Source organism: Quercus robur, chromosome 7 (genome assembly GCF_932294415.1).
Source record: "Quercus robur chromosome 7, dhQueRobu3.1, whole genome shotgun sequence".
Lineage (NCBI taxonomy): Eukaryota > Viridiplantae > Streptophyta > Magnoliopsida > Fagales > Fagaceae > Quercus > Quercus robur.
The window spans coordinates 31,994,004-32,138,182 of record NC_065540.1 but is presented as its reverse complement, the minus strand read 5'-3'; the positions used below and the strand labels follow the sequence as shown (position 1 = coordinate 32,138,182).

The 144,179-nt window shown below is 36.3% G+C and overlaps 6 protein-coding genes and 1 long non-coding RNA gene across 9 annotated transcripts; 5 read left to right on the top strand and 2 right to left on the bottom strand.

Annotated features, from left to right (window-relative positions):
• Positions 1-35,048: 35,048 nt before the first annotated feature.
• LOC126693124 (serine/threonine-protein phosphatase 7 long form homolog) lies at positions 35,049-42,229 on the top strand. Of its 3 annotated transcripts, XM_050389001.1 has the most exons (8): positions 35,050-35,919; positions 36,007-36,121; positions 39,169-39,280; positions 39,429-40,186; positions 40,465-40,555; positions 40,669-41,067; positions 41,153-41,959; positions 42,062-42,229. In XM_050389001.1, exons 3-8 carry the CDS (start codon positions 39,170-39,172, stop codon positions 42,149-42,151), a joined length of 2,256 nt encoding a protein of 751 aa, XP_050244958.1. In that variant the 5' UTR covers positions 35,050-35,919; positions 36,007-36,121; position 39,169; the 3' UTR covers positions 42,152-42,229. The 3 variants fall into 3 exon arrangements, with proteins under 3 accessions (XP_050244957.1, XP_050244958.1, XP_050244959.1); XM_050389000.1 differs by having other exon boundaries at positions 35,049-36,121; XM_050389002.1 differs by lacking the exons at positions 35,050-35,919; positions 36,007-36,121 and adding an exon at positions 38,372-38,417.
• Positions 42,230-45,293: 3,064 nt separating this feature from the next.
• LOC126693123 (RNA demethylase ALKBH10B-like) lies at positions 45,294-50,581 on the top strand. The gene is made up of 9 exons (XM_050388999.1): positions 45,294-45,424; positions 46,305-46,384; positions 46,514-46,631; positions 48,246-48,365; positions 48,478-48,590; positions 48,674-48,828; positions 49,228-49,378; positions 49,562-49,675; positions 49,759-50,581. The coding sequence occupies exons 2-7, from the start codon at positions 46,367-46,369 to the stop codon at positions 49,235-49,237; spliced, it is 534 nt and encodes a 177-aa protein (XP_050244956.1). The 5' UTR covers positions 45,294-45,424; positions 46,305-46,366; the 3' UTR covers positions 49,238-49,378; positions 49,562-49,675; positions 49,759-50,581.
• Positions 50,582-52,121: 1,540 nt separating this feature from the next.
• LOC126691272 (uncharacterized) lies at positions 52,122-54,650 on the bottom strand. The gene is made up of 4 exons (XM_050386329.1): positions 54,419-54,650; positions 53,237-54,358; positions 52,716-53,155; positions 52,122-52,631 (listed from the first exon to the last, which is right to left on the bottom strand). Exons 1-4 carry the CDS (start codon positions 54,648-54,650, stop codon positions 52,122-52,124), a joined length of 2,304 nt encoding a protein of 767 aa, XP_050242286.1.
• A 7,727-nt stretch (positions 54,651-62,377) lies between these two features.
• LOC126693122 (FT-interacting protein 7) lies at positions 62,378-65,715 on the top strand. Its single transcript, XM_050388998.1, has one exon. It carries the CDS (start codon positions 62,498-62,500, stop codon positions 65,540-65,542), a length of 3,045 nt encoding a protein of 1,014 aa, XP_050244955.1. The 5' UTR covers positions 62,378-62,497; the 3' UTR covers positions 65,543-65,715.
• Positions 65,716-67,457: 1,742 nt separating this feature from the next.
• LOC126693121 (uncharacterized) lies at positions 67,458-70,691 on the top strand. The gene is made up of 3 exons (XR_007645210.1): positions 67,458-67,750; positions 70,128-70,216; positions 70,482-70,691. It is a non-coding gene; the product is annotated as an uncharacterized LOC126693121 (long non-coding RNA).
• A 16,897-nt stretch (positions 70,692-87,588) lies between these two features.
• Positions 87,589-112,254, top strand: LOC126691271 (glutamate--cysteine ligase, chloroplastic-like). The gene is made up of 17 exons (XM_050386328.1): positions 87,589-87,772; positions 87,862-87,986; positions 99,179-99,561; positions 103,078-103,228; positions 103,426-103,533; positions 107,470-107,562; positions 108,190-108,273; positions 108,436-108,504; positions 108,587-108,657; positions 108,754-108,822; positions 109,153-109,246; positions 109,812-109,901; positions 110,276-110,356; positions 110,788-110,880; positions 111,747-111,827; positions 111,911-111,980; positions 112,065-112,254. The coding sequence occupies exons 1-17, from the start codon at positions 87,589-87,591 to the stop codon at positions 112,151-112,153; spliced, it is 1,935 nt and encodes a 644-aa protein (XP_050242285.1). The 3' UTR covers positions 112,154-112,254.
• Positions 112,255-118,835: 6,581 nt separating this feature from the next.
• On the bottom strand, positions 118,836-123,200 carry LOC126693120 (beta-glucuronosyltransferase GlcAT14A). The gene is made up of 5 exons (XM_050388997.1): positions 123,051-123,200; positions 122,446-123,017; positions 122,262-122,337; positions 122,024-122,139; positions 118,836-119,675 (listed from the first exon to the last, which is right to left on the bottom strand). Exons 2-5 carry the CDS (start codon positions 122,939-122,941, stop codon positions 119,158-119,160), a joined length of 1,206 nt encoding a protein of 401 aa, XP_050244954.1. The 5' UTR covers positions 122,942-123,017; positions 123,051-123,200; the 3' UTR covers positions 118,836-119,157.
• Between the last annotated feature and the right edge of the window lie 20,979 nt (positions 123,201-144,179).

Sequence of the window (144,179 nt, the reverse complement as noted above, 5' to 3'; positions counted from 1 at the left end):
TTAATGATTACAGCATTATAGTTAAATGTTTTATTCTTGACAATTTTATAGAATATATTATCTTACTGTTAAAACTATTTGTAAATGTTTTGTAAAGACTATTGTAGGGGCAGTATTTGGGGCCCAGGCCCAGCAAATAAGTGGTTCTGGCCCAAAAGTCCCCAGATAATGAATTTGTAAAGAGCAGGTTACAGAACTAGGGCTAGACAAAGTGAACGTCAGTTAGAAGTATGCCATGCAGCATATTGAACGTGAGAACATTCCATTTTTAGTTCACAGGGTATCGATCCGAGGAGACGTATAAGTGCACCTCTTGCTCTTGGTTACAGACTACAGAATTCTTTCACCTCTCTCTCTCTCTCTTTCTTTTTTCTCAATTCTCCGATCCCCCCCCCCTCATGGGGATTTCCTTCTCTTATATAACACCCTCAAATTGATGAGGGCCCTACACTTGTTAACCATCTGGACTTTCACTTGAGTGCCTGTCCCATCGGACATCCACCTTATCTTTCTGTGAGTCGCACTGGCCAAGATAACACTATTCACCTGTCTTCTCTACATTAATGTGGCTGGAAAAGTAGCTCCCTTACATTTAATGCGGCAGCTGTGGTTGCCTCCTGAACGTCTAACATTTTCCTCTTGCTTGGGATGGTTCCTCACTGTGTGCAGGGTGTACGTTGGACTTCCATTTGGTGTGTCTGAGGAGGCACTCCTCCTCGGACGCCCCTTAAGTAAGTCCGGCCCAACAGGATTGGGCTGGAAACCTTCTGGCCCCGTTTTCCCTTCTTGTCATGGCTAGACTCCGCGCAGGGCCCAAAGCCCACTGTTGACTTGTAAATTTCACCCCTACAATAGTCCCTCAAAATTCCGGCTCCTTCTTTCTTGTCAGAGGAGGAAAGGCGGGATTTTGACATTCATAGGACTATTTACTGTGGATTCTTGCTTCGCCCGTGCGGCGGTATGCTTCTCACGTGACTCATTAATAGCGGAGGTGTTAAATGACCCAGGAGGCGCTAATTATTGCTTTTAGCGGTTTTATATCTTTTTAATCTAACGGTTGGATGTTGGATCAACGGTTGGGATCATTTTCGTTTCCTTAGGTGGGAGTATGTCCGTTCAGCTTCTCCCGGATACATAAGATTTTCGAAGGCGTTTCCTTCTCATTTTTGGACAAGCATCCAAGCACTCAGAGCACTCCCACACTTTCCTTTTCAAAGCGTTCAAGCCTTCGCAGTCGTCCCTTTGAAGATTTCCTGCAAGTTCCTCACCCGTAAGTGCGCACTCCTTTTTCCATTACCTTTTCCGGCGTTATTCCTTAAGTAAATCGTCTTCACGTCACTTAGGATTAGGGGGATGGGTAAGCTTGACAAATTGGTAGATTCCCCGGCTGGTATGGAAGGCTTCAGGGCCAAATACCGCATTCCGCCGGAGATAGGTCTAGAGTATTGTTCTCTGGAGGATGTCTTAATCAAGAGAAGAACGGGGCAGGTTGTCATTCCAATGATAGCCTTTGTGGAAGGAGGAATGACCATCCCTATGGGGAGGATAACTAGGGATTATTTGCGTGGTCATAGGTTGGCCCCTCACCAATGCATCACGAATATGTTCCGGATCCTAGGGTGCATAGAGATCCTGAACAATCAGATGAACCTCGGCCTTACATGGCATGACGTGGTTCATCTATATGAACTGCACAGCCTCGGCGACTCATATTACTTGAAGTCCAGGTCTGATGAGGTGAGGTTGATATCCTGCCTTCCCAAGTCCAACAAAGGCTTGAAGGACGACCTTTTGATCGTCTCCGGACAGTGGCACGACGGTCTTCACTGCCCAGTCAAGGCAGGAAAACCAGGTGGGGCACCATAGAGTTAGATCCCTTGGAATGGATTTTAGTTTTGATCTTTCCCCTTTTTTTTTTTATTGTTTCGATTCTGACTTTGTTTGTTTGCCTCCTCGGATTAACATAACCCTCTCTTTGGACCTTGCAGACAAGGCGCGTATGACTCCTCGGCTAAGTTTGGTCAACGTCCAGGCACTTAATTTCCTCCTAAGGTCTGAGATTTACGTGAGTGTAGACAGGCAACTACGGGCTGCTCCTCTGATTTTAGACTACGTGCCCTTTACTCGTGCTCTAGTGGAGCCCGGCCAAGCAATCAGGCCTGGTAGTCCGCGATTGGCACGGATCGACGTCTCTGTACCAGGTTTCCTTGCTTTGAGAGATTTACCTCCCGTTCAGCTGCCTGCTCAGCGTGCCTTTCCGGAAGTAGTTGTCCCAGTGGAAGAAGCCGGTTCCTCGCACTTGTCTTTGGAGGATCAGATAGACCAGTTCCACTTCGCCGAGGAGGGAGAGGTGTCGGCCAGGATAGTAGAGCTCTTGGATTCTGATTCAAATTTAGACCGCGCCTCGGTAGCCCCTGACCTTGGTTTAGTAACCGCACAAGTTGGTACCAGCCAAGAGCTCGAAGAAGAAGGAATGGACCTAAAACAAAGGTCTGGTCTCAAGGGCCTCCTCTCCAATAGGAACAAAGGGCAGTCCTCCAAGGATGTCCCGAAGGAGCAGCAGTCCTCCAAGGCTCCTCCTCTTCCTCCTCCCACGTCGGATGCGGCATTGCAGCCTATGCCCAATTTAAGGCGAAAAAGGCCTATGGGGGAGTTAGAGGAGGGTGAGGTTGGCCAAGAAAAAGGCAAACCTCAGAAGAAGGGCAAAGAGACCAAGGAGCCCAAAAAGAAGAGGATCAAGTCCATTGATAGCCGAGACGAGGCGGCTATTCGGAGGGAACAACGAATATGGTCGCCGCGGCTCGAACTGGATGGCGCTCCAATTTCTTGGGATGCAACCTTGTGGGAATCCCAACGACGGGAGGCGTCATTCTTGGCTGAGGCCCTGCAGCAGCCTCTCATTTTGCCTCGCGACATGAAGGGGCTCCGAGATACTCAATAACCATAACTCTTCATGTCGCTGAAGAGGGACATGGCAATGGTAAGCGAAAACTTTTACTATCTCGTTCTCTTGTTACGCATCCATTTACTCACCATTCTCTTTGATTAAGCCTTTACTTTTCTGGCGCAGGTCACACAACAAATCTTCGTTGCTGAGGAGTGGGCCAAAAAGGCACGTGAGGACCTTCATAATGAGGCTCAATCCCGCCGCATTGTCGAAAGGATTGCCGGCGACCTCAAGAAGGAAAACGATAGCCTGAGCCATGAAGTGAAGGAGGCAAAGAAGGGCTGGGCGAGTGCGAAGGCCGGCCTTAAAAATGCTACTAAGCAGGCTGATGATCTGCGCCTACAGCTCTGCCAGTCCGAGGAAAATCTTGTGACAGAGAAGCAGGCGGTTTCAGATCTCAAGGCCAAGCTTGCAAAGGTCAAGGGGGAGGCCCGTCTGGCCAGGGAGGTGGCCGAGAAAGCAGTGGCAGCCTCTTATGATTGTGGGGTCAAGGATACTGAGGTCAGGTTGGCCGAGGAGGTGGCTACTATATGCAGGGAATACATTACCCTGTCTTGGGGTGTGGCCTTGGACCGGGTGGCAGTCCTAGCGGATTCTGACCTTAGGAAAACCGAGAATATCTTTTTTCCTGAGGACGTTCGTGAAATCCCTGACGAGGTCGCGCCTAAAGAGCCTTTCCCAACGAAGGCTTTAGCCTCGGACTCCGCTATGCTTGAAGCTGAGGATGCACAGCGAGCCGTGAAGGACAAGTTGCCCGAGGACAGTCTCTCAATTAGGAAGGTTGTTGCACAGGCCAAGGAGACTGTTTCGGGGCCACAGCTAGTAGACGACCAGCCCAGGCCTGCTCAGGGATCAGATTTAGGAAAGTAGTGTAGGATCTTACTTGTTAGACCCTTTATATTTTGTTATGTTTAATGGTTGTAAAAGGATCGTTTTGGGGATTTTAATGAAAGGTGTCATTTCCCTTTATTCTTGTTGTTTTACTTTCTCTTCTGTTTTCATCATAAATGGATGTTTATTCTGCCATTAACTGTTGACCACCAAGCATGAATGAATGAATGTGTAAATAGTGATAGTCAATAATTCAGACAAAATTGCAGCGAGGTTAATTTCCCCCAAGTCTGTGGTCCGAGGAGCCAGGCAGGACTTGGGTTCTGTTTAACACGTAGTGAACATTGTTGCGAGGTTAATTTCCTCCAAGTCTGTGGTCCGAGGAGCCAGGCAGGACTTGGGTTTTATTTAACACTTATTGAAAATTGCTGCGAGGTTAATTTCCCCCAAGTCTGTGGTCCGAGGAGCCAGGCAGGACTTAGGTACTGTTTAACACTTATTGAAAATTGCTACGAGGTTAATTTCCCCCAAGTCTATGGTCCGAGGAGCCAGGCAAGACTTGGGTTCTGTTTAACACTTACTGAAAATTGCTGTGAGGTTAATTTCCTCCAAGTCTGTGGTCTGAGGAGCCAGGCAGGACTTGGGTTCTGTTTAACACTTATTGAAAATTGCTGCAAGGTTAATTTCCTCCAAGTCTGTGGTCCGAGGAGCCAGGCAGGATTTGGGTTCTGTTTAACACTTAGTGAAAATTGCTGCGAGGTTAATTTCTCCCAAGTCTGTGGTCCGAGGAGCCAGGCAGGACTTTGGTTCTGTTTAACACTTATTGAAAATTGCTGCGAGGTTAATTTCCCCCAAGTCTGTGGTCCGAGGAGCCAGGCAGGACTTGGGTTCTGTTTAACACTTATTGAAAATTGCTGCGAGGTTAATTTCCCCCAAATCTGTGGTCCGAGGAGCTAGGCAGGACTTGGGTTCTGTTTAACACTTAGTGAAAATCGCTGCGAGGTTAATTTCCCCCAAGTCTGTGGTCTGAGGAGCCAGGTAGGACTTGGGTTCTGTTTAACACTTAGTGAAAATCGTTGCGAGGTTAATTTCCCCCAAGTCTGTGGTCCGAGGAGCCAGGCAGGACTTGGGTTCTGTTTAACACTTATTGAAAATTGCTGTACAGTAATACGGCGTCAAGAGTGGTGTCTTTCATTAATAACAGTACCTTTTCAGGTTATTTACATTCCATGGGCGTGGTACCACATGTTCATCCAAATCTTCCAAAAAGTATGCCCCTATGCCGGCTACGGAAGTGATACGGTATGGGCCCTCCCAGTTTGGTCCAAACTTTCCCCATGTAGGGTTCCTCGCGGTGCCCAGGACTTTCCTCAGCACTAGATCCCCAGGCACCAATGGCCTTGACTTCACCTTGGCGTCGTAGCCTTGTTTGAGCTTCTACTGATAGTATGCTAGGTGGACCGTTGCACTTTCCCTTTTTTCCTCGAGGAGATATAAGCTTTTTTCCAGAAGGCTGTTATTAGCAATGGGGTTGAAGGCAGTAGTCCTCTGTGTTGGGAAGTTTATCTCTAGTGGGATGACAGCCTCGGCTCCGTAGGTCAATGAAAAGGGGGTTTCTCCCGTGGACCTGCGAGGCGTGGTGTGGTATGTCCACAAGACGTGGGCTAACTCTTCAACCCACCTCCCTTTTGCATCGTCCAACCTCTTTTTCAGTCCGTTCACTATGGTTTTATTGATGGCTTCTGCCTGTCCATTACCCTGTGGGTAGGCCGGTGTGGAGTATCGATTGATAATTCCCAGCTCATTACAGTATTCTTTGAAGGCTTTTCTGTCAAACTGGAGGCCGTTATCCGAGATCAGGGTGTGCGGAGTCCCGAACCTAGTGATAATATTTTTCCAAACAAACTTCTTGACATCGATGTCCCTGATGTTCGACAGTGCCTCAGCTTCGACCCATTTTGTGAAGTAATCGGTGTCGACGAGAAGAAATTTCTTGTTTCTAGCCGCTTTTGGGGAACGGTCCTAGTATGTCTAGGCCCCATTGTGCGAATGGCCAAGGGCTGGACAGGGGGTTAAGTTCTCCGCCCGGCTGATGTATGTTCGGGGCGAACCTTTGGCACTGGTCGCACTTCTTCACATATTCCAGAGCCTCTTTATGTATGCTCGGCTACCAGTAACCCAGTGTCATGGCCCTGTGGGACAAGGATCTACCCCCCGTATGGCTTCCACAAATCCCTTCATGTAACTCCTCCAGGATGAGTTCTGTAGCCTTTGGGTGCACACACAGCAAGTATGGCCCTGAGAATGAGCATCGGTAAAGTTTGGAGTCCTCAGACAGCCAGAATCGATAAGCTTTCCTCCTGATTTTATCAGCCTCAACCTTATCGTCTGGCAAGGTGTCGCGCTTTAAGAACAGCACCAGAGGGTCCATCCAGCTAGGCCCTGCCCCGACGTTGTGTACCCGAATTCCGTTGGCCTTCTCTATTGTTGGGTGGCAGAGATCTTCAACTAAAATAACCCGCGGAAGGGGCTGAGCCGAGGAGGTGGCCAGCGTTGCGAGAGAATTAGCATGGGTGTTCCCACTCCTGGGTATATGCGTTAAACGGAAGTCATAGAAATGGGTCTGCAGGTGTTTAGCCCGGGCAAGGTACTTTTGCATTCTTTCATCCTTCGCCTCCAATTTCCCATTTACTTGTCCCACGATGAGTCTCGAATCCGAGGATATACTTACGCATTTTCCACCCAATTTCCAGATCATCGACATCCCCTCCAACAGTGCCTCGTACTCGGCTTCGTTATTTGTGACGGAGAATCCGAGCCTCAACGACTTTTCTATGGTTATCCCTTCGGGAGAGACTAGAACGAGCCCCACCCCTGAGCCCCTTTGGTTTGCCGCACCGTCGATGTGTGCTTTCCACCAATTGTGCTCGTGCTGAAAGACTTTGCTGATCAGTTTCCCATCAGCACTTGGTGACCCCGAAATTTCCATTCCTTCTAGGGTGGGCTCCGCAAATTCAGCTACTAGATCGGCGAGGACCGGACCTTTTATGGCGGTGCGAGGCATGTATCTAATGTTGAAGGTGTCGAGGATCGTTCCCTATTTAGCTATTCTACCTGTGTAGTCGGTGCTGCGGAGGACAGATTTTAGCAGAAGTTGAGTTAGCACAACTACTGTATGTGCCTGACAATAGTGGGGAGCTTCCGCGTGGCTTGTACGACGGCCAATATAGCTTTTTCAAGGGGGAGATACCAGGTCTCTGCCTCCTGTAGCGATTTGCTCACGTAATACACGGGTCGCTGCGTGCCGTTGTCTTCTCGAATTAGCACCAAGCTCACCGCATGAGGGGCTACTGCTATGTATGCGAACAACACCTCGTTGGCATCGAGACTGGACATGATCAGTGGTCGGGCGAGGTATTCCTTGAGCTGTTGGAAAGCTAAAGCACACTCCTCAGTCCACTCGAAGCCCTTCCACTTGTGCAATAGGAGGAAGAAAGGTCTGCATCTGTCTGCTGAGCGGGAGATGAAACGGTTTAGAGCAGCTATCATGCCGGTAAGCTTCTGGACCTCTTTGGGATTTCGAGGGGGCTGCAGGCTATGAATGGCTCTTATTTGGTCAGAGTTAACTTCTATTCCTTTGTGGGTCATCATATAGCCTAAGAACTTTCCTGATCCCACCCCAAATGAACATTTAGATGCGTTCAGTCGTAGCTTGTACTTTCTCAGAATTTGAAAGACTTCACCAAGGTCTCTAATGTGGTCGACCACCAATTTGCTCTTTACTACCATGTCATCTATATACACTTCAATGGTCTTACCCATCTGCCGTTCAAACATCCTAGTCATCATCCTCTGATAGGTCGACCCGGCGTTCTTCAAGCCGAAGGGCATCACCTTATAATGATAGTTTCCAACAAGGGTGACAAAAGCGGTTTTTTCTTGGTCTTCGGCAGCTAGAGATATTTGATGGTAGCCCTGGAAAGCGTCCAAAAAACTCATTCGGGGGTGTCCGACAGTCGCATCTACCAATCGGTCTATCCGTGGCATTGGGAAAGGATCCTTCGAGCAGGCCTTGTTTAAGTCCGTGAAGTCTACGCAGACCCGCCATTTCCCGCTTTTCTTCTTTACCACGACTATGTTGGCTAACCATTCGGGGTAGAATACTTCCTTGATAGCCCCAGCTTTCTTCAATTTTGCGACCTCTTCTCTCACAGCGTCTGCATGTTCTTTTGACGGCCGCCGAGGAGGTTGCTTCTTTGGTGTTATAGCCGGGTTAACATTAAGGTGATGGCATATGAGATCTGAGTCAACCTCGGGGGCCTCATAGGGATCCCAGGCGAATACGTCCTTATTCCGTCGAAGAAAATCAATTAGCGTTGTCTTCTCCTGTGGTGGTAATTCCGAGCCGATCTGATAAAACCTCTCAGGGTTTGATCCGACAAGTACTTTCTCCAGCTCCTCACAGCTCACCTCCATTGTCGGTCCTCCCCTACCCGCAGTTGGGACCGGGGTCATTGATTGCTATAAGCCGTCCTCGGCTGAAGTGGAAGGCTCACTATATGGTCGTCGTGAGATTGCCGATACCATGCATTGTCTAGCCATTCCTTGGTTCCCTATTATTTCTTTGACTTGACCTCCTGACGGATACTTCACTTTTTGGTACAAGGTTGATGGCACAGCCCTTAGTGCATGAAGCCACGGCTGAGCCACAATAGCTGTGTAGGGGGAGTATGCATCTACGACAATGAAGTTCACCTCTACCACGTCGGAGTTTGTTTGTACAGACAGCCTAATCATGCCTTTCGGGATGACGATTTTTCCTTCAAAGCTGACCAGAGGGGAATCGTATGGCAACAGGTCTTCTGGCTTTAAGTTCAGCCCCTTATACAAATCAGGGTACATTACCTCCACGGCGCTGCCTTGATCGACTAACACCCTTTCCACGTCATAACCTCCTATTCTGAGCGTAACGACTAGGGCATCGTCGTGGGGTTGAAGGGTCCCTTACTTGTCTTCCTCCGTGAACCCGATTAATGGTGTGGCACTCATTCTGGCTCTCTTGGATTCCCTTTAGCCTAGCTCAGTTGGGAACCTGCCCACTGACATTACTCTTAAAGGACTGGAACCGGTACTCCCAGATGCGGCAAGAATGACATTTATTGTGCCAATGGGTGGCCTCAATGTGCCTTGCCTGGTCTCGACATTCGACTGTTCCTGCCATCCTTCAGGGCGGTGCAATAGATGCCTCAACTTTCCTTCTCGGACAAGCCGATCCAAATGGTTTTTCAGGTTCCTGCAATCGTCGGTGGTGTGACCTGGCTCCTGGTGGTACGTGCAGTACAGATTCTGATTGCATTTTAAGGGGTCGCCCGCCATCCTGTTCGGCCACTGAAAAAAGGGCTCGCACTTTACCTTCTCTAGGATCTTGTGCAGTGGTTCTCGGAACGCAGCATGGACTGCCTGAGCCCCAGTAGGTCCGGACTGTTCCACGTATTCTCTCCTCAGCCTGTTACTGCTGTTAAAGCGGTCCGACCTGAAGTCCCTCCTCTCCTGAGGGACAACCTTCGCTTTTCCTTTCCCCATCTGCTGGTCCTCCTCGACCCTTTTGTACTTGTCAATTTTGTCCATGAGTTGGCGCACGCTGGTGACTAGCTTCCCAGTGAGGGACTTTCTTAAGCCATGTTCTGTCGGCAAGCCCCTTTTGAACGAATTGATGGTGACGTCATCGTAATTTTCTTCTATCTTGTTATACATTTCCCAGTACTTGTCCGAGTATGCCTTTAGCATCTCTTCTTCCCGCATGGACATGGATAGGAGGGAGTCGAGGGGCCGAGGGACTCTAGTGCTGATGATGAAACGGGAACCAAAAGCCCGCGTCAGCTGTTTAAAGGAATCTATGGAATTCAGCTGGAGGGCATCAAACCATCTCATCGCCATAGGTCCCAAGCATGATGGAAACATCTTACACATTAACGCCTCATCCCTGGAGTGGACGGCCATCCTCTGATTGAATTGGCTTACATGCTCTACTGGGTCGGTTCGACCATTGTATATGGCAAATGTTGGTTGATGGAACCGTCGAGGAAGCACTGCCCTCTTTATTCTACGCGTGAACGGCGACTAGGAGATGCGATCCAGGGCCTTGCTCATGGCATCGTTGGCCAGGCCTTGGTACGATGGGCTTTTGTGGCTGCGTTTGCGAGGCTGCTCTTCCTTGTAGGAAAAGGTCTCGCTCGGAGGGGTTCTTGATCTTCGCCGGTATTCGTTATCCTCATCATTGCTAGTGCCCGAGCCGGGTGAAGGGCGTTTCTGCTGCGCTCGGCGCAGCTTCTTCTTTAGATCATCAATCTCTTGTTGTAGAGCCTTTCGATCATTTTGCTTATGGGACGCATGATCCTTCCCTTTTGACCGGCTTCTACTCGTGTGAGAGGTGTTCACACTGCCTTCTCGTTGATTATCTTGGTCCTTCCCTCATTCGAGATTTAAAAAATTGTCCTGCTGTTGAGAATCTGCACGTCCGGTTTGGCGCGAACCTGATCCTTCCATTTCTTACTGTTTCACTTGTCAAGACACAAGTTCTCCCCACAGACGGCGCCAATTGTAGGGGCAGTATTTGGGGCCCAGGCCCAGTAAATAAGTGGTTCTGGCCCAAAAGTCCTCAGACAATGAATTTGTAAAGAGCGGGTTACAGAACTAGGGCTAGACGAAGTGAACGTCAATTAGAAGTATGCCATGCAGCATATTGAACGTGAGAACATTCCATTTTTAGTTCACAGGGTATCGATCCGAGGAGACGTATAAGTGCACCTCTTGCTCTTGGTTACAGACTACAGAATTCTTTCACCTCTCTCTCTCTCTTTCTTTTTTCTCAATTCTCCGATCCCCCCCCTCATGGGGATTTCCTTCTCTTATATAACACCCTCAAATTGATGAGGGCCCTACACTTGTTAATCATCTGGACTTTCACTTGAGTGCCTATCCCATCGGACATCCACCTTATTTTTCTGTGAGTCGCACTGGCCAAGATAACACTATTCACTTGTCTTCTCTACATTAATGTGGTTGGAAAAGTAGCTCCCTTGCATTTAATGCGGCAGCTGTGGTTGCCTCCTGAACGTCTAACATTTTCCTCTTGCTTGGGATGGTTCCTCACTGTGTGCAAGGTGTACGTTGGACTCCCATTTGGTGTGTCCGAGGAGGCACTCCTCCTCGGACGCCCCTTAAGTAAGTTCGGCCCAACAGGATTGGGCTGGAAACCTTCTGGCCCCGTTTTCCCTTCTTGTCATGGCTAGACTCCGTGCAGGGCCCAAAGCCCACTGTTGACTTGTAAATTTCACCCCTACAACTATATTTTGTCAATGTTACTAATGTTTTGTTTTGAAAGACAACCTCATGTTATGTAGTCTCTTATTGAGCTTCTAGCTCACCCCCTTTTCTCCACCCTTTCAGATTAGAGCAATGGAATATCTTTTGGTGGTAGATCATTGGAGCAATAGATTGAAGACTTCTTTTGGAGCTATGTTAATTGATGGATTGTTTTAGTATATTTTCTTAGGATAGTAAATTTGTTATTTGTGGAACTCTTTGAGATTGGATTTGGAGACTTTATTGTTAAAGTTTTTGCTTTATGGATTTCATAGGAAAGATTTTGATGGGTTGAAGTTTATTTGTGGATATTTAATTACACTCTATTCCATTATATTAGTGTTGATTATTTATAAGATAGGTTATGCATCTAAATCCTTGGTATGGGTTTGGGGTGTTACAAGGGGGAATGGAAGAGAGTAGAGTAGAGTTGGCTAAAAATAGGCTAATTTTGAGCCAACTCTATTCTACTTTACTCCCCCTTCCTCCCCTCAACCCAAATGGACCATAAGCGATTTTTTCTCTTTTGAGAAACCAAACCAAATATTTTTGGTCCAATTCAATTTAAATTATAATGACTTATTTTGATTTAAGCGTTTATTTCAATTGCAATTGCATAACCTAGAGTTTGGGAGGTCAATTCTCATAAAATTTTCTGAAAAAATTGTTTGTAAATTGGTCCACAATGAGGAGTTGAGAATTGATGTCAAACCTTTGATTTATGCATAAATTGGGTAAGACTATTTTTCTATTGTAGTAGTAGGATAATAATGCATAAATCCTCTCAACAAATTAGTCAGGATCAGCCATCGGCCATATGTATTATTTTTGTCCATTCTAATGATTAAGAAAATTGGTGTATTGATCGGAATTTCTCTCTCTTTTGACAATAAAGGGTAAGGGAGGTTTGAGAAAAACTGAGTACAAGTAGTAAGATTACGCTAAATAAGTTGAGCTGAGCTGAGCTGGACTGAGAAAGAGATGGAGATGAACTTTTAAAGATTAGGAGTTGGAATGTATGAAATGAAAGATGCTTTTAAATGGGCTGAGCAAATGAAATTAATTTTAAATGCTATGTCTAATTTTTATGTAGTAGGCTGGCTGCCAACAACTTGTCACATTGCTAACTAGTAGTTATATAGAAAAATAACCACCCATCTAATGAGGATCACAGAATTATTAATATTGTGTCTCCAATAATTTACTTTGTATGGGAGTGTAAAGAGGATAACTGAAATGGCTTAACTTTAATGTTTCTTGGAGATGCTCAAGTTGGGTTGTTGTATTGATAGACTTGGGTCCTGCTGCATTCATGAAAAGTGACATGAAGACTTTCTTGTAGATGATATTATAAGCATTTACTAGATGATTTTGTAAAGATTGATTCTTTAATACATGTTAGATTGCTACTACTGAAATTAAACGTACTTAGAATTTGTTGGGAAAGTATCAAATTCAATGAACTTAAAGGCTTACATTATGTAAAGCCTTGATAATTTTGTTGGCAGTGGCATATATGCTATTAACTGGTCTCTTTTGTGTAGAGACAGTTTTCTTAACCATGACAATGAGGCCTCAACAAGCTACGCTTCTTCATTGTGATTGTATGTGATATATATCAGTTGAAGAATAAGAATCAAACTTTGTTTGATGTGTAAAATTTCATTGTTACTCTTTAATCTGGTTTGGAGACTTAAGATATGTGACAATTTTTTTACATTTATTACATCATTAGAGAGCAGCTCCAAATGTATTGGTGAACTTCTATGGTACAGTCTTTGAGCTTTGATATATTATGACATCTGTTTTTTTTTTTTTTGGATGAAAAGGCGATGGGTCTGCTCAACCAAATGAGGATTTGAAGGGCAAGGAGTCAGCAGAGACAGAGATGGAGGTAGACATAGAGGTGATGGTTTCAGATGACGCATCGCGATCTGAGAATGGGGAAGATTGAGCAACTCATCACTTGACATATTGGTGATTGTGGTAGGTACATTCCCTGGCTGTTGTCAGTTATTATTATTTTTAGAAGAAGGTTCAATTTTTTTTTCCTTAAGTCTCGATCAAAAAAAAAAAAAAAAAAAACTTTCCATTGATTTTAGTCAAAAATCAGTTTTTAGCTATGGTGGTTGCATAATAAATTTTTGCAGTGGTAATATAAATATATAATCATATTTACTCCTGCTGCGATTTGAAATAGGAATCCTGCCAAAAATATGAAAAGAAAAAAGTTAAAATAGTAACGACACTTTAATTTTTAAGACTTGTGATGATTTGGTAACTATTCTTAGCAAGTTACCTCTAGTTGAGATTGTTGAAGTAGATAAGCTAGATGGCTTCCTTGAAGTTCTGCTAATTTTTCTGTAGCTACTGCATGGGATCAAAATAGGTGGCATAGGCCTGTGGTGAATTGGTGGAAGATAATTTGGTTTTCCAAAACAGTTCCAAGATGGGCTTTCATAGCATGGCTGGCAATGAAGGATAGGCTATCCACTAAAGAAAGATTGGCTAATTGTGGTATTACAGATGATATTTTGTGTCCTTTGTTGGTCTGCTGTGGAGAATAGGGAGCACTTACTCTTAAAATGCTCCTTTTCTCATAGAATTTGCAGTTAGCTAATGTCTTGGTGATGTGAAGATAGAATTGGGGATATGAGTGGGATAATATTACAGTAGGCTAGCATTTAGTGCTGCCATCTACCAAATTTGGGTTCAGAGGATTGTTATCATTTTTCAAGGCTTGGTTAAATATGAAGATCAAATTGTGGGGCTCATTAGGAAGCAAATTAAATTTTGAATTCAATGTGGTAAACCTTATATCTAGAATAAATCAATAATTCTGCTACAGATGGGGACTAGCAAATTCAGTTCTTAAGCAAGTTCACCCTGCTTCTTCCTAAAATTCTATAATTTGCTATTGGTTGCTTCTAGTTATCAAGTGTTTTTCCTCATGTTTTGAGGTTGTTATCTGTTGTTAGTCTCTTCTTGGGACTTGTGGTTGTATCTCAAGTCTTTTGGCTTGTGTGAATTCTGTCATTGTTGTTGGTTTTCAGCTTGTGTTTTATCAAAAAAAGAATTATACATACTCCCTTGCACAAAATTAGAATCACAATTTTCATTACATTATCAAATTTTATTGTTGCTGGGCTGCCTACTATAGCAGCTTTTTTTGGTGAATAGTTATAATAGTTTTACCACAACGCCAATCAGTTTTCCCTTATCCCCACATGTGAACATTTACAAGCTAGGAGAGAACATTGCTCTGTATTAGAGATTGTTAGAGAGACAGAATCTTGTTACTCTACAAAGTATGTTCCTAAAACCACAAGAGCAATATCAAATCACATAAATGGGGGCTTTACTTTTCTATAAATGTTGAATATTGTTATAACTATTGTACAAAAATGGTTGTCATCAGGGATGCTCTACAGTAATACAGGGACACAATTCTTAACCATCGTCAATCCTGCTACCTATATGCTATTCAAATTTTTCTTTGTATTACTTTAAGATGCTTCTTTTCATTAAATTTTTCTTTGTATTCTTCTCCACATGGAGGTCATGCCATTATGAACAAATGCATATTAACAAGGTTTGTTGAGCACTTGAGCTTGATCAGATTTTGATGTTCGTGGATCTTGTGGTTGAAATATCGTATTGGTTATTTATTAACCTTTTTGTGAGAGGGCATGCCAATAATCTTCTTGATAATGTCTTGAATTTCTCAAACTTTAACATCTCTGGACAAATGGCTTTGTTAATGAGAGATATGATGCAAAATGCAGCCGCCCGGAGTGCCTGACAATTTGAGGGTCTTTCCCCAAAAGTTACTGACTATTCAAAATGATGCAGGAAAGTATACCAAGGATTGATGAAACCTACAAGCAATATCCAACAAAATGTCAATCCTTCATATTATAAACTTCTCCTATATTTTCCAACAGTTTGAACTATTATGATTGAGTAAAACAATAAGCTTGTATTTGATGATATTTCACAATTTAATACCATGTTTTAAGGGGGGAAAAAGAAAGAAAATAATTAACAACTGATAAAAGTCAAAATTGAACATTCATAGTATCATAGATTCAATCTACTCATCCTCAAGTCAATATAATTGTCCTTACAATAGCAAATAAGGCTCTAAGCTTTTATAAGGTAAATTAGTGCACTCATGCATGCTTACCAAATAAGAATTGTCAAAATTTTACCCCACTATTACAAATTATCCTCTCTCAAAAGAACAATACAAATCAGATTTAAATTTTGCAAACAACTAACTGAAAATTTAAGATAATTTGACAAATTAACCCAACAAAGGGCATGGATCCAGATAAAGAAAAAAAAAAAAAAAAGGTTAGGAACGGTATCAAAACAACCCATAAATCCCATAGCTAATTGCCAAAAAGATCCCCTCCACCTATAGCTGAAGTTAACACATACCATTGAATAAATCAACTGCTAAAAGGATTATTAGTCAGAATTTCATATAACATAACCAGTTAATTGTAAATCAACTGCTAAAATTCTAAATTATCTCTGTTTTTCACTAAAAAAACTTATTGTTGAAGTTTTCCTTCTTGGATCTCAAAAGAATAAAAAACATAACCCACTTAACTAAATTTTTATAAATAAAATTAAATTCATCAATTATCCACCGCAGAGATAGATATTCTATAACTTGGTAAAAGACTAGATATGCATTGCTATTTCTATAGTTTAGATACATGGTCATTAATATGGTATTCAAAGAAAATACATAGCTAATCAAATTGCAAATAGGAAAGCAGCATTAACTTCATCTCTTCCCTGCCCTTAATTTACCTATTTTTTAATCCTAGTCTCAAGAAACTTGGGTGTGGTATAAAAAAAAAACCTATAAATCTTACAGCTTATGGAGCAAATCCAGATCAAAACAACTCATAAATTCCACAATGTTAAAACAACTTCAATCCCTAAACTCAAAAACAACAACTGAAAAATACCACACACACACACACACACACACAAAAACCAAATTTAGTAGGGGAGAGAGAGCCCAAATATTTGTCGTAACTCTTCATTTCAAAGGGAAATAGTTCAAAGGGAAATAGTGAGGATCTAGATCCTTAATTTAAGGAGAGAGAGAGCCCAAAAACTCGGAACTTGGAATAATTGAGGAATTCTTTAAAAAAATAATAATTAATTAACTGAGGAACCAAACAACAATAATCGAGCTCATATATTCCCAAAAAATTGAACATTCATAAATTACACCTCACCTAATGAGGGAGCTAGAAAATTTTTAGTAAAGCCCACACAAAAAAGTGGCAGCCAAAGAGGCTGTATGGTATACTTGTTTAAACACATGTTTTCAGTTTTTAAATAATATTACACGCATTTTCATATACTTTTTCACCCACATGTATTTCCAAAAAAATTGAAAATTGTTGTTTAAATATACGTACCAAACGGGCCCTTCTTTAGAACAACCTTTGTACTCACCAAAATGCCATGTGTCCTTCCTCCAATAACAAAGCCTAGAAAATCAGATAAGAAACTAAGAAAACTCGTGATTTTAACAAAAGAGATGGGTGGAGCTGATTGAGATCAGTATTGCACCTGATGCAAATGGCTATCAATGGTTAAAATTAAAAGTTCAAAAGAGAAACTCTCAATTTCAATAATTAAATAAAGAGTAAGTCTGGTATCACAATTAATTCCACAACTTTATCATATGACTACTTGTGAGTGGTGAAATCATAGACCCACATAGACTCGCTATTTTATTTTCACCACTTACAACTTGTGGCAAATTGTGATAAAAGTAGTGGAAATTATTGTGACACTAGACTTCCTCTTAAATAAGTAAAGTGAGAAAAAATTTTAAAAAAAATGGTAAGAAAATTTTGTGTGTAGGAATGGGATAATTGCACTGGTATGGTACCCTAGCAATTGCACCCGAACCAAATCTGGGTGGAGTAGCTTTTGATAGTCTTTGGGTTTGGAATAGTTTTTAACAGCTTCAGGAAATAGCAAAGGCACCAAGGTCTTTTTGTGAATAAGAAAAGAAAAAAGTTCGGGGTCAAAGACATGGTCAAAATACAATACCTACTAGCATTGTTATCAACAAGTGGAAAAGGGATATTAATAGTAAATCTAAATAAAAAATCAATAAAAATTTGTCACGTAGCAATACACCTTCTTTTTTTTTTTTTTTTTTTGGTAGGGTTCTCAATTTGGCATCAAACGTGTTGGCATTGGAGATCTTTTGAATCGGTTTAGGACTAAAGGGTGTTCTATGTGACTGGCATATGTAACAATCTTCATCTACTCGGGAAATAGAAATCAATGCCAATGATCTCTTGAACACTCTGAAGCTCCTTCAAACAAAATATACAGTGACTTATATTAAAAATAGATTCGATTAGAACTGTGTAGCCAACTTGCCAAAATCGACCTGATTCACCTAAACTCATTAGATTGAGTCGGTTTTTAGGGGTTGGTGGATTGGGTTGGGCTATGAATTTTTTAAAATTTTAAAATAATTTTTAAATTTTTTTTTTTTTTTACAGTGGGTTGGGTTGGGTTAGGGTCATAAGATTTATCCACTTAACCCAACCCGATCCACCTATATTTAATTAAAAATATATATTATACAATTTTGCCACTCTTCCTAAATAAAAACCCTAACCCTAAGTTCTCCTCATTTCAATCTCCTTCCTATCTTTCTCTCTCTCTCTCTCTCTCTCTCTCTCTCTCTCTCTCTCACCACTCCCACCCCTATTTTAAGCCCAAAATAAAATTTAAACCCTAAGTTCTTCTCACATAGTTTGTGTTATTTAGATGTTATGCTCAAGATTATTTGATTATAAATTTGCTTTTATTTGTAATGGTGTTGTTCTAATGCTCAATTTAATAATAATAATAATAATAGCAATTAAAAAAAAATTGTCCAACCCATGGGTCCAATGGGCCACAAAAAAATATATATATATATATATATATGTATAGATGGGTTCAAGTTACACCTGGTGTAATTTCACAAGAATTACACCTTTTTTAGACCTTTAATTTGTATTAGATCTAAGGGTTAAAAAAACACTCATAGTCATGTATTCATTGTTTCCTAGAAATTAGTAACTAAGTCATTAACTCTTCTTATTAAAAATAGAAAAATAAAAAATAGCATTAACTTTGCTCTCCATCATCATCTTCTCTCCCTCTCTCACATGGTCTTGTGTTCTATGTAATTTCACCCTCAACAATGGAAATTAAGGACGGGTTCAGGAAACAGGTGAAATTTTTATTATTATTTTATGTCTGGGAGTGTTTGAACGGAGAAGATACGTGTTTTGTTTGGAATGTTTGTAGATGGAGGTGACAAAGAAGATACTTGTTGATGGAGAAGTGAATAGGGCACGGTGTATGCCACAGAACCCGGTAGTTGTGGGTGCAAAGACAAGTGGGTGTGATGTGTATGTATTTGATTGTAGCAAGCAATTTGAGAAGCAACAAGGGTGTGACTGTGAGCCTGATTTGATACTTTGTATGTTGGAGAAGCAATTGGTGGTTAATGTTGGTATGTTATTCATGCTGCATTGATACTTTGTTTATGGGACTTGTGAATGTATCTCACAGGCTCATGAAATGTTGGTGGAAGATGTATCTTAGCATTCAAAGAATGAAAATTTGTTTGGGTCTGTGGGGGACGATTGTCATTTGATGATTTGGGACTTGCGCACAAACCAACCCCAACAATCTGTCAAAGCTCACGAAAGAGAGGTAACAAAAATAAAAATAAAAATAATAAAAATTTCACTTGTTTCCTGAACTCACCATTAATTTCCATTGTTGAGGGTGAAAGTACATAGAACACAAGACCATGTGAGAGAGGGAGAGAAGATGAAGATGATGATGGAGAGCAGAGTTAATGCTGTTTTTTATTTTTCTATTTTTAATAAGAAGAGTTAATGACTTAGTTACTAATTTCTAGGGAACAATAAATACATGACTATGAGTATTTTTTTCACCCTTAGATCTAATACAAATCAAAGGTCCAAAAAAGGTGTAACTCTTGTGAAGTTACACCAGGTGTAACTTGAATCTATCTCATATATATATATATATTTTCTTTCTGTTTTTTTCTTTGATTTAGATATATTTTTATTATCATTTCAATTTTCACGGTTCTTCCTCCATTGTTCCAAATTTACATCCAGTGATCACACCGGTCACTTCCAAGGTCATCTTCGAGGCATCATCAAGGCCTTTTTAAATGATTTCTCAGGCTTGTTCTTAACACAAGGATCGTCAAGCTCTTTTTTTTTTTGATGGGAAAGGATCGTCAAGCTCACCTTGTGTTTTAGGGAGATGCTGCATATATTGGTTATTATATAATGGCCCAAAAGACCCACTTGTGGTATAAAGTCCATTTACACCTAACACTAGACGTGTAGTTTTTATATCCTTAGGATTCTCTGTATTCAGCGACCATCTCTTGTATTTCTTTAAACATATGTTTATTAACCTGAAATTAGATAGCCAACTTCAACTTCTAAATCAAAGGTTCTAATTTCTACACACGTGGTTCATCCATCTCTTGCTTTGAAGAATAAGAAGATTAAATATACAATTAATTTCTCATTTTCTATTTGATGGGAATGACGAGGTTACATCCCACAGACGAAGAAAGCACCCATGACGAAGGCATCCTGAATAACGAAGAAACTAGTCATCACTGACGAAGGTAGGGGAGTCATTCAATGCAGTCAATCAATGACCTGGGCAGTTACCAAATCAACCAGGCAGACCGTTGGGAGTCTCTTAAAAGCCCCATTATTGGACAAGAGGCGTTACCAGGGAAAGCATTAACAACCACAATGGCTAGCACCCAAAGCCACATATATAAAGCCCTCACATTGTCAACAGAAGGTACGGATATACATTCACACTTTGAGAGAGCACTCTGGTTTTTTATCTTGTTCTCCCATTTTTCATTTCATAAGCTGCTTTCATTATTCTGACTTTGGCATCGGAGGCGTTGTGGCAGGCACCGCACCGGTGACCCTTATAGAGGATACATTCGCATTGACAAGGAGTTCCATCTGCCCACTTTGACTAACGAACTTGCGCTTCATCATTATTTACCCAAAAAAAAAAAAAAATTCTAGATTAAAATTTTTTTTTAGAGAGTTTCAACTTATGACGTCCACTCCTGATGATAGCTATTTATTATCAGATTAAGACACCAATATCGGTTTTTGGTAATATCGATTTTTGGTATAGGTAGAATTGAATCTTAAATCTCTTATTTAACCATCAGAGACTTCTAGTTGAGTTAACTGAAACCTACAATCTAGCTTAATTAAATGGTGCCTTTTGTTAATTTAATTTCCACGATTTTTATTCAAATTTAAAGTTCCTTCATAAAATACAGAGACAACTTTGATCAAAAACATTACCATACACTATAAATGAAGACTACATACTTTATTAATTACTAGTCGTTAACCCGTGCCATGCACGGGAACTTACCTATTTGTAAGGTAAATTAAAATAATTTTATAAAATATTAAATTGATTAAGAAACTATACTATTGCATGATTTGCTCTTGTATAATTTCTGATAGTGTTCGAAATCAGTAAGGTAGAATGGCCTGGCTTCGGTGGGCTGTTCAAGCGGTTGATGGCCTGCAAGGAAGAGAATGCGATCAAAAGAGGAGACCGGAGAAGACCGGTCGAACCCCCTCCGATGGAGAAGTTAGATTTGTAGAAGAATAAGTTCCAAGTGTTTTGGAAATGTGTCTGAGAGAAAAGACTTACCTCTGTCGGGTCCAGACCGGTCCCTTATATAGGGAGCCTGGGGCGGTTATTTGTTCAATAACCTCCCCAGGTTTTGTGGAATCCAACAACTCCGGAGTTAACTCCCTCAACGGATATAAAATGGTAACTGCTAAATGGAAGTTAACTTATTCGAAGGGTTTGTCGAGATAGTTGAGGGTTGCTGAAAGTCTAAGTGTTGAGGTTTCGTCCGTCTGGTGTAGGGTGGTTTAGTCGTCCAAGGATATTTGACGATTTTTCATGGACGAACCTTATGGACGATCCTGTCGTCCATGGGAGACTTAAACTTATGGAGTGGTGCTATTATTTAATGGACGTTTCTCCTAATTCTGGGTTGACTCTTGGATCATCCTACGCTGTAGGTTCTGGACGAATCCTTTGGACGAGCTGGAGATGGATTATTTTCCGCTTCTCTATCAGTTGCCCCTTTGTTCAAAGGGTCGTCCAGGACATCGTTGTGATTTTGGAAAAATTTCACTTTTTCGTACGCCACGTGTCGCGAAACTGTTGGTTGGCCAGTTCTGTCGATCTCGTTTCCCAAAAGAATCGCCACGTGTCTGTCTCTGAGTGGCGAACGTCGTTTCGTTGACCCTGTTGCTGGGGCCTATAAATAGTACATTCTCTTTCATGCCCCTCACTTTTTTCCTCATTCTCTCTTCTGCCAATTCGTCCAAGATTCTCGTCTAGCTCTCGTCCTAGTTTCATCAGGTATTTCCTCTTTTCTTTTTTTTTTAGGCTCATTTTAAGTTTTCTACATTCCAAACATGTCTTCATCGTCTAGTTTAGAGAGAGAGATAGACGACTACCTGGACGGCTCTGAGAGTGAGGGTAGTATAGGTAGTTCGTCCTGTAGTGATTCCTCAGACAAGCATTACTCGTCTGGGGTTCCTGGCATTCCTTTAGAGGAATTTCAGGAGCAACGATGTAGGGCAGCTTCTGGATCTAAGGCTAGTTCGTCCAGACAGCCATCTAGTCCTCCTCAAGACGAGGAAGAGGACGAAGAAGATGTTATCTATAGTTGTGCCCCAGAGGTAGCATCCACCTTAGACGGTGCTAAGTTAAAAACTCTTGTAGATAGATACCAAATCCCTAAAGAGCTTAACCCTCGTCTACCCAAGGTTGGAGAGTGGTGTTGTACCCCTTCCTCTGGCTTAGGGGTATATGCTTCTTATCTTTTAGCTGGTCTTAGGTTTCCCCTAAACTCTTTCTGCAGAGAACTCTTCCAAAGGTTGGGTATTGGGCCTAACCAGCTCAATCCCAATGGTTGGAGGACGATTGTAGCCATGCAAGTATTATGGCGTGAGGCATTGGAAGGGGACCGTCCAATTACAGTGGACGAGTTCCTTTACTGTTATAAGCCCTCAGAGATCAAAAAATCTGCTGGCTTTTACCAGTTCTCGTCCAGGGGTTCGTATTACAGTTTAATAAAGGGTCGTAGTTCGTCTGACCGGTTTTGGAAAAAAGAATATTTTATTATTTCTGGAAATTGGGCTGGGGACCCAGCTGATGTGGGTAATCCCCTCTTCCCACCTTTTACCAGCCCTCTAGGTCGTTTCGTCCTGAGGGTATGTTTTTCTTTCTATTTTATTCTGTTTCTCTCTTCTTTTTTTTTTATGTTATCTGTCACTCGTCTAACCCTTTCTACTGGTGATACAGCTGTTGTTCGTCCACACTTGGATAAGTTCTCCTTGGATCGTATAGAAGCGGTTCGCAACTTTCCAGGAAGGACTTTCCACGACCTAGTTACCCTCAGTCGTCTAGCAACTTGGGGACTTGGTCCAGTTCCTACTGCTGAGAACTTAAGTCACGAGGAGGTCACTCGTCGAAGTAAGTGTCGTCCATTACATTCTATTATTTCAGCTCTCTTTTCTTTTGATTTTCTTTTTTAATTTTTCTGATTAATTTTTCTCGTCATAGGGATAAGCACAATGAGGGAAAACAAGGAAAAAACAGTGGCTAGCGGGGACGAGGATGTTGCTGCCCCAACTCCCAAAGTGGCTTCCGTCCAGGCTGGGAAGAGGAAGTCCAAGCCAATTTCAAGCAATGTGGACCTGGACGACCTTCCCAGTCGTCGTGGCCACAAGAAGCAAAAGCCAAGTAAGACTTCCCTTCCTAAGGTTCCAAAGTTCGTACCACCAACAGTGAACTTGGACGAGCCTGTGGACGTGGAGCCCGTCCAAATAGTTCATCCTGTCCAGTCTGATCCTCCCCCTGCTCCCAAAACTTCTTACAAGCCTAGCCTGTCTGAGCCCTCTGATCGTCCCTCTAATTTGGTTCTGGACGAGGGTTATGCATGGAGGACGTTCAAAGGGATCGTCACTGATCATGAAGTTAACGAATGTTACAACATGTCAGTGAAGGAGTTTGAGCGTTCTGGCATCCATGACCTTTTCAAGGTAAGTTTCTTCCTCGTCCTTGTGTGTAAACATTTAACTTTGAATGAAATGTCTAACTCCTTTTCGTCCAAATGCAGGCCATGTCAAAGTTTTATACAGCGACTTGCCAGGCCAAGGAGCTTGCTACTGAGGCCAAGACTGCCAAGGATAAGGCTAAGGAGCTAAGCCATGAGGTCTTATCCAAGAAGGGGGAGGTCATTAGGTTGACCGAGGATTTTAATCGTCTGCTGGGAAGCGAGACGAAGCTGAAGAACGATGTTGAGGAGCTCAAAGCTGACAACTTAGAGAAGGATACCCGCATCGTCCATCTAGAAGGACAAGTCGCAGAGCTTACCTCGTCTTTGGAGAAGGCACGTGAAGAAGCAATTGCTGCTTTTAAGAAGTCTGACGAGTATAAGAATCGTCTAGACAGTCATTATGCAGCTGGGTATGAAGACTTCCGTGCTGATGCCAAAGAAGCGTATCCTGATTTGGACTTCAACTCGTTCAAGCTTCCTCTTGCTACAGAGAGTTCTGTGTTGCAGACGAGTTCCGAGGACGTCAACATCATGGACGATGCTAACACTGAAGTCACCCAGGACGAACCCAAGTGAAGTCTATTTCCTTAGAGAATTTATTTTTATTTGCTTTTTCATGGAAGTGCCCGTTGTTTTGGGCTTTTTACTTCTTTTTTTTTTATTTTAAAGCTCATGCAAGTACAATCATCTCATCCAGGATTGTGGACGAGCTTTATATACATATTCAAAACTAAAGGGGTTTTTGGACGTTGGTCGTCCACCCTTTGAATGAAAGAAATGAATAATTCTATTTTTACCTCCGTTGTGTTTGAATATATATGTTTTCAGCTTTATGTATGAACTTTTTATTTTCATATCAGCAATGTGGTTCGTCCATCTAGGAATTCAATTCACCTCGTCTTGGTCATGGGGGTGAATTTTATTACATCACCAAGATAAAGTATGTTGTTTCCTTTGGCTAGATTTTCCATCATTCCGAAATTATGGACGATCATTTTGTCGTCCTGGATGATTAGACTTTTAGCGTTTCTCGTCCAAGGTAATGGATTGTTAAGCTAATTTTGAAGTCTTGGCTCGTCTGCGTTTCGGACGAATATTTTTGGGAATTCATCTCGTCTTGGGGTCTAGACGAGTATGCCCTTTTCATCTCGTCCCATGTTCTGGACGGATGAATCATGCTTTATTTTTTGCTTGGGTTTCATCTCGTCCTGTGTTCTGGACGGATGGACCTTTGTATTTTAGCTTGGGTTTCATCTTCGTCCTATGTTCTGGACGGATGAACCTTAGTTTCATTTTCAGGTTAGGTTTCACCTCGTCCCATGTTCTGGACGGATGTACCTTTTCATCTTTCCTTCGGAGAAAGGTTTATGGACGATATATCCTTGCGTCCAAGGATTTCATTCGTCCATGCTTGCTTTCTTTTTGCGAATCAATCTGAATGAACATATAAGGATTCCAATAATATATTTGAAAACAATATATATATATTTGAAAACCCAAACTTATGTAAACATTCGTCCACAGGCATGGCACATGCTTATTAGCTAGTGCCTTATTGAATTTAAAAATACAAACCAATTCGTCCATGAATAGCACAAAAGTGAAAACACTAATGTACTTTCTAGGGGACTATTAAAATACTTAAAAACACTTAACAGTAGTAACACTTCTTCTCGTCCATACATATCGTCCAAGGACACCGGTGAAGAGTCAGCACTTATTGATGGTACTTCCTGAGGTGCTCAACATTCCAAGGGTGTTCCAGCCTCCGCCCATCCAAAGCTTCCAAATAGTAGGATCCTTGCCTTTTGCAGTTGATAACCCTATAAGGTCCTTCCCAATTTGGGCCAAGTTTCCCGTAGGCCAGGTTTCTTGTTGCCAAGGTAACCCTCTTCAAGACGAGATCTCCAATGTTGAAACGCCTAGGCTTTACCATAGCATCATATTGTCTTGCCATGAGATTTTTGTACCTTGCTGTCCTTTGTTCTGCATCCATCCTGACCTCGTCCATAAGGTCAAGGTTAAGACGGAGCTGTTCGTCATTTTCTTCAGTTTGGTACTTCCTGACCCTGTGGCTCGTCATGTGTACTTCTGCTGGTATAACTGCCTCGCTTCCGTAGGCTAGCTTAAAAGGAGTTTCTCCTGTTGGAGTTCTCGCTGTCGTTCTATAAGCCCATAAAACACCTGGTAATTCATCCGGCCATATCCCCTTTGCCCCTTCGAGCCGAGTCTTGATGATCTTCAGCAAGGATCGGTTCGCTACTTCTGCCTGGCCATTGGCCTGTGGGTGGGAGGGTGAGGAGTAATGGTTCTTCATTCCAAGTTGTTCACAAAATTCCCTGAAGGGTGTGTTGTCAAACTGTCGTCCATTGTCAGACACTAGTACTCTAGGTACTCCAAATCTGCATACAATGTTCTTCCAGACGAAGTTCTTGACATTCTGCTGTGTAATTTTGGCTAAGGGTTCGGCTTCCACCCATTTTGTGAAGTAATCTATTCCCACCACCAGAAACTTCATTTGCCGAGTTCCAGTCGGAAAGGGCCCCAAAATATCTAGTCCCCATTGTGCGAAAGGCCAAGGAGCCATCATTGGCATGAGATATTCTGCTGGCTGTCTGGGAATGTTGCTAAAGCGTTGGCATTGATCACAGACTTTGACATATGCTTTAGCGTCAGCTTGGATGGTTGGCCAATAGAATCCACTTCGGATGACTTTATGGACGAGTGATCTGGCTCCCGAATGGTTCCCGCATGCTCCTTCGTGAACCTCCCTCAACATGTAATTTGCCTCGTCTGGAGCCAAACATCTTAAGAGAGGCTGGGAAAAACCTCTCTTATATAACACCTCGTCCATAAGCACATACCTGGCTGACTTGACCCTAAGCTTTCTAGCTTCGCCCTTCTCTTCTGGAAGCCTTCCGTCCTTTAAGTATGACACTATCGGGGTCATCCAATTTCCTTCTCCCTCTATCTGCATCAGTTCTGGAAGGTCTATGCTTGGCATGTAGTGTACATCATTCATCTCGTCCAAGGCCTCATTCGCAGATGCTTCCTTCGCCAGAGTATCTGCCTCCACATTCTCTTCCGTTGGGATTTGAACAAAATCTGCTTTTTTGAATTTCTTCACAAGGCGTACTACCTTCCTTAGATATTTCTTCATTCTGTCTTCCTTGGCTTCACATGTCCCATTGACTTGGCCTATGACCAGTTGAGAATCTCCCAAGACAAGTATTGAGTCTGCTTCTAGGACTTGGCCAGTTCCAACCCCTTTAAGAGGGCTTCATACTCCGCTTCATTGTTAGTAGTCTGGTATTGCAGACGGGCCTTGTATTTCAATTTGTCCCCCTCTGGCGACTGCAAAACAACTCCTATTCCTCCAGCATATAATGTAGACGATCCATCAACATGGACGACCCATTTGTTGTTGTACTCGCCTTCCCCCAGGTCTTCATAACATGGAGTGAACTCCGCAATGAAATCTGCCAAGGCTTGAGCCTTTATTGCACTTCTCGGTTGATACCGAATGTCGAATTCACTAAGTTCAACTGCCCACTGAACGAGTCGTCCTGCGGCTTCCAGCTTGTTTATTGCCTTCTTAAGCGGATGATCCGTCATGACATTAATGATATGAACTTGGAAGTAATGTCTTAACTTCCTAGAAGCCGTTATTAGTGCGAAAGCCAATTTCTCCATTAACGGATATCTTCCCTCTGCTCCTCTGAGTGCCCGGCTAGTGTAGTACACCGGCTTTTGTATTTTCCCTTCTTCTCTGATTAAAGCTGAACTTACGGCATGTGGGGACACCGCTAAGTATAGGTACAGTTCTTCTCCTTGCACAGATGGACTTAATAATGGGGCCGTTGTAAGATAATCTTTCAGGTCTTGGAAGGCCCTTTGGCATTCGTCCGTCCACTCAAATGCCTTCCTGAGGACTTTAAAGAAAGGTAAACACTTATCTGTGGCTTTCGAAACAAACCTGTTCAAAGCGGCAACTCGTCCTGTGAGGGATTGGACTTCCTTGATACTCTTCGGTGGCTCTATGTTCAATATAGCCTGGATCTTATCCGGATTTGCTTCAATTCCCCTTTGCGAGACCATGAACCCTAGAAACTTTCCCGACGACACTCCGAATGCACACTTGCTTGGGTTCAACTTCATCTTATATCGCCGAAGTGTTTCAAAGGTTTCCTGTAGGTCATCTAGATGGCTTCCTTCGTCTATGCTCTTCACAAGCATGTCGTCGACATAAACCTCCACATTCCATCCTATCTGTGGACGAAACATGTGATTCACTAACCTCTGATAAGTTGCCCCTGCGTTCTTCAAGCCGAAGGGCATTACTTTGTAGCAAAACAAGCCTTGGCTGGTAACGAAGGAAGTTTTCTCCTGATCAGCTTCATCCATCTTGATTTGATTATATCCTGAGAAGGCATCCATGAAACTCAGCAACTGATGGCCGGCAGTAGAGTCCACCAATTGATCAATGCGTGGTAGAGGATAACTATCCTTGGGACATGCTTTGTTCAAGTCCGTGAAGTCTACGCACATTCTCCACTTTCCATTAGCTTTCTTCACCATCACCACATTGGCTAACCAATCCGGGTAATAGACTTCCTTGATGAACTTTGCTGTGGTCAGTTTTTGAACCTCTTCCTTGATTGCTTTGTCCCTCTCGGGAGCGAATACCCTCTTCTTCTGACGGATGGGCTTAAAAAAGGGGTATACATTCAACCGATGAGTAATCACACTTGGGTCGATTCCTGGCATGTCGTCATGACTCCATGCAAAAACGTCGATACTTTTTCTCAGGAACTGGATGAGGTCTTCTTTTGCCTTCTCCTTCATACATGTTCCAATTCTGGTAAATTTCTCTGGATCATCTTCTTGCAAGAGAACATCTTCCAACACTTCCGTGGGCTCTGCAATAACTCTTCTTTCCTCGATGCTCATTGTCTGCACCTGTTCGTCCAAAGCCATCATGGCTAAATAGCATTCTCTAGCTGCCAACTGATCTCCTTGTGCTTGTCCTATCCCGTACTCCGTAGGGAATTTGACTGATAGATGGTAGGTCGAAGTTACCGCCTTCCAACTATTAAGAGTGGGTCTTCCAATAATGGCGTTGTATGAAGATGCACAATCTACCACAAGGAAATTGACTTCCTTGGTTATCTGTTGCGGGTATGACCCTACCACAACTGGTAATGTAATGGTACCCACAGGCTGCACCTTCATTCCTCCAAATCCTATCAGTGGCGAGCATACTGGACGAAGTTGATCTCGTCCAAGCCTCATCTGTTGGAAGGCGGGGTAGTACAATATGTCTGCTGAACTTCCGTTGTCAACTAACACTCTCCTGGTTGTATAATCTGCAATGAGCAGTGTAATGACGATCGCATCATCATGCGGGTGATGGATCCTCTCAGCATCTTCGTCGGTGAAGGAAATGGTTGGCTCGTCCATTGATCTCGTCCTTGGTGATCGTCCAGAGAGCTGGACGCTTTGTACCGCTTTGAGATACGTCTTCTTTGACTTGGAAGATTGCCCCGTCGAGTTCCCTCCAACAATAATCCTTATTTCTCCTAGTGGGGGCCGGGATGATTCCTCCATTTTGCCTTTCAGCTTCTCATCTGTACGATCCCTTCCAACAAAGTGCTTCAACTTTCCTTGTCTGATAAGGTTCTCTATTTTCTGTTTTAGGTCATAACACTCATCCGTGTCATGCCCGTGGTCCCTGTGAAAGCGACAATATTTGTTCTTATTGCGCTTGTTGGGATCCCCTTTCATCTTCTCTGGCCATTTTAAAGCAGGATCGTCTTTCATTTGCATGAGCACCTGATTAAGTGGAGCATTCAGGGGCGTATAGTTCTGGCTTCTTCCCGAGGGACCTGTCTTCCTGCTATCTCGTTCCTTCCTATCTTCCGTCCGTCCCTTCTTTGGACGAGGGGCTTGTTCTGAGTGTCGAGCTGGGTGCGCTTCCATCCTTTCAGCTCTTTTCCTCTTCTTGGCTATGATTGCATCTTCTGCATTCATAAAGTTCTGAGCCGAATGGACGAGCTTGGCTATGGTTTGAGGCTCCTTCTCATATAGCTTGTGGATAAATAAATCCGAATTAATCCCGTTATGGAAGGCTGCCAGTAGAAGCTTGTCGTCCACCTCGTCCACACTAAGGGCTTCTCTGTTGAAGCGAGTGATGAATGACCGCAGGCTTTCGTTCTCCCCTTGTTCTATGGTCAGTAAGCTGGACGAAGAGCGCTTGTGCCTCTGTCCCCCGATGAAATTGTTAACAAACAACTTGCTTAACTCTTCGAAAGAACTTACGGAACTTGGGGGGATTTTACTGAACCAAACTCGTGCCGGGCCTTTAAGGGTAGTAAGGAAGGCTCGACACATGATTTCATCAGGGACCCCTTGAAGGTGCATTGTTGTCTTGAATGTTGCAATGTGATCGAAGGGGTCACGCGTCCCGTCATACGAGTCCAGGGAAGGTAGTTTGAACTTTGATGGTAGAGGGTGGCCATTGATGGAAGCTGTAAAAGGAGAGTCAGTCCTGTGAACCAAATCCTCTATAGGATTCGTTCTCCTCATGTTCTCCTTCATCTCCTCCATGACTTTCTTCATTTGGTCCATCTCCTCTTTCAAGTGTGGCACTGTCCGTGAAGTGGTGCCTCTAAACTGACTTCCAATCTCAGTATTCTGTGTGTCACCATGGCCTTGCGTCTGCCCTGCATGTTCCTCATGTGTCTGTCTCCTGTGAGTGATCTCCATCCTTAACTCCTGGTTTTGGCGAGTCAATTCCGCCATTGCAGCCGCCATGGATTGCATATTCTGAACGGATGACGTCTGCATGACTGGTGCAGATTGGCGATCACGCTGAGGATCACTTGAAGCGCCTCTGCTTCCCTGACGGCCAGGGCTAGTAGCCCTCGACCTGGTCCTGACCATCCTAACCCTTTTGTCGAGAAAAGAAAGTCGCAAAACAACCTTCGCTCCCCACAGACGGCGCCAACTGATAGTGTTCGAAATCAGTAAGGTAGAATGGCCTGGCTTCGGTGGGCTGTTCAAGCGGTTGATGGCCTGCAAGGAAGAGAATGCGATCAAAAGAGGAGACCGGAGAAGACCGGTCGAACCCCCTCCGATGGAGAAGTTAGATTTGTAGAAGAATAAGTTCCAAGTGTTTTGGAAATGTGTCTGAGAGAAAAGACTTACCTCTGTCGGGTCCAGACCGGTCCCTTATATAGGGAGCCTGGGGCGGTTATTTGTTCAATAACCTCCCCAGGTTTTGTGGAATCCAACAACTCCGGAGTTAACTCCCTCAACGGATATAAAATGGTAACTGCTAAATGGAAGTTAACTTATTCGAAGGGTTTGTCGAGATAGTTGAGGGTTGCTGAAAGTCTAAGTGTTGAGGTTTCGTCCGTCTGGTGTAGGGTGGTTTAGTCGTCCAAGGATATTTGACGATTTCTCATGGACGAACCTTATGGACGATCCTGTCGTCCATGGGAGACTTAAACTTATGGAGTGGTGCTATTATTTAATGGACGTTTCTCCTAATTCTGGGCTGACTCTTGGATCATCCTACGCTGTAGGTTCTGGACGAATCCTTTGGACGAGCTGGAGATGGATTATTTTCCGCTTCTCTATCAGTTTCAATTTGTGTTACAAATTGATAAAGAAGCCATTGCTTGAATGTTCAATGACTTACAAAAAATTTGTCAGACAATTTCAGATATTACAAAAAAATAACTCAAAAATTCATATATTAAAATTTCTGAAAAACCAAAAAATATTAAAGAAAAATTATCAATGTTTGAGTTTGAGTTTAAGTTAGACTTGTTAGAGAAATAGAATTTCACTCCTTGTTAAATTTGGATTAAAAAAAATGATGAGTTTGAGTTTAAGTTGGACTTGTTTAGAGAGATAGAGTTTCACTTTTTGTTAAGTTTGGACTAAACAAAAATAATTTTATTTTAAAAAAATGATGAGTTTGAGTTTAAGTTGAACTTGTTAGAGAGATAGAGTTTGAGTTTAAGCTGGACTTGTCAGAGAGATAGAGTTTTACTCTTTGTTAAGTTTGGATGAAACAAAAATGATAGAGAAGCGGAAAATAATCCATCTCCAGCTCGTCCAAAGGATTCGTCCAGAACCTACAGCGTAGGATGATCCAAGAGTCAACCCAGAATTAGGAGAAACGTCCATTAAATAATAGCACCACTCCATAAGTTTAAGTCTCCCATGGACGACAGGATCGTCCATAAGGTTCGTCCATGAGAAATCGTCAAATATCCTTGGACGACTAAACCACCCTACACCAGACGGACGAAACCTCAACACTTAGACTTTCAGCAACCCTCAACTATCTCGACAAACCCTTCGAATAAGTTAACTTCCATTTAGCAGTTACCATTTTATATCCGTTGAGGGAGTTAACTCCGGAGTTGTTGGATTCCACAAAACCTGGGGAGGTTATTGAACAAATAACCGCCCCAGGCTCCCTATATAAGGGACCGGTCTGGACCCGACAGAGAAGTCTTTTCTCTCAGACACATTTCCAAAACACTTGGAACTTATTCTTCTACAAATCTAACTTCTCCATCGGAGGGGGTTCGACCGGTCTTCTCCGGTCTCCTCTTTTGATCGCATTCTCTTCCTTGCAGGCCATCAACCGCTTGAACAGCCCACCGAAGCCAGGCCATTCTACCTTACTGATTTCGAACACTATCAAAAAATAATTTTGTTAAAAAAAATGATGAATTTGAGTTTAAATTGGACTTGTCAGAAAGATAGAGTTTCACTCGTTATTAAATTTAGATTAAATAAAAATAATACATTTTGTTGAAGTGAAAAACGGTAGAAGTCGGTTATATATACTAGCCTCTGAGCACGCGCTCACGCGCGTGCTCAGAGGCTCTTCTATTTTTTGGGTGAGCGCGTGCTCAGAGGCTCTTCTATTTTTTGGGTAAGGGTTAATTTAGGGCATTTATTATAATTTGGAATTATTACATTTTTCAATCACAAAAAAAAAACCTAGGGGTGTGATGAGTGTCATGTGTGGAGAAATAATTTTCCAATCACACTCCTAGATTTTTTTGTGATGAAAAATTATTGTGATTGGAAAATTATTTCTCCACACATGACACTCATCACACCCCTAGGTTTTTTTTTTGTGATTGAAAAATGTAATAATTCCAAATTATAATAAATGCCCTAAATTAACCCTTACCCAAAAAATAGAAGAGCCTCACGCGCGTGCTCAGAGGCTAGTTTGGTAATGAAAAATATAATCATTTTTACTGTTTTCTCTTTTTTGAAAATTCAAAGTATTTACATCTTGTACTTTGTTTTTTTTTTTTTTAATATATATATACATCTATCCATGAACTATTTTAAAAATCCTACTTTTTAGCATCTCACGTTTTCCTTTTTTTTTTTTTTTTTTAATCTCTTCCATATTTTGGAAAAAAAAGACTCCTACAATAAAACTACTACTATAATTTCTCCTTCCATATCCTTATATTTAGGCACTAACATAATTGATTTTGAAAGAAAATAAAATGCTAAATTTTAGGGAAAAAAATTTTAAATCTAATATTCCATTCTTGTAAAGTCTCTCACGTCCTCTCTCTCTATCTATGTACTATTTTAAAAATTTCCACTTTCTATCTCACGTTAAACATCTGAAGTTTTCCTTTTTTTTTTTTTTTTTTAATACCTTTTTGGTGTTGTTGATGTTTGTTTTTTTTTTTTTTTTTTTTTTTTTTTTTTTTTTTTTTTTCAAATTTTATATATGATAGTTATCATTTTTTGTCATGTACTATTGCTCAAAATCGCACTTTAAATTTAGACCAAAGCATTAAACTAAGTATATACTCCTCTCTTAATTTAATCTTTAATTTACTTTTTGAAATAAATAATACGTTTTTTTTTTAATGAAAAATGAAATCGTTTTTATTGTTTTCTCATTTTCGAAAATTCAAAGTATTTACATCTTGTACTTTGTCTTTTTTTTTTTTAATATATATATACACACATCTATCCATTTACTATTTTAAAAATCCTACTTTTTAGCATCTCACGTTTTCCTTTTTTATTTTTTTAATCTCTTCCATATTTTGGAAAAAAAAAGACTCCTACAATAAAACTACTACTATAATTTCTCCTTCCATATCCTTATATTTAGGCACTAACATAATTGATTTTGAAAGAAAATAAAATGCTAAATTTTAGGGAAAAAAATTTTAAATCTAATATTCCATTCTTGTAAAGTCTCTCACGTTCTCTCTCTCTCTCTCTATCTATGTACTATTTAAAAAATTTCCACTTTCTATCCCACGTTAAACATCTCAAGTTTTCATTCTTTTTTTTTTAATTTTTTTTATTTTTTTTTTACGTTTTTGGTGTTGTTGATGTTGTTTTTTTTTTTTTTTTTCAAATTTTATGTATGACAGTTATCATTTTTTGTCTTTTCCTAAAATGTAGTTTTTTTAATCCTAAAATTTAGTCATTTACTACACATCCATAACATAAGTAAATAAAACTTAAATTGGAAATTTTATGTGAAGAGATACATGTTAATTGTATACAAAATAAATCTCACATTTTCCTCTTTTTTTTTTTTTTTTTTTTTTCAATGTTGTCCATATTTTGGAAAAGAAAGACTCCTACAATAAAACTACTACTATAATTTCTCCATCCATATCCTTATATTTAGGCACTAACATATCTGATTTTGTCTAAAAATAAAATGCTAAATTTTAGGGAAAAAAAATTAAAAGTCTAATATTTCATTCTTGTAAAGTCTCTCACGTTCTTGGTGTTGTTGATGTGGGTTTTTTTTTTTTTTTTTTTTTCAAATTTTATGTATGACAGTTATCATTTTTTGTCTATTAGTAAAATGTAGTATTTTTAATCCTAAAATTCAGTCATTTACTACACATCCATAACATAAGTAAATAAAAGCTTAATTTGAAAATTTTATGGCAAGAGATACACGTTAATTGTATACAAAAGAAATATAGTTTCTATTACAAAAGAAATTTTTTTACAACAGTTTCTTAGATAACAACCACTTTATGTGAGGTTTAATACATATAATAATTCTTGTAAAGTCTCTCACCCGAACTTATCTAATATTCCATTCCAATGACTCCTCAATGTAATCCAAAAAGTTTGTGCGTATGTGAACCTGAGAGAGATAAAAGAATTAGGGTTAAACCAAGTATTTAAAAAAAAAAAAAACTTTAATTAACAAACCAACGTTTGAATGTATATGTTGTTAAAGATAATAGCTTAAGTTTGTTAGAGTTTGTGTTTGAAATTTTTGAATTCAAATAGAAATAGAAAATTCTTCTCCAAAAAAAAAAAAAAAAAAAAAAAAAAAAAAGAAAAAAAAAGAAATAGAATAAAGCAAACATTTGAATAAAGTGAGAGTGAAAGATGGTGGAAGATGATTGGGTGGATGGCGGAAAAAGAAACTAAAGGAGAAGGATAATATTGTGGTGGATGTGAGAACGTGGGTTTTTTTTTTTTTTTTTTTTTTGAGAACAAACGTGGTTTTAATAGGTGTAGCAATCCAACTTTTACAATTACCTTCAGTTATATATATATATTTTTGAAACGTAAGATATATTGGAGAGTTGGAACTAAAAATTTAGGATTTTTTTAGAAAATAACAATAAAATTCAAACAATATCATTAGTTAGGAAACGTTTGAAACTAATTTGGAATATAACAACTCGAGTTCAGTATTCACGATTTGTGTGCTATAAAATCGAGTATGGTGTACTCGATTTCCCTATTTTGCACTGTCCCCAGGTGGGTCTGATATGCCAGAAATCGAGTTCGTAGGAGTCGTTTTGTAAGAGTAGAAAACGAGATTAATAAACTCGGTTTATATTCTTGTAAACCGAGTTTATTAAAGTTAATTTTTATAGGTACAAATCGAGTTTAATTAACTCGTTTTGTATGACTGGAAAACGAGTTCAATGAACTCGGTTTCCATTCTTGTAAACCGAGTTCATTGAACTCGGTTTGTTTTCAAAAAAAAAACCCACGTGTCAACCATCGCAGACAGCCAAACACAAAAAAAAAAACTAAGTTCAAACATTTCCCTCTCACTCCTGACTACACTCGTCTCTGCCCTCTCACTCTCAGTCTCTCTCTCTCTCTCACGAGACGTCTCTCTCTCACTCTCACACTCTCTCCGAGCCTGTCGCTCCTTCACCGGCACCGTCGCTGTCTCACTCTCAGTCTAGACCCTCTCACTCTCACTCTCAGTCTCTCTCTCTCTCACGAGACGTCTCTCTCTCACTCTCACACTCTCTCCGAGCCTGTCGCTCCTTCGCCGGCATCGTCGCCGTCGCTGGCTCTCTCGCTTCCGTCGCCGTCGCTGGCTCTCTCGCTTCCGTCGCCGTCGCTGGCTCTCTCGCTTCCGTCGCCGTCGCTGCCTTTCGCTTCCATCGCCGTCGCTGCCTTTCGCTTCCGTCGGTCTGTCTCCGCCTCGCATCTTTCTCCCTCAGTGGTTGGCGAAGTACCTCACAAAAAAGTAAGGACTCTCTCTTTTTTTCTGGGTTTATTTGGTGCCGTGCGCTCACTGCAAGGCCATTCTCAATGTCCCTCATGGCTTGGCCAGGTTCACTTGCCCTCAGTGCAACGTTGACCTCGCTGTCGATTTGTCCAAGCTCAAGCAGTTCTATCAGCCTCGCCAGACTCCGCCTCTGCCTCCGCCTCCCGAGGAAATCAACGAGGTTTTGCTTCTTTTCTCACTGTGAATTTCATTCAATTGATTAGGTTTTGTGACTGTCTTGTTTGCTACTAGTGCCAGTGCTAGTGTTACTATTGGTGGAATTGCTTAAATGATTGAATTGATTACATATATGGTTAATGTTATACGAGTTATTTACGAGGATGAGTTGTATTTGGCGCGAGATGATGTACATTGTTTGATTGATGCAGATTAACATGTATTGCTTTTATGTTTATATTGGTTCTACTTATAATACTACAACAACAACAACAAAGCCAAGTATAGAGGTTTTTCTTAAAGGATTGAATTGGTTACATATATGGTTATAATGTTAGAGTTATTGACGAGGATGAGTTGTGTTTGCTGTGGGAGGATGTACATTGTTTGATCGATACGGATAAGAATTTAGGATTCATTTATTTTTAATTGAAACGTTACTGATATTGTTTGAAAGATAAGAGAAGTCATCATAAGGGAGGTTCTTACTCTCTCTCTCCGCATGCATTGTACTTGATATTTGGGGGTGCAGAGTTTGCTGCCATATCTCTGCTGTGAGGCAAATAATGCCCTTCTGAATATTACTATATATATTATAAACCATGATTATTTTTTTTAATATAATAGACTATAGTAATTTTACAACACCAAATTTCATTGGGTTCATTATATATATCACCCACAATTTACAATATTAAAAATGTAACAATTTAGGCTAGCTATAATCGGTGGACTTTGGACCTTTAAACCCTTTCTGTCTAGTAGGAATCGGTAACTGAAAGATTGATGATACATTGATTAAACAGGCTTTGACCATAATAAAAACGTGTGTCTAGTTAATGATCAAAGGGGAGAAAGTTAAAGTTATTTGTACAAAGCCATAATGCATTGTCATGGGGTGTCCTCGCATTGTCATATGTGATGTATGCAATGTTTGTGAAATTGCCAGTCAAATTAACGATTATAATCATGATCTGATGAGGAAGGAGAAGAATAATGAAACTTTCATTACCTAATCATTACTTTGATTTCTTACTGCATTATTTTCCCATTTGGGTTAGTGTCCTTTTTATCTTTTTTATGTCTGCATCAGCATTATGGAAGAATTGTCACGAAAATTGATTGGTATTTTCAACTGCATTTCTGCTCTACTTTTAGCTTTAGCTTTAGTATTTTATTTTTTTTATTTTAAGAATTGAACTATTATAATAAGTGGGAAGGGGGGTTTAGATCAAAATTACAAAACTCTTGAACTTTTAACTTTGTTTGGCATAACTTTGTATTCACCTAAAAGAAGAGAAAAATTCAAAGATTAGCATTCACATAAAAATCCTATCATTAATAGGCTCTTGTGAACTTAGGTCTTTATGTGTGGGCTTTGATTTAATTTATTTAGGGTCCTATAAGAGTGAGCTCTATGAGTGTCTTATTGTACTCAAACAAGTTAGAGTTAATTAATAAAACTATTGAGTATTTTGAGTATTGAAGCACATTGGCCATAGGTCAGCCCACATTTAAGAACTGTATCTTAGAGTTTTGAAGCTTCCAATATAAGCATTCAACATGGAGAAGCCAGTTGGATCGGTTGACAGTAAAGAGAGCTGACTGATTCATGGCCCTAATCGGATTAATTGCACTTCCAAACCTAGGAGTTAGCTGCTTCTGAATGATAGAGTTGGCTCCATGAGATGCATATCAATTCCTCACTAATGCACAATTTCATTGTAATTTTGCTAGACTGCCCATTAAGCTTGAGATGCTTACAGCTCATAACCTTCTGCTCATAAGCACTATTAAATGCTTATTTTCATTTTCTGACTATCTTTCTACTTGCATAAGACTGACTTGAAATTGGAACTTTCCTGTTAATGCTTGTCTTGTAATCTAATGGAAAAAAGTGTGACTCGTAACTACTTTGAAGATTTAGTTTGAGCTTTAAAGAATTGGCTATAAAATGCGGATAGAGGATCCTAAACGATAGAAAGATAATTTTAACCTCGAGAACTTAAGGAATAAAAACATCTCTTTAATCTTGGTTTTCTGTTAGGCATTGAACGAGAGGGCAGAGATTTTCTTTATACATATGTATATGTAAAGAATCTATTGATAGATTTCTCATCATTTGGAAATTAAAAAATTACGTTATTAACTGCTCATACAAGTGTAAATGGACTTTGCCATTAATGCTTCTCTTTCCAATTAATCGTTTTAGTTCTCAAATCAGCATATTTCCAAGTAATCGTTTTATACCTTGCAGGAATAGGCTTGAAAAGGCTTCACAACATAAGCTTTTAGAGAAGGTAGTTGCATAGTGATATTGCAGGGAATGATTCTACTATGTTGCTGCATTTCAAATCTTGGCTGCCATGTTTGCTTTGTTACCTTTGTTCATTTGCTTTACTATACATTGCTGTTATTGAAGATTTTTTATTTATTTATTTATTTATTTTTTGTCCTGGTATTTAAAATTTGCATTATATTGTCTTATTTTTAACATCTGGTTCTTCACTTCTTCTGCATAGTTTTCACATGAATCTACACAGGCAATGCTGCAATGTTGAAATGATTTTATGATTTCTTACATTATGTTTGGTAGGATGAAGTGTAGAAATGAGATTTTTCGTACCTACTTGTGTTGGGGTGGTAGGGTAAAGGCTTTGTTCACCATTGTACCCTAGTTTGGATGTTTTGTTGTGAGTTCAGACAATCAATTTTAGAAAGTCTTTTAAGAACCCACCCCACAAACTCCTCCCCCCTTTTTAATTTTTTCAGATCTTTTATGTAGCACGTAACTTTGTAGGGTCCATTTGGTAGGAGGGAAAATAGTAAGGCGAACTATGTGGGTAGCCCAAATTAATCAACGCGGATATGATTTTCCTTCATTCTTTTTGTCACCTTTTGTAAAACTTCATTGTAGCCCAAATTAATTTGATGAGTAAAGAGGACCATCTGCTTGTTGTCAAAATAAACTGAATCATTTTCTTGTTCATCACTTTCCTTGCCAATTTAACATGTGATTATATTACTCTTGACTCCCTAAACTTCATGCAGTATGGCTGCTATTCCTGCTCAGCTCCCTGATGAGTTTGGTCCTGGGCCCATTGACGATTCGATGTTAAGGTTTATAAAAACACATCGAGCGTGCGCTGTTTGGGAAGGCAAGGTAAAAATTAAAACCGACCACCTGCTGAATATTCTCTTCTTATCCTTCATAACTGCTTTATTTTTGTTTTTTGGGATCAATAACTACAATCATATATACAAAGGTTATGACATATTGCATCTCATCACCATAGTTCTATCATGTGCAGGATCCAGGGCCACTGAAATGCCGCGGTCGTAATGACGAGTTCCGAAAACGACGCCGGATAGTGGTGGATGATCGTATCGTCGACATTGTGAAGAGAGTTGGATTAGAGGGGCTGTATAGGACCCCAGGTAGAGAGATTGATCATAACCTGATCACGGCCTTCGTTGAGCGATGGCGGCCTGAAACCCACACCTTCCACCTGCCCCATGGTGAGACAACGATCACATTACAAGATGTGGAGGTTCTTTTCGGGATTCCAATCGATGGTGAGGCAATTGTTGGAACAACTGACTTGAAATGGAAGGATGAATGTCGGAGTCTGCTTGGAATTGCTACTAATAGCACCACGCTTAAAGGACAAAGGATCCAAATTAAGAAGCTACTAGAAAAAATTGACGAAGGGTTGCCCGATGATGCAACAGAGGTGGTTGTGCATCAATATGCACGGTGTTATATCCTAGCACTCCTGGCAGACACAATTTTCGCCGACAAGTCTGGTGATAGGGTGCATACGATGTGGTTGCAGATGCTGAGGAACCTTCGAAATCCACCTCAGTACAGTTGGGGGAGCGCTTGCCTTGCATGGCTGTACAGACAGTTATGCAGGGCAACCGACAGAGGTGCTAGTCAGATTGGTGGGGCCTTGTTGCTAGTTCAGTATTGGGCATGGGTCAGATTTCCTTTTTTGTGCCCAAGGATGGACCTCCCACCAGATGGTGCATATGGCCCACCATTTGCACCTTCTCCATTGTCTATTAAGTAAGTCTCTTCCTTGACCGATTCTCTCTATTGGAAATAGATCCATAATTTTAAACACATTGTTAGACATAGAAAATTAAATTTTAACCTTGATATTCTTTAAATTTTGACTGATTAATAGCTGAGTAATAGCTCCACAAATCATATGTTTAGATAACCATTTATTAGTATAAACTTAGTGGTATGTACTGTTAAATTTACGATTGCCCATCATTTATTGTTGTTGATTATTTCATATTCTCAATTCCAAGTATTGACTCCCTCTTTCGCAATTGTAGGACTGTGTGGGTTGTGAACACCTTGAATAGCCCCGCCGAAATCTGTTTGGTCCGGTACCGTCAGCTTTTAGATTGTATGCATCCAAAGCAGGTACCAAAATTGTGTTTATTCTATTGTTTATGACTATTGTATTTATAAATGTAAAAAAGCTCATAGATATGGAACATTGCATAATGTGCTGCCCTTTGATTTGATTATTTCAGGTGGTGTGGCAACCATATGAAGCTGAATTAGCCCACCTGCCTGCGTTTTGTGTCGCCGGAAGGGATGTATGGACAGCGAGGGTACCGCTTGTATGTTTCTGGCTAGTAGAGAAACATACACCGGACCGTGTTGTTCGTCAGTTCGGGATGGTACAAGAACCCCCTCTATATGTTGATACTGACGAAGCCCTTCATGCCATAGACCTGAGGGGGAAGATGGAGGTGAATTGGAGGGACAGACATTATGGCCATATCCGAGTATGGGATAGTCGAGCACGATCTCTATGTCTTGGAGCACAACTAGAGGGTGATATGTCGCCTGCTCATCCATACTTCGATTGGTACGATAGGGTGACTTGGAGGTTCGTCGACCACACTTCGGCTTCACTTATTATTATGGTAATTGCTTCGACCTTTCTTTTCAATTTTTGTTGCGTATCAAGAACTTCAGTATGATGTACTAATGGTATTTATTTACTTTCAGGTTGCCAGTCACAAGAAGTTGTTGAAACTTTATACAGTAGGCAGTCATGAGTACAAGCATATTTCAGCTGTACTTAAGACAGTGGAACGCCTTCACCGTATAACTGCTCGACTTCCGTTGGAAGATATCGATGGGGCAAATCCAGAAGCGCCAGAAGATACTGGACGACCAAGCACAAGCTCAACTCATGCCAGCCATAGCCATGGTCAGCGTGCTGCATCCCATCAGGTCGTCAGTAGGGCAGATCTCCCTCCACCCCCACGTGCATCTCCTGCCCCAGAGTTCCCTCCACCTCCACATGCATCTCCTTCCCCAGAGATCCCTCCACGTATTGCTCATGCAGTTTCTGACCTAGAGATCTCTCTACCCACTGCTCATGCATCTTTTCACCCCGAGATCCCTTCACACACCTCACATACATTTTTTGATCCTGCTCATCTTTCATTTACTCCACCATCCTTTGATCTTGGCCCTGATTTCAGTCAAACCCCTCCTGTCATGCACACGCAATCCCCCTCGTACAGCATTGGTCATACAGACCATGTACCACCCCATAGTCACTCCATGTCATTCATGCCCACTCCTAGACTGCATATAGATCCCATGACTACGGGCACTCACATTTCATTTGCTACACCATCCTCCCCCGCAGTTATTGGGAGTCAAGCAAAACAGCCAGCTGTGCATGTTGAGAATGAGCAGGTTGTTGGGTTACAGTCACCCCCACAAGTTCGACCTAAACGTACAATAAAAGCACCTCCTTGTGGGACAGGTGGTCACAAAGCAGGACACAACGTTGGCCCCACGGTATGACAAATCATTTAATGTAATGAATATCGAGTAACTACTGTTATGGTTGGTATTGGAATTCATGTAATCCATTGTTTGGTTGTAACTTCATCTTTGCAGCATCGTGAGGAGCCTCACGAAGGAGATGCAGTACCCCCTCCCCCACATACCAGGCTCTATACGAGACAGCATAAGCGTAAAATGCATTAGGATTAGCATCCCATAGAGATTGTTGATCTTTCATTTTGTGGAAGTGTGTCAAAAATTGGTGGATTAACTTTTGATGAGGTAAGGAAAACTTAAATGAAACCCTTGGTCTTGTGATTGAATATATTTTCCTTTATATTGCCTTTAGATAAAGGAATTCATATTTTACGGAAAATCTAAAATGATGGGGTTTATCGTTCCATTATTTAAACTCCCACCAAGTGGTAATTGTTTGCATGGGTTTTTAGTTGAAACTGTTTGAACTGCAAGTGGAGAGGAGTTGATCCTTTTTATTTATATTTACAAAAAAACACGATTTATGAAATGAGTTTATTGTGGTTTTCGTTGGTCAATGGAACGTTTGTGCTTTTTCCATAGATTTTTTAGTTATAGGAATAACGGAATCACAACTTATACCATTCCTTTTGAATTAGGAACTCAACTTTGAAGTCTGGTCTTTCTGCCTCTAAATGTGCTAACAAAATTGTCATCATTATTGGTTAATACACAATGACAAATGCTACCTAATTCTGTGTTTTTGGGTGCTTCAATATGCCTTCTGCTGATTTAAAACTATCAAGATTCCTATGTGTACAAAATGAGTGAATTGATTGGAATTTGCTAAATACTTTGATAGTCCTCTTTCATGGAAATTAATACTCTTGAGTCTTAACTACACTTTACTTTGGACAGCCTAATTGAAATATCTCTTGGGAAATTTGTTGATGAGAATAAAGTTAAACTGCTGAAAGACAAAGGTTTACCACTGGAAGGCTGTGTTGTTGTTGCTGGGCACACAGACAAAGGGGTCACAGCTCTTCAACAAAATTGTGCTTTTTGTATGTTATTACTTTTTTTTTTTTTGATAAGTATGTTATTACTTCATATCCCTAATTGTTGTATATTGGCTACTTGAACATGTAACTTTTGGCCATGATGTTATTATTTAAACATTTATAAAGGTGGCTATGCTCTGATGGCTGTTTGCTTAACACACTCCACTTTCTATTTAGGTATGAACTATGATGCTATCATTGTGTGGAGTAAAAGAAGCTAAGAGTGGAGTTCTTGTAGTCTTGCCCTAAAGACATATGTTAGTTTGAGAATTTTTCTTAACTTTTTTGCTATTGTTACTAAGGTCCATATTCAGTTACATGTACAAATTCCAATTGTCTAGTGGAAATGCCCTTATTTAGAATGATAGATGCTGTTATCTCTATGATTGTGATATATAACTGCAAGAATGTTTTTAAATTGGTTTGACTTCATTATAAGGTTTTGAGAGGAAATTGTAGATTTGGACTGTATTCAATGTTACGTATGAACTCATCAATTATAAGATCTCAAAGGCTTTATGTAAAAGTAACAAGGTAGCTAGGATATAAACATTGTTGTATGAGCTCAATGAAGTGCAACACACACACACACACACATAAACTTCATGCATTTGGACATTGCTTCAAGTGAGGTAGTGCTGGTTGGCTGTATGCTCTAATGCTTTATATACAGAACATGGGAAAGGTGTTGATATGGCTTGGGACTATTCTAGTATATTAGTCCAAGCATTGTACCACTTGGACATAATGTTTAAAGTTTATTGGTTCTCTATCCTGCTAATTTTCAATGAAAATTCTTCTGTTGGTTGGTAGGCTCCATTGATTGCATCATGTGTTTCCCCAAAACATTTAGTAAAATTTATATCTGCACTGGAGTCTTTCATGACATGATCTGTTAGGTTTCTTTGGGGTTCAAGTGATTGCCTAATGGTATTGGGACTATTTGTGGTGCCCTGTGTCAGGGTTCAAACCTCCCCTCCCCACTATTTGCCTAGCAAAAAATAAAATAATTGAATGATCTGTTATGTTTCTTTGATATTGCACATATTTGAAGCGATTGCATTATGGATCTTGGATTGAAGAAATTTTATGTTATCTTTTTCTCCTCGAGTACAGTGATTTGTTACTTTGTTCAGAGCTTGAGGAGATTAATCTAGATTGTTTTTGACACTTGTTCCATTTTATCCATCTGGCGTGTGATAATTGCTGACCTTATAATTGTTATATCTAGCTACTTGGAGAAGGGATATAAAACCTCGGGATATAGGGGAGGCCATCAACAGTGCAGTGCCAGGAAAACTTAAGGTCATATCCATTTCAGCAGCATTTTTGTAGGTTATTGACTAGGAAAATGACTTCTTTTGAAGCATTTTTGGTCATCCCTTTGATGTTAATGTTATTGAATAGGAAAATAACTTCTTTTAAGCTTCTTTGGCCATGTGTGCAGCCATGTTACATGGGAATTTTGGATAAGTATTAATTTTCTTTAGGGTAAATATCAAGCAATTTATTTCGTAAGTCAATTAGGGGTAATTGTTCTCCTACCTGAAAGTTGCTTCCTTAGATTATGGCTACTTTTGAGATATGTAGTTACTACTTTTGATTGTTTGTCAATAGTACTGTTTTACCTGAAAGCTTATAGAACATCATATTGGATCATTGCACATATCTTTTGATGCGAACTCATTGCAAAATAAATTTTCTTAAGTGGCTTTTATATAGTTTTCAATACCAAGTGGCAATTTACAAGGAAGGACAAGGGTCTGTTGCCTTTTTTTGGTAATGTAATAGTCTGTGGCTTAATTAAAAGAAAAAAAAAATGTTAATTTGTTATTATAAAATTTAGGTATGATTATCAAAATAGATCATTATGGTGTATATTGCAAAGCTGTTTATACTGATTTTTAAACAATCAATGCACATTAATAACAAAGTATCTGAAAATGAAAATTTAAATATATATATAAACAAAGTATCACATAAATATTTAGACATGCATGGCATGCCTGTATAATGACAACACCAGTCTTGTGTTGCTCTGTTGTTAGAAAGCCTAAAACTCTGGACAGTTTGATTGCCTATGGGTTTTGTTTTGCACCTTCTTCCCTCTATTTGCCTGGTTTTCTGGAAATATATTGGATTTTTTTTTTTTATTTACTATTAGCAAACAGTGACTCATTAACTAACAAATTTCGTTGCTCTCCTAATGAAGGTTCGACAACTCCAAATAGAATCAAGCTTAAAGTTACAGAATTATGAAATATGAAATATGCCTTATATTTGAGAAGTTCTATGTGGCAACTTTGATGTTTATTGTTTCTGGTTACCAAAGCAGATGCTGGTAGCTTGAAGAGTTTGGGAAGTTCAGAAGGGACAACGTGTGGCAATTCTCCAACTGAAGCCAAGGTGGTAGATGATGGATGCACCTCAAATTGCAAAGGTAATTGGATTTCTTTATGGAATGTGCCAGGTTTGGGTTTTGGGGAGAGGGGGGGTGGGGGGATTAAAAACCCCTTGGGACTAGGTGAGCCATTGGGGTTGTATCCATCAGCTCTTGATTGGCCAAAGAGAAAAAGGAAGTGGTGGCTGTACTGAGCAGGATATAATTTGAAGGCTAATTCTGGTAGCTCTTTAGGTATCAACGGTTTGGTGGTTGGAACATCTAGGTTCCATTTTTTGGCTGAAAGGGGAGAAACTCTCCCTTTCTCTTGCCTGAATTTAGGACAGAATACAGATGCTTCTTATCTAGAAATTTTTTCTTTAATTTATTTATGCTACTAATAATAGGATTCTCTGTCTAGATTTTATCATTTTGTGTACTTAAATATCCTCACAAAAATTCTTAAACTCTCTAAAATACCCCTATCTTTTAGTTAAATAATTTTAAATTTAAAAACAAAAACTGTTTAAAAGAGTAATTTACTATTTTTAAAAAAGTTCCTAAGTTTTAGGCTTTTTCCCTTTCTCTTCTCCAATCTGAATTACCTTTCTTTTATATTTATTTTTATAAATTTTACATTCAAAACTTCAAACTTTTATCAACTCTCATGTAGAGAAATATCTTAGAAATTAGGACACTATATCTATCTCACTTTTAAACATTATTCCATGTAAAAAAAACTCACATAGAGAAAGATCCTAAGAATTAGGACACTATCTCTATCCCACTTTTAAACATTATGACACTAAACCAAAATTAATATTGAAAAAGAGCCTCATCGCACGCGTGAAGCGTGTGTGATGAGGCTAGTTCTAAATATTTTTGCTATTGTATTTTGAGTTGGACTCCTATAATTTTCTTACAGAGAATCATTCTGCAGAACAAAATCAAAATGAGAAGCAGAATCTTGCTCCGGTTCCAAAAACTTTTTCTGTCTTTGAGATGCTTGACCATAAGGAGGTAGTATTCTACTAAATACTTTTGTGGATATCTATGACTTAGTTTTATTGCTTAATATGTTGAATCTTGATACTGAATTTTCATTTATAATTGTTTTCTATTTTTGAGATGTGCTTATCTTCATGTCAGGTTAATGTGGTCGAGGGATTGAAACATTTTGAATCGTTACTTGATGACTCGGAAGTTCCCAAACTTGTTTCTTTGGTTAATAATTTGAGGGCCGCAGGAAAAACAGGACAAAATCAAGGCAAGTTTGCTAAGTGCATTTTTTTTTTTTCTGTACACTTGAAGAAGAAAGAAATTTTCATGTGGTTTCTTTCTCTAAAACTGTACCTGTGATTTTCAGATGATTCATTTGTTGCCATTAAAAATTTGGAACAAGTTTCACCATGTAGGCTTCAAAATTTTAAATAGACATAATCCATTTCCATGTATGTTTTAAAATCTAGGGAGATCCATTTCTGGACACATTGCTTGCAAAATGGATTCTGTAACATTTATGGATGACATCTGAGGTACAGAAAATTAAAATGACTTTCTGTGATAGCAGTGCAAGTGATCTCTGTATGAAATTGTGCAATTCCGTATGCCATGCTTTTTTCCTTGCATTCTTACTGGTTTGTTCAAATATAATCTATGCCTGTTGTTTTTCTGGTTTCCCTAAAATATTACAAAAAGTTCATCAATTCCGAATTAAATGTAGACTACATGCGTATTATTTTTTATAAGAGACTGCATTTGAATGGAATGGAAAGTAACCTTGATTGGGAATTGAATGTAAATGACTTCTGTTATAAAAACATTGCCATTATGCCCTTTATTTTATTAAAAAAAGGGTTATAGACAATCATTAAAAAAAAAAGAGGGGGGGGGGGGGGGTGGGGTATTATGAGGACTTCATTAAAACTTCATAAAAGCACATTCCATTCTCTGATTCTTCCCAATTTGGGAGGGATTAAAAAATGGGTTCAAGAGGGCTATTAAAGTCCTAAACGAGGGAATAAAAAAAATAATCTTTCATTTTTCCCCCATTCCATTTTCCCCTATTCCCCTCTCCCAAACAAGCTGTTAGTGTCAGCATTATATGATTTAACAAGTCTTGAATTTGTTCATTGCACACAATTACTCAACTGCACTGTGTACTCTACAATCAAGGGTTAATGTGCTTATCTGTGTTTGTCTATAACTCTCTCTCTGTCCATATATATATATGTGTGTGTGTGTGTTTGTGTGTGTATGTATGTATGTATGTATATATGAAATTATGAACAATTATATGATAATTCCAACATAATTTACAATTTTATCTTGAACAGTATTACAAAGTCATCATGTGATTGATGAAAATCTTTGACAGATTTAAACTCCATTAAATTACAAAACTTGAAGAACTAAATAAATCTATTAAACTAAAAAATTATAAAATTAATAAATGATGGGGGGGGATTGTGTTGATGTTTTGCGGGGACCATGAGATTGGTGGTATTTTGCATTGTAAGAAAGTTGTCCGAATCCAGAACAGTGATTTACCTTTTGAGAAACTTTCTGAGTCAAAGGTTGATAGTGCTACTATTACAACTATTACCAGCACTGTTATTGTTATTTTTATTGCTATCTTTCTGTTGTTTGTGTACTTAACCTCTACTTCTTTCTAGAAAAAAAAGAATGGGAAGGAAAAAAGCCTATTCTAATTTTGTATACATTATTGGACAAAATTGTTTTTTATGTGATTTGTATTTCGTTATTTCTTGTTAGAAATTCGCTGCTAGCTTTTGTAGAAGCATTTTTAAATTTATAAAGATTTTCCTTTTATGTATATAAGTAATAACAATGGGTAGGATCTTTGTTTGTTGAGAAGCAGGTCAGACTTATGTGGCCTTAAAGAGGCCTATGAAGGGACACGGAAGAGAGATGATTCAGTTAGGCCTTCCAATTGCAGATGCACCTCCAGAAGAGGATAATGCAGTAGGAACCTCCAAAGGCATGTTCCATATTAAGAATATTTGTGTTGGATAGTAAAATTTTAAGAGCTCTGTTGGTTATCTTTTTACTTAGATATCATTTCTTGGATCTCTATAAATTTAACTTTGCAGATCGGGGAACAGAATCCATCCCTTCCTTGCTGCAAGATGTTATTGAACGCTTAGTAGGCATGCAGATTATGACTGTGAAGCCAGACTCTTGCATCATTGATTTTTATAATGAGGTTGATCATTAAGGTGTTTTCTTTTTTTAATTATAAGTGTGTAATGTGCCAACCAAGCCTAATTTTATGGTGATTACTTCTAGGGTGATCACTCACAGCCTCACATTTTCCCACATTGGTTTGGAAGGCCTGTTTGCGTCCTGTTCTTGACAGACTGTGACATGACCTTTGGAAAAAGTATTTCGATAGGACAACCTGGGGAGTTTAGAGGCTCTCTCAAGCTTTCTCTTACACCTGGGTAATCAATTTTAACCCTGAACTCTTTTCTTCTTGTTGCTTTATTTTTACTGGTTAAGAGGTTGCTACTTTAAGGGTATGTTTGGATGGATGGATAGAAGATGAAAGGTGAAGGGAAGGCTTGAGTTTTGAGGGAAGGGGCACCATTCAATAGCCTTCTTTTCAATTCCTTCAAATTTGGGGAATTTGAATGGAGGGGACATCAAGTTTAATAAAATTACTGATTAAAATTTCAACATCTAAATGACACTTATTTGTCATAGCACTCTATTGTTAATTTACAAGATGTCATTTCATCTAATTGACACTTATTTCCTCCTTATCATTTCATCTCATTTACACGATATCTTATCATTTCATCTCATTTTATCTATAATTTTTGTTTGTATTGTAAAATCAGGAGATTATAAGGAAGGATATTATATTGGAGTGGAAGTAGCTGAAGGTGACCCAGAAGCAGAAAAACCATTTTATGGTCCAGGCTGAGATTCATTGCGGACAGGCTGAGATCTGGAGGCAGATTACTGCTGCTGGAGACACTTGTACTGAAGGTATTTTCTTGCGCATGTACACATTTGCTATGTATCCTTCAGTTACTGCCCTGCCCAGCCCAACCCCCCCCCCCCTCTCTCACCCACCGTATCTTTATAGTTTATGTTTCTCTTGCTTTGTTCTTGCTAACTTGCTGCTTGCCCTTATCAGTTATCTGTTAATATATATATTTTTTCTTCCAGTGACAGATTGTATAAGTCAAGTTTTAGGACTTCATATTCTGGGTTGGTTGGGCCGGCTTGCTTTCCCTCCTCCTCGATGTTTATTAGTTCTTCCACCTCGGCCTCTCTCTTGTGGTAAATACAGATTACATTCCATTTGTTTGGTTTTTTTTCCCTCTTTCATCTTTGGTTGTGACTCTGATTCATATTTTTGGCAGGTGTTTTCCCTAATTTTGATTCCATATTTGTTCCTCGAGATAAAGATGTGTCTAATTGTGAAGGCTCTGCTGACCTGCATCATAGTCCTTCAATTGTTGAATTTGATGAGACGTCATCACAAATATCTTGTCGTGACGCTCAGTCTTCGAGTGAATTGTCAATCCCCAAGAGTCCTCCTGCTTTGCTAAAAGGTAGCGTAACAACTTTAAACGTGGATGTGCTTGAGCAGACAGTGTTGCATGTTCAAAATCAGCTTCTTACCCATCTTGAATCAATGAATCCGCTTCAACACGAGTCCATGACACAGGTGGTGGAATCTACTTTTATCGTTTTGGATCGTCTATTAGTTAATTATACACCTTTTCAAGAGCTTGTGAAGGAGTTCATTGCCTGTGCATCATCAGACAATGGACAATTAGCTATGAGTGTTCTATGGGGGGCTAGCAGTGTTGAGAGTTATTGACCAGGAGAAGCGTCAAGCTCATTGCGCTGATGTTGGTTCTCACTTGCTCAAGCGTTTGAGAGCTCTTCAGCAAACACATGAAAGTAATTACTCTTGAATTTAACATTTGTAAAAAAATCATCACACTTTTGTCTGTATACGGGTATCTATTGTAATTTAATAGATAATATTGGCCTTGCCCTTTTAGAGCACTTCCTCTAAGTCTCCAAATTACATTGAAATGTGAATCCTGTGAACCAATTGTTAGGTTTCTATGCACTAGTGGAATTTCTTTCCTTAGTATTAAAAACCCATGTACGTAATATAGTATTCCCATTAATCAATGAATGCAAACCTTAAGAAGGTCACTGTTAATTTAATATTTGTCTTCATGCATCATGCTAATGAAAATTGTATGAGGATTTTAGTCTTCAGGCAGGAGCTTGCATTTAAACTTAAACAGAGTTTTATCAAGTTTTACTTGATGTCATGGCCATCAGTCGGTACTTCCCTGTATCTGTTAGAATCAGTTTTTCGCAGTAGCCAATGTGTTATCTATATGGGTTTCCTCTCCAATTCAATATCGTTAAACTTGTTTTTTATGTGTTATCTGTACACTTATTTCCTCTCCAACTTTGTATTTCCTACAATAAACTTGTTGTGAGTTTGTGAATGTTTCATCAATAACAGAACAAATTTAAAATAAAGATATGGAATAGAACACTCATAGCTAATTGTCCATTGTTCAATTTAAAATAAAAGTCATCTATTTCACCTTTTCTGTTCCATTGATGCTTCTATCAATCACAAATTGTTAGAATTTATTTTTTCCTTATAAAATAACCAATGTTTAAAATGGGGAAAAAAATCAGACAAATGGGAGGTTGTAATTGATATATTTGATAGACAATAATCTGTTCACTAGATAAATGCATAGTCGGGTTTGCATGGATGTTGAGGTGGGAAATTTCCTACGAGTGTCTTTAGAAATAAGTGTTTCCTTGGGGTGTTTATTGTTTCTCTCTTTTTGGTTGTTTTTTGATGAATGAGCATGATTGCACTGATGGTACTGACCAAGCTTCAATTGGAAGTTGTAGCATCAATGCTCAAAGCACGAATAATTAAAGGGCTGATAATTCATTGACAATATATATTACTGCTTGAAGGGGAAGGGAAGGATGTGCATGTGTCTATAGCATTCAGGAAAAATCATAGTTAAGAATTGTGAACATTGGGTTCAATAAAGGCTTTTTATGTTTTTTTTTTTTTGGGAACAAAAGAACCCTTACAAGTAATATTCTCCCCTAAAAAATAAAATAAATTTTTATTTTTATTTTTTTACCTAAATAATGAGGCTATTGCATTTATGTGGAGCTCTCTTGCCATTTCTCTTTTTGGTCTTCTATAATTAACTATAATAGGAGGAAAAAAACAACCTTAAAAACAACCTTAACCGTCCAAGTCACACATCACTCTGACAAAATTTGTTCCTGGCCTGGATATATATGTACTGTTTAAAGTTCATTTCAGTAAGTTAATTCAATCATCACAATTAAACTAGTGAGTAGTAAGCAATATAAACTACAAAATTGTGGGGATTTAAAATTGAAAGACAAAATTAAACAGTCATAATATCACAATCTAGAAACAGGTACATTGGATATAAAATACTTCGATTACAAGTTCATTCAGTGACAAACAAAATAATAATTGTGTGGATACAACCCAGTAGTAAGTTCAAATACATAATAAAGAGAACCCCAATTGACATCTACAATGCCATTCCAAACTCGAGTATTTGCATGCCTAGCAAAAATTCAAATATTGTTGTTAGATACCAAAACCCAAAACATACGTACTAATCTATGCAACTTGGCTAATTGATACAATCATGGCATTTTATATAAAAGCATCACTTACCTAGTTTGGATTATTACTGCTTGTCGAAGCCCCACGGGAAAGCGAACATCTTCTACGGTTATGCCCATGTTGATGACACAGTCCACAGCTCTGCTTTTGCTGAATCTCCCTCAAGTCAGAATCTGGCCTCCGGCTTCCCGGTTCTCGCCGGACCCCATCCATCTCATTTCGTATCCTAGACGCCACAGGTCGACCTTTGCCCCGCAACAGTTTTGGGTCAGGCACCCACTTTGGACCATCCACATCCCTCCACAATGAATCTGACTTTGGCACCACAAATGCATGTGAGTAGGTGTGAATGGCGTTCACCAAACTATAACATGGGTCAATATATGCAGTCACATCTTGCCCCAAGTACTGAAGAGCTTTAATTGCATGTGAACAAGGGATCTTTCTAATTTGCCACTTTCCACAACCACATGTTCTGGCCTTTACATTTACTTCATAACTATGGTGTCCCCCTCCAGAGCTATAGATGTTGTATGAAGTAATTACTTGATATATACCATTCTGATTATTAAACGGATTTATTTGGTGTGAAATTGATTTTTTTAGGTTGTGTCCATAGATTTTTAAGGCATATTTAGTCCATACCTTGTCCTTTGAGAGCTCATGAGTAATTTCTTTGTGTCGATCATGGAAATACGCAACAAGTTTGCAATGAGTGAATTCAACCATTGCAGCAATGGGTAGGCCACGGGCACTTTTGAGTACTCCATTGAAGCACTCCGAGACATTGGTTGTCATAGCCCCATAACGGTATCCACCATCATGTAGTTGGGTCCACTTGTCTAGATCCTCATTCATTAGATATGTGTATGGCATGATGGATGAGTCGGGTTCACTTTCCTGCCGCTCGGTTCTCCGTTTCTTCCTAAGGGCCTCGATCTCAGCTTCCTTGATAGGTTGCATGTACAGCTCAAATTTTGATTCCTTAGTAGCATACCCCGCTTTCAAGGCTAATGACTTTAAAGTGGCGTCCTGAAAATGCGTGTTGAAGTTGCTAGCAACATGTCGAAGGCAATATCTGTGAACTACTCGTTGTCATCCATCATCATGTCTAGGTCAGTTTGCAATTGCACTTTGAATACCCTTAGGTCGGTCAGAAATTATACAGATGTCCTTATCTGCTATCACATCCCCCAGTGCATTCCTGAGGCGTTCTAAAAACCACCCCCAACTAGACCCTGACTCTTTGTCCACAACGGCAAAGGCAAGAGGCAAAACCTTGTTGTTGGCATCGGTGGCCATTGCAATCAACAACACCCCTCGATATTTACCATACAAATGGGTCCCATCAATACTGATCACTGGCTTACAATGTCTGAATCCTGCAATGCATGGAGCGAAAGCCCAAAATATATAGCGCAATATTGTATCATCGAACTCGTCCCTGGGTATGGTGTGAAACCAGAAACGGGTGCCAGGTTCTTGATCCCAGTATGCAAACAATAACTTTTTCAACCTTTCGTAAGACTCTTCCCAATCCCCAAATATCTTTGCAATACCTCGTTGTTTCGCATCCCATATCTTATAGTAATAAAAAATATGCCCATAATACTTCCCTTTAATGAAATATCTGAGGTGATAAATTGTTGTCGTGTGTTTCTCTTTCAACAATGGAACAAATTCTTCTGCTAGAAAATTACAATCCATCATTCTACCATCAAGGGCCGTGGCAAGGGGCATACAACTATGAGGACCCCTATAAGATGTGACCATCCATAGTCCGAGTTCAGGCTTCACAACTGCCCCAACGTACCACATGCATGATTCATCGCTGCATTTCACAGACAGTCTACTTGTGGTCGACCTACTAGTCACAAAGTTTCTGTTATGCTTTGCGGCGTAAATTGTTAATGCACGTCTCACTGCATCTTTATTAGCAAAAATCAACCCTTTCGCAAAATTCATGTCTGCATTCCAAGAACCAAATGATTGCTGAACAACTTCAGGATCAACCATATTTTCCCAAGTATTTTCATAAAATGATGAGGCAGGAGGTTCATAAACGAGGGTCGTATTTGTAACATGCTGAACTCTAGCATTAGCGTCCTCATCATCTTCATCACATTCAGCCATATCATCAACATGAGGAATGTGAGTAATTTCATGGTCATCAAGACCCCTGTCAAAGTCACCATCGTCAATCCTCTCTTCATACTCATCTCTATCCTCACCATCTTCCCTAGAACAGTCTTCGTCTTCATCTTCATCTTCATCTTCAACTACTGGAACTGTAGAGGATTCACCTCAATGTGTACAAAATTGATCTTCATATCTATTTCCAGGTTCACTCTCAATTGTTACTGGTGTCTCTTGAAAAGGGGGTGTATAGCCTCCCAATGTGGTGCATTGATCATCTAGGACTGCAAACTGTAGAGATGTAGTTGTTTGTACAATTTCGTCCTCTACGCCGACTTCTGCACGAGGCTCCAAAGTGACGTATAACTCAAAATCTGCTGCTTGTTTCCATTTGTCCATCTTACTAAACATGAATTTCACATGTTTGTCCTCTGTTATCGCCATATATCTGTAATTAATGCATTGATTGAGGACTTCATATGGAGAACGGAAAGTAATATGTATGTCATGCAAAGCAGGGTTCACTTGTAACTCTTCCATAATTTTTACTTTCAGCTCATTCAGGGTCTTTAGCTTACGACGTATCATCATATAGTAGCACTGGATACCCGGACCTTGAAATGAGGCTCCATCATAAGGGTTGGCATTGCTAAGGGGTCCACCGTAGTATATATTTATATAGATCATTGTCAACCTATAGATCATCAAGTGCAATTGTGTTAGTGACAAATTTATAACACTCAATCAACATCAATCACAAAACTTTGCGTATGAAATGCCAACAATACTAACCTCAACCAAATTTGCATATACTCACTTTTAGTAATCTTACAAAAATAGTCATTACCAATTTCATATTCTTTAAAAATTCTAAATCATTCTAGGGGCATGACTTTCAAAACCCATTCAAATAAGTTATGATGAACAAAAATATTATATACCAACCAGTTATCCATTGAAATCTCTGTTACAAATCTTAAACAAATATATCTTGAAATAATTTATGATAAAAAGACTACTATCTTAGGTATCAAACTCATAATGTTATGATATATCCATGAGAAAGAACTAAAAGTACTAAATATTCCTAACAATTGATCACAATATTTAGTACTAAATATTCCCAATAATTAATCACAATATTAATTTTTTTTTAAACTTAGCATATTATCACAATATTTACACTAACAAACAAAACAAATATTCCCATATGTTGTAATAACATAATAATCACAATATTTGGTACTAAATATTCCCAATAATCACAATATTTGTAGTTATTTTCTAAAAAAATCCCTAATGACTCCATTCTTTTTGCCAATATCTAATCCCCTAAAATCCTAAAGGGCTATGGAAATGGACAGCGTTTGCTCTCTTTCTATTTTTAAAGTCTGCTCCTTTTTTCCTAACTTGGAATGTTACAAATGGTAACAACACCAAATATTTGTAAATTTTTCACAAAATATACGTGCTCGTGCTGCACCATCCTTACACATTCATTCATGGTCATGGTCATGACCATTTCATGTTACAATTTTACTGTTGCAACTTCCTTAAAAAAAATAAAAAATAATTGGATTTATAAGATTTTGAGCTTCGAACCTTTAGCCAAAAAAGTTTTATATATTCTCTTAAATGAAAAAAATAAAAATAAAAAGGAAAAAATTGCATATCTAGAGTACTCAAATTTTCACATAATAATCACAATATTTGGTACTAAATATTCCCAATAATCACAATATCAACTTTCTTAAAAAAAAACTTAGCAAATAATTTAATCACAATATTCACACTAACAAAAAAAAAAAATAAAAAAAAAAAAAAAAATTTCCCCAATATGTTGTAATTTAATCAAAATATTTACACTAACAAAAAAAAATTCCCCAATATGTTGTAATTTAATCACAATTATTTACTAAATATTCCCAACAATTAATCATTAAATTACTACTCATTATAGATATTTTTTCTTAAGTAGATTTATGATCTTATATAAATGTGTCATAACATTAATTTAAAAAAAAAAAAAAAGCTAATAATCACAATATACTAACAAATAAATTAATCACACTATTTACACTAACAAATAAGAAAAACAAAACATTTCCTAATATGTTCTAAATTTTTCTTTAAAAAAAACCTAGCAAATAATCACAATATACCAACAAATAAATTGATCACAATATTTACACTAAAAAATAAGAAAAAAAAAACTTTTCCTAATATGTTCTAAAATTTTTCTTTAAAAAAAATCTAGCAAAATAATCACAATATTGTAAAAATTAACCTGAGAATGTTGTGTGATGAGTGTTCTGTGAGTGAGTTGAATATAGAGACTGAGTTGAAGAGCTGAATATAGAGAGTGTTCAAGAGAGAGCTGAATGTAGACTGAGTGTTCAAGAGAGAGCTGAATATAGAGACAGAGAACTTATTCCCACGGCAAGAGGGACAGGTCCAGCTGGGACCCACAGACACGTGGAGGGCTGGGGACTGAAGCTGCTGTATCAGCCCACGTGATGTTGCTGCTGTGGGATGCTGTTGGATGGGAGTGCTGCTGTTTGATGGAACTGATGGCAAATTTATAAAAGGAAATCGAGTCCAAAGGACTCGGTTTCTAGGCCTGAAAAAGGAGTACGTTAAACTCGGTTTCAAAGAGTAGAAACCGAGTCCATTGGACTCGGTTTCCAGGCTTTGAAACCGAGTGCAAGGGACTCGGTTTCCATGCTTTAAAACCGAGTCCTTTGGACTCGTTTTCCAGGCTTAGAAGTCGAGTTCTTTCAACTCGATTTCTTGCAATAATAAAATAAAAAACTCAGGAAATCGTCCCAGCTGAACTCGAGTTGTTATATTCCAAATTAGTTTCAAACGTTTCCTAACTAATGAAATAGTTTGGGTTTTGTAGTTATTTTCTGAAAAATCCCAAAAATTTAGGATCAAATAGTTCGTAACGGAAGATGTGGGTTTTTTTTTTTTTTTTTTTTTTTTACTAAAAAAGTGTGTTTGTTTAATTTTAATTTTTTTAAATGGATAAAGTAATTTGAAAACTATTAGGAGAGTGATCCTATTTTGTAGGCAACATTTTAATGGGAGTTAAAGATGTATCTACTTATCAAAAAAAAAAAAAAAAGGTGTATATATCTATTTAGTTTAGTTTATTTTTTTTTTGATAACTATTTAAAATTTTTTTTTTATAAAAATTAAACTAAATAGATATATACACCTTTTTTTGGATAAACTTAGGGTGTTTTTTTTTTTTAATAATAATAAAATAGTATTAGAAACTTGGTTTCTTTTTAGGAAAAAAACAACAAAAACGTAGGTAATTTAACTAATTTTTCTATTAAAAAAAATAAACGTATAGTTAATTTGAAGAAGTAGGTTAGTGGGAGAGTGTTTCTATTTTGTAGGCAATATTTTAGTGTAAGTTAAACATGTTTTAGTCATTTACTACACATCCATAACATAAGTAAATAAAAGCTTAAATTAATAATTTTATGGCAAGAGATACACGTTAATTATAGACAAAAGAAATATAGTCATGGTTATAATTTTTAAAATGTAAACAAAGACTATTAAAAGAGGTAAAGGAAACCATACTGTTTAACTATTGGAGAATGATTTTGAATACTTCTTTTGTAGAATAAGACAGCCCTATCTTTGGATCACAATACCTACAACATGAAATGACAATTCATTAAGAAGTACAATGATGGAGTATATGAAGGAACCATTTATTTCAAAATTACATTTTAAAATAAAGAAGAAGGGGAAAAAAAAAAAAGAGTTAACGTGATACATATAAGAAAAAAAAAAGAAGTAGAACTTAAAGAAAGTCAATCATAAATAAAAGAAAAGAAAACAAAGAGGAATTTGCAAAAGATAGAACCTGAAAATTTGTTAAAGTCTCTGAGAGTAAATATCTTTAATATGAAGAAAAAGAGAAGAGAATGTAGAGCTAAACTAAATGTCTTTAATTTGAAGAAGAATGAGAGAGAGAAAGTGAGATAGAAACTATAAAGCGTACGTGAATTTGTGGTTTTAAAATGTAGGAGTTTTAATTTACATATCTATCATCGGTAGTTGTAAACTTGTAAGTGGGTATGATGAGAGTATCTTAGGCATGAAAAATCTGGAATCCAAACAGGGGAAACCCCTTAAATAGTAGTAGGGGTGTCAATTCGGGTTAACGTGTCGGGTTCGTGTCGTGTCGAGGTAGGGGTATTAGACTAAATGGCCCAATTCTAACCCGACCCATTTAATAATCGTGTCAGGATCTTTCAACCCTAACCCGACCTATTAATAAGGCGGGTTGACCTGACCTAACCTATTTGACACATTTAATAAACGAATCATGTTGGGTTGACACGAATGTAACACAACCCATTTCAACCTGCATAATATTAAATATAACATCCATCTATAAATTATTATTTTTTACATCCCAAAAACCAGTGCATACACTTTATGTCTTCGACCCACATTCAAAATAATATAGTTCAATAAAAATATAACATTCATCTAGAAATAAGTTCTTTACACTCCAAAAGAAGTGCAACACTTCAACCCAAATTCAAAATAACATAGTTTAACAAAAATAAAATAACATAGTTCAACAAAAATATAATATCCTTGGAACTCGCCAAATGCTAAGTATCAATATTGAAATAATTTGAGCAAATAGTAAACTAATCCTGACTATGACCACGATTATTATCCATAGATTCTTTGTTGATGTCCAAGTTCATAACATCTTGCACAAGCTCATCCAATTTCATTTGTACAAGTTCTATGCCAAAAAAAAAAAAAAAAAAAGTATTAGTAGTTACAAAATATAATCATGCCTCAACAGTTTGACAAGAACTAAATAATAATAATGTAAGAGTAATAATAACTAATGAAACAAATAAGATTACCTTTCTCATTTGTAATTACTTACTTTTCTTTTTAAATTTAAAATATATGTTGGATATAAAAAGTATTTGAAAAATCTAAAATAAAATAATTATTTATTTGTTATACGAGTTAAACGGGTTGTGTTAAGTGGGTCATTTTAGGTTTGACACAAATAAATTGGCGTGTCAAACGTGTCTATTGCGGGTTACGCGGGTTGACCCGCTTATGACACGTTTCTTATCGTGTCGCTTTCGGGTCGACCCATTTATGACCCAAACCCATTAAGGCCCAACTCTAACCCGAAAAAAACCGTGTTAGGTTCGTGTCGAGTTCGCGGGTTGGGTCGAATATTGACACCCCTAAATAGTAGTATATATATATATATATATATATTTATAGATGATATCGGTAACATTTGTGTAAGTGAAGTACGTTGGTACTTGGTAGCAGTATTATTATTTGTGTCAGTGAAGCACGTTGGTAATTAGCAATATTACAAATCGAGTGGTTATCGTTGCACGCATGTTCTAGTTCGCAACCACTTTCTTTATTAATTAATGAATCCTTTCTCCTACTGACGGGGGATCGAAGCACCACAAGCACAATACAACAAAGCAACGTTCATTTTTGCAAAAGGCTGCAAGTGCTCAACTACGTGTACGTGCTCCCTTTTTTTTTTTTTTTTGTTTGATAAGTACGTGCTCCCTTTTTATAAAAGGGTTTAGCCGTTTAGCGAGCAATTCAAGAAGACAAATGAACTGAATCCAATGAGAATCCTGATCTATATACTGCTACTCCGTATTTTCTTGTGGTTCTCAGATGACAACTCGTTACAATTAACCTATATCATTTGATATAATTACTGAAATGGCATTAGAGACGTTGTAAGATTAGGTATCTATCCTTTTGTCTTTTCTTCTCCCCTTAAAATTAAAAAAAAAAAAAAGAAAAAAAAAGTGGTGTGAATAGTGTGATTTTTTCAATTTTACTACGAAAGTTATACAAATTTATCTAATAAAACTTGTAGTTTTTCTAATCTTACTCTCTTCAAAATTTTTGTGAGTAAAGTTGGTAGAGACAGATGAGTTTCGATGAGAGCACTTGCACCGGTGGTGCTAAAAAACTATTTTTAACACCACTAAAAAGCTATTTGGAGCTGCAGCAGTGGAGTTATAGCCAAAAAATTTGGCTTCTCAGCTACAATGCATAGCTAAAGATAGCTGTGCACTGTAGCTCAAAAAAAAAAAAAATTGTGTTCACATTGCTAGTTAGAATATTTGTGGTTTTTTTTTTTTTTTTTTTTTTTTTTGTAGTGGGATGTATTATTTTATTGTAGTAGATATATTATTTTATTGTGATGTTTATATTATTTTATTGTGTTGAAAGCTAAAATAGATCCCATTGCTGCAGCATGTAAGTAAGTAAAATAGATAAAAATAAATTTTGTGGTGCCAAATAGCTAAAAATATAGCTCCACTGTTGTGGATGCTTTGATAAATCAAAATGTAACAGATTTTTTTAGTTCAAACATGATTATAATAAACTACACTTCATCGTTATCACCTTTAGGTTAGCTACTTGGGTTTAGTCTCATGAAAAAGGGTTGAGTTTATTTAGATAAAAGAATATTCTTTTACATTGGTCTAAATCCACTATTTCACACATATATTCACAATTGATGCATAAAGAAATGTCTATTTTTATCGCATAGAAGTGGACAAGAAAAAATTAATGTGAAATAATGGATATGTGAGAATTAAAACCCTATTTTTTCTTTATCATTTATTCCCCCCAACCCCCCCCCCCCCCCTCCCCCCTAGAACTATATTTGTAGACCCAGCCATGCATTATATTTAACCACCAAAATATACTAGTAATCTCCTCCAACTAATTTTCTAGGCTTGGGAGTATTTTAATATTATTCCCAAGTAGCTAGCAAAAAAATTAGGTATTCCAAAATTCAAAATAGTGCGCTGCTTAAATCATGTGCCCTTAGCAAAGCAATATATACCTGGCCCCTACAATCGGTGGTAATTTCTAATTATATCTCTTAACAACATGTCTACAGTTCTCCAAAATAAATAACTTAATTTTGAATGAACCCTTTTCTTACTCTCCCTAGATTAAGAGCTTACGGGAATATCAAACTCATTCATTCTGAACGAGATTAATTAACAATTTATCATATACTATATCACATTCTTAGAGTGAAATATATTTTCCTCATCTGCAGATCTCAATTTTTTTTGTTTTTGAGTCAAAAGCAATAGTACTATTGTGTTTGATTAATTAGGATATAACATCATTTTGAACTATTTCCCCCTTTTCTTTTGAATTTTGATAAATCGTTAGGGTAAGCTATACATAGACAATAAAACTGTCACAAGATATCTTTTTTTTTATTTTTTATTTATTTTTATGAGAATACTGCATAAACTTTATTAAGAATGGAAAGCAATAAGTACATCATGGAGAAGAGCTTATTTAATAAAACAATGATTTTCTTCAATCCAAACAGAGAAATCAGCAATACCAAAAGCATGTTTTGCTAGTAAATAAACAGGCCTACTAACTTACTTAAATACATGAAATATTTCCACATGATGAAACTCATGCGTCACAAGATATCTTCTGTTCAAAATAAGAGTGGAACTACTTGGTTACAAATTGAAATATGTTGTAATCTAATTAAGCATATGATCTCTCCTTTGAAATGATATACTTTTTTTCTTTTTTACTTTATAATTTTAATTTAATCGTGTGTCACCTCCTTCTTGTGTTCTTTCCCATCCTAACAGAATAGTTACACTTTCACCAAAGAAAAAGCATTATATATGTTTTTATGTTTATGTATTCTACTTCTCAAAAAAAAAAAAAAATGTTTATGTATTCCCATTTCTATCTGTACAATATTTCCCATGATTCCCATGATCACCGAAAGTGTGAGAAATTCATGGACTTTTGTAAAAAGCAAAAAAAAAAAACCATATATTAATTATTATTCAAATATGATCCCAAATAAAGCTCCAAATCCAACCAGACAAAGAATGAAAGAATCCATATATATTACTATTATTATTATTATTATTTAGCAAGGTAATTAGCACTCGGCAACAGGCACGCTGTTTCATCTCAGAAATCCACATCACATGCCAAATCTCGCACTCCAAGATCTCGCCACGTTTCAACTTTTGTCTTACGTGTCCCATCTGACGTGTCCACGCTCCTACCCTTCTCCTTTTTAAATCAGATCACATCACTATATGTATCTCTCTCTCTCCGTCATATCTCTCATTTTCAAACTCACATTTCTGTTTTTCTCTGTGTCTTAACTCGAAAAATTCATACCCCAAAATAAATTTTCTTTTACTTTTTTTTTTTTGGATAAAAATTTAGCTATGGCTGAAAGCTGTGGCAGAAAGCTGGTGGTGGAAGTTTGCAACGCGAAGAATCTAATGCCGAAAGACGGTCAAGGAACAGCGAGTGCCTACGCCATTGTAGACTTTGATGGGCAGAGGCGGAGAACGAAGACAAAGTTCAGAGATCTGAACCCGGAGTGGGACGAGAAGCACGAGTTTATGGTCCATGACAAGGAGACCATGGAGTCGGAGATGTTGGAGATCAATCTCTACAACGACAAGAAGACTGGTAAGAGAAGCAACTTTCTTGGTAAAGTAAAGATGGCTGGAACCACTTTTGCCAAGTCCAGCTCAGAAGCCGTTGTGTACTATCCGTTAGAGAAGCGGAGCGTGTTTTCACAGATTAAAGGAGAGCTTGGGCTTAAAGTCTATTACATTGACGAGAATCCAGATCCAGCGGCTGCGGAGGAAGAGAAGAAACCACCCACGGAAGAGGAAAAGACGAAGACGGAAGAGAAAGTAGAGGCAGTACCGGAGAAGGAGGAGGAGAAAAAGAAAGAAGAGGAAGAAGAGAAACCAAAAGAAGACGCAGCAGCAGCGGCTAAAGAACAGGAGGAAGCGCCTAAACCCGAAGAAGCTCCTCCAGCTGAGGTACACTCCGAGAAGAAGCAGCAAACTAATAGTGAAGAAAATTTAAAATCCGAGTCCGGAGATGTTGTTGTTGTTGGAGGCTTAAACGAGGCTGAGCTGCTACGTTCTCTTAGAAGCGGTCGGAGTCGTGGTGGTAGTGCTGACGATCTGGTGGATCGTATGCCTTTTTTATATGTTCGTGTGGTTAAGGTTAAGGTTAAGTCTGAAGAATCTGTTGCGCCTTCTTCTTCCTGCTTTTATGCCAAGCTTGTGATCGGAACACACAGTATCAAAACCAACAAGAGTCAGAGTGATAAGGATTGGGATCAAGTTTTTGCGTTTGATAAAGAGGGATTGAATTCCACTTCATTAGAACTGTCTGTGTACAGGGCTGATGAAGTCTCTGCCTCTGCCTCTGACTCTGAGAGCTGTTGTTGTTTGGGAACGGTGTCGTTCGATTTACAAGAAGTCCCAAAGCGAGTTCCACCAGATAGTCCTTTAGCTCCTCAATGGTACACTTTGGATTTGGAATCCGAAAATCCTTCTTCAGCTTCAGGAGGAAATGACGTCATGCTGGCTGTTTGGTTCGGAACTCAAACCGACGAGGCTTTCCAGGAGGCTTGGCAGTCGGATTCGGGTGGGTTGATACCGGAGACCCGAGCTAAGGTCTACTTGTCTCCAAAGCTTTGGTATCTGAGACTAACGGTCATCCAAACCCAAGATTTGCAATTGCAGCAGCTATCCGAACCTATTAATAATAATAACAACAACAAGGTTCGGAGTCGGAGTCCAGATAATTATTATTATGTAGTAAAGGCTCAGTTGGGGGCTCAAGTATTTAAGACGTGCAGGAGCAGGACATCTGGCAGCTCAGCAAATAATCCTACGTGGAATGAAGATCTTGTTTTCGTGGCTGCTGAGCCGTTTGAGCCGTTTTTGGTGGTAACAGTTGAGGATGTGAGTAACGGTAACGGACAACAGTCGTCGTCAGTGGGCCATGCTAAGATACATGTGGCGAGCATTGAGAGGAGGATAGACGATCAGACGGATCCAAAATCAAGATGGTTCAATTTGGTTGGTGGTGCTGATGGTGGTTTTTCGTACACTGGAAGAATACACGTCCGAGTATGTTTGGAAGGTGGATATCACGTGCTAGATGAGGCTGCGCACGTGACTAGCGATGTTCGTGCTTCCTCCAAGCAGCTAGCCAAACCTCCAATAGGCTTGCTTGAGGTTGGGATTCGTGGCGCCACAAATTTACTACCCGTCAAAACCAAAGATAACGGTACACGTGGCACCGTCGACGCTTACGTGGTCGCCAAGTATGGTCCCAAGTGGGTTCGTACGCGTACCATTCTGGATCGCTTTACTCCACGGTGGAACGAACAATATACTTGGGATGTGTATGATCCTTGCACAGTACTTACTATTGGGGTTTTCGATAATGGAAGGTACAAATCCAAATCTGAGAAAGATGTACGCATTGGAAAAATACGTGTACGCCTATCCACGCTCGATTCAAATCGGATCTACATAAATTCGTATCCCCTCACAGTATTGCTTCCCAATGGGGCCAATAAAATGGGAGAGATTGAGATAGCCGTTAGATTCACTTGCCCATCTTGGTTGAGCCTAATCCAAGCCTACACGTGTCCGATGCTTCCGAGAATGCATTATGTCCGTCCGATGGGTCCCGCCCAACAAGATATCCTACGCCACACAGCAATGAAAATAGTGACGACTCGTTTAGCAAGGTCCGAACCAGCTTTGGGTCAAGAAGTGGTGCAATTCATGTTGGACTCAGACACGCACGTGTGGAGCATGAGAAGAAGCAAAGCCAATTGGTTCCGAGTGGTGGGTTGCCTAACACGTGCTGCCACGTTGGCACGTTGGCTAGATGGGATTCGCACGTGGGTACATCCTCCCACAACTATGTTAGTACACGTGGTGCTAATAGCTCTTGCTCTGTGTCCCAATCTAGTGCTCCCCACTGTATTCATGTACGCTTTCTTGATGATCCTATTGAGATTTCGATATCGCCATAGGGTCCCACACAATATAGACACAAGACTGTCCTACGTGGAAGCAGTGAGCCTCGATGAGCTTGATGAAGAATTCGATGGGTTTCCAACCACACGATCACCAGAACAGGTTAGAATCAGGTACGATCGGTTGCGAGCGTTAGCTGGGCGAGCCCAAATACTTTTAGGTGACGTGGCAGCACAAGGTGAGAGATTGGAGGCTTTGTTTAGCTGGAAGGACCCACGGGCTACTGGAATTTTTGTCGTTTTCTGTTTGTTTGCGTCGTTGATGTTTTATGCTGTGCCGTTTAAAGCCTTTGTGTTGGTGTCGGGGTTTTATTATCTGCGCCATCCTAGGTTCCGCCACGACATGCCGTCTATCCCAGTCAACGTTTTCAAGCGACTGCCTTCACTTTCCGACCAAATTATGTAGAGACTAGACTAGAGAGACTTTTCTTTCTTTCTTTTGTTCTTACCTATAAAACATTGTTTTATTGTTTAGTATTGCATTTATTTTTTTATTAATTAAAGCAATAGTGGGATTTAAAGTGGGGGAAAATAATGTGGTTGGTATGCAATTTGAAAAGGCTGAAAAAGTTACCGTTATTGTGTGGGTGGAGGTGGACCATTCAATAAAGGGTATTGATTTATTCAAAAGAAAGTGGAGGAAGGACGCTATCTGATACCTTTTTCTTCCAAAAAAAAAAAAAAAAAAGTGGTGGTAGGTGACCGTTAGATGAAGAGCATGTGGAATATGTCTACCATTTGCTTTCTCATGAACAATTCAACTTACCCAGAGGCCGGTAGTACCATTTATTGCACCTGGTAATAGAGAGTTGATGACAAGATTTATCTCCAACATAAATATAGGCAAAAGCCCCCCCCCCCCTGATAGAAGACAATCATTAACGTATGGGTTAGGACTTTTTTTTTTTGTTAATTAGACAGAATACTAATTGGGGGGGGGGGGGGGGGGGGGGTGGTTATATTACGAAGAAATAAGGGAGGTAATTGCTACGGGGCAACATTGCAACTGCCCTATAATTAAGGGGGGAAGTGCAATTTACCCATTAATATATTTTTGAAGCTACTTTTGTGGGGGCATAAGATAAACCATCTCTTCTCAAAAGACTCCACTTTCTATTTTTTATTAGGTACTGTCTGTCCGCATGCAATTGAAACGTGCTTAAGTTATGACATCTGTTTTGCCCTTAAAAGTTATATATTGTATATAAACAAATTTGACAGTGGTTTATTTGATGTAGCAATGAACAAATGGCAGCTGCATCAATGGTTATGCAATCAAGAAGTTAGCTGGCTCTCCTGAAGGGATGGTAGATAAAAATAAAAACCTATAAATTTCTCATGAAAATCAATCCTAACGAATACTTATGATAATTGCGGTTGGTAATGCTAAGGCGAAAAAGTTATATTATTGTTTGTGGGTCCATTAGACCATTAATGAAGTATTTTTTTAAAAAAATTTTTTTTTATTACTTATTATTATTTGAGACTTGAGAGGTCCATCAATGAACTTAAGATAGTGGGGATCAAATAAGGGCCATATACTTTCTCAAAAAAGGAAAAGGAAAAAAAAAAAAGGCCCATATTGGTATATATCCAAATGAAAGTGGAGGGACTTGCTATCCTTTTTTCTCCATCAATAAATAAAAAATAAAAAGTTAGGTGCTAGGTGATTGTTAGATAAAGATATGTTAAAAATTACCTATCACTTTTATATAAATTATTTTTTTTTTTTTACTATTAAGAAAGTTACAGTTTATTACATTAAAATTGTGGCAAAAATAGTTATGATCCTAAATTTTTTTGTTGAAAATTTGTCTTTAGTATATCAATGAATGTGGAAAGGGGAACAATTTGGATTTCTAGAGTGTCAATCAATTGTATCGGAAAAATTAGAATGCTTCTTATATGGATATGAATTCGTGACTCATTTATTTTTTTGTTATTAATAATTTTTTTTCCGTATTTGGATTTTGCTTAAATAAAAAAAAAAATTGATGAAAAAAACAATGTTTTATTTCATAATATTGGCTTTAACTCAACAAAGCTCTACCCTACTTTCTTTTATACCACTGAAATCATTAATAATTGATTCTTAGATTAAGAATGTTTTTAATTCTAACTTCTATATTGATATGGCCCAACTTTAAAATGTTCATTAAGACGATTGATTAGTTGTCATAATCCAATATTCCATTTTAAGGAAACAATATTTATTTCTCTAGATTCACATCTTTGAGACTTTGTGAGGAATTCAACACATGGAGTTTCAACATTTGGGATATAAGATTGAGGGGTCATTCTACGGTACCCATATATTTTTTTGGTGGGTACGGTACCTGCTAAAATCAGAACCATAGATTTTACTTACTCTAATCCTAACCGTTATTTCATTTTAATGAAAATCCTGCTACCGTTCAAGCGGGTTTAGTATAAAAGCCAAAAAAAAAACACAGTCACATACTTTTTCATCTGAGCCCTGGACTCTCTCGCGTTCTCCTCTCTCAAACCGCTTCTATTCTCACTTGGGTGATCTCCATCTCTATCTCGTGGCTTTACTCACCGGTGAAGGTTTCTCAAAAAGATCAAAATCACTTTGATATAGTGGAACTGGAAGGTTAGGATCAAAACCCTAATCCCATAAAATATGCAAAATCTCTTAATTGCCATGTTTGTTTTGTTTCCCCAAATTCTTTGTTTGTTTTTTCGGAAGCAACACAAAAATCGAAGATGGTAGACATTGAGAGTTCATGTATTATCTACACTTTATAGGTTTGAACCGATTTGCTCTCTTCTTGTTTGTTTTTTCAGATAGCTAGTCATGTTTATTATATTTGGATTTTTTAGGACTGGAGTCAAATATGTTGATCATGTAGCAATTAACTTTGCAAGCTCAATTTTGTGCTTGGCAATAACATTAATTACCTCTCCATTACAGAGGAAATATAATTATGGCTAATAGGATGGTTTTCTAATGGTCTATTAGGAGTACATACTTGTTAGTATTGTTATCTTTTCAGTATAATGCTTCTCCCCCCCTATCTTCACATCGCCTTAAATCTAGTCACCATTATTGTAGCTGATTTGGCTATATACAGTATGTTAGAGCCTCAGTTTGTTTTTTCCAAGTACAACTATAATTTTAGTCCTTATTTTTTAGAAGAGTAAATTTCATCTTAAATTGGGTTTGACTTCTAAATGGGAATTTATATATATATATATATATATATATTGCTAGGCCAGGGCTGTTCCCTTCAAGGGAATATATATAGTTCAGTTGGAGAATTCATGCTTCAATGTAAAAATTATGCTTCAGGCTATATTTGGTGCGACGTGCTTTTATGTTGGTCAATGAAATGAATTTCTTTGGGTAATGATTGTTTATTAAGAACCTAGTTTAATCTTTTGAATCTTATTTGATACAAATAGGTTTTTTTGGCTTGGACTTGTTGTCCATATATGCTATTGAATTCTTGATAATTAGGCAAGTGGCAGAACAATTGATGATTATGCATGAAGAATACTTGCATAGAAATCAATAGGTCTCAGCTATAAGTTAAAAGATTTTTTCTCAAAGCAGAGAGGTAACCATAGTTATAGCCATCAGACTGAAATATTCTTTACTTCATGTCTTTGCTATGCATCTTCTCATGTCATATGGAGCAACATTTCATTCTTTAATGTTTCTTTTTGTTGAAAATTAAAAAAGTTTTGATGCCATGTTAGAAGATTCAAGTTACAATGTAAAATAAGAGGTTGAGACTGATTATGTTTTGAAAGTATTGAATTTCTTATGGAAACAAGGTCGATTGGGTTACACACATATTTCGCTGGTAAGTCCAACCTTTTTTATCTCTCAACGATTAATTACTTGTGTTTCTTGATTAATTGTCCTAGTTTAGTTTATGTGTTTTTCATCATCCTCTCATTCTTTTTTTCTTTTTTTTTTTTTTTCTCTTTTTGTTGTATACAATTTTCATTAGACGACACTAGTATTTATAGAGGTAGAGAGTTAACATGCACTAAAGTTTCATATTGTTCAACCAATTTTTGGGTTCATTTTGATGATAGTAGGTTCTAAAATAAATTTGCTATAGGCCACCTTTAGTGCATAATTTGGTATATCCTATGTCACTAAGAAACCTGCTTATTGGAAGACCAAAGTTAAATTTTACTTTGTGTTTTTGTTCTTGCAAATAAACTAGTTATACTATTGTTTTTTTCTTTTTTTTTTTAAAAGAAGAAAAAAGAAAAGGGGGCTAGTTATATTTGTCCTCTATGGCAGGAGAGGTAAGTTTGATTTTTTATTCTGCTATGTTGTTTATTGTTTGTGTGTGGGCTGCTGTAATATCCCGACAAACTATAGTGTTAATTAATGAGGATTATGTACTTATTCAATCTTTGGAAATCTGATTTACTTATTTTTATACATAATTCCTTGAACTTATAAGATTCAGCTCTGAAGAGTGTGAATATTGATTTTCATGTGCTTATTGAAGCTAAGTCCTTGTTTTAAGTTTAAAGTTTAACCCTAAATGACTACACGAAATTGTAATTGCAATGACTGAGTTCTATGCTGCCTTATGGCTGCCCAGGGGTATTTTGGTTACTTAATTAAGAATGTTAATGCAAGTAAGAAAATCAAAGAATGGCTTGTTAATTCTCTGCCATTTGGTTATTTAGAAAATGTCAGTTTGGAAATAATCATTTACTTTGCATTTGGTAGACAAGCTGTAAAAACCTAATGAATTATTAAACCCTTGCAATTGAATTGAATGTGTTTCCTTTGTTATATGATTGAATATGAACGTGAATATAATGATTTTTCTTTGGTTATGTGAATCATGTTTTTTGATATATGTATCTTGTGTTTGGGGAACCTCTTTGAGGTAGGATTAGGATTTCTTTTATTTTGAGAGCTAGGTTTTAGAGATGTATGTATAAGTTTATGCTACGGTAGAATTAATAATAATAAGCTTTGATATTTGGTATAGGTATTACCAGCGCCCAAGTCTGAGCTCCTTCGACCTTCGGCTCTTGATTCCTCTGCTTTCAAGTAAGGGATAAGTGATATGAGCATTTGGTAAGTCATGAGGTTATTTTACAAAAATTATTATGCACTAAGAGGTTTTGAATAGAGATATTGCATACAATTATGTTTTAAACAAAGATATGTTTGTTATGCTTACAAAATCTAAAGTATATAAAATAATATGCATGAAATTAAAAGATGTTCTCCTATCTGAATATCCATAAAATGAAATGCTTTGGTTTACATGCATTCTTATTAAATTCTCATGTAACTTACCCTTATTGAGCTATTTAGCTCACCCCTTCTACTTTTTCAGTCAACAGGTTTTATTCTGGAGCAGAGGGAGCCTTAATCGAGTTTTGGGAGGAACTGGTTTTAGCTTTAAAAGTATAACCCCTGTTTTGGAAGTTTGATGCTTAGCTTTGTAGTATTGTGTATTTTAGGATCTAATGAAAGTTGCGTACTTTAATATATTAAGAGATGTAAATGTGAAATTTCGAAATTGAATGACTGGTGGATTAAGTTATCCCTTGGAGTACAATGTAGATGCTTTGAATATCAAGTGAAAAATTATATATTAAAGTAAAGAAATAATAGTGAAAATAAAGAGGAAAGCTTTTGTTTAAAAGTTTAGTTGGTTCTTGTTAATATCAGGTTCAAGCTTGATATTAACATGCTAGTCATGGTAAAAAATCTAGGTATTGGGTTTAGGTCGTGACAGTTGCTATTACTTCATGCACCTTTTTTCAAGTTCAGTATCAGTCAAATCAACTTATAGACAAAAACAAAGAATATGTTGTAGCTAAACATCAAAATTTGTTGAGTTCTTCCAATTTTCTGTTTGTAGCAAGCCTTTTTCTTCTCCTTCTAAAGAGGCATCCAAGCCATCCAAATTCCAACAATAGTGTTTAGCAGTTTGAACTTTAAGAAATAAGCTTCTAGGGTTTAATGATTGCCTTGGTTGTTTTAATGAGTTGACATGCTCTTTGCAAGGATAACTTTGTCTGGGGTTTAAAAAGAAGGCACGACAAGTGCTTGAGGAAATTTTTGATAGAATTTCAAATAGGGATTTCTCAATTCAATTAGTTATATGATAAATTCATATTTTGCAAGCCCAAGTTGTTACTAATAGCAAATTATTAGTTGGTTATGATGACAGATTTTTAGTTATCATTTTGTGAATTGGATTGTCAATGGCTTTTTCATTATCTCATGTATTTATTAAAAATGTTACTAAAAATAAAATGTAGAAGGTTTAAGAAAAAAAATAATTGGAAAAAATATTTTATGATCTTAATTCCAAATCCAAATCCAAATTTAGGTATTCGAACAATGGAATTTCAAATAATGAATTTCAAATCCTTCATTGTATAAAAATACTCAAACAAGGAATTTTAAAATTAATGGATTTCAAATTAAGGCATTTAAATCCATTGATTTAAAATCCAAATCCAAGTTGCCATCTAAACACAACCCTAAGTTTTTTTGTAGGAATTTCAAAATAAAACTTAAAAAAATTTAAAATCATAAGGTTGAGGTCAACACTAGGGCACTAAGTTGTGGTTCTAACTACTAAATATATTAGTTAAAACAACCTCCCATAAATGCATGTGTGTGTGTGTACAAGATAGTTTTTTTTAGATAACTTATCATATTTTAAATTTCAATAAGTATACTACAAAATACAACAACTTAATGACAAAAGAAAATTTATAAGTTCCACCGAGAATTTTAAGGGGGGGGGGGGGGGAAGCAAGTAGAGTGATTATATAAATTTTTTTTGTCATTTTGGTCTTGCAAATAAAGGTTTTAGGGGGTATTTTGGTCATTTGTTAGATTTCAAAGGTCTTTCAGTCATTTTATAGGTTTCTAAAGGTATTTTGGTAATTTTTTAGGTTTTGGGGGGCATTACAGTCATTTTATAGGTTCTAAGGGTTTTTCAATCATTTTTTAGGTTTCAGCCTTTAGGGTCATTTTGGTCATTTTTAGGTTTCACAGTCATTTTTGTCATTTTGTAGGTTTTAAGGGTATTTCAATAATTTTAGAGGGTTTAAGGTGGGTATTTTGGTCATTTTATAGGTTTCAAGGGTATTTCGGTCATTTTTTAGGTTTCAAGTGTATTATGGTTATTTTTTAGGTCCTAAAGGTATTTCAATCACTTTTTAGGTTACAAGGTCATTTTAGTTATTTTTTAGGTTTCAGGGTCATTTTTTAGGTTCTAAGGGTATTTCGGTTATTTTTTAGGTTTCAGGTGCATTAGGGTCGTTTTTTAGGTTTTAAGGGTATTTTAGTTACATTTTAGGTTACAAGGTCATTTTAGACTTTTTATAGATTTCAAGGTCTTTGAGGTCATTTTTTAGGTTCTAAAGGTATCAAAGGGTATTTCAGTCATTTTTTAGGTTTTAGGGTCATTTCAGTCATTTTCTAGGTTCTAAGGGTATATTAGTCATTTTATAGGTATTAAGGGTATCACAGTAATTTTTGAGAGTTTTGGGGAGGGGGAGTATTTTTGTCACATGTGATGTTGATACTGTCTAATGTGACAATGAAACCTTCAAATGTGAGAAAAAAAAATAAGGGAACAATTGAATGTGATAAAAGAACGGTCACATGAGATGTTGATACTGCCCAATATAACAATGGAATTGTCAAGTGTGAGAAAAAAATAGGGTACCACCGAATGTGACAAAAGTACATTTAGATGTGATGTTGATACTACTTAATGTGATAATAGGACCATCAAATGTGAGAAAAAAGAAAAAAAAAATAGAACCACCAAATGTGACAAAAGAATAGTCATATGTGATGTTGGAACTGCACAATGTGAGGATAGAATCGACAAATGTGAGAAAAAATAAAGGAACCACTGAATGTGACAAAAGTATAGTCATATGTGATGTGGATACTACACAATGTAAGGATGGAACTATCAAAAGTCGGGGGTAAAAAAAAAAACCACCAAATGTGACAAAAGTACTATTAAATGTGATATTGGAACTGCACAATGTGAGAATGGAACCGTCAAATGCGAGTAAAAATAAGAGAACCACCAAATGTGATAAAAAAATTGTCACATTTGATGTTGGAACTACACAATGTGAGGATGGAACCGGTAAGTGTGAGGATGTAACCGTCAAATGTGAGAAAAAAAAAGTAAGGGAATTGCACAATGTGAGAAAAGAACTGTCACATGTGATGTTGGAACTGCATAATGTGAGAATGGAACCATCAAATGTGAGAAAAAAAGTAAGGGAACCACAAAATGTGAGAAAAGAACTGTCACATGTGATGTTGGAACTATACAATGAGAGGATGGAACCGACAAATATGAGAAAAAAAGTAAGGAACCACCTAATGTGACAAAAGAACTGTCATATGTGATGTTGGAACCGCACAATGTGAGGATGTAACCGTCAAATGTGAGAAAAAAAAGTAAGGGAACTGCACAATGTGAGAAAAGAACTGTCACAATGTGAGAAAAGAATTGTCACATGTGATGTTGGAACTGTATAATGTGAGGATGGAACCATCAAATGTGAGAAAAAAGTAAGGGAACCACCAAATGTGAATAAAGAACTATCACATGTGATATTGGAACTGCATAATATGAGAATGGAACCATCAAATGTGAGAAAAAGGTAAGGGAACCACCAAATGTGAGAAAAAAACTGTCACATGTGATGTTGGAACTGCACAATGTGAGAATAGAACTGTCAAATGTAAGAAAAAAGTAACCTGGTATAACAGGTTACCTACTAGTGGGTACCGTACCCCCCTTTTTTATGGGGGGTACCATAGAATTACCCAAGATTGAGTAGTATCTTTTGAATCTTGAACACTCTTTCTCTTAAAATGTAAATCAATTGTGGATAATTTCTCTAAAACTTACTCAAACTTTGAAACTTTAAATTTTAGATTGTCTAATATATATAGTATTATAAAATGTAGATCTAAATAGCTATGTATAATAATTACACATGCATTATAAAAAAATAAAAAAAAATAAAATACAAATATATATATATATATATATGTATATATATGTTAAAAAACCAAAAACCAAAAAGTAAAAACCAATATGCATAACACCTAAACAAAAAAAGTTTGTGCAAGCCAGTTGGAAGGCACTAGCTACTTTAATAACAATAAATTTGGAAATTACTCAACTTAAAACTTAACTGAGAGGATTCACATTGGTGGATCTAAAAAAAATACTTATTTTCCATCCTCAGATGCTATTTTATTTATTTTACCAATCTATTTAACAATACACCCAACATCTCAATTCTTATTTTTACAAACAATCCAATAAAATAATATAAACACAGTAAAATAATATAATATAAATTACTCTTCTCACTCCTCTTTCTTCTTCCTTGTCTTTCTCTCTTCACTGAATATTACTCTTCTCTCTCTCTCTCTCTCTCTCTCTCCACTATAAACTAACCAACCAGTCACCACCGAACCACCACCACCACTGAACCACCAAACTAGCAACCCAAATCACAAATTAATTTTGAAACCAAACCAAGATCCCCAACCCATTCAAATCCCCATTCCAACCCAATGCAACCACCGAAACAACACCACTGACCACCAAAACTTTGAAACAAACCCAAAACCCACAACCTGTTCAAACCCATGGCAGCAGCAAACCCATGATCCACGACCCATGATGAGCAAAACCCACCCATGACCCACGGTGAGCAAAGCCTAAAAATGATCCACACCCACCATTGCCTTCAAGCCTCCACCACACCAAACCACTACCTCCAGCTCTTCATCACATCCTTTTGTCTCTTTCTTCATCGTAGCCACAACCCATATCACCACCACCACCACCACAAAACCAACCCACCACCGTAATCCACCACCACACAAACCCACTATGCCTCCACCATTGGAAATGCCAATCAGAAGCCACCCACCCAAGGCCGATCTATGGCCACAATAAATAGCAAACCAAAATCTTGAATAAGAGAGAGAAGCAAGAGTCAGTGTGAGAGGAAGAGAGGAGAGAGAGTGAGAGAAATGGAGAAGAGAAAAGAAATAAGAGAGAGAGAGAGTTTGAAAGTGAAAGGAAGAAAGAAGAGAGAGAGTGTGTGTGATATATTTTTATAAGAAGAGAGAGAGAGAGAGAGAGAGAGAGACCGTGGAGATCAGTAAAGGGCAAAAAAGTCATGGCAAGGAATAGGACATTAACCCAACTGAACAAAAAAGCCACTGATAGTAGCAAGTCCCATTTCACCTCAACCACACAACCTCTTTCCTTTCTCGACAACAATGGCGTTAATGCAAGCTTCCAATTCTCATTAGCTTCATGTGCCGAGTTGGGTAAGAAAGGTTAAGGGAGAGACCGTGGAGATCATAGGGGGGTGATAGAAGGAATCAAAGTGTGACCGACGCATGTGGCGGAGTGGATTGCTCCAAGCTTGAAGGAAGCTTGGAAAAGGATGCTGAACTCGAGGTGGGTGTTGGGTTAACTACCATTGTTGTACCCAACTTGGGAAAGGATGACGAACCCGAGGTGGGTGTTAGGTATGGGGGTGATCGAGCATTGCCTGACACTGAGTCTAGGGAGAAGGACGGTGGCAATGTTGGAGAAGATAGGATGGAATTCCAAGAAGGTGGCAGATCTGTTACCTCCTCATGAAGAGTGCCCTACTCCTAATCTTTCTTTAATCATGAATATTATAGTTTGGAACAGTAGGGGCATTTTGAAGCCCAATTTTCAGAACCATGTGAGAGAGTTGGCTAGGAATCATAACCTGGCCATCTTAGTAATGGAGACCAGGCTTGGCGGAGCTTGTGCAAAGGAAATAACGGATAGATTTCCTTTTGATGGCGCCATTCTCACCGAAACAGTTGGGTTCACAGGAGGCCTCTGGCTGCTTTGAAATTCCGATCTTGTGGAGGTGGTGCAATTGGCAAATACTAAGCAGAAAATCCATGTGGAAGTAAAGGTACTTGCTACTAACCTCTCTTGGATTTTCTCTGCTGTCTATGCTAGTCTTAGGAGTGTAGAAAGATGTGTTTTGTGGGAAAATTTAATTAAAGTTGCAGATCTTCATAATAAACCTTGGGTGATAGCCGAAGATTTTAATGAACCCCTGGTGGGTGAGTATAAGTTTGAAGGAAGGCCAATCAACATCTCTAGATCACTATTATTCAAAGATTGCCTAGATAAGTGTAATATGGTGGATTTGGGTTTCTCGGGGCCTAGGTACACGTGGACTAATAGGAGGGAGTTAAACAACCTCATTCAAGAGAGAATAAATAGATATTTCATGAATCCGAGCTGGTGCCTCTTATATCCGGATGCTAGAGTGTCTCATCTCACTCAATGCCATTCGGATCATTGTCCGGTGCTACTAGAGACTGTTCCCAGACAAACCACCTTCCTAAAGAGGCCTTTTAGATTTCAGAGCTTCTGGCTGTCTGATCCTTCTTTTCCTTAAGTTATGACTAAAGCCTGGAATCAGGATGGGAGCCTCTTTGCCTCTATAGCAAGTTTCGTAAATGAAGCGACTCTCTGGAATAAAAATCAGTTTGGGAACATATTTGGGAAGAAAAGGAGATTGATGGCTAGACTTAATGGAATCTGGTGGGTTTTAGCTTCCAACCCCTCCACCTCCCTTATTGACCTGGAGAATTAGCTTCAAAAAGAATTGGAATTAGTGCTGAATCAGAAGTTTGAGTTGTGGGCATTAAAATCCAGAATTAATTAGATGGTGATGGGAGACTGAAATACCTCTTTTTACCACATTTCTGCTCTTGCAAGGTGAAAAAGGAATACAATTACTATGATTAAAAATAAGGTAGGGGATTGGTTATCGGAGGAAAGAGAAGTCATGACTCATTTTAGAGAGGGGTTTATCAGGCTGTATTCTACCACCCAAGTAAAGGCTGATTGGAGTTATAACCTTTGGCATGGATGGCAAGTTAGTCTCACGGAGGAGGAGAAAAATAGCTTAGATTAGCCGGTGTTAGATGAAGAAATTGTCTCTACCTTGTGGTCCCTTAAGGCTTTTAAAGCCCTAGGACCCGATGGACTACATGCTGGTTTTTTTCAAAGATTCTGGCTCATAGTGGGGGATTCAGTGAAAAAAGAAATCATGAATGTGTTCCTATGTAGGAAAATTCCAGATTATCTGAATAGCACCAATATTATCCTTATTCCCAAGATTCAAATCCCAGAGTCCATTAGTAGTTTTAGACCTATTAGCTTTTGCAACTTGGTGTACAAAATCATCACTAAAATTATAGTAGGAAGATTGAGACCATATTTGGATAAATTAATAGGCCCTTGCCAAGCAGCTTTTGTGCCAGGAAGAAGAGGAGTGGATAATACAATTATTGTTCAAGAATTGATTCACACTGTGGGTAAAACTAAGGGTAGAGGAGGCTATATGGCTTTGAAGATTGATTTAGAAAAAACCTATGATAAACTGGAGTGGAGCTTTATTAGGGATATGTTGATCCGATTTAATCTCCCAGGGAATTTAATTGATCTTATTATGAGCTACATTTCTTCGGTATCTACCTCTTTACTCTTTAATGGAGGGGCCCTGGAACCTTTTTTGCCCACTAAAGGGTGTGAAGATAAGGCTTGGATTCCTGTTAAAGCTTCTCGGAGAGGGCTGGCATTCTCACACCTGTTTTTTGCAGATAATCTAGTCCTTTTTGCCAAGGCAAACATGGGAAATCGCCTAGTTATTAGAGAAGTGTTGGATGATTTTTGTAGCCAGTCAGGGCAGACCATAAGTGAAGCAAAATCCAGGGTTTTCTTTTCTCCAAATGTGGACCAAAGTGACAGAGAAGCATTGAATAACATTCTTGGTTTCAGTCTACACTTAATTTGGGAAAATACCTTGGCCATCATGGTGCTTCAAATCAGGATTTTAACTTTGTGTTGGACAAGGTTAAAAAGAAACTTGCAGGTTGGAAAGCAAACCTCCTTTCCTTGGCTGGGAGGTCAGTTTTAGTTCAAGCATCCACCTCAGCCATCCCAGCTTATGTAATGCAGTGCAGCTAGCTCCCAGGGAAGATTCTAGATGACATAGATCAAGTTAATAGGAATTTCTTGTGGAATTCTTCATCTAACAAGAAAAGCATGCATTGGGTGGGTTGGAAGAAGGTCACTACCCCTAAGGATGTAGGTAGGTTGAGCATCCAAGCTGCCAAGGGCAGAAATACGGCGTTACTTGCTAAATTAAACTAGAGATTTCACATGGAGAAAGATTCTCAATGGGCGAAAGTTCTGAGATTGAAGTACCGCAAAAATCAGCGTTTAAACTCCAGGAATGAAGAAAGTTTACCTTGTTCTTGCACTTGGAGAAGCATGAAGAAAGGGGAAGCTATTTTTAAAAAACATCATCTAAGTTACCATCGAATAAAATATTCTTAAAATTAAGGATGTAGCTAGTTTGGATGGGTGGAATTGGAACTTGCTGCAGATGGAGGTCCTTGAGGATGTTAGAAGAAAGATCCAAGCTACCCCTTTCCCGTGTGTAGTAAGGAATGAGGATAAACTAGCCTGGAGTCCTTCTCTTAAGGGTTCATTTGATCTTAGAAGTGCTTATCTCCTTGTTAGTGAGCCCCTCCTTGATCCGGCTTTCCAAGGGAAGTGGATTTGGAAGATAGATACTTTGCCGAGGATTTAAACTTTCATTTGGAAATGCATGCACAAGAGTATTGGGGTAAGAGATTGTCTACAAGCTAGGGGGATGCAAGTTGATAACATTTTCCCTCACTGTCACAATAGCCCTAAGTCCATCCTACACGCCCTTCGGGACTGCCATGTGCTTAAGAGAATATGGCACCAGCTGGGCATCAGCTACCAGGACACAGCCTTCTTCTCGGCCAACCTCCAGGATTGGATTATGTTTAATTGTAGAGATAAAGGGATTCAAAATTCAGGACAAGTTCATTGGAACCAAATCTTTATGTTTGCTATATGGAAAATTTGGAAGGAAAGGAATCAGTTGGTATTTGAGAACAAGGAATTGAAATCAAGCCTTGCCTTGGACATCAACGATCGAGCTCTTGAATACTTCCACTATGTTGGTAAGCCGTTAGGGACTAAACATAAAATTTTGAAGCAGGTGCGATGGGAGAAACCTTGTAGTGGCTGGTTGAAATTAAACACGGATGGCACATCCATGGGGAATTTGGGTTTGGCTAGTGGTGGAGGTCTCCTTTGAGATGAGAATGGCAGCTGGATTGGGGGTTTTGCTAGGAAGATTGGAGTAGCAAGTAGCTTCACTGCCGAGCTATGGGCTCTGAGAGATGGCCTCCTGTTATATCGTCAAAGGAATGCTTAAGCTATTGCTATTGAATTAGATGCAAGAGCCATTGTTGATGCCTTCAACCACCAAACTAATTCCTACACTATTGTGTCCCAATTATGGATGACTATAGGCATCTGGTTAATCAGATTCCCCAGGTGAGCATTAGACACGTTTACAGGGAAGCTAACAGAAGTGCAGATTGGCTTGCCAATTTCGGTCTAAAACTAAATTCTGAGTTTGAGTTTTTTACTGGTCCGCCTGTGGATCTTATTTTTGTGTTGGAGGCTGATAGTCATGGATTATATTGTAACAGGCAGTGTACTGAACCTGTTTTTACTGTTTAGCTTTAATGATATTCCGTTTTCTACCAAGAGAGAGAGAGAGAGAGAGAGAGTGATTACAATAAATATTTTTATGCTTACAAGAATAGCAGGTTGTATATACACAAACTTACCGTTCATGGTGGCTAAAAAAATTTAGCAACACACACCTTGGCAAAGCTCAATTTGAGCAAGTGGGATGCTAAAATAGCAATTTGGGAGGTGTGCACTTAGAGCATTCACAATAATGGTGCCAAATTGATATATTGCTATTTTCAACAACCAATATAACAAAAATGAAGCTGCAATGAAAGTGCTACTGCTAATTTTTTTTAGCAATTAAGTTACAGAAAATTGCCATCTATAAAAAAATTAATTTCTTTTTCCTTTTACTCCCTCCGTTAAAATTTTTTTTTTTCTCACTTTTCTACTCCCTTATCAAACAAAGCCTTAATTTATAGCTAATAATTTGTCCAATATGTAACTAATAGTGGTCATATCATTGATATATCCTTAGGAAAACTTCCTAGTCTTGCCGGTGACAAAAATATGTCGATCTGGAGGTCTATTATTTAAGTCTACGGCCCCCTTTTTTTATTTTTTATTTTATTGTTTTTTTTTTTTGGTTAAAATTTTATTGTTTTTAGATGTTAGTGTCTATAATATATAGATAGTAAACTACTCTTTCGCAATTTAATAGTGTCTAAGATATGTACATATTACGTTCAAGTTAGGTTAAAGAGATATTTGGAAATGAGAGGTGCTAATGCAAGGCCTTCAAAGATGTTGTGTGCTTTACCAGCATTTTGGTAGTGTTGGAACGTGAGCTGTGCCATTTCACCTCAAAACCAATTGTTGATGAGAAAGATACACTCAAATCTTTTATGGCATTTGACGTTATGCCATGTGGGCCTGTTTTTAGAGTGGTTGTAGGGAGTTAAATTGTGGTTTCCCCAACAATCCCTCCCTCACAATGACACTCCCATGACTCGAACTCATAACCTTGGCTTTGATACCATTTATCAAACTGTGAGCTGTGCCATTTCACCTCAAAACCAATTGGTGATGAGAAAGACACTCAAATCTTTTATGGCATTTGACATCACGTCACGTGGTCCTGTTTTTAAAGTGGTTGTAGGGAGTCAAATTGTGGTCTCCCCAACAGGTAGTTAGTCTGATCTTTTTATTTATTTATTTATTTATGATGAGTCAATCTTCTCATATATGATTTAATAGCACATAACTATATGAAAGAAGCATCACTTTGTAAGATATTTAATTAGAAACATTTTAGAACTTTGGCAATGGGCATTCAACTTGAGGATCTAGGATATGAAACTAGTAATCGAGATATTTTTTCAATGTAATCACATGCTGATTTAGTTACCAAGTGATTTTTCAGATAATATTATGACAGCCACTTGTGGACTGTAGAGTCATGTCCATACTTCAGTTTAGATACCACATAAAAGAGAGAGAGAGAGATGAAAATTAGAGACAATCATCAAATGATGTGTTTAGTTTGAATAAATTAAGATGTTCATCATTTCAATATCCCAACAACTCTCTAACTCTGATTATATGTTAAATTTCAGGAAGACAGATGTTAAGGGATAAGGTAATGCAAGTACTATAGAAGCAACTAATGTCCATTCTCTTGCAAATAAGAAGCCTGCATATTATGTAATTGTGTAAATATTTTTTTATAGATAAAGTTTAGTTATAAAATTAGTTGTAACTTAAGGCTACAACCTTACTCAATATCTTAGGCTACAACTAATTTTGCAACTAAATTTTGTCCTTCTTTTATTTCCCCTTATTTTGTATTTTGCATGGGTAATTAGCATGAAAATATTACAATACTTATATAATATAAAAAGTGATTGGCTTGTTTGAGATAATTTTTTTATTTAAATCGCATAATAATGAGAGAGAGATTATAGGTAAGACAATGGAATTTGGAAAATGATGTCTATCTAGGTGGAATTTGTTGTTGACATAAGATTTTGAATTTCCCCTTCTAATTTTGCCAAACTCAGGAAATTACTAACAGTTGAATTTATTACACCGACTTTATCCCAAATTTTGTCAAAAATATCACTCCCAAACACAAAATATATTTTTGGTAGACATCTATAGTTTTGGTAAGTCGGAAAGTTTAGATTGTATTTCAATTGTTGGAGTTGAAGTATTGACTAGAAGAGAGAGCCAAGCATGGCGGTTATTATAAGAAAGGAAAATATCAATCTTTTCGGTAAAATTACACAAAAAGCTCCGCAACTGTTATTTTCCAACATACCTTTTTTTTTTTTTTTTTTTTTTTTCGCTGAATAATACTTTATTGACCAAGCTAAATAAGAGAACAGTTAGAAGAGCTAGGTCTGGATCCATCTCAATTCAAAGCATGGACAATTGGTGGCGATAGGGAGGAGATGGGCACCGGCCCAGTCCATAACAAAATGGCAGCCCATTGTGCTAACAGATGGACAGACATGTTGCCTTCTCTGTACATGAGAAATTTACATTTACAAAAGGTTTGGCTAAATTAAGAATATTTTCAACTATAGCTTTAATGCTCCAATGAGGAGATTAGCCTCATTTTTGCAGAGGCTCTATCACATTCCATGCATTTCCTTCTATAATTATTCTATTAAATCCCTTAGCTGCTGCTCTACGGATAGCACACCAAGCTACCTCATCTTCACGTACCACGAATAGAACTTCCTGGACTAATTTTCTCAGTCCATGCCTCAATAAGATTCCCTTCATGGTCTCGGCTTACCACAGCCACAAGGTTATATCCTTCTCTAATAGCTACATCAAAATTCAATTCATTTGGTTCCTATCAAATAAGCATAACTTTTAATAGGATTAAGTCTTTATTTGTAGTTTCTCAAAAAAAAAAAAAAAGTCTTTATTTGTTAAGTTTGTTTCTTCGAACAATGACATCATAGTACTATCATCTATAACTTGGATCACATGACGACTTTTGTCCTACTTTGATTGCATCTCTATAGACTATATGGAACTAAAATGGCAAACCTTAAGTTGCACTTTTATTTAATAGATCTTTAAGACGGATTGAGATCTAGGTATTTCATTTGATGTAATTGTTATGGATGATTGAGATTTAAAGTTGCAAAAAGCTACATTAAATCTCAACTATTAAATATTAAAAAAATGAGAAAAAAAAAAAAAAGAATAGTAAAAAATTGTTGTGAGAAGGAGGATGATTAATTGCAAGGTGTAATTGTACATTGCAATTGCACTGGGTCTCAATCCCCCTAAGACCAGTCTAAATACTCAATTTCAAGGGGGCTTGGTAAAGGATATAACTGAAAGTGTTATAAAGTGGGCGAAGGTTAGTGTCATTGTCATTGTCATTGTCGTAGTTGGCTATCGTTTTTCTTCTATATAGGATGGCTTGGAAAGGAGAGGCCTCGAGAAATCAGTGTACTTGATCGAGCTAGTAGAGGTTGTTATAACAGTTAACTAATCAGTAAGGCATGCGTCTATTCTTTTTCTAGTTTCGTAATATGCAATACATGCATGATGTTCTTGGTTAATGTAGGTGTGTGTGACACCAGCTGAGAAGCTTTTGCATGTGTATAATGAAAAGTAGGGGACAAATTAAATGTGGATTTTGCGTTTGGAAAGCTACGCTACTGAGTTGAACAAGGCTCTCATAGCAGCAGCAGTTCATTAATGCCCTTTTTGATGTACTTTTTCTTGTTCTTGTTCTAAACTACTTTGCATGAATGGTTAGGTGAAAATAGCCAAATATCACATTTTAGCAAAATTTATGACAAATTAACACTGTTTCGAAAATATTTAGCAATTTACCACTTTTTTAGTACTAGAGTTCCACAAAATCGAGTTCTAAATAGTACTCGAGTTCAATGAACTCGAGTTCCTAGTGAGTCGCCGGCGTGGCATTGTTGACTTGGAATTTGTGTAATTAAAAAAATAATATGGTACTCGATATTACTGAAATCGAGTTTCTTTATAGTACTCAAGCTTCATACAGTCGAGTACCTTTTTATTATTATTATTATTTTTTTTTTACTTTTTTTCCTTTTTCTACTTTTTGTTTCATACAAAACTTTTACTTAAGAAATGCAGACTTGTTTTCCGCACAACTACTATGTTGACTCTATCTATATATATAGCTATATATGCTATATGCCATTCTCATCCTTGACACATATCTAACTCAATGGCTTTCTTTGTTTGCTTCTTCCTCTTGTGATCGTTGTGTCCACCAAGCTAAGGTTGCCTATTTCTCCAAAGCTTCAGTACTTTCATGAAACTTGTCAAGTCAAAGAAAATGGCAAGCATTTATGGCCAAAGTGTCATCCATTTCGGCCAAAAGAAAAGAAGCATGAATTTGGTTTGCATGTTAGGTGTTGTTCCTAGCCATCTTTTTTGACAATTCATGAAGAACATTTAATGCAAGCTCTTGCATTTCTTCACGCATGAAACTTCTTGAATATCATGTATCTTCTAGACATAGGCATGCAAGCCATTTAATGGTTTGTTGGCTAATGTCAAGCCACTAAGTTCGACTATTCAAGCCATTCCAACATAAACAAAAAGTAGAAAAAGGAAAAAAAAAAAAAAAAAAAAAAAAAAAAAAAAAAAAAAAAAGAAGAAGAAAAGAAAAGAAAAGAAAAACAAGGTACTCGACTGCACTAAGCTCGAGTACTATAAAGAGATACTCAATTTAGGTAGTATCGAGTATCACATTATTTTTTTTAATTACACAAATTCCAGGTCAGCAGTATCACGCTGGCAACTCACTAGGAACTCGAGTTCACTGAACTCGAGTACTATTTAGGACTTGATTTTGTGGAACTTGAGTACTAAAAAAGTGGTAGATTACTAAATATTTCTGAAATAGTACTAGTTTACCACAAATTTTGCCAAAACGTGACATTTGGCTATTTTCACTTGAATGGTTATAATAAGTTACTATCTTGTAAGAATAAATAATGACATGTATCGTTCCGGAATATATATAATAAAAGATCTTTGATTTTAAAGTACAATATATCAATTCATATACTGAACAATATTTATTTAGGCAATTCATACCAATAGTGTGTTTCAAAATTTGGGAGAGGATGAATGAAAATTAAATTTTCTTATATAATTTGGTAAAATTAAAAATGAGGGGTATGGATGGATATCTTGTCCAACACCTCCCAAACCTTTTTTTGCCCCGTTCAAAAAAATTTAAATAAAGTGAATTAAACCACTCCATCGTGCCCCTTCTACTCTCTTCTTCACCCTTTCATCCAAAAATGCTGTAAATGTCCTTCAGGGGGACTGCAATAGTGAGCTTCCATTTGGAAAAAGTAGAATTTGTGCAAAAAATTACAATTTGAATACCAAATTGTGCCTTTTGGCCCCAAAAAGCTAAAATGTCCTTAATAGGTCATTAGCAACATTTACTCAACATATGCTATAAACTGTCATTATCATTAGGAATGCATCATGATGATGCTGAAAATCGTCAGTTAATTGCATAGTACTCATCTGCTCGAGTTAATACTTGCGAAAAAAAAAAAAAAAAAAAAAAAACTCTGGGAGAGTACTGGTGTGGTACCGGCCAAAGTCCCTCCGAAGGTTAAGTTAGAAATCTTTTCATAACTCTAAAGTGCCAGAATTGGGGTGAATTATGTGTACCTTTTTTCCTGAGGGCCTTAGTGTAGAATCGACCTCCGTTTTTTTGCATTGGAAGGTGTTTCCTTACGGGGAAGATTAGCATAAATGTGCGTATATTACAGGATCCCTTTCCTGTTAGAATTCTATTGATTAGGGTTAATTGTGGGACACAAGTTGTTTCCATTTAGGATTCCTTGGAGGCCACTTAAGCCATGTGGATACCACGTGGCCTTGAGATCCGTTCGCCTCGTGTCCGTGTATCTCATATCCGTCCATGTGTGGAGACTTACCGTCCACTTAGTCTAGTATCGTTAGGTCTATTTAAACGGATCTGTCATCCCTAATTTTATACTTTTCATTTGCCCCCTCACTCCATGGGTCCGTCACCCCCTCTACACGGACCTATGGAGTGACGGTTAGACTTGTTTCCTGAGAAATGCACATAGATTGACAAGCTAGCCTAGGGTCATTAAATGTCGTAGGGGTATGTGTCATTTCCCTAGTGGCCAATCTCTTGAACGAAGCGTCCCTTCGTCTTTCGCGTTGTTCCCTCTATATAAGCCTACTCTCTTACCTCTCATTTTTTACTTTCCGCGGTGAATTCATAATCAAAGCATCTACCTTGTCAAACCAGCCTATCGTCAACTTGGTGCATCCATCATCTACACCTTTCCTGTTGCTCATCTTCAATTAGTAAGTATCCTTCACCTTTTATTGAATTCTCTTGTCATTTTTTAGATTTTGCACACCTGTAGTCTATGTAGATCCGTCAGTGACTTAGGGTTTACCCGTCACGTGTAGGTGACAGATGTCTAGTGAGTCAAGTAACCAATTGTTTGTCCGCGAGGGAGCGGGCTACGATGAGGTGTTCCCGTCAGGTTAGAACGACCCCGGAACCTTAAGTGAAGAAAGGAATTCGTCGGCTACCATACCTTCCACAAGGGATGAGGATTTGGACACAGATAGGTTAGAAGGTGACTCTACTGAGGGAATAGTTGGTGCTGAGAGCTCCTAACCCAATCTGTCATAGGTCCAGATGGACTTAGGGAGTTTATAATACTTCCTTTGTGGACAGTCAATGACTTCATATCTACCATCAAACAATCACATTTTAATACACTTAAGGACAAGTACCAGATTCCCGTCCACATACCCCTCCGTCAACCCTATAAATTGGAGAAGTGTTATTATGAGGGTGTTGAAGATGTCGGAATCTATGAGCAAATGCTGAAATCAAGGCTCAAATTCCCATTAAGTGCTCTCCACCGTCACCTCCTTTAATACTTAGGGTTGGTTGTCACCTAAATTGCCCAAACGCTTGGAGGGTTTTCCTTGGCGCAGAGGTTTTGTACAAGGCCATGTCCGATGGGGCGCGTAGGTTGACGGTGAAAGAATTTTTTCACTACTATCGTCCGATGGAGACCGTGAAGTCCAAGGGCATGTATAGTTTTGTGCCTGGGAGCCCGTTGCTAAGGCTTGTGTGTGACATTCTCAACTCTAACAAGAACTAGAAGAGTCTTTATTTTTTCATGGAGGGTGACAGGTGGATGTGTCACCCTGGTGACTAAGAGTTCATGCGCATTGATAAGACATGGGGTATAATGCCCCCATCTGGTATGCATCCATCTGTATTTAAGTTTTTAGTTATGTTAGTTTTACTTGCCACTTTAACCGTATCCTTTTGTAGCCTGGGATCGTTCACAAGTCTCACTTGAGTATTGGAGCTTTTTGGAAAAAATGTTTAACAAGAATAAGTTGTCAGAGAGGACGCAGGCTAAATTAGTCAACTTAGATACACTCCACTGGTATTGTGATGGACCAAAACCCACAGAAGTTGCCCGACGCTACGAACGTCAAGTTTGCAAATGTAAGTTCTTTGCCCAATGCGTTTGTCTATTCTTTGTTTTTTAAATTATTAACTCATTATGTCCGTCCACCTTCGTGCAGAAATGGAAGACAGCAAAAGAAGAGCCTACATCAAGCAGTAAGCTGTTGCAAAGAAAGCTGCTGCAAAGGAAGGGCCTAAAGGTACGGGTCCAGCACACGCGTCATCTAAGTGGAAACCGTCAGAGAAAATTGACTGTCCTCCAAAAAAGCCCAGGTGGTACCCGAATCAGTCGTCGGGTTAAAGGCTAAACCTAAGAAGATGGTTACTTCGATAGGTCCAGGAAAGGGCAAAGGACTTATGACGAGCCTTGCCTCCATCGAAAAACCACGCGTCCTCCTCCGTGAGGACTCTAAGTATGCGCTGGAGCAACTCTCGTTCATAATCACAACTGACAACTATGAGGACTTGAGTAACCACGCTACAGAAGCTGTGGGGGAGACATGTCTTTTCAGTATTGCGCAGGTAACTGTGTCCATCCCCTTTCTATTTTTCTTTATTTTTCCTTGCTTCTAATCCTTCTTTTGTTTTCAGGCGATGCTAATGATGAAGGGGTTGATGGGTCGTTGCCTAAACCACCGGCGCTAGACCGTGTTAGGGCGAAGGCGAGGTCGACGGAGGATGAGCTTGCTGAACTGAAGGCTTGGAAGAGGCGACGCGTGAGTATCGTGACTCCAACGCATACTTGATAGAGCTCGGTGGTACTTATGCGGACGGCTTCGACGACTGCCTTAGTCAAGTCAAAGCTTCTTTTCCAGACCTGGACTTGTCACATGTTACAATTGACGCCCAAGCCCAGACCTCAGTTTAGCCCGTTCATTTTAAGAGCATGGATGAATTATTCGCTGATGATGCCCTCGTTGACGACCCTCGTGGCAATGGAGAGACTGCCCTAGTTGAAAGTCAAATTAAACCCGTTGATGACAGCACCTATTAACCTGATGAAGTTATGGAAGAGAGAGATGAGAATGCACCTGTCCTGCAATAGTATTTATTTTATTTTATTTTATTTTTGGCGAATATGTAAAGATTTTTGAAGAACAGTTTGCTTATTTTAACCGTCGCTTTCTGTATCTAGACTTTTCCCTTCACGAGCTTTCGTAATATATAAATTATCCGTCTGCTTTTATTCCTGTAGATGAATCCGTTCAGTTTATAGTTATATAAATGTAACTCATTCTTTAGGGTGAATCCATCTACCTTGTAGGTTTAAGCAAAAAAAATTTGAGCTTGACGGGCTTAAGTCATCTTCTTGGGATGATTTGTCCGCTATATATAAATTTTGCAAATTTAAGCAATTATTTTTGGGATGATTTCATCCAACTTAAGGATCTTGTTAAATATAAGCTTTTTCAAGATGAGTCCGTCCACTTTATGGACTTCAGGTTGAACCTGTCCACTTTTATGGACTGATTCATCCTCTTATGGACTTATGATTTTAACTCATGTGGTTGAACCCATCCCCTTTATGAACTTACCATTAGCTATCGTGTTTTAGGGATGATACCCATTCACTTTGGGCTTGTCACTAATCATCCTTTGAGGAAGAAACCTGTCCACTTATGGACTTGTGTCTGTACACTTTATGGACTTATTATTAGTCATCAATAGCTTGAATCTATCCACTTTATGGACTTATAATTAGTCATCCTTTGAGGATGAAACCTGTCCACTTTGTGGACTTGAATCCGTCCACTTTATGGACTTATCATTAGTCATCCTTTGAAGATGATATCCGTCTATTTTCATATTTATAGAAATGTAGATATAATAAACATGTGGCATTTCTGAATAACTCCTTTTATTATTATGGTAATTCATGCGTAAAAGATTGTTCTTAAAAGATAAAAAACCTACCCTTGGGCTTAAAAGAAACTGTAGACAACAATAAAAATTAAGCTAAAAGGAAATAAACTGGAAATGAGGAGTGTCGTCACTCGTCTACTGGTAGTACTACTTTAGGTGCTCTGTGTTCCATGGGTGAAGCAACTTTTGTCCGTCTAGTGTCTTCAGGTGGTATGCTCCATTCCTATGCCATGATGTGACTCTGTATGGTCTTTCCCAGTTTGGTCCTAACTTCCATTGGGAGGGGTTTGTTTTGGCACCCATCACCTTTCTCAGGACAAGATCTCCAACCTGAAAGTCCTTGTGTCTGACCTTGGAGTTGTAGTGCTTGGTCATGAGATTCTAGTACTGCGCTAGCCTCTGTTTAGCTGCTGCTCTTACTTCATCCACCAGATCAAGCTGCAGGCGCATTGCTTCATCATTCTTGCTTTCATTATGGTTCCTTACCCTGTACCTTATAAGTCCCACTTCAGTTGAGATGACTGTCTCGCTTCCGGTGCACTTCAGCTGGGATGACTGTCCAAAATTCTAACTCAATGAGACTTACTTTTTGTCATGGTTTGTCAATACTACAAACTCAAATCCTAACAGTTTCAAATATTTTTTAATAGGAAAAATTGTGCTAGAAAATTTAAATGAAACATTTTTTTTTTTGGATGAACTAAATGAAACATTTTTTGAAACTTTAAGATTTAAATGAAACATTTTAAATGGTTAAGTTTTAATGAAACATATCTAAAACATTGAGGTTTAGAAAGTATTTTAACAATTATTGAATGATTTAGAAATGTTTCCTTATCCATCGCACATACCATTAGTGTGATGGTCACTCTACAAGTATAAGTATTTGTGGGATATAGGGGTAAGAGTTGAGAGTTAAGTTTTCAGGAGGGAACTTCACATATATATACATTTAAATTAGGTTAGAGTATAATTTCTATCTTGTATTAAAAAAAAAAAAAAAAATCTTTGCTTAATAGGTGTACTTTCCCAGATGAGCACTATACGGTTCTTTTTTCTTTCTTTTTTTTCCCTGAAAATCGTTGTACTTAATCCTTGGTTATGATTATTATTTTGGAACTACTTTCTATGTACATTCGTGAACTGTGTGCTAACTTATATGTGGTCTTAGCAGAATACGTACAGAACACGAAAAATTTGGTTTTGAGTTAGGAAGTTTACGTCCAATGAGATATGGACAAATAGCAGAGTTGCTCAATGGTATTGCTGAGAGATTTGGTTGGGATAAAATAATGGAAGGTGACAATGTCATAGGACTCAAACAGGTCAATTGCTTCTTTTTTTATTATTTGAGTTTCATTTTAGTTAATACAAAGGATATAATTATGGAAAATTATTGAATATTCTGGAAGTACCATAAATGTATATTTTTTTTCTCTCACATGAATTGTGGGTCACATCATAAATTTATTTAGTGAAACCCACAATTATGTGAAAGGGGGAATTAAATTTATTGTACTCCGAGAGTACTCAATAATTACCTTACAATTATACTCACAAGTCACAATTGAAAATGGTTTCTCCATGTCAAACATCAACATGCTTTCAAATTCCCCTCCGTGTTTATTGTAAGCCAAATAAAAATTATATAGGTAAATTTGTTTGAATGAAATTTATCATGAGCCAGAGAAAGCAAAAGGTAACATTGGAACCTGGCGGTCAGCCTTAGCTAAGTGGGGCACCTCTTGAAACTTTGCATCAAACTTATGCTGAGATTAATTCACACCTTTGTCCGGTAATTAAGTTGTTTCTGAAGCCATAGGCAAACATGTTGCAATAAATAGTCTAAAGTTTATTTTTATTTGTGGGTTCTAGTTAGCTCAATTGGTAAAATTTTTGATGGTTGAATAAGAAATTTGAAATTCAATCCCCGCCTACATCAAAAATCAATTGGTGTTTTGGTCTGATGATAAAGAGCATCATCAGGAGCGGACGTCATATGTTAAAACTCTTAAAAAAAGAGAGTTTATTTTCATTTAGTTTGTGGCCCATGGGTGATTGGTAATTTTGGCATTAGTGTTTTGGGAGGATTCATTTTCTATATAACTTCACATCGTCATGCATGTTTATCTTTTTATTAGATCAAAATATAAACTCTTTTTGAAAAACATTTTAACCTGTTGGGGGTGATAAACATCATAGAGACATTTTGAGTAGTTAATATAATATATAAAGATATACTTAACGCAAAAATTCTAAGCTCAATAGGTATAAACTCAACTATATTATATTAATCACTCACTCTTCTCAGTAGCATCCATGTGGGACTTTACTCACTCATGTATATCCAACAATCTTCCACTCACATGTGAGTCTTTTCCTCTCTTTAGGCTTTAAGACCTTTTTATGGGTCATGAGCAAGTCCTACTCACTCTTCCCCTTGCCTTGTGAGTTTTTTCTTCATCAACGCGTCTTCCATGAGTCTCTTGTATGCCATCCATAGGAACCGCATGTCAATCTTGCACACTAATCCATAGGAACCCAACTCGCACTTCCATGTCCATGGGAACCTTGAGCCACACCATGATTTAGCCCATTGGCAATACTTCTTTGTTGGGTCTTTTTTCCAAGATTTTTTGTATGAGCTTTATGGACTTACCTTGTGCAAAATACCATATCTACTCCATCTGTAAAAGTGTTCTAAGTATACACATCATGTTCCCGGTCCAATTTTGAAGGGGGCCTTGAGAACCTTGTCACCTACAAAAGGGACTTGTCCAGTTGTCCCTACTCCATTTTAGAAATAGCTCCAAATACCACTTGTTAGGGAGATAAATATATTAGGGAAATACCTTTAGTAGTTAATATGACATATAGAGACACATTTAATTCAAAAGGTCTAAGCCCAATGAATATGAGCTTAACTATGTTATATTAATTACTCTCTCTTCTCATTAGTATCCAATATGGAACTTCACTCACACTTATATAACCAAGATAATTGATAGCAAAATAATCTGCATATACAAACTCCTAAACCTAGCCTTGTCCCCCTTTGTTGTGTTCATTTTTTGCCTTCTGCCCTTTCTCTAAAGCACTTTCTAGTTCTTTTTGCATCTACTCGAAGATGAAACTATTTGAAACCTACATTATCTGTTACACTATCATCCAAGGGTTCTTGTGATATTTTTCTCTTTCTAAATTAAGAACGTTTTCATGCAGCAAGGTACTGAATATTAGAAATATAGAATACCGTTTTTATTTTTTTCTTTTTCGGTTGTAATTTATGCTCCCTTCCATTTATTGTGGTTGGCTAAGGGAAGCCACTTTTTATTTTATTTTTTTTCTCAACATACTTTTCTATCAAGGGTAAGATGCTTAAAAGGAACTCTCGACAGATCAAAACTCATAAACTGAATTTTCTGGTGACTATTTTGAAAGTTTGAAGACGTTTCAAGTCTTGTGAAGGGTTTTATGAAATATTTTGACTCTCCATATGTGCCTTTTGATGAAATATGGGTATAACTTGAAATCCTATTGGTTATTCTCCAGAATTATTATTTGTAGAACTTAACAATTTGGTTGTATTCTAGAGACAAGTTTGTGATAACCCTTTAACAACAAGAGTGTGGGGGTAAATATTGTCTAAAGATAACAATATTGTGCCTCCAAGTTATTTATTTTCTGTTTTGTCTTTGTGTTAACCTAATTCTTTCATTATTACTTTGTGTATTATTCCCATCATTTTGCTTGTAATCACATGTACAAAATGTTTGAATAAGTTATTACCGGCCTAATGCTAGAGTCGGTGATGACTCTTACAATGAAAAGCTCAAATGTGATTGGTTGACACTCAGTCCTGATGTCCACCACCTCGAGTTGATTTAAGTAAAAGTTGACCAAAGCCCCCAAACTAGCCTTTGCCATATTTTAGTGAAGTGTTTGTGGTTGAATGTGATGCCTTTCACATGGGCATTGGCGATGTAAAGTTGTAAACCAATTAAAAGGGACAAATAATTGGGTTAAGTCGTAGTAGTAGGGGGTTTATTTTATGGATTCATTTTTAAGCTTTAAGATTTTAGTGATGTTTGTTTGCTACTTATTCATACCTACGGATTTTATTTCGAATCTGAGATTAGAAGAAGCCCAAGTTTCCTACCTTCATTAAAAACAAAATAGTGGACTTTACTTATCCAAGAATCAAAAGGCAAGTTTGATTCAATGTTTGTAATGATGCATTGCATAATGTTCATTGTTGCTCGCTCCTCCTCGCTTATTCCTAACTAATAAGTCAATTTTGGCATATTTCTCGATCACATGTCAATCCTTAAATTGATGGGTAAAGCGATATAGGATTGGCGGTGACAGATCCCTGAGTTTTAGCGGCTTTATATCAATCGATCGATCTGATCATGACAAAATCACAATAATTGTATAAACTCCTTTATTTATGCTATGCTATCTCTACTACCTTCATAGCCAAAGAGTGTGTTAGACATGAATATAAAATAATAATAATTTATAACTGATGTGTTGATGAATAATGTCTCGATAATTGTTTTAATCTATTGTTTAAAAATTATTTTGGACTTAGTTTGTTGAGCCTAACTAATACAAAAGTGTTTTGGGTGAATTTAGCTAGCTAAATATTTGGTTTGTTTACGTAATTTTTTTCTCCTCTTATATTCAAAAAGTATAACTCATCCTTCAAATAAATAATAATATTTTGTTGTAATAAAATTTATAATTTATTTCATTTTTTAAGGATTGATATTACTAAAGGATCATTATTTTTTCTAATGGTAATAAGTTTAGATATATATTTTAATTTTCTTGATACAATATGTAAAAACTCACATAATTTTTTATTATAAAGAATCACATATTTTTTATTAAATATTATTAGTTAGATATATTTATCTTTATAATTTTAAAATTTATAATTAAATTACTTATGATGTTACTGATTCAACCATTAGTCCAACCCCATTCGAACTAGAAATCAGCAACCATGCTTTGAAGTTTGAACAAGTTCAAGCATTGCCTAGACTTTATTGGTGTCTATAGTTTGCTGCAATTAATAGCCCTTAGGGCCTTTGGTGTAACTAAGTGAGCAATTCAACAGGAGTTGGCCCTAGAACTAGGCCACTTAAGCCATGGCTAAAGGCACCCTACTAGAGAAAATGCTCCTAAAATTGGGGTCAATAAGTGATTTTTTATGGAAAAAAATTGTTAAAACATTAATTGCTGTCAAAACATTAATTGCTTTATGGGAAATACAAAAACTGTCAAAACATTAATTTTTTTTTTCTTTTCCAATAAAAACTTTCTTTAAATGAACCGTTAACCTTTGCCCTAAAGGCATCCGTTAGCATTTCCATTTTTAAAAATATGTGAGTAATGCTATTACAAGTTACTGATCACATAAATTAAGTCAAAAAACTCATTTATTATCTTATAGAAGTGCTACTAATCACATTCATTGAAACATCAATTTGTAAGATTTTTGTACTAAATTTGTAGTAACTTTAGCATTATCCCAAAAAAAAAAAAAAAAAAATTATGAAAGAAAACTGCTAAAGCTACTATAGAGTCTACTGTAAAAAATTTACAAATTGATGTGACAAGATTATGATTAGTGTCACTTAAACAATATAATAAATAAATGTTTGGATCACCATTTTTTTATTTGGTGATATGTCAATTTGTAAAGCTTTTATAGTAAAATTTGTAATATCTCTAACATCGCTCAAGTGAATTACTTGGACTAAAAAGTAAGAATGAAGGATTTAAAATAAATAAAATTATGATACAAATCATTAACTATTTATTATGTTTAATAAACTAAATATATTTTTAAGTAATATTTAAAATATAAAAAGACTTATTTAAAACGATAGGACTCAAATTGTATTGAGCTGGCTCTAATTTCAACAATATTTCTTAATCTAATTCAAACCAAGAAAGAGATTTGTTGTTTCGATGGTTTAATTTGAATAAGCACACTCACTACATGTGAGTGCATCAAATGGGATTATAACCCATGGTTAGTTACTGACAGTCATAGTTGCAAAAACATAAATCATATTGTAAATCAATTTTTTAATTTTTCTATATTATATATTATATTGTATTATATTGTGTTTTGTAAGATACATAAACAACTAAACAAGGGGCAAAGATGACATGTTATAAAATCCAATCATTAGATATGAAACTAGGTTATCATCGTAAACAAGGGGAGAAGGTGGGGCATCATTATAAATAAATAAATAAAAAATAATTTTCAAACATTGGGATTAACTGTTTGATTTTCTACGTGATAGTGATATTCTCAGAATCTTTCTTGTGCAGGTCATTGTTTTGTTTTTGTTTTTATTTTCTGCATTAGCACGTAGCAGTGGCGCCGCATACTTGCAAAAACATAAATCATATTGTAAATCAATTTTTAATTTTTCTATATTATATATTATATTGTATTATATCGTGTTTTGTAAGATACATAAACAACTAAACATGGGGTGAAGACGACATGTTATAAAATCCAATCATTAGATATGAAACTAGGTTATCATCATAAACAAGGGGAGAAGGTGGGGCATCATTATAAATAAATAAAAAATAATTTTCAAACATTGGGATTTCCTATTTGATTTTCTGCATCATAATGATATTCTCAGAATCTTTCCTGTGCAGGTCATTGTTTTGTTTTTGTTTTTGTTTTTATTTTCAGCATTAGCACGTAGCGGTGGTGCCGCATGCAATGATATGTATGATTTTATGTACTTGTAATATATATAAATATAAATATATATATATATATATATATATAAGTGTTATATATATAATTATTTTTAAAATAACATATTTTATTTATTTTATAAAGAAATTTATCGAACACCTTAACTTAAGAATCTCAAAATTTTGAGTTTAACAAAAATTCACAATATTTTTGCAACATATTTAGAACTAGAGTTGGTTTCACCATTATTATTTTATCCAAACGTAATTATGATAAATTATAAGTTTGAAAATAACTTTTCTTTCAAACCTTTGTCTTATATCCCCACCTACCCATCATGCCATGTGACCGGTCTTAACCACGCCTTTTTCCTTTTTTTATTTTATTTTTTTTATTATTATTATTTTTAAAGAAAACATTCACTACCCTTTTTTAAAACTTTATTTTATTAAATAATAAAAACAATGCATTTACACTCGGATGGTTGCGAAGTAGAATATTTCAAAAAAATATTTTATACATTTTAGAGTGTTTGTTTCACAATAAAATAGTTTGTCACCTATAAAATATTTTCAATCATAGAAAAACCCAAAGAAAAGTTGTATAAAATGTTTTACCATTGAAACTAAGGTAAAACATTTTTCCAAAATTCTCACACAACTCTCCCCCCCTTGACAACTGTTGTTGTCTCTCTCGACAACTCTTCATCTCTCTCACTCTTTGGTCCTCTCTCCCACAAACAGACCATCGTGCCACTCATAACTAGCCATCGATCTAATCATTGGTACCACCCATCATCGACTTCACCTCCACCATGGTCAGCTCCACACATTGATTTTTCATGTTCGAACTTCCTGGGTTTTTTTCATTATTTTACACCTCCAATGTCTCTAACTCCACCTTCATTAGCTCCCCCACCGGTTCTTAGAATAGGTTTTCTTTTTTTGCTAGTGGAATTTTTAAGAATTCTTTCTAGGGTGGTCACAAATTATACAAAAATTTAATTAAAAAATTTGAATATATTGACACCACAAAATGAAATAAAATGAAAAAGAGCCCAAAATAATGATAGAGAAAAGAAAAATAAAGAAAGTGAAATAGAGCAATGGAGATACATGTTACGATTGTGAGCCAAGCCACTAAGGAGCAGAGCTCATGATGTTAACGATGAGACTCATGGCCACAATCTCTCTCTTCATACCGTTTTTAGGAAAATGAAATTATGGATTATTTAATTATTTTTATGGAATGGGTTGAATGAGTTATTAATCTGAATGATTAGGGGTTTTAATTTGTTTTTAATGAGCTTTTGTTCAAGATTTTTTTCATTTGTTGTTGTTTGGTCTAATCTTATTGTTTTTGAGCTATTTTTGATATTATTTGGGCTCATTTTTATTCTAATTTGAACTTTTACTTATGTTTTTGTTTAAGGGCATAAGGATTATATTTGAGGGCCAAGATTATTTTGTAAGTAATGTTAGAGACACAACAAAATGTCACAACAATTTTTACATTAGCATACAAAAAATTTTAAATTAGAGATTATAAAAAAACCTATGTGTGAGTTGTCATGCTAATTTGGAATGTTGTAAAATTGTTGTGACATTTTATTGTGTCCTTAGCATTATTCTTATTTTCATTAAATTAAATCCAAATTATTGATATATCAACTCATGGTGATCAATATTTTTTTTAGAGTAGACAAAACATGCTGGGTGGGCTTACTGATCTCTGTTTTTAGGCTGGGTTTGTGAATTTTATTGGGTGGCTATGTTGGTTTGTGGGTCACGGCGATTGTTGGGATTGTGGGTTGTGATGGGTGGTTGGTCGGTTTTTTTTTTTTTTTTTTTTTTGTGGATTTGAGTGGTAGGTGGAGTGATGATGGATGGGTTTGTGCCGATCTCGTGGTGTTTTGGATGGCCGGTGGAGTGGTGATGGGTTGGGTTTTGTTGATTTGCTAGTGTTTTCTTGGATTTGTTGGGTAGTGAGATTATGAAAAAAAACTTCATTTTACTGTGAAACAAACACTTGAAAATTATTTCTCGTTATTTTAGTTATACAATCAAACATTGTAAAATGAAAATGTTTTCCAAAATATTTCACTTCGAAACAAACGGAGAGTTAATCTATAGCAACTTATTTCTATTTTCTTCAATCAAAAAATAATAATAATATGTGGCATTTTATATATATATATATATATATATATATATCTTCTTCTATAGCATTTGGTAATTTACTTGGTTAGCCTTATACTCCTCAATGCTTTTGCTTTTGAGGAATGATATTATTATATAATTTATTTATTTATTAAATTGAAATAAACATAAATTATGTCCTCTCTCTCGTGGTTTACGAGTTTCTTACTCCTCTAGGTTGCCTAGGGGTTTAGGGTTTTTTTTTTTTTTTCGTTTGTTTTGTTGGTTCTCTTACCTAACCGAAATGGATGATCACATGTACTTTGGCAACGAGGGCAAGTGGATCTTACATAGTAGTACCATTTTGTTCTTAATCCCCAAATGTAGGCACCAAAACTTCTATTTAAGCACGGACAGAGAGAGTAAATGCAAAGAATTCCCACTTCCGCTCTCAGCCTGTTTTCTCTAGGAAGATTGATTCCTCTTAAAATATTGCTTCTATTTAAGGAATCAAACGCCAATACCAACACTAGTCAACACCACAAATCCTGATTTCATTCCAAGTAAAAGAAAAAAGAAAGGTTAATTATCCATTGCAAAAGCTCATTTTTATGCTATCTTATATGCCTAGATATAATTATTTAATCAATCTTGAGTCCTACATGGAAGTTCCCTTCTAAAGTATTCCCATATGCATGCAGTTATTATGTATTGCGATTTTTTTTTTTTTTTAATTTTTTTTTGCAAAATTTATAATTATATCTAAATGGTTGCTTTTATAGAGAAGCCAGGAGAACGGTCCCATCCATGCCTTTGATGGAAAATAACTTTCCACATGACATTTGATGTCTCATTAGTTTTGAAACTTCTTTTCGTTGATTAAATGCAACTTGTGTCCTTATTTGCTTGAAATGCTAATTTTTTTTTTATAATCATTTTGTCAAGTCTAATATTAATTTGCAAGAGTCAAGAGAGACAAGGAATAAGCAAGATTTCCTAGCTCTCTCTCTCTCTCTCTCTCTGTGGCTATGGTCTTCAAAATGAAACCTCACTCGCAATTAATCAAAATTCCATGCAAATGATACTAAATTTATTGACGTTCTAGATAACTATCAATTATCAAAGTTTTGATTATATCTTTGGACGATAAACAATATCTTTTCAGGGTCTCCTAATATCAAGATTTATATTTTCGAATACTAAAGTTAATGGATCATCTGGTTTGCTTGTGTTTCTTCAAGAGCAGGCCATGGCACCCTCTTCGTCGACAATTTTGCCGCATTTCATGCTTTCAGGTTGGGCAACAAACGATTTGGGGGTGTCAAAAAAGAAGGGAACTTGTGGGGGTGTCATTTGCTTGCAACGTAACTCATTTGAGCTATGGAAATTGCGTGTACACAGTGCACGAGTGCCAACCAACCGAGGGCATAGACTCATTGTTGCTGCAAACCCTACAGAGGCAGCTGTAATTCCAAACAAACCATTTATCACAAAAGAGGATCTTCTAGCATATTTTGCCTCTGGATGCAAGCCTAAAACAGAGTGGAGGTATGGTTTTTAGTGTTTTTGATGCCCACCTATGGAAAATTTATCCTTAGGAATGGCTCATAAATCACCCTCTCTCACATGGGATCACATGCATTATTTTGAAAATTTTGGATAATTAAGAAGTTCTAGCTAGTATACAAAATGAATATTGTTAATTTATCCAAAATTTAACATTTTCCTTGGCCGCATAACAATTTCAATAATAAATATTGTTAAATCAACACTATTTTAAATTATTTAATAATAGAAATAGAATATTGCGCTTAATTTTAAATACTGAAAAATGCATTTTAACAACATTCACATCTAACTCTTCAAAACTTATTAAAGGGCACTATATAGCGTTTTGTATTTTTCAATTCTCTCTCTCTCTCTCTCTCTCTCTCTCTCTCTCTCTCTCTCTCTCTCTCTCTCTCTCTCTCTCTCTCTCTCTCTCTCTCTCTCTCTCTCTCTCTCTCTCTCTCTCTCTCTCTCTCTCTCTCTCAAGGCGGTCGATCTAGCCATAGGTGTTAGCTATGGAATGTAGGATATAGTTTGTGGTGGTTGAATTGACTATGGGAGCATTAAGTGGTCGTGTGTGAGAGAAGTGCAACACCAAACGTAAATCCTCTAAGAATTTCAATTCTAAATTGATGTGAGAGAGTTGATACCCTCACCTTCTTCATCCTTCTAATCTCTTCTATTTTATTGCCCAATTACTCTAGATGGGAGATGAACAATGGTGAAAAAAAGGTCACCTCAAATATAATCTCTCACTACTCTCATTAGTCATTTATCAAAACAAAAATCTCTCATTTGTCATTATTGTATTTCTTTCTCCAATAACTCCATAATCATGGAATTCCCACAATTGATGAGATTACTAATTTTGAATGATAGACGAAAAAAAGGCTCTACTTATTTGGGATGAAAAGAAAGTAGATAAAACTTTGGATAAAAAAAATGGGTATAAAACTTTCCTGCATGGTGAAAAACTAAAATATTTTTTTATCCACTAAAATATTTCCGTTCTTCTAATCAAACAGAGTTTTATGTCAATGGTAGACCCAAATAAGAACTAGGTAATAACTTATAAAGTCAATTATTGTGAAAAGTATTGTATTAATTATTGCATATGTAGCGTTACTATTCTTTCTGGTTGTTTTTCTCCCTCTCTCTCACTCTATGACATAACCACCATCACCAAAGCAATCTCCATGCCCTCAGGGGAAGCTATACTCAATCTCTAATTCAATCAATGAGATTATGTATGTGTTTGGATATGATTATTTCTGCGTTTTGCGACCACGCCTGGACTTTCACGCGTTTCAGCCTTTTTTTTTTTTTTTTTTTTTTTTTTTTTTTTCTCTGTGCCGTGATTGTTGACTTAATATAGTGTGAACAGTGCACATTTCAGCAACTTTTCCAGCACCTTTTAATCAACTTTTCAGTCACGGGACCCACAAATCTCACTTTTCAGCAACTTTTTTATTAAAAATGGGTCTCATGGTACCATTAACACATTTAAAAATTATTTTGTTACAGTATTTTAAGTTTTCAGTTTTCAGTTTCAGTAAAATAAGTTTTATCCAAACGAACCCTATATATCTTGGGATTTGGACATTAACCAAGGCTTAAGACAAAAAGATATAGAACGTGGACTATGTTCCTCTCTTTCTAGTTGACAAATTTCTTTTGTTCTTAATAGAATCTACCTCTTTTTTTTTTTTTGGCTGAATAAAAGACTTTATTAAGGTCATTTGGTAAATCTTTAAAAACCTTTATGTTTTAGAGTAGATTCTAGAATTTTTTTTCAAATAACATTAAATATCAAAAATTTTAATTAGTTGTCATGTTTCAAAACAATGTTGGAAACTAGCATCTTGAGTGTCAAAAACTCGAGTTCCAAAATAAAACTCGAGTTTTTAAGTCTCGGTTTGTACGTGGTGGTAGAACTCGAGTTTCTAAGACTCGAGTTTCATTCTACTTCCTTGTGTTCTTTTGAGCCAGACCCAGCCAATTATCGTCAGATCGTTCCTCCTTTGTTGTTAGATCGTTCTTCCTGTCATTAGATCGTTCTTCGTTCTAGGTTTCTTCCTCTGTTCTTCGTCGTCAGATCGTTCCTCTTTCGTCGTCAAATCGTTCTTCCTGTCGTCAAATCATTCTTCGTTCTGGGTTTCTTCATTGTTATCTTCATTGTTAAGGTTGGGTTTTCTTTTTTGGGAGATGCTTTTCTTTTTTAAAAAATGTTTATTTAAACCTTGAAATTTTGAAAAAGGTCTCATTTGCACCCCCACAGTTTAGTCAGTTGTTTATTTAGACAGAATTTTGACACATGTCGTGACAGCCTACAATAACCAAAAGACCAAATTGCCCATATATTCATTAACTGACCTGGTTCCTCACTGTTTTGCGGCTTCTTCCACTAAGTCTCCTCGCTTCACTCCCTCAATCCAAGTCAATTATATAAGTTTTTTGAAGATCCGTTTACCCATTGCCTTATGAGTTTACCTATCAAAAAATAAATAAATAAATTCCGGCATTGTTGTTGGGTAAACGCAACAAAAAACTTACATAATTGACTTATAGACTGGGAAGAGGCGATGGCAGAGGAAGCTAAGAGAGGGTGGCGTGGCAGTCATCAATGGGGCGGTGGCTTTGTCAAACCTCAACAAACTCACCTTTTTTTTTTTTTTTTTTTTAATTTCTTTTTCTCTGTCTTTTCTCTTTCATTCCACTTGCAACTCTCTCAAGTCAACTTCTTTTTTCATTAAACTTACATAATTAGCTTAGACGGAAGGAGTGAAGCGAGAGACTGAGGGGAAGAAGATGCGAAACAGTGAGGAACCAGATCAATTTATGAGGGCAATTCAGTCTTTTGCTTATTACAATTGTCACATCATGACTTGTACATCGGTCTAAATTTTGTCTAAATTAAAAATAAATTAAACGGTAAGATGCAACGTTGCAAAGCCCATAAGAGATAATAGTTTAAGGAAGTTAAGTATGCATTTTTATAATTTAAGAATAAGTGTAATATAGAGTATAGTTTAAAGGAGTAAAGTGTAATTTTCCCTAGTTATATTCAAATATTAAAATTTTGGATAAGTATCACTTAAACCTAAGATTTTGAAATAAATTCATTTAAACAAGCCAATCACATGATGTTTAATGGTTTTAAATATTTTTTAATAAGAAAAATTGTGCGTGAAAATTTAAATGAAACTTTTTTTTTTTAACTAAATGAAACAGTTTTTGAAACTTTAAGATTTAAATCAAACGTTTTAAAAGTTTAAGTTTTAATGAAACGTACCTAAAACATTGAGGTTTAGAAAGTATTTTAACCATTATTGAATGATTTAAAAATATTAGCTTAATATGGGTACTTACCCAGATGAGCACTATACAGTTCTTTTTTCTTTTCTTTTTTCCCTGAAAATCGTTATACTTAATCCTTGGTTATGATTATTATTCTGGAACTACTTTTATGTACATTTCTGAACTATGAGCTAACTTATATATATGTGGTCTTAGCAGAATAGGTACAGAGCACGAAAAATTTGGTTTTGAGTTGGGAAGTTTACGTCCAATGAGATATGGACAAATAGCAGAGTTGCTCAATGGTATTGCTGAGAGATTTGGTTGGAATAAAATAATGGAAGGTGACAATGTCATAGGACTCAAACAGGTAAATTGCTTCTCTTTTTATTATCTGAGTTTCATTTTAGTTAAACAAAGGATACAATTATACTCACAATTGAAAATGGTTTCTCCCCATGTCAAACATCAACATGCTTTCAAATTCCCCTCCGTGTTTATTGTAAGCCAAATAAAAATTAAAATTCTATAGGTAAATTTGTTTGAATAAAATTTATCATGAGCCAGGGAAAGCAAAAGGTAACATTGGAACCTGGTGGTCAGCTTGAGCTAAGTGGGGCACCTCTTGAAACTTTGCATCAAACTTGTGCTGAGATTAATTCACACCTTTGTCAGGTAATTGAGTTGTTTCTGAAGCCATAGGCAAACTTGTTGCAATTAATAGTCTAGAGTTTATTTTCATTTAGTTTGGGGCCCATGGGTGATGGGTCATTTTGGCATTAGTGTTTTGGGGGGATTCATTTTCTATATGACTTCATATCGTCATGCATGTTTATCTTTTTATTTGATCAAAATATAACCTCCTTTTGAAAAACTTTTTAATCTGTTGGGTGATAAACACCGCGAAGATATTTTGAGCAATTAATATAACATATAGAGATATACTTAATGCAAAAATTTTAAGTCTAATAGGTATTAACTCAACTATATTGTATTAACCACTCACTCTTCTCGGTAACATTCAATGTGGGACTTTAGGCCTTGTTTGGATTTTGCAAAACTAAGTTAAAAAAACTGAGTTTTGTTAATTCATAACCCAAAATCCGTGGGGCCCACATAAGGAAACATTGTTTGGATGATTTTTTGTTTGTTCACTCAGTTAACAAAACTGAGTTTTTTGAGTTTTGAGTTACCAATTTCGGAAACACCAAAAGCTTGTTTTCAAGTTATGAGTTTATTAACTCAGTGGCAATTTCCGTAATTTTTCTTTCCAAATGGGTCCCACAGCAGTGTGTAGTTACATCATTGTAGACCCACAGAAGCTCCAACAGATATTTTGGCTTAACTTTCCCAACTACCCAAGCTCACTTTCTTCATCTCACTTTCCCTTTTCCTTCTCCCAAACCCACAACAACTGAAGCAGAGCTCTAGTTTTGCCAATCAACACCTTCAGCCCGAGACAAGCATTCACAGCTCCGTTCACCGATTTTTGTTTCCGGTGAGACCCAAATTCAGCTCCTCCATCTGTTTAAATGCCCAAAGCTGCTGGGTTTTATTTTGATATTTTTGTATTTTTCATGTTCCTTCATTTTTTTGTTGTGTTTACTGAGACCTTGACTCACTTGGCTTTGAATGCTTGTTTATTGAGACCTTGGCTTACTGGCGACGGACGGTGGAGATCGGCGAGGGAGCTTCTTTTGGAGTTATGGGTTCGGGTTTGTAATTTGGGAGAGTATGTGGGCTAAAGGGGGAAGGGGAAATGAGAAAAGAGAAAAAAAAAAATGGGGATGAAAGCTTCTGCGGGTAGACTAACAGCTTTGCTCTGACCAAGTTACAGGTATGGGGCCTACAAAAAGTTGAAAAATTTGAGTGATGACAAGTTGAGTAAAGTGTGCCAAACGAGAGGGTATAAGAAATTGGGGTATTTTGAGTGATGAGTGACGAAAATTGAGTGAGGAGTGATGAGTGATAAAAAAAAAAAAAAAAAAACCAAACAGGGCCTTATTCACTCATGTATATCCAACAATCTTCCACTCACATGTGAGTCTCTTCCTTTCTTTGGGCTTTAAGTTCTCTTTGTGTGACATGAACAAGTCCTACTCATTCTCCCCCTTGCCTTATGAATTTTTTCTTCATTAACGCGTCTTCCATGGGCCTCTTATATGCCAACCATAGGAACCCTGTGTCAATCTTGCACGTTAATCCATAGGAACTCAGCTCACACTTCCATGTCCATGGGAACCTTGAGCCACGCCATAATTTAGCCCATTGGCAATACTTCTTTGTTGGTTTTTTCTCCAAGATCCTTTGTGTGGGCTTTGTGGGCTTACCTTGTGCAAAATACCATACCTACTCCATTTGTAAAAGTGATCTAAGTACACACATCATGTTCCTGCTCCAATTTCGAATGTGGCCTTAAGAACCTTGTCACTTGCAAAAGTGACTTGTCCCTACTCCATCTAAGAAATGGCTCTAAGTACACACATCATGTTCTCACTCCAATTGCAAAAAAGACTTTGATAACCTTGTCACCTTTGTTGCATACCACCATAAACTCATATCCCACTTTGTAAAGTTGTAATTTATAACTATTTTGTGCTGGCTTTAATTCCGTGCCAAATTTGATTGTAATTTTTTCAATCATATTTCCCTATATTTATGTGGGTTTTTAATTGTAAGGGATGAGTGTGAGAGAGTGTGAAGACTTAAGCTTAAAAGGATGAACAAGTGGATTTTGCGAGTATCTCGCAAGAAGCTTACCTGCAAAATAGCCACATGTAGAGCACATGATGGGAAGGCAAAGAGTCATGCCAACCTAGAGGATTTTGCGAGTGTCTCGTGGGTAAGGTCTTTCCGCGAAATACTCGCGAAACATTCTGTTTGGCAAAATGTCATGTTTTTGTTTTACTAAGTCTTTACCCACACTATATATACCCTCATTACCCACATATTGTAAAGAGTGCTTTTCAGAGAGAAAACCCTAGAAAATACACTTGAGAGTTTGAGATTGTTATACCCACAATCATCTATACATTTCCTTGTGGTTTTCCTCTACTCCTACCTCTCAATCTCTAAATCCTTGAGAGGTTAATAGCCCAAACACTTACCATACCTAATCTGAATGTCAAGTGAGGTTTTGGTGCTCTTGGGAAGCATTGGAATGAGTCATTCATTGGCGGATGCAATTGTGCTGAATTATGAAATCTGGGAAAGCTAGAGAAGACAAGGTTCCAAGAAGTCAGTTGGTAGCAGGAGCTTGGAGAGCTCAAGTACATCGAGTAGACTAGGCTTGGAGGGTCTTTTATTATTCGTGCACTCTAATTTTATTCTCTAGTGGATCGATTACCGCTTGGAGGGCGGCGGAGAGGTTTTTTGCCGAGTTCTTCGGTTTCTTTTTCGATAACACGTCTCGGTATTATCTTGTGTTTGCATTTTTCTTCCCTACTCTTTAAGCTTTTTTGTTATTGTTGATATTGGATGAATATGACTTAGAGTAGTGTTATCGGTTGTTTGCGCTCATTTACTCTTATTCCGCACTTAGTTTAAGTTAAAGTAAAAGCGATCTAGCCATAATTTTTATTGGGGGTCTAAACAAGTTCTTGTGTTTTCACACAAATCCGAGCTTTCGCACTTGTTAGGGAGATAAATAAATTGGGGAAATATCTTGAGTAGTTAATATAACATATAGGGACACATTTAACCCAAAAGGTCTAAATCCAATAGATATGAGCTTAACTTATATTAACTACTTTCTCTTTTAATTAGTATATATTTTCCAATATGAGACTTCACTCACATGTATATAACCAATATTATTGATACTTTATTAGGATAAGAAAGTGAAAAATCTGCATATACAAACTCCTAAACCTAGCCTTGTCCCCTTCTGTTGTGTTCATTTTTTGCCTTCTGCCCTTTCTCTAAGGCACTTTCTAGTTCCTTTTGCATCTACTTAAAAGATAAAACTATTTGAAACCTACACTATCTGGTACACTATCATCCAAGGGTTCTTGTGATATTTTTCTCTCTCTAAATTAAGAACCTTCTCATGCCGCAAGGTACTGAATATTAGAAATTTATAATACCGTTTTTATTTTATTTTTCTTTTGTGGTTGTCTTTTATGCCCCCTTCCATTTATTGTGGTTGGCTAAGGGAAGCCACTTTTTTTCTCAACATACTTTTCTATCTAGGATAAGATGCTTAAAAAGTGTCTTAGAGCATTCACATCGTGTCTAAAAAAATACTCATCTTACTATTTACAAAATTACTTTATCTATAAATTTTCACACTTGTTGCTCATATAGGCTAATTACTAACACTAGTTTATTATCCACAATTATCACGGCTCCTGCTCTCCCTCAACTTAAGTACATTTTCATGAAGCAAGGTATTCTACTATTCTATATTAGTTCAAAATAAATAAATAAAAGGTATTCAATATTAGAATAGTATTATATATTTAGCGAGTTTATCTTTCTCTCTTTTACTCTCTTTAAGTTTAAATACATTTTCATGCAGCAAAGAATAGTTTTTATAATTCGAGTTTGTCTTTTAAAAATTAAAATACTTGCTTATGCAAAAGAAATCTCTTGATATATTTCATTTCAAAGGTTAAAGCTGTTGCTGGAACAATGGGGATTGGATTCCTGGCAATTGGTTTCCAGCCCAAATGGGAAGACAAAGACACGCCTTTGTTACCAATGGTATTGTATATTGCTCCTTCCAACAACTCTTTTTTTTTGGCATAAGCATTTATACTACTTTGTTGTACAAGTGAAAACATTACATAAAAATAGGGATTAGTCAAACCGATAATTACATGGGAACCTCTCACAATTAAACCACGCCCGTTCATTAGCAAAACTCCAATTACATCTAAATCATAAGTTTTACTTTCAAAAGTTATCAATTTTAGTTTTTCCTTGAAATTCCACATGCGTCTAATGCACTTTACCTTAATCCTTTTTTTTTTTTTTTGGGTTGAAACAGGACAACCTTCCTCAATTCCTTTTTCTTTTCTTTTTTCTTTTTTAACAGTTAGATAGGGGAGGGGATGTTTAAAGGATAGGTATAAAACATATCAAAGGATGTCATTATCACTTAATTTTCTTTTTCCCCTTTTTTGGTGGTGGAGGAATTCGATCCTTCTCCTCCTAGACCACTTAACACCTCAAATGTTATAGAGAAATTAGAATACATTTAATTATATTAAAATAGAATTTCTATCTTGTGTAAAATATAAAAATAAAAATAAAAAAACTTCATAGTTCTCGGTTAACCTTTCTATTATTATTATTATTATATTAAATTGACCAAGCAATTTTGCTCAGGCAAGATTTGGGATTGCAAGGAAGTTTTTTTCCAAGCGTGGCTCACTTGCACTGGATGTGATGCATAGAACATGTACTGTTCAGGTGAATGAATTTAGTAGTTGCGGTGATAAAGTTCAAAAGCTGGCTAATTTTCGAAATCTAAAAAGGCATTCATTGATCGATTCGGTGGAAAGACTTTTGTTTCAGCTTAAAACTTCATAATGCAAATTGATATTCACTTGAGCTCACTTTGAAATTGTATAGGTTAATCTGGATTACAGTTCCGAAGTTGACATGGTCAGGAAATTTCGGGCTAGTCTTGCTTTGCAGCCTGTAAAGTCTATGGCCTTCATATTTTTTTTTCTTGTAAAATTCCGATTTCATTGAATTTAACAACTGTAACAAAATGAAACAGGTAGCAACAGCTCTATTTGCAAATTCACCCTTCACTAAAGAGAAGCCTAATGGTTTCCTCAGCATGAGAAGGTTCTTTTACAGTCTACCATGAAATTATTTTCCTTGCATATCTCAAGATATTTGCTTCCTACTTACTTCTCTCCTGTTTTTTCTCCATTTAAACAGCCATACTTGGACTGATATTGATGAGAGGCGCACTGGCATGATTCCCTTTGTCTTCAATGACTCTTTTGGGTTAGTTTATTTTATTGTCACTTGTAGAAGATAGCAATCTATATGTTGACAATGACATTGCTTCATTTTGTGAGAAAATAAATAGATCAATAAGGCTAGTTTGTTTCAACGAAAACTTTTTTTTTTTTTTTTATTAATATAACTCGTATTCATGTGTTTGGTTGCAACTTGCAACCATAAAAATTAGTTGGCAAACATTTTTCGAGGTTAGGTACACATAGAAAATCAATAAAAAAAAAATAAAAAAATTATGATTCTAATATTGATATGAATCACAACTTCTATTGATAGCACAATTAATTTAGACATTTTAAAATTTTCTTTATGCAGGTTTGAGCGCTATATTGATTATGCACTTGATGTTCCAATGGTTTGTGTTTATCGGCAAAAGAAGTACATTGATTGCGCTGGAATGTCATTTCGGGTTTTCCATCTATTACTCAATATATACTTGAAAGTCTCTAAATATTTGGGCTGCCTTCTTTAGCTATGCTGTTCTTTCCTTAACATTAATTTTTTAATGTTTATGAAATTTTAGAGTGAGTTTGGTAAGGTGGAAAAGTGAGGAAAAAAACTGTAGAATAAATGGAAGATAGACGATATCTTTTCTTATTTAATAGGATTGAAAACTAGAAGCAAAGAAAAAGGGGGAGCTGCTTATTTTTAATCTGGACCCGTAATTTTTTGATTTTTTCAAAATGAGAAAAATAGAAGGGCAAATGGTTTAAGTAAACGATTTGACAATCTAAAAACCTTCAATCTATTAAAAACAATTCAATACAAGTGTATAATTTGATTCTAATATAAGATACTTTGTTTTCTATCAATTTTTATGTCCCTTCTACCAAACACTTACCATAAAGAACATTTTTTTTTCCTCTTCCATCCTCCTTGCATTTTCTTTTCACACTTTCTATCCTGTTACCAAATAAAGCTAATAATCTATTTAATATATAATTAATAGTGGTCATATCTTCATCAATATGCAGGACTTCATGGCAGGAAAACTTCTTAGTCTTCCAGGTGAATTTCCAACCCTAAATGATTGGGAAAATCATTTGACGACAATATATCCGGAGGTCTGTTCCTTGTGTGGGCAATGCCATTTTTTGTAATCTTCTATTTTTAGGTGTTGCTGTTGAATTTGGAACTATTGCACCATGCAATTACCCCTTAATGTGAAAGAGAAAAGTTTAAAAGGTGAAAGGTAAAAGGTAAAAAAGTACATCTGAAAAGGAAAATAGTTAAAAGAATTTTAAGGGAAAAAAAAAAAATCTAAGGATTGAGATTCAAAGTGAACTATTTAACTTTCGATCTCAACCTTTACAAAATAATTTCACAATGGTTATTGCATTAGATCTCAAACTGTTAGTGCCTATACTAATATTATTATCAAACTATCCTTCATGATTTACTAGTGCATAATAATATATGTAATACCATACTTGTTCAGGTCAGATTAAAGAGATTTTTGGAAATGAGGGGTGCTGATGCAGGACCTTTGACGATGTTGTGTGCTTTACCAGCATTTTGGGTAGTAGTCTCTTTGTTTTATTTATAAATAGCCAGTCTTTTCTTAAATGATTCAAAAGCATATAATTATATGAAATAAGCATCACTTTCTAAGATATTTAATTAGAAACATTATAGAACTTACAGATTTGACTTGAGGACCAAGTATATGAAACTAGTAATTGAGAGATTTTCAACATGGTTAAGTGATTTCAAGATAATATTATGACCGCCAGTTGTAGAGTCATGTCCATGCTACAGCTTAGATACCATATAACAAGTTAGAGGGAGCTGCAACTTATCTTTGATCATTTCCATAAAATTTCCATGATCATATGTCATACGACTTACGTATATTTAGAGACAATTAATCATCAAATGATGTGTGCCCAGTTAATTTGGATAACTAATATCCCAACAACTTTCTAATTTTAGTTATTTGTTAAATTTCAGGTAGGTTTATTGTATGATGAGGTTTCACTACAAAATGTTCTAGAAATGATATCTGATTGGACCTCGGAAGAAAGACAGATGTTAAGGGTTGAGGTAATGCAAGTACTATAAAATATTCTTTATTTTGTAGATATTCTTTTACTTTGTCTTATTTTGTATTTTGCATGAGTAATTAGCATGCAAATAATACAAAACTTATAAAATAATGTGTGATTGGCATTTTGAAAGAAGAAATGATTTTGAGCGCTCAAGGATGAGAGAGAGATGTTATTTAAAGGAGAAGGAAGAGAATGAGACTGAGAGAAGATAGAATTATGAAAAAGATGTCTATCTAGATGGAATTTGTAGCTGGGATTTTGACTCAACAATTTGTGCCAATAAGTTTGGTGAAAATATTGAATTTCCCCTTCTAATTATGCTAAACCGCAAAAAATTACAAACAGTAGAGTTTAGAATGCCAATTAAACCCCAATTTTTTTTTAAAAAAGGCATAGCGTTTAAAAAAACAGTGGTATACTGAATACATGTATACTTTTGGCATGTTGGATAGTTTGGTTTTGTATTGCAAATATTAGTGTTCAACTGTTGAGAAGATTGTAAAGACAGAACCAAATATGAGGGGTTATAGTCTAGGAAAATTTAACCTCTTTCGTGAATCTAGTTATATAAAAAGGCCATCAACTGTTATTTTTCATGTCTCAACAAACGTGATATTTTCAGATGTATCGGGCAGTGTTTGAAGATTATCAAAGTAGCATAACTTTGATAAGGTTAAGCCTCTGGTTACGTTTCGTAATTTAACAATCACATCATAGTGAAACCATCATCTATAACTTGGATACATATGATGCTTTATATTCTCTGTTTAATTGTTTTTTACTAAAAAAAAATGCATTAGTTTTATTACATCTTTCTATGGAACTGAGATGACAATTCTAAATTAAACTTTTATATCATAGGTTCCTAAGACTGGTCTAAACACACCATTTCAAGGAGGCTTGCTAAAGGATGTAGCTGAAAGTGTGATAAAGTGGGCGAAGGTAATTTAGGCAAAATATTATTAGTGCCGTTGTTGTTTTAATTAGTTGGCTATCTTCTAATACACATACGTATTCTTCTGTAGGATGGCTTGGAAAGGAGAAGCCTCGAGGAATCAGTGTATCTGAATGTGCTAGCAGAGGTTGTTGCAACAGGTAAATAATTTGTAAGGAATGTGTGTATTCTTTTCTGTCTTCACAATACGCAATACATGCATGATATGATTTTAACTATTGCAGGTGTGACACCGGCTGAGAAGCTTTTGCAGATGTATAATGAAAAGTGGGGACATAATGTGGATCATGTCTTTGAGGAGCTACGCTATTGAGTTGAACTAGATTCTTATGGCAGTTCACTAATGCCCTTTGTTGTGTTGTTTAACGTTCTTGTCCTAAACTACTTCTCATAAATGGTTATAAATAGGTTACTCTCTTAAGAATTAATAATGATGCTTATCACGTTCCCCATGACTCGAACATGCTCAATAATTATATTTGTAACTAATTAAAAAATAATAAAGGACAATTATATTTTGCCACTCTAAAATATATTCCCGTTTATATTTACCACCTTAAACTTTCAAAATACAAAAGTATCTGTAGGAAATTAACACGAAATTCTCAAACCTATGAAAAACAAAATAGAGGAAAAACACGCCAAAGAAAAAAAAAATAATCACACGCACAAGACAGTATTTTCGTGGTTTGAGGTTACTAGTTGAAAGTCCACTTTTGGTTATTTTTTCATGTTAGCTGGAGAAGCAACATCATGGAAAAGTTCAAAGCAAACTATCACTACTACATCTACTATGGAAGCTGAATTTGTGGCATGCTTTAAGGCCACAGTTTATGGATTGTGGTTGCAGAATTTTATCTTAGAACTTAGAATTGTTAACTCAATTTCCAAGCCATTGAGAATTTATTGTGATAACTCTGCAACTGTGTTTTTCTCTAAAAATGATAAGTATTCTAATGGTGTGAAACACATGGAATTAAAATACATTATGGTTAAGGAAGAAGTTTAGAAACAATGAGTGTCAATAGAACACATAAGCACACAACTTCTAATTGCAGATCCATTGACAAAGGGGTTACCTCCTAAAACATTTAAGGAACATGTTGATCGAATGGATCTTGAACATAGAACATGATGGTTGTTATTTTTAATGTTGTCTTATGATTTTGACACTTGGAGGTCTGATTAAATGCATTTCTGATTATTCCTATTTATTTTATGTACATACATATATGCTAATGAATGAATAATAACAGGAATAGTCTCTAACAAAAGAGACATTATTGTTGGACCTTTAAGTCAGTTCTCATTTATAGGCTATATTAAACAAGTTGCTAGTGTTGTAGTACACAGAAGGAACTATGTCGTATAATTGATATGGAGCCGCCATGACTCACATTAGTGGGTTTAATTATAGTATTATGAAGACCAATTTAAAGTAAAATAGGATATGAACCATTGTGCACCTAATAATTAATCTTATTAAGCCTTGACGTAAGTTATCATACGGGCCAAGTGGGAGAATGTAAGACTAAATTGTCTCATTTGATAACATATATGAAGTTATGAAATAGATATGTTATGGTTTAATAAGAAGTTACATGTCCTTAAAACATTGGTTAATCGAGAAGTTTCCTAAGTAACTCCAACTTTGATGGGCAAGTGGAGGTTATATGTACAAGAAATTTGGTCTTCTCTCTACCTTAAAAAAAAAATAAAATAAAAGACATTCAGCGATCCCATCATATACATTGAATAGTTCAAGAAAAAAGAAGGTCAAGAGAGAAAAACCAATTCTATAAGAATTAAGTGCCTTTTATACTTGTAAGGACCGCGTTTGGATTAGACCCAGTATGGAATTGGTTTAAGCCCAACAAGCCCAAACAATGAATTTATAGAGCGTGGGTGAAAGAACTAGTTCTACTCTAAAAGATGGACCATAAAGTTGCTGAATTAAGTTTATTAAACACAAGTAAAGTAAGAAATTCTCTCATCGGCACAGTCTAAGAAACTTATCTTATAATATCTTGATGAAGAACACAGTTACCAGAACCCACAATGTTGTTGCCTAGATTTTGTGATTTTTTCCCGATCTCCCTTTTTAGGTCACCTTCCTGTGCTATATATTACAATCTTGGTGTTATCCCTACCATACACGTGTAGGTTGGATTCTGGGAGCTCCTTCTTGTCCCATCCAACACCTCCCCGAACCATCAAATAGTAGCTGTAAGGCTGCTTGGTCATTGTTCAGGTATCACTTCCACATTAATGCGGTCAGAGAGTTAGTTGAGTGGCATTTAATGTGGAGGTAGCAGCTTTTTGAAGATATTTGTTGCCTCCCTTTTCTTATCCCTTGTCCAACATCCAACTCCTAATTGTGATGTAACTTTGAAGAAGGTCTAGGGTGATATGGCACTCTTATTGACCTCAGACCCTTGTTCCCGAGATGGCTTTTCTCCTCAGACGTCCTTTGAACTTATTTCGTACTATCTTTATTTTTCCCTTTATACGATTCCCCTTATAACCTCATTTGGCCATCCTCGGATTAGCTAGTGTCCTTAGATTGGGCCATAGGCCCAATTCATACAACCTTAATAGTACCTCCTGACTAACTGGCCCCCACAATACTAAAACTTGGTCTTAAGAAAATTTCAGCAATGGATCAAGGTAAGTTTTAAAATTAATTTGTGTAGTTGTGAAATCATGATGATTCAAGATCCTAGAATTTATATTATGGTTGTTTATAATCTAACAAAATAAAGAAAACATTTACAACTCTTAGCCGTTGTCCAACATCTCTAGAAAAAAGAGTTAGATCAAACCAATTAGTCAAAAATTCTTTTTTGGGGGCTCAGATTTTAATATGTTTGTGTTTTCTTAAAAAGTGTTCATGAAAAATATTATACTTTATGAGGAAGGAGCGAACGAAAATCGTGTGAAGATTCTTGATTCAATGTGTTTGAACAATTGAACTTCTTAATTTTATATTCATTTTTTTAGGGTAAAATGCAAAACTGATCCTCTAAATTTTTTTAGATTTCATTTCAGTCCTCTAACTTTGTTTTTGTTTATTTTAATCCTCTAACTTTCAAGTTTATTTAATTAAGACTTTTTCATCAACTTTTAAAATAAAAAATTCAATTAATGATTGAAAAATATTTTCCAATTTCTTTTTCAAAATTTTTTAATAAAAGTTAACGGAAATGTCTTAATTGAATAAATTTGAAACTTAGAGTGTTAGGACATATGGTAAGTTTTAAAATTAATTTGTGTAGTTGTGAAATCATGATGATTCAAGATCCTAGAATTTATATTATGGTTGTTTATAATCTAACAAAATAAAGAAAACATTTACAACTCTTAGCCGTTGTCCAACATCTCTAGAAAAAAGAGTTAGATCAAACCAATTAGTCAAAAATTCTTTTTTGGGGGCTCAGATTTTAATATGTTTGTGTTTTCTTAAAAAGTGTTCATGAAAAATATTATACTTTATGAGGAAGGAGCGAATGAAAATCATGTGAAGATTCTTGATTCAATGTGTTTGAACAATTGAACTTCTTAATTTTATATTCATTTTTTTAGGGTAAAATGCAAAATTGATTCTCTAAATTTTTTTAGATTTCATTTCAGTCCTCTAACTTTGTTTTTGTTTATTTTAATCCTCTAACTTTCAAGTTTATTTAATTAAGACTTTTTCATCAACTTTTAAAATAAAAAATTCAATTAATGATTGAAAAATATTTTCCAATTTCTTTTTCAAAAATTTTTAATAAAAGTTAACGGAAATGTCTTAATTGAATAAATTTGAAACTTAGAGTGTTAGGACATATGTGTTTCATATGTTAGGAACATATGTCACTATTTTATGTAATTGGCTAATTCTTTGACAATTTGACAAAATGCACTTTACTTGTATTTAGGTAGATCTAGGATGTGTTTAATGTTTTAAGAAACAAGGTTTCAAGTTCAAGTATTAAAACCATGCAAGTTTGTCCAAGAACCAAGTCAAAAAGTGCTATTCATTAAAGCTTGATAGCTAGCATCTATCGAGATTTAAAGAGAGTTGTTTCAGCTTGAGGCTCGACAGCTGCTTGACAGATAGGTATCTGTCGATATTTATGAAAAACAGATTTTTCAATTCTGTTTTCATCCAATCCGTGAATGTATGTTTAGGCTTTTTTTTTCTCACAACCTTAAACATATATAAGGATTATTTTAAGGACCGTAAAAGGTTATAGAAGTTGCATAAGAGCGCAATTGCACAAGTGTGAAGAAGAGTGTGACCGGAAACCTAGTTTGCCCTAGTTCTTCTTTTTCTTCAAAAAGCTGCTATGTTTGTACACCGTAGGGTTTTGTGACCAAGCAACTTCATGATCTTCATCGTCTAGATGAACTGAAGAACTTTGCAACTAACATCCTTCTCAAGTTGGTGATCAAGTCGCGTACTGGGATCCGCGCAATTGGTTAGTCATGTATTGGGAGCTGTGTATTGAAAATGAGAGATTGTCATTACAGAACAAGTCCAATTGAGTATTGGGGTAAGGGTTCAATTGTAGGTTGGTATAAAGTACTGAAATTCCTTTACTTGTAGCAGCTTGTTTTGATAATAGTGGATTTTCGGAAGTGGTGACCTTAAAATCACCCGGTGGGGTTTTTGCCGTGTAGGTTTTCCCCATTTATAAACAAATCACCGTGTTAATTTAATTTCCACTGCATACTTAGCTTAATTGGTGATTTGTTTGTGCTACCACGTACCTTGCATGTTAATTTGATTAATTAATAAACTTGGCTAATTAATCAATTAATTTATCACAAGAGGTCAATACGTTTTTGGCTTATCATAGAGGATGAAAATGAACAAAAGTAAAATTAGAAGACTGAAATGAAATCTGAAAAAAGTTAGAGGGTCAGCTTTGCATTTTAGCCTTTTTTTTTTTTTTTTTTTTATAAGTAACTTCTTAACATTATGAGTTTTGATTAGATTTCATTCTTTCATATACGATTCTATAAAGCTTAATTGATAGGAAATTGTAATACAAATTGAGAATTTCAAAGGCTTGATTTTAATAATACAAGAATGAATTAAAATAAGACGTTTATATTTCTCTATAATATATTTATATAGCTTTATCCTCATTAATGAGATTATTGGGGATTTTTTTTTTTTGAAGTGTGAACCTCTTGAATATTAGAGTTTGACAGATTCGACACATTTTTTGTTTCTTTTGAAAGGAAGGGGGCAAGAGGATTATAATTTTTGGGGGCCAAAATCCTAGCAAAAAACTATTAATTTTCTTAGATAATTTCTGGCTTTCTTAAAGTGTGGTCTTGTTGAATATTAGAATTAAAAATTAAAAAAAAAAATCTTTTGAGAGGAAGGAGTTCATAATTCTTTGGGGGTCAAATCCCCACAAAAAAAAAAAAAAAAAAAAAATTTATTTTTCTTAAGGGATATATATATATATTGTAGGGATGCAGGCCCAAATATATATTGGGTCTTGACCCTTGTCCGAGGAGGCTCACTAGTCCGATGATAGATCAATAGTAAGGAAGACATAAGACTTTGGACTTCACGAGCAAGCTATGACTGTAAAGGCTGGGGGTAGTGGGCCAAGGAGGAATATCCCTTCGGTTAAACAAAGCAAATACCAAAATGTGTGTCCTATCATCTAGAGTGACGTTCTAGGAAGTTCTATTGATAAGGACATACATTATAAACATATAGCAGAGATGGAAGCTAGGAAATATTTAAGGGAAAGTTGCTACCATCACATTGAATGCTCTGTAGCTAATTCTTTGGTCACATTAATGAGGAAGTGATATATGAATAGTGTTTTTCAACCTTACAGCTACCCCCAAAGACTTCAAGAAGATGTTGATGGGACAAGAATCAACATAAGCAATCTATTGTCCACGTGGAGGGCAGAGATGGGAAGGGAGAAATAGTATAAATTAGGAGGAAGACCCTAAGAGAAAGGGATCGGAAAATGAAGAAAGAGATACTGTAATAATCAAAACTCTATTTGTAACCAACTTCAAGTAATATATACAAGAACTGATCTTCTCGGATTGTATAGAGGATAATTTTCTTTAGATAAAACCAGTCCACTTATACTTTATTGTCATCTAGATCCATTATAATTGTTACTCAACTCATTATAGCCTAGTTTTCCAACCCACTTTCTACAAATTCATGATATTGGCTCATTAGACCAAGACCCACTTACTTTTTGGGCCTAGGACTCAAACTGCATCCTTACATATATATATATATATATATATATATATATATCTATATATATATATGTGGAAGTGAGGATTTTAAGTTCCTAAAAGGAGTTGGAAAACTTTTCTAAATGGGTTTACCTTTGGTCGGCCCATCCACTCTTCTTTTTGGTGGTTAAACTTGTGAATGACGAAAAAGGTAGTGGATATTTGTGATGTGCATTACAGAGAAATGTTTTCTGATTGACATAGGCTAGGCTATATGTCCAGTCAAGCTCAGTTTTGATTCATCATAATTCTCTACTAATTTTACGAATCAAGTGGCTGCAATGTAGATAAATGGGGTGCAAGGTGGTCTATTAGTACACTTTCTGAAATTTCTTTTCTTTTCTTTTCTTTTCATGAATTAGCAACTTTTTATATAACAAAAAATATAATAATAAAAACTGGCTTTTATAGTCATCCCGAGAACAAATGATCCCATTCTCTTAAAACTGCAATTTCAGATGGTATTTTTAGAATGTATGAAATACAAATATATTGAATTTAGTAGTTTGTTTTTTGAAATTAGCTTGGTAGCATTAATTAAATTTCAAAAGCACACAACACAAACTTAGGGGAATAATAACCTAAGGTCATTCAAGTGCTTTTTTTGCTACTCATGAACTTCTACTTTACTAAGTGCCCTTATGGCACATGATAGGACTTCTGTCGCTAGACCTACTTCGCAAATTGAAATGGAAAATCTTGGTTGAAGGAGAGGGCAAAACTGAATTAAATTTTGACCCATGGGATCTGTATTTGCTTTTCCATTGTACTTCAAACTAGAACTCAATATACAATGAAAATGTAATAGGCATGTAACATTGCGACTAAATTCTTGAGTCTTGACTCTTTGCTTAAATTCATGCCTGCTCTTTTCACAAAATATAATACTTACACCAAGAAGATTCACATAAGCTTAGAACCGTCAAATTTTGAATCAACAATTTTAGCTAAAAATAACTAACCTTAGCCAAATTCAAACCCAATTTTTTTAAAAAAATCAATCAATATATTAATATCAAGGACTTGCTCATTTTTGTCAAAGAATCATCTGCATTGCTGCCTGCGAAAATTCCTCTCAGAAAGAGCTCTTGTTAGTGAAGATTTCAACCTTCTAGCCCCTGGTCCAGGCTTCAAAACACCATAATTCTCACTTTGCAAAGCTGAACATGTATTATACATCTCTCCACTCCCAGAACACCACCCACCATATGTGAAATGTCTGTGGTGTCTTTTGAGAAGCAGTCGATCAATTTTGTCAAGAACTCTGTCATTTTTCTTGAACTTCCTCGCAAAAGGGCGGTTGCTTAGAACCGCACCTCTATAATCTTTAAGTCCAAGGGACCTAGGGTGCTGCTTCGGTGGATTATCCCATGTAATGTAGCGGAGGTCATGGTTAACTGTAGTGTTCCTGTAGTCTTCAGAATTGCATGTCAGAGTCTGGAAATATCCCTCAGGAGATGATACAAAGTTGGTATAGTAGAGGAGGAGAGTCCTTGGCAAATTGTCCCAGCCCACTATGCAATACTCAGCAAAAGATCTTGACAGTATAGTCCAAGCTGAACCTGGTTTGTGGATGGCAATAAAAACAACATAAAGAGAAAAGAAATCACCATCTTTAAAAAGGCAATTGTTCACAATAGACATGATAATATCACTAATCAAATAGGTTTCATTCGTATATGATGCTTTGTATGGCAATCTTGGAAATGATAAGGTTCTCCATTGGACTGGATTTTTCTGTGTTGTTGAGGAGCAAGTTAAAGAAAAAATATATATATTTAAAACTATGAAGTTTCCTCCAATATAAACAATCGTTTACATGATTCGCTAGTCTTCACAGTAATTGGATGACTATGCGCTAAATTGATGCATTTTCCCTTCAGTGACGGCTATATGAAGCAAGTTGTTTATTCTGTATCAATGTTGATTTTCAAGTAATTTTGGCTATCCTGGGTGTCCATTTTAAACAATAGGTGCGGCAATGGCACATTTGTTGGTTGAGCCGTTGGAGAGATCTGGTTGGGAGATAGAATTTTTGTTCCTGACAAGTTAGATTGAATTCTATGAGAACAAAATGTTTCTAGCATTTTCCCAACAATCTTCCTTGTAAACAATTCTATGATTTTAGGTAGTCAAATAACTATAAGGGAAGAAATCAAACGTTATCCATCAATAGTTCCTAAGACTACTTGCAATTATTTTCCCTTTGAAAGAAAAGTGTATATATATATATATATATATATGAAGAAGAAATGTAACACAGAGAGCCATTTTTAGTATTATACATGTATACTTTCCATGTTCTGGGAACCAGACAAGGTACACCCGTCACAAATTGTTTGGAATATTGGAATCTAATGAACTGAGAATTCCATTGTTTCTATATAAGGTTAAACAAAAATATCCTATTATAAGTTAAGCACTCATAATCTCAATAGCTCTGAGAATAAATAATTGTAGGCTGTGTTTGGAACTAACTCTTGTACAAGAAATATTTCATAAATAACATAAATTAAAATAAGAAAGATATTGAATTCACATAAATAAATAAAAAAACAATGTCTTTTATATTTCTAGCATTAAATCTCCACTCTCCCTTCGGCTTTTTTGTTATCTAATTCCTACAGACAAAGATTATTCCATCCATTTCTACTTTTTTTTAGAAGGGAAAAAAACAAAGGTCTAAACCTCATGATTGATGATTAATAAATTACATAGTAAAAAACCAATGTTTTTTTTTAATTATTGAAAACACCCATTTTCTCAGTTTTGTAAGACACTCCGTACAGGCAGGAAAGCATATGTGTTTTGACAGACACCAAGGTTATAAATGAATAAGCCACATATGTAAAGACGCTCCAGGCATGTGCATTTTCTAGATCATGCAGCTTCACATATGCAAGTGTCAGTCCATTATCCTTTCTCTTCAAGTTCTAATAATAAATGGAGCTACATATCAAAAACGGTGACAAATGTTTAATTATATAAGAATTCATTAATTTGGATTCTTTTTCCTTGGTGCCCCATAACAATTCATTAATTCTTTTACTGTCATGAAGTTTGAGGCTTACCAACTTATCTTTGAGATTGAACTTGTAAGTCACTATATTTGCTGATTGTTTTGTGGGCAGTTAGGTGTGACAAGTTGGTTGTGGGGTTTAATTCATGGCCGACAAAGTAGGTGCAAATTCTAGATAATACTTATGACATTTCATTCATTCAACCACATGTTCATTCCAATTATTACATTTATTAAAATGGCTTCCCAACTAGAAATTCGCATCCATGTTGACATTGATCCTTCATAGAAACGTGTTTCCCAAGTACTCTACTTTTTAAGCTTACAATGGCATCTTACTCAGCTACCATTTTAAGCAAACTAGTTATTCTTACCACTTTTACAAGCACATCACTATTTTTATGACAGTACCCCACTAAAATAGTACATAAAAAAAATGAAATTTCATTCGGCCAACTGATTTTCGATTGTGTCCTTAAAAAAGAGCTTGAGGTTTTCATATTCCATCAATTTAGTCTTGAAAAGAATTTGATAGCAGTGGCCTAAAAATAGTGACAGCCTGTATTTCAACTTCATTAAGGGTTATAGACTTGTAGTCTTCAAAATTTGGAAGCACAAGAAAACAATTTTAAATAAGTGGTAACATAGGCCCCAACTGACAAAAATAGTTTACTACGTTAATGTATGTACTGTGTACTTAGGTCTTAGGGTACCAATATCATGACGTGTGTGGTCACTTCAGTAGAATTCACATGCTATCTACAACTGATAAGTTATCAATAAAAGAATAAAGAAAAAAAAATGCATTCTTTAAATTTACTATGATTAACAGAGGGTAGCAGGAGGTTCAGACTTTCGAGAATAAAAATAAAGCAAAAGATTTGGGAAAACCTGTATAAAGCTTAAAAGCTGTTGGGAGAGTCCTCTGCTTAATAACCCACCAAATCTCAGATTTGTTGTGGCTATAGAGTGCTGGGTCTATCATGACTGGCTTGGCTCTCTTATTCCTAATGAAATATGCATTTGTTAAATCAGATATTGCTTGTACAGCATTGAATAAACTATCGTTATATTATTCAACAAAAAATTGATAATTAGTAAAATTGTGAAAATAATTAAAGACACTCACAGTTTCCAACCCAATCTACCGCTGTGCTGTATGAAATTTAGATTTCTTGGCAAATCAGAGAAGGCATGAATTAGATCTGAAAATTAGAAAAAGGTAAACAAGTTACAAGAAAATCAATCTAGTACATAAATTTGAAGAAAACCAAAAAGGGCAAAAAAGCTAAAAAAGAGGGCACTCACCCTACCATCTTGAGTGACTAAAGGATAGTCGGAAGCACTAAGGTTTATGAACCAATCCCACTTGCAAGTCCTCAAGAGTATAGCCATTGCATGAAGAGTGGTGGCAAGCATGGTTGGACCTCTATATGTGACCAAGTTTGGTTTTTTAACAATCCAAACATTACCCACTTGGCTGAAAACTTGGTCACTAGCCACAAACTTCGCTATATCACGATGCTCCCACGCAGGTGCACCATGATCCAAGTGAATCAAATAGTAATTTCCCGGATGATATAGTGCACGTACCAAACGTTTTAGCTTTACAGTATCACCTTTGGAGGCTGAAATGAGGTAGGCAAATGTTGCAGGATATGATGTTTTGTTGGTTTTTTGTATGTTTAAGTAGTTCATAATGGGCCTAAAGCTTGAGATGGGCATGGTTAGTTTGGTTGGAATGTAGAGAAGAGAGAAAAGCACTGCGGTTAGCATGATGCAAAACATGAAAATTTTGATCATACCCATAATTAGTGTGAAAACATGTGAAAGAAAGTTCGGAGAGAAATATATATAGATTGAGGTGGAGTACTTGTCTAGTAAGGTTTTTTTTTTTTTTTGAGCAATGTCTAGTAAGGTTTGGCAGGTTAGGTGGTTGAATGGTTAATGTTGGAGAGTTGCAACTTTGCTAAAGATTGAGATTGGAAGAGAAGGGGAAGGGAATAATGAAAAGGATGGGAAGTGTGTGGATTACATTTTTGGATTCCTTGCTTTGAAGCTAAGGCCTCCATTTGTCCTTCACCATAAATAAGTGTCCTACTTTGTCAATATTTATATATATATTGATTGATGGTGAGACTCGTGGGAATAGTTTCACTGTGAGTATTGAGTATCACACGTGACAACTTTTTTTTTTCAAAATAAATCTTATAATTGATGAAATAGTTGACTGTGAGCCGTGAAAAGATTACTTATGAAATTTATTGTGAAAAAAAATTAAAGGAAAAAGAAGAAGCATGAGTTGATTGAGGAACCAAACAACTGACAAGGAATCAGTGCTTAGATTCCAATGGACTTTTCACATTTCAGAATTCAGAGTGAAATCTTCCAGACGATGTGTATTAAGCACGGTGTTTTACCGAATTGCCCTAAACTATTGTAGCTTGGATGTCGGCATCTTTCCGATTCATTAGTCCTTTCTTTCTTTTAAAAAGTTAAAGATTCTTTTTTGGGTCTAAAAGATGAATGGTAGTTTGCATATTTCATATTTTGCATTGCTATATATATTTTTGTGTTTTCTTGGGCTGAGAGGATTGTTTGTAGTTATGTTGGGAAAGCCGATCTATAACCCAAACGGGCCAGTATAAGTTGTTGGGTTGGTTGAGCAAGTTCATGGATAATGGTACTTTTTATTTTGAGCTCAAAGAAGCCTAAAAAGCTATCTGCCTTTCGGCTTTTTTTTGCGTGGCAAAAACAAAAACAAAACAAAATTAAAGAAGCAATTCTATAAAGAATAACAAAGTTCTGCAGCAAATTTGGTTCATTCCTAAGCTTCAACTTCCTTTAAAAACTGACATGTGTCCTTGTTTGTACATGACTCACTCAATCTCACTTAACCCAACCAACACTTGTCAAATGCATTGCAAGATTAAAGTCTAAGATTACAACTAAGTTTGTAATCAAACTTTATTTTATAAAGAATACATTTGCACTTGAGTTTAGAAGGAAGAATGTTTCATTGTTTAATCGAAATACTGACATTATGATTTTTGTTTTTTTATTTTTATTTTTTTTAGAATCATTGACGTTAAGATTTTGTTAAATTGAGAATTAAAATTAATAATTAACCTAGGAGTCCACCCATTTAAACCAAGATAACAAACGGGTAAATTATTGTGATCCAATAATACCCATTTACTTTAAACCGTTGCACCCATGGTAGTTAGTAGTTACTACTTATGCTCTGTTTGTTTTAACATTAATGTTTCATATAAAATAGGTCATTTTTCAGAGAACATTTTTTGGAAAACTATCTTAATTTTTTTAGAAAACTATCTCATTGTAGCTATACCACTGCAATTTTTGTGGCTCTGGAACTCTAAGCATCAATACCAAGTGAACAAAAATACGCATAGTGATGGGTCACATCCTTATATGATGGAGACAACACGTATCACCTCTACAAATAATATCATTCATATATGTCTCTCTTTCGTACTCTCGATTGACATGAGGTTCTCTAGGCATAACTCTTCTAGATCTTAGTCCTTTCAAAAGAATAACACCCAAAGCAATAACAAATGTAGTTGGCCCCATTGTTGCAGCAGGAAGTGATGGGTTATCCATCTATATTTCCCAAAAAAAAAAAAAATGATGAGTATGAATTAAATGTGTACTTAAAGAAAGCATTCATATATACAAGTACCTAAAGAAAACACTTCATAAAAAAATGACCACTTTAAGTTTGATGAGACTAAACTATAAGGTAACAACATCATCACTCCATAAGTACTAGAAACAATAACTATTGAGTTTGTTATTAGAGGCTAAAAATTGACAAGGTAATAGATGGTGAAGGAGGGACATTTGCCCTTACTCGTTATTTGAAATTTTTTCATATTGTTGTAAAGTCTATTCATAGATTAATTAGTAGAGCCTCTACCAGTTAGAAAAATTTAAACTGTGCTTAATGAGTATTAGACACATATGATTTGAGTTCATTATATAGAGCTTGGCACCTTGCTTCACTTGGGTGAGCACCTTTTTGATACATCATGCCTCTTGTGATACAAAGACTTGGCACCTTAACTTTGCCATTTGCCTTTGACTATGTTGTTTCAAATATAGCTTTATCTAGCAAACTAATTCTGCTAGTGATGTTTTACCTGAGATACTAAACAAGTATTACCTTAATTTGACATGCCTGAGTCAATTCACTCCTTAATTTCCAATTGGCAAATGAGGAACTTTCTAAATACAAGGACAACAACAACAACAAAAACAACTCTTTAATAATTTTAATTCCCTAGACATTGAGAGAGGATTCTAATATTAATAATAGAGCATTACACAATCTGCATAATTCACAGTGACAAAAAATAAAAGCAAGCTCAAAATTCTGCTGTAGTCCAAACAGGAATCCATCAAATCGAGAAGAAGAAAATCAGGTATACTGAAACACACACGAACAAGAACCAGCTGTGAAAATCTTAGGAGAATAAATTGTGAATAGGGTAGGCAGAACAACAAATTGTATCGTGGAAAACAGTAATAACAATAATCACTAGATCAAAGCAAAAGTTTGCCCATAAGCGTGTAAGATTGTACATAAATTCAAACCCAAAATCCGGCACAATCTTCAATAGCAAACTTTCTTCATAATGATAAAAAAAATATCTATTGAGTTTATTAATTAGAATTGTGGATGTTTGAGCATGCCCACATGCTTGACTGTCAAAATCATCAAACACAAACATCAAAAACCATATAAAACACCTAAACTATAGTCTATTTGTTCTCATACAAATTTTCAACTCAAACTACCCCCGCCCCACAACAAATGCCAAAGGTTATAAAATTTAATATTAAAAAACGTCGAACATGGGAATACTGTAATTGAGATCAAGAATCTTATAAAAACATGAAATTACTATATATATCGTTAGCGACACAGAAAGCAAACTATAAAATTGGGGTTTTTGTAGAGAAGAACAAAATATTACCAGTGCAAGGAAGAGTTGTTGATAGTGAGAGACAAATAGAGAGAGATTTGTGAAAATTGAAAAGAGGAAAGACCAGAGGAGAGAGTCAGTGAGAATATGAGAGGAGAGAAAAAGCAAAGAGAAGGTAGAAAACTGAGAGCTTACTGTGAGACTGTGAGACAGAGTAGGCGCCAAAATAAGTTGTTTCCTGCAGCTATAGAGGGTAAAGAAAAAGATAATATTTATAGGAGATGTGATGCGTGAGAGAGATTGTTTTCCCAAAAAAAAAAAATTTGGAAAACATCTCATAGAAAATAAGCCTTGTTTTTATTAGGGTTTTCCATTGACTAAAGATAGTTTTCCGTTGACTTTTTTTTTTTTTTTTTTTTTTTTTTGGTGCTACCAAACACTGGAAAATGGGGAAAACTATCTATATAGATAATTTTCCAGTGAAACAAACAGAGCGTTACTAGATGATAATTCTATGTATTGTCGATTATGTAACAGATTCAAAGTAATATATATATATATATATATATATATAAAATAAAAACTAAGAGAAAATCTAATTAGATGTCAAATTGGAATTCAATGAGAGTCTAATTTTGTGATACGTGCCCTATCTAATCTAAATTTTTTAATTTTTGTGTTGAGTGAATTAATTTAGTGTAAAATTTAGATTTCAAATAGATTTTAATTTTGCGCTACATGACCCATCTAATCTAAGTATTTTAATTTTTGTATTAAGTTAGTTGATTCAGTATAAAAAATGAAAGGTCCAATATAAATAAATCATAAAAAACCTAATCATGTATCTAACTCTATATATAAAATTAAAGGAAGAGAGAGTTTGAATGATTTTATATTTATGAGTCATTTTTTTTGTGTAATTAGAAATAATTCAAATTTATAAGTCATCTACGTAATATAACATAACTATTTATAGTCCATTATGAACTATATATATATATATATATATATATATTTATGCACACACACACACCCCAAAACTTAGAGAAAATGATTTACAAGAGAATTCCACTCTTTCAATTAGAATCAAAATTAAAATTTTCTTTTGTTAGCTTTTCATACAAATTTAATTGCTTAGACTTTTGCTGTTATTTAAACTAATGAGCATATTTTTTATATTGTTTCTATTAAGATATTTTGTATGCAAAGATCTTGAATTTAACAAACTGTAATTGAATTAAACAATCCTATGCACCTATCCTCATTTAATTTAGGAGATACTATTAGACGAATTTTTATTTTATTTTGTGTTGTGTTGTGTTTAGTAGAATTTCACGAACAACGATTGTAAATTGATATCGTATGTGTAGTATCCAATAATGATTTTCAAAATTATATACGTAATAGCAATGTAATGAGAAACTTGGCTTAACTAATATCATGAAAATTGCAATGAAAAACCATTTTAGTACCTCTAAATGTCCTAGTCAAACTAATGTCCAATATATTTAATAACCTAAGTTAACATCAATAGAACCACTACAATTCATCATTCCTGTGCCTAAGCTCGGGTTACATACTAGTATGTATAATATATAGTTATATTGAGGATGTTCATATATTAATTAATTAAACGACACATGTATATTGCATAAATCAATCAAATTGTTGTATTCTTAGGCATTAGTCGCTTCATAAACATGTACATTTATTTTGTATCTACGAAACTTATGGCATTTGGTTGGGACTTGTTGAGCGAAATATTGTCTTTTAATTTATTTTCTTAGAGAATAGGCAACTACTAATAATTAGCCCGTGTGATGCACGAAAAAATTTTATAGGCTCCTACTTTGATTACACGACTAATACATTTCAAAAGTCATATAAAAGGATTCCCACATTTATTTGTGCAAAACCCTAGGCCCCACTTCAAGTATCTGCATCCCCAAAGTTAAAGGATGTGTCCAGTACACTGATGCACTGGACAAAAGCTTAACTTGTTATTGTAGATCATGTTCTATGGTGGCTTTCAAATGTTTCATGAACATAGCGAGAGAATTTTTTTAAAATTATTTAAAAGAAAAAGGTTTTTTTTTTTTTTTTCCCTTTTCCTTATGTACTCCAAACAAAAAATGTGAGAGTAAAATATACTTTGGCTATTTTCATTTTGTCTCTTTACATTTTAATATCCTTCATATTTGATTCACTTTTCATATTACTCTACTCATATCGTTTCTAGTAACTTATTTACTGTCTATCAAAAATATATATATACTTTTTAATAACTTTTATTTTTAATGTGTTACAAAACACTAAAAGTTATCTTTTTTCAACAAACTTAACTTTTAGAAGTTAGATTATATGCAAAAGAGTTTAGACAAAAGGCAAAAGGCAAATATTTTTTAAGCAAATCTTAAACACGCTCATAGCATTATATGGGTGACGTAATTTAATTTAATGGACATTTGATATCTAGTACTTAACGGTCAAATTACTAATAGAAATAAACTGTAAAGGTAATATAAAAATGGAATTATATATAAAGCGTTAAAATAAAAATTTTGAAACTTAAAGAATCAAAATGAAAATAATCCAAGACTTTCAGAGTCACAAGTGTAATTTTGTCAAAATGCTAATATGTCTTACTTGGACAAGATGTGAAATAAATGAATATAGATACAATAGATGTGTATGTGTGTGTGTTTTTTTAGATGAGCAATGTTACACTATTTAATATTTCTTTACTTGATGAGAATTTTTGCAAATCTTTCACTAGATTATATTTTCTTTTTATAATCTCCATGCTTGCAAAAATTTCAAGATGATTAAAAATCACTAGCCATCTAATCTATTAAATATTAAAATTTTAAGTTTTTTGTTTTTTAAAATTATGCGTAAAAGATAAGTTTATATATCGAATAGTAAATAACATTAGATTGGTATGACATTTGGCAAGCATGATAAGAACATAGAGAACATGTAATCCAACAATAGAATTTTCAAAATTTTAATTTTATAAAAAGTTATTACATAGTGTGATATTGCTTAAAGTTATACTAGATGTAACTTGACCCCCCCCCCCCACACACACATACTAGTAAATAATATGTGCAATACACAGAAAAGTTTAATAAAATATTTATTTATTTATTTAAAAATATTACTAAACAAAGAGTAAATAATAAAATTTGTAAAAAAATAATATAAAAATTTAATTAAAATACGTTTATAGAAATCAATCTTAATTTAATAAAAATTATGGATTTTGATTATTATGTTAGTTATTAATAGGAACTTCTTATGATTGTGATTTTGATTGTGTTTGTGTTTGTGTTTGTGTGTGTAAGTATCTATTATATGATATAAAAAAAATATGATATGACAAGATTTTAATGAAATATATAAATATATAAGGTAATATAGAGAATTCTTACAAAATTTAAACTCAATTCAAAATATATAAAAGAATAACGAGATGAAAAAAATTTGACTTTCAGAAGCTGATATGACAATATTAGAAGAAATAAACAAAAGTTAAAAGACTTTCATTTAATGTTATACTAGTCGCTAACCCGTGCTATGCACGGGAATCTACTTATTTGTGTGGTAAACTAAAATGATTTTATAAAAATTTAAATTGATTAAGAAACTACATTATTGCATGAATTTCTCTTGTATAACTTCAATTTGTGTTACAATTTGATAAAGAAGTCATTGTTTGAACGTGCAATGACTTACGAAAAATATTAAAGAATAGTTCATGACTATAAACCTATAACTATTGAAAATAATCAAAAGATTAAGAGTTTAAAAATTATAAAAATATATATGTGTGTGTGACTACACAACAGAGAAATATAAGAGAAAAATTTGTTATATTTACATATAGTATTAACATATAACCATGATCCTTGTCTTTGTTGTTCCGTACATGAAACAAACTCTTTGTATTTTATTATCAAGTTTCCACAACGTGTTAAAATGAAATACTTCATAAACCCCTTAAACTTCCTTAAAATTTTAATTAAACATTAAATTAAAATAGCATAGAGTTGGCTTTGATTGGGTATTGTAGACTTGTAGTAGGAAGTAGAGTTTTAATCATAGAATTTTTATGATATGGAGCTTTAACCAACGTTTCTTTATATAAATATATATATATATATATATATATTAGTTTTAAAAAAGTGTTTTTTTTTTTAATATTATGCTGATGTCGAAAATTATGGGAGTTTCAGAAGTTTCGGCTTTATATATATATAAATATATATATATAATAATAATAATAATAATAATAATAATAATACGTGAAAGTTTCTCCAAAATATATATATATATATATATATATAATACATGGAAAAAAAATACTTAAATAAAAAGAGTATGGGCTTATATTTGTTGAAATTTTTGTTATAGAATTTTAGTTGAAGTGGAATTTTCAAGTTCTTAAAACATATATCTAATAGAGTTTTACTTAAACTAAATTATTGTAATAATTGATAAGATAATTATACGTTAAAGAGAAATAATAAATATATAAGATATAAAACCTAAATTAAAAAGAATCTAAAATAAAAATAAAAATAAAATAGTAGTGATGTGAAAAATTGTGGGAGCTCCAAAAGTTTCGGTTTTATATATATATATAGATTATATAAACACAAAAAATTATTGTTCCGTCCTTGAAACATATTACATGTTCTATTTTCACCCTTGAAAATTTAAAATGTGGCCCATTTTGTTCTTTCAGTTACTTGTGTTTCAATGTGTAAAATATAATACATATTTTAGCAACAAAATTAAAACCTAAATTAAATTTAATGACAATAAGGTTACGATTTAGGTTCTATTTTTGTTCTTGAAATATATCTAGGTTTTATTGTTGTTCCTCAAACTTAATAGAAGTAGATGAAATGAAAAAATGTAAAACATTTTAAATTTTCAAAGACAGAGCTAATTTTTTTAAAAAAATTTAAGGACGCAATTAGAAACTAGACTATAATTTATAATTTCAATCAATATGTACATGATTTAACTCTTTATTAACATTACATCTCTTAATAATTTTTTATTATATGTGTTTTTTTTTTAACAACTCTATAGTGTTAGTGTAAACACTTGATTTTGCACCCATAATTCAATCTTGGAATATGACTAGAGTGACCATTCATATACCCAAAATTTATAGTTGCATTACATGCATTAATTCATTCATTATATGTCATAAAAATGATCTTGAGATTCTAACGATTGCGACAGTATGTTCGATTTCCAAATCGGACCGTCGAATTGAAAGATATCAAATGATCAAGATTTCACGGTCTGCATGCATTTTGTTTGGGTGGAGCCAATCACACGTGATTAATTTAAATTAATATTGATTGGTTAATTAAAATTAATTAAATTGTTAAGACATATGTTCACTTGTTTGGAACATATGTCACTAATTTATGTAATTGGCTAATCCTTTGACAAAACACACTTTACTTGTATTTGGGTAGATCTAGGATGTGTTTAATATTTCAAGAAACTTTGTTTCAAGATCAAGTGTTAAAACCATGCGAGTCTGTCCAAGAAACAAGCTGAAGAAGTGCTTGTCATTTAAGCTGGACTGCTAGCCATCTATCTAGTTTAAGAAGCTGTTCTAGCCTCATGGCTCGACAGTTGCTCAATAGCAACTCGATAGATAGGCATCTGTCAAAGTTTATGAAAAACATATTTTCAGTTCTGTTTTGACTCCAATCCGTGATTATGTGTTTGGGCTTTCTTTTCTCACAACTCTAGACATATAAATGGATCATTTTAAGGGCCGTCAAAGTGTTCACAAGTTGCACAAGTGTTGAGCAAAGTTTGTTCAAGCAAATTGTGACCAGAAACAGAGTTTGCCCTAGTTCATCATTCTTGTGAAGAAGTTGTTGTGTTTGTGTACCGTAGGGTTTTGTGACCAAGCATCTTCTTGATCTTCATCGTTTGGATGAACTGAAGAACTTTGCAGCCAACAATCTTCTCTAGCTGGTGATTGAAGTCGCGTATTGGGATCCGTGCAATTAGTTAGTCACGTATTGGGAGTCATGCATCAAAAGGAGAAATTGTCACTACAAAACAAGTCCAATTGGGTATTGGGGTAAGGGTTTAACTATAGGTTGGTATAAGATATTGGGATTCCTTTACTTGTAACCGATTTGTTGTAATAATAGTAGAATTTCGAGAGTGGTAACCTTAAAATCACCCGGTGAGGTTTTTGCCATGTTGGTTTTCTCCATTCGTAAACAAATCACAGTGTCAATTTATTTTCCACTACATACTTAGTTTATTGGTGATTTATTTGTGCTACCATGTGTTTGCATGTTAATTAACTTAATTAATTCACTTGGCTAAATTAATTGGTTAATTTATTACAAGGGGTCAATTCGTTTTTGGCCTATCAAATGGTATCAAAGTAGGCACACTTTGATTAGGTTTTAATCTTTACTGTGTTGATCCATTGACCCCTGTTGTCATGGATAGAGGACAATCTTTGCCGATCGGCCCAAACCTTCGGCCCGGCTCGAGGACCCCTTGTTTGAGATAAAACTTATCTTTTTTGACTTTTTAGAGATAAGGACGTGTTCCAATTCATATCTGATCTCATTCAGCTTATTTTTTAAGCATCCCAACCTCTATAAATAGTGGAAAATAAACCAGAATCAGGGGCTCTTCTTTTTTTACTTTTCTATTCCCCTTACGTTAAAGATGTTCTGGAGGCTTTTGTTATAGGAACTTCTTTTTTGTAAGTAAAGTATTTTAGACTTCAGAGAGATGAACAAACTTCTTTGATTTCTAAAATATTCTTTCATTAGAAGAGCACACTCATGCAAGAGATTTTTCTTTTCTTTTCTTCTTCCATTAATTAGTATGTTTTTGTTTGATACATGAATATGTTTAGTATGTTTTATTATGTCTTGTTCTTAATATATAATTTCCATGCTTAAATACTTTAGATGATTGTTTATTTCAATTCTTTCTTTTTGACTTTAAAATTTGCAATAACTAACAAAACTCTTTTATGAAGATTCAAAATTGATCTGTATTTTCATTAAATACAGATTTGATTTTTTTTTTTTTTTTTCTAAAAAGTTTTCTTTGTTATAAAATTGTAGATTTTGAAATTCAAAACAAGGGATTGAAAGTTAGGTTAAAGTTTTTTAATATGTGATGCATGCATAATAAGTTTGTCTCATGAATGTGGATCCTCTTTCAAAAGCCTTTTTTTTTTATTTGTGTCCCAACAACAGATCTGATTTTTACCCAAAAAAAGAGTAACTTTACACAAAACAAATCTGATTCTTTTCAAAATCTCAATTTTTTTACAAACAACATATCTTATTTTTCTTGATAAAATTACTTTTTTTTAACTTTACACAAAAATAGATCTGATTCTTTTTAACAAAATCATTTTTTTAACTTTACAAAAAAAAATCTGATTTTTTTAACAAACCGAATTTTTTCTAACTTTTCACAAAATAGATATGATTTTTCTTGATAAAATCTTGCTTTTTACCCTTTACAAAAACAAATCTGATTTTTTTTTACAAACCAAGTCTTATTATTTCCAAGACTAATCTGAATTTTCTTTAAAAAGAGGACACATCCATAAGGCAAGTTTATTTAAGTTAGTTTTTGTCAAGTGTTTGCCATGTGCATTATAACATATCATTCAACATCATTCAAAAAGGGTATATTGGTCATTAAAGTCTAGAAGACCAGACTTTGTCTGGGCAGAATGGGTGCCTAACACCTTCCCATTCCGTAACCTAGCTCCCGAGCTTAGGATTTTTGGATAGGTAGATTACTGTTTTGTCTTTTAATTTTGGTAGATTGTAACTAGGACCAAAGATTTGTATTCTTTTGTATAGATTGTAACTAGGACCCAAAGCCTTGTATGGTTAATTTACCAAAATTGTATTTTTATTTATTCAATTAATGACATTCAAAGTATTTTGAACATGTAATTTGTATTTATTTTTTTTATTTATTTTTTAAAAAAAATAAGTGGCGACTCCACACCACTACACAAAAGAGAGGTGCCCTTACAAGCACCCAAATCTCTTTTTGAAAGGCCCTAAATTTTCCCCTGTCTCTCACAATTAGAGTATATTAATTTGTAAGTGATAGGGAATATTTTCTCCATCATAAAATTAATCTAACACACTAGAGTCATCAAGTCTCCATGGGATAGTCAGGTGCAAGAGGATCATCAAGGTACCAAGGATTATTAGGTACATGTGTCTAATGACCTCTGAAGCAAACTAATCCACACCTACTCATCTGATGCGGTGATGCACTATGGTGATGGTCGAATACCCTTTGACAAATGATCCTCTATACTTAGCCTTGCACACCATTTTGCATGTTCTCCACTCCACTATCTCCGTAAGGAAATAGCTTGCACACCACGCCTAAAAACCCTTCTACGGATTCATATTCTCCAAATATGGGAACTCAGGCTTGAGGATTTCGGGATATTAACTCCACCACACTCCCTATAAGGGGAAGCCTACATTCATGAGAGTTAGGTCATCTATATGTCACTATAAAAAGCATCAAGCCTCCTCTTCTCCAAGGTACATAAAATTTCCTAGCTCTCATATTTTTAGAGTTATTGGAGATCATTGAGTTGTTGACTTAACTTTCGGAGGGTTTTTGGTCGGTACCCCACTGGTGCTCTCTATAGGTTCTTCACTCTTCATTCTTTAAGTACCCTATCACCACTACTTGTTTGGGTGATCGACTCACTGGGACAAAAATTCATATGGTTCAAATGCAATCAATGACAGCCATTAATCCTGAGACAAAAAATCCCCCCATGCATTGGAGAGGTAACTCTAGACTCTTGCCACCACTGTCAAACAACTCACACAACGGAATCAAGAGTTTAAGTAGCACGTCAAGCAATTGCAGGAGCGCCACCCCCCCCCCCCCCCCCCCGGGACGAACGATCAGCACAAAGACTAACATGACGAAAGTTACCCTCCAGTGAACAACCAGTGCGAAAGAGAGGAAGAAGAGGAAATCAATGTTGGTAGCAGGCGTACTAGGAAGAATGACAGAGATCGCCCATTTGAGCTGGAAAGTGGCGTGATTCGCATGGCACAGGTCATGTAAGCAATGAAGGATAAGGTGGACATGATGATGAGTGCCATAAAGGGGCGAGTAGCTACCAATCTTGACAACCTAGTCCACCGTACTAACTTTCCCTTCATGGTTAAATCACATCTTGTCTCTTACCACCCAAATTCTGAATGCCTTAGATAAAGACCTACAATGAGTCAAAGACCAGTTCAATCATCTCAAGTCTTTGAAAACTATCATGCACCTCCAAGGCATGCTAAGCGAGATAATGTGCAAGTCCTTCCCAACTACTTTGAAGGGACTAGCTAGGATCTGGTTCAACAAGATCGTCCCAAACTCTATCTTATCCTTCAAAGAACTAAACAACCACTTCGTCACACATTTTATTGGGGAACAAAAGCATAAACAATCGTCTGCTAGCCCATTACACATCAAGCAATGGACTTTGCTCAGGAGAATTTTGTTTCTATGTATATAAGAATGATTCGAAGACTAAAGGAAATATGTTGTTTAGAGTTACCAAGTACATGAATGCCAAAGATTCCATGATAACCCAAGATGAGAAGGGGAAGAAGAAAAATGTTTAGGACGACACTCGCCCTTACGGAAGAAGGAAGGCTCCCTGGATGACTGACAAGAAGGACAACAGGAGGACTAAACCCTTTGTCGGATGATTAAACTTCACCCCGCTGAACACTCCACGAGAATAGGTATAGACGCAAGATAGAGACGACCCAGTGCTCAAATGGCTGGATAAGTTAAAGGGTGACTGAAACAAACAACCAAGGAAAAAATATTGTTAATTCCATTGTGGCCATGGACATAACACTTATGATTGCTATGACTTGAAGCAACAAATTAAAACCTTCATCAAGCAAGGGAAGTTGTAATGATTCATTAGATGAAAGAAGATTGACAGGCACCCCCTAGGGATCTGGAACCCCAAGGTAGGGTAGAAGAGTGTCCTAGAGTACCACTCAGAGAGATAAGAGTGATAGTAGGGGGTACCGCAACAGTTGGATCCTCTAAGTTGTCAAGGAAAACTTATCTTTTCATGGTACAAAGCATACAAATCATAGGTCGGCCACCCAAATAGCACAAGCTAAATGGTTCACCTATTGCCTTCATGGATGAAGATGCATAACAGCTTCATCACCCCCATGACGATGCCTTGGTAATTGCCGTGTCAATGTCTAACTACACTACCAAATGGATCTTAGTGGACAATGGAAGCTTAGCGGACATTCTCTATTACCCAGCCTTCCAATAGATGAAAATCAACAAGGACGAACTTCATCCGTCAAATACCCACATTGTGGGTTTTAGCGGGACTAAGGTGTTCCCTAGGGGAATCATCACCCTACCAGTCACCATTGGCTTCTACCCTTAGCAACTAACAGGGGATGTAAGCTTCCTGGAAGTTGACTACCCATCCACATACAACGCCATTATTAGAAGACCTATCCTTAACTCCTACAAGGCTGCCACCTCCACCTACCAAATCCTGGTCAAGTTCCCTATAGAGTACGGAATAGAGGAAGCATAAGGAGATTAAATTGTTGCACAAAAGTGCAATGTAGCAATACTCAAAATGGAAGAATAACTGTAGGCCTTGAACATTGAGGATCATTAGGTAGTAGTAGAACCAATTAAAATGCTGGAAGAGATTCCTCTTGATGACAATTACCCAAACAAGGTCACTCACATTGGGACTCAAATGGACACTGACTCGAAAGAGTCTCATAATCTTCTTGAAAGGCAACATGGACTTGTGCGCTTGGAGCCACGAAGACATACTAGGGATTGAGTTAGGTGTGATGGTCCATCACCTCAAGTCTCTTCATCTTTTTAACCTATCTGACAGAAGAGATTAGTCTTTGCCTCTAAAAGAGACAAGTTTGTAGTAGAGGAGGTCTAAAAGCTCTTAGTAGCAGGATTCACAAAGGAGGTCTATTACCCCAATTAGCCGGCTAACATATTAATGGTCAAGAAACCCAATGGCAAGTGAAAGATGTGTGTTGACTTCATGGACCTGAACAAAGAATGTCTAAAAGATAGCTACCCTCTCCCACAAATTAATCTATTGGTAGGCTCAACGGTTTCTCATCAGTTCCTTAGCTTCATGGATGCCTTTTCAGGATACAATTAGATCAAGATGGATGAGTCTGACTAAGAGAAGATTTCATTCGTCACTAGTCAATAGTTGTTTTGCTGCAAGGTCATGCTCTTCGGGTTGAAGAATATGAGTATCACTTACTAAAAGACTTGTGAGAAAAATGTTCAATGAATAGATTGGAAGAAACATGGAGGTGTACTTGGAAAATATGTTGGTAAAAAGCAAGATAAAAGATCACTACTTGTACAACCTCCAAGAGATGTTCAAGACTCTTCGACTCTACAACATGAAGCTTAACCTAACAAGTGTATATTCGGAGTGCCGTTGGATAAGATCTTTGGCTTCATGGTCTCACACAAGGGCATTGAGGCCAACCCCGACAAGATTCTGGCCATCTTAGAAATGGCACCCCTCAAAAGCATCAAGTTAGTTCAGAGAATGAATGGATAAAAAGCGGCCCTTAACAAGTTTTTTTCGAGGGCTACAAACAAATGCTTACCTTTCTTTAAGACATTGAAGAAGGCCTTTAAGTGTACAAACGGTTGTTAGAAGGCCTTTGAGGAGTTAAAGGCATACCTTGCATCTTTACCTTTGCTCAACTTGTCCAAACCAAACGAGGAGCTCTCTCTCTACCAAGCAACGTCACCAACTGCCATCAACTCTTCTTTGATATAAGAAGAGGAACAATTGCAAATGCCAACATACTACATAAGCAAGGTAATAAGGGGAGTGGAAGAGAAATACCCCCCATTTGGAGAAGCTAGAATTCACCCTAATTATGGCCGCCTGCAAGCTAAGGTTGTACTTCCAAGCTCACACAATAGTAGTCCTAACAGTCAAATCCTTGACAAAAGTGATGAACAATTTGGAGACCACTAGACGATTGGTTCTATGGGCAATTGAGTTAAGTGAGTTCGACATACAATATTGTTTAAGGATGGCATCAAAACTCAAGCATTAGCCGACTTTCATTGCAGAATTCACGTCAAAAGAGGATGGGGGTTGGTGGGAAGCTCCATGGATAGTCAAAATTGATGGTTCATCCAATCAACACTTGGAGCAATTGGCATCTTCCTACAATATCCTAAAAAGGACGTGATAGAGTGTGTCATACACCTCCATTTCCCAGCGACCAACAAGAAAATCTGAGTACGAGTCTCTATTGGCAGGTATCAACTTAGCCAAAGTGGCAGGGGCCTCTTCCATGATTATCCATAGTGACTTATAGGTGATCGTCGGGCAAGTCAACAAAGACTATGAGGCAAAGTGGAATGGGGTGGAGACTGGAAATGGTGTCACCAACTATATTACTTCTAACAACCATATATATAGTACCCTTCATGGAAGGACTAGCCTTACCAGAGCACATGTCTAGAGTTTAGGTATAGGGATAGGAAGGTGTTAAGCACCAAAATCCACCTGACTCGTGGGTCGGCCTCTAGTTATTGTGTTTCACATCCTAATTCTATCAAAGGGTCCTCTAATAGGTCATTTAACACACACACACACACACACACACAGAGTCTATCCTAACATGCATCTAGCATACAACCTACTATTCATATAAACATGGAACATATCATCTCATCATAGCATCTTATATCATCACATCATCCTAGCATTCATCTAACACATGCATATATTGTACATTATAGCATCATATAGCATCTCATATCACATCTCATGGCATAGATTCATCTCCCGACATACATCTAAACATGCACATCATTTCATCCAAACAACACCTTGTAGACACTCGATTTTACACCCATGATTTAATCAAGGAAATTGAATGACCATCCATATACCCTAAAAATCAAGATTGCATTACATGCATCAATTTTTCTTTGCATTACATGCATCAATTCATTCATTGCATATCATAAAAATGATCTTGAGATTCTAACGGTCACAACGGTGTTTCCGGTTTTCAAATCTGACCATTGGATCGAAAGATATCACATGATCAAGTTGCACAGTCAACATGCATTATGTCTAGGTAGAGTCAACGACACATGATCAATTTAAATTAATTCTGATATGTTAAGCAATTAAAATTAATTAAATAATTCTGTGATTAGTTGATTATTAGTGTTTAAAATACGGATGCATGCATAGGAATAAAAGGGATGATTGGATCACAATAAATTGTGGATAATCTGAACTTTATCAAGATTTATTTCAGGGTATTTATCTACAAGATAATTGTTCTTAAAAAGCTTGAATTATCCAGAAAAGAGATAAAAATCATAGGCTACACGTCTAGGTGCAAGGACCGGATAAAAAAACCCTAGAAGGAGAGTCCAAAATGCACCCGAATGTGGAAGTGAGTTCGGCATCCAAGAGCACCATTTGACACTTTTGGAGTCCCAAACGGCACTTTAAAAGTGCCAGATTGGCTCCTTTTGGGCTTTGGCCCAATGCCCTTAGGGTGACAATAAGGCACACCCATTTCGATCTTTTCGCAGAAGGATGAGTCTCAATTCGTATTTTACACTTTGGGGCTATTTTTTAGAGTCTTCTGGCCTCTATAAATATAGACTGGGGTCTCATAATTCAGCACCTTTTTTTTTTACACTCTAAGAGGCACACGTTTTGAGGCTCTCAAATTGCTGATATTTGCTGATTCTCTTTGAGATTTGATGCTTAAATTAGGGTTTTTAGATTTCAAAGATAACTGAATAAGTTTCTTTGAACCCTAAAACATCCTCTCAAGAACAAGGAGTGCTCAGCAAGAGGTTGTTTTCAATCACCCTCTCTTTTTTATGCTTCTTTTTATGTTGATTAATGTTTTTATCCATAACATGAATTGATTCATCAATGTTTTGTTTAAAGCATGATTGTTTTTATGTGATTGTTATAATCTCTTTCTTGAATGTCAATAATTTGCATGTGAACAATACTTTTCCTTAAAATAAAAATAGATTTGCATCTTTATAAGATGTAGATCTAACTTTTTCTTAAAATAAAAACAAATCTGCATCTTTATTAGATTTAGATCTGAATTTTTCTTAAAATAAAAACAGATCTGCATCTTTCTTAGATGTGGATTTGAATTTTTCTTTAAAATAAAACGGATCTGCATCTTCATTAGATGCAGATCTAGAATTTTCTTAAAATAAAATGGATCTACATCTTCATTAGATGCAAATCTGAATTTTTCTTAAATAAAAAACTGATTTGTATCTTTCTCAGATATAGATCCGATTTTTCTTTAACATATGCAGATTTTTGAAATAAAGAAAAAGGTTAAACATGATTGTGTTTGTTATTTATTGTGTCTAATTCATGTTGCATAAATTTAAATTATTAGTGAAACTCTCTTTTTTTTTTTAAAAAAAATCTTTTTCATTTTTATAAAATATGTAAAAACAGACCTGATTTTCCTATTGTCAAAAACCATTTTATTATCATAAAACAAATCTGATCTTTTACAAACCAACCAAAAAAAAAAAAAAAAAAACTTTTTTTTTAGTTCTTAAAAATAGATCTTATATTTTTCAAATTAAAAAACTTTATTTTATATGATAAACACAGATCTAAATTTTTATCTCCAAAAACCACTTTTTTTTACATACTACAAAACAGATCTGGTATTTTGACAAATTAAAATCAAATTTTTTTTACCAACCCAAACAGATCTAATTCTTTTCAAAAGAAGAGACTTCATTCATAAATAAATTTGTGTGATTTAGTTTTTAATTCACATGTTCAACATATCATTCGTGACATGCATAAAAAGGTACATTGGTCACAAGAGTTTAGAAGACCAAACTCTGTCTAGGCGGAATGGGTGCCTAACATCTTTCCATTCCGTAATCTGGCCTTTGAATTTAGGTCTTTGGATAAGTAGATCTAAGCCTTGTCTTTTGTTTTATTTTGGGTAGAATGTAACTAGGACAAAATGCCATGTAATTATTTGGTAGTTTGTAACTAGGACCCAAAGCTATTTAATTTTCAATTTTTCAAACATGTAGTTTCTTTTATTCAATCAATGAATGGAACAATTCAGTCATGTATTTGTATATATTTATTTTTTCTTATTTTTTTGTATAAAAAAAAAAGTGACGACTCCACTCCACTTATCCAAAAAGAGAGGGGCCTTAAAAAGCACTCAAAAATCTCTTTTTATTTTTTATTTTTTTAGAGGCAATTTCTCAGGTCTCTCATAGTGGCGACTCCACTGGGGAAGTCAAGGGCTAAGCTTTGTATTAGACTTAAGTGACCAAATGTGTACCCCTCACTTGCATGGTCTTGCATGATATTGTTGTTTGTTTGTTTGTTTATATTTAATGAGATGTGTATGATATTTTGGTGTATGGTATTTGGTTGTTTGTATTGTTTGTTAAAATCTTTCCCTAACTGTCATAGTGTGTGCCATCCAAACAAATATGTATGCACCCCTTTTCAACAACTTGTGGTGGTAGTAACCATGGATTACCGATCTTCATTAGATTCGGGTACCTAGTGGGGAACTCACCAACTCATAGCCCAAAGTCACTGAATCATTTCCTGTTGACTGTAAAGGACAAACCATACCGTTCGAACCAACACAATGTTCTTTACATTACAAGTTGGAAGGTGTAACGTCCTAGCTATGAGAAACAATGAAACAACAAACCCACACTACAAAATAATGACTTAGAACCTACCCTTAGGTCGGTCCTGGTTAAAATTACATTACATGTGTGCGTTTGTTTTGGTTGAATGACGGATGTGGATGGGGTCTTAGCTTTGATTAACCTGATCAAGCTTATCATTAGGGGAGAATCTAGTCAAGATCTGAAGGAAGGCTACAAAGAGAACCTAAGCCTAACACCCAAGCTAGTAGCTCCAGTTCCAAGCTTGTCACTCCCATCAAAATATTGAAGCCTTCAAGCATAGAAGAAACTCCATTGCTGCAACATCACAACCCCATCTTTGACCTCTAAGACAGTTCAAGCCACAAGAAGTTTGAAGCTTCTAGCAATATGGTAGAAGATGGAGAGCACCCAAACATAGAGGAACCCACGAACACCCAAGAGCTACTTAACATCATGGTGGCTAGCCAAATTTAGCTGAGGGAAGACATGAATCGTATGATGCAATAGTTTCAGAATTCGAAGAGTAATCAAGAGGAGGACAAGCCTAATCATGATCCACCAGCCGTAGAAAGTGAGAAGAAGATCAACGAGAGGATGAATAAAATGGAGGAAATGATTAGAAGAGCCCGTAAGATGGAGAAACTTATGGACTATGATTCTCTCTCCCTGTTCCCTAATGCAAGGTTGCCACCCATGTTCAAGATGCCAACCCTGGACAAGTTTGATGGGACCGGCTACCCAAAGTCCCATTTGAAGATGTATATAAGGGCTATGCAGCCCTTAGGCATGACCGAGGAATTACTTACTCAAATGTTCCAAAACACACTGATCGGAGCCGCTCTTAGGTGGCTCCTCAATCTGGATGATAAAAAAGCAAGAAGTTGGGAGGACATTTTCCAAGAGTTTCATAAGCAATACAAGTACAATATGGAAGTGGATATCACAAGAATAGACCTTGAGACTACCAAGCAAGAGCCGAAAGAATCCTTCTCTACTTTCATTACCAAGTGGAGAGCCAAGGCATCACAGATGATGAGTAGGCCGAGTGAGGAAGAATAGTTAGCCATGGTTGTAAAGAATTTATTACCTTTATACCACAAGTATTTATTTGCACAATATTTTCCCAATTTCATAACTTTAATTGCTATTGGAACCCAGATTGAGGATGCTATAAACAATGGTACTATAAAGATTGATGACCTTCCAAGGTTTAGAAAAAATGTAGGATCTAATTCCAAGGCTGCAGAAATTTCTAATATCCATAAAAATGATCCTTATCAATTGATTGCACCCATTACACCTATGCAAGTACCACAAGTTCCCAAACCTAATAGAGAAGTTCATGAGTTGTACATGCCCATGAGTCAAGTGTATGACAAGCTAAAAGCAAAAAGTTTACTAAAGCCCTTAGACCCAAGACCAATTCCAAACCCCTTGCCCTCAAGGTTTAATGTGAATAAAAGATATGCTTATCACCAAGGCCCTGGTCATGAAACTGACTGTTGTTCACCCTTCGTCATGCAATTCAAGACTTAATAGACAACAAGGTGATTGCATTGCCTACAAGGCCTAGCATCACTAACAATTCCTTGCCCAATCTCAATTTTGGGAAAGGACTAAGGATCAATTGCTTGATGACCGAAGAAGAGAATAAGGAAGACCCATCCGACTTAATCTATGACCTACCCGAATGTTTCATGATGACATGGGAAGAATTAATGGATAGGACATCTACTACCACCACAGGACATGACTTATGGAATAAAATATCAAAACCAGAGGACAACCAAACACCCACAAATAGGGGGAGACACTTCAAACCCCAAGACGCTGGTCCCCATGATCTAACCAAAATTGCCCACATCATAAGGGGGGGGGGGGGAGACACTTCAAACCCCCACATTTAAAGACTGACAACCCAGTGGAAGCTTTAAACAGATCCACCAGACAAACCCCTACCGAAAAAGATGAAGTCCTTAAACAACTACAGAAGACACAAGCCAACATATCTTTATGGGGTTTACTCATGGCCTCATACAGATACTGTCAAAACCTAACAGACCTTCTCAACCAAATCCAAGTCACTACAACCACAACATCCCAAAATCTGAATGCTATGATTGGGTCCATAAATAGGGAACTCACTATTTCATACTCTGACAAGGATCTGACCAAGAAGGGTAAACACCACAATGACCCATTGCATATCACTGTAGATTCCATAGGGAAGAGGATACCGATGGTTTTGATAAATGATGGAAGTGTTTTGAATGTGTGTCCTTTGA

What these genes read in the sequence shown, in the direction of transcription:
- LOC126693124 (XM_050389000.1), top strand. Translation starts at nt 35,985, where the DNA reads ATGTCCCTCATGGCTTGGCCAGGTTCACTTGCCCTCAGTGCAACGTTG. An exon ending in CCTTCTCCATTGTCTATTAA is followed by an intron (nt 40,187 to 40,464) that starts GTAAGTCTCTTC and finishes TCGCAATTGTAG; the next exon opens with GACTGTGTGGGTTGTGAACA. An exon ending in GACACAACGTTGGCCCCACG is followed by an intron (nt 41,960 to 42,061) that starts GTATGACAAATC and finishes TCATCTTTGCAG; the next exon opens with CATCGTGAGGAGCCTCACGA.
- LOC126693123 (XM_050388999.1), top strand. An exon ending in AAAAACAGGACAAAATCAAG is followed by an intron (nt 46,632 to 48,245) that starts GCAAGTTTGCTA and finishes GTTGAGAAGCAG; the next exon opens with GTCAGACTTATGTGGCCTTA. An exon ending in TCATTGATTTTTATAATGAG is followed by an intron (nt 48,591 to 48,673) that starts GTTGATCATTAA and finishes GATTACTTCTAG; the next exon opens with GGTGATCACTCACAGCCTCA.
- LOC126691272 (XM_050386329.1), bottom strand. Translation starts at nt 54,650, where the DNA reads ATGGCGATAACAGAGGACAAACATGTGAAATTCATGTTTAGTAAGATG. An exon ending in GACACCAGTAACAATTGAGA is followed by an intron (nt 54,359 to 54,418) that starts GTGAACCTGGAA and finishes AATCCTCTACAG; the next exon opens with TTCCAGTAGTTGAAGATGAA. An exon ending in ATGAGCTCTCAAAGGACAAG is followed by an intron (nt 52,632 to 52,715) that starts GTATGGACTAAA and finishes TTTAATAATCAG; the next exon opens with AATGGTATATATCAAGTAAT.
- LOC126693122 (XM_050388998.1), top strand. Translation starts at nt 62,498, where the DNA reads ATGGCTGAAAGCTGTGGCAGAAAGCTGGTGGTGGAAGTTTGCAACGCG.
- LOC126691271 (XM_050386328.1), top strand. Translation starts at nt 87,589, where the DNA reads ATGGTTACTTCGATAGGTCCAGGAAAGGGCAAAGGACTTATGACGAGC. An exon ending in GTCTTCAATGACTCTTTTGG is followed by an intron (nt 108,823 to 109,152) that starts GTTAGTTTATTT and finishes TTCTTTATGCAG; the next exon opens with GTTTGAGCGCTATATTGATT. An exon ending in GCGCTGGAATGTCATTTCGG is followed by an intron (nt 109,247 to 109,811) that starts GTTTTCCATCTA and finishes ATCAATATGCAG; the next exon opens with GACTTCATGGCAGGAAAACT.
- LOC126693120 (XM_050388997.1), bottom strand. Translation starts at nt 122,941, where the DNA reads ATGGGTATGATCAAAATTTTCATGTTTTGCATCATGCTAACCGCAGTG. An exon ending in TCCTTTAGTCACTCAAGATG is followed by an intron (nt 122,338 to 122,445) that starts GTAGGGTGAGTG and finishes TCTAATTTTCAG; the next exon opens with ATCTAATTCATGCCTTCTCT. An exon ending in GGTAGATTGGGTTGGAAACT is followed by an intron (nt 122,140 to 122,261) that starts GTGAGTGTCTTT and finishes ATATTTCATTAG; the next exon opens with GAATAAGAGAGCCAAGCCAG.